At 40.0% G+C, this 144,179-nt stretch overlaps 1 non-coding gene across 1 annotated transcript; it reads right to left on the bottom strand.

Moving 5' to 3' along the window:
- Nucleotides 1-82,551: 82,551 nt before the first annotated feature.
- On the bottom strand, nt 82,552-82,633 carry trnas-uga (transfer RNA serine (anticodon UGA)). Its single transcript has one exon. It is a non-coding gene; the product is annotated as a tRNA-Ser (tRNA).
- Nucleotides 82,634-144,179: the final 61,546 nt, after the last annotated feature.

The following is a 144,179-nucleotide window of genomic DNA, read 5'->3' on the forward strand; positions in this document are numbered from 1 at the left end:
AATGACAATACATTTGTCTTCTAACATGTCCCAGAGAGTAGAGACATGCAGTTAGTGGAGCATTTAGCAGCTAAAGACACACACATTTCTCTCAGGAACAGAAGCTATTTAGAGAAATATTATCTATGGTTTGTTCTCGACCAACTGCTGTGTCAACAAGCACACACACACACACACACACACACACACACACACACACACACACACACACACACACACACACACACACACACACACACACACACACACACACTGTTTTAACTGTCCTTACTTTAATGTAAAATCTATTAATATTAACAAAAGTAAGTGGTTCCCTCTCCTTTGTTTGTTCTTTGAGTTAATATTTAGGTTTTGTTTGCGATGCTGCTGCTGCTGCTGCATGTTAAACCTTTAAGTAGTGTTTTCCTGTATAAACATCACCATGCCAATCAAGTTGACGTCGTGCAACAGCTCTGTTCTGTGTGTGTGTGTGTGTGGGTCCTGTGCTATATACCCAGTCCCTGTTGTTTACAGCCATATGCAGAGTTAAAAATAACATATCACTCATCACATAAATGTACAGTCAGGATACGTGAGATCCACACATAATGAATCAATTCATTGATTACTAAATTAATTGTAAATTATTTTGATAATGTGGACCCACAATGCAGTTTGTCACTGTTTAACAACGCTCCATTCAAAGTGAATGTGCGTCCTTTCAGTTGACTGTGGGAGTCCAGTCCAACTAGCATGACCAGATAAACGATATTTGCGTGAATCCTGTGCAAACAACTGGAACTGGATGTCCCAACAGGCTGGAGTTGGAATCCCATGCTCTACTGTAGATGTAGTGTACTGTGGGTTTATGGGAGTTTTCTTTCATAAAACAGCTGCTGGCCGGTGTCGGCGACACAGCTGTTCACAGCTCAGTTTGAAGACTGTTACACAAGAATAATTGGCTAAGAAAGTACACTCAGGGGAAATGAAGAGAAGTGTGGCTATTTTATGTGGAACCGTCACCCACGACCACACGGCTGAAAGAAGCCCTTTCACATGATCAGTGGAGCTTTAAGGTCTTTGTGTCAAAACACCTAATGACAGCGCCACACTTCCTGTTTACCAAGGACAACAGCGTTATGAATCGCATGCTTTCGAGGACCTCCACAGACCATGCAAAATTAATGAATGGCCGGGCAGAGATAACAGCGCTGCATTTTTAATGCACCTTGTCACCAGTGGGGCTAGTGCAGCGTTCTCCTGAGACATCGATTAGCTGGAGATGGAGTGACAGATGACACCCCCGGGGAGTGCTGGGGAAAAAAAAGAGAGCGAGTGCTGTTGAGGCTGTTGTCCACTGAACACACTCGTCGATATGTCATTTAACAATGACAGCGCCTCAGGCTGTTTAATGAAGTGTTTGCAATGTGATGTGGTTCTTAATAGCAGCAGAGTTAAGGAGGATCAGGTCCTCACTATTGCTCCTGTGTACCAAATATCAACCTGCTGTATAATGCACAATTATCAACTCTGCCTCACTGGCTGGATAAGATGATGTATGTACAGCGGAGAGAACAAGACAGCAGGTCTAACAGGGAAAATTCAGGTTTGTGGTTGTATGAGATAGTGTTGCAGAGAAAAAGAGTTTGTAAAATCTACTCCTGCTTATATCCCCTGCTTTCTACGTCCTAAATCTGGCTGCCTGCTTAACCCCCAACACTTTGGGCATGTTAGAGTCATATTTGGAGCCCTTTTATGATGCTCAATGTGAACTGGAGGGGGACAAATATCCCACTCCCACTCTGCATGTTGTGCTGCTATGAGCAGAACGAATCAGACATCACTACCAGCAAATTGCCAACGGTAGTTCACAGCTGGCAGCCGTGCGTCAACGGCATGCACACCGGTTGGGGAAAAAATGGCCAAGTCCATCACTGATCTCCACAAAGCCACAACAGGCTGTGGCCGAAATTCAACCAGTTGTGGATGCTGCCGCTGACCAAAGGGCAAATGTACAACAGTATGTGAAGTCCCGCCAGCCAGTACCGGAGGACCCAGATGATGCAAGCCAGGAGACTGCTGCGTCAACAGCAGCAGCAGCAGCAGCAGCAGCAGAACCCGCTCCCGCTGCAAAGAAAACACTGCACCTCCATCAATGGGAGAATGTATTGTGGTTTCGGGCCGGGTTGGATTCGGGCTTAAAGACCCGCGGGTCAGTCGGGTTGTCATTTTCTGGCCTGTTGAGAACTCTACATCCTTATCATTTACAAAAGTGACAAAAATTGACAAATAGCACAGCAGCAGACGAGCAACTCCAAGCTAAAATGCTCATTTTCATTATATGGACTTTGATGCAGGAGAGTGAACAGTCGACAAAACTCAGTTTTCAGTTGTGAAAGGTTTTCTAATGGCAAGATAAAAGCAGCAAACGTATACAAGCACTGATTTTATAAGCTGAGGATCTTCATGCCCCAGCTGACAGCCATGTCTTTAGCGTGGGCATGCAAATACCTCTCTCATGCTGGGTCTTGGTTCCAGTGTGTAATAATTAGTGACACCTAATAGTAAAACCCTCACTTTCTCAAGCACATCAGAGAACTATAGTGGTCTTCACACCAGAAAGGACAAGTCTCACTGTCTTTGCCATTTCCTTTTCCTTCTTTATTGGTCAGTGTGGGCAGATTATTCTGCATTAGCACAATACAGTTCCAAATGCATGTCCATTTGGGCTGAGACAAAATAATATTGATTATAAACATACTTTTGGGAAGTATATTCCTTTTTCTGCCAACGACTGGTCCTTTAATCTTGTGCCTGTGTCTCATTGGTGTGGACAGTGTTGTCTTTGTTTTCCTGACTGATTGGACTGCTGACTCTACACTGACCCTCATTTCAGTATGAATGAATATGAAAAAGCAGGAATGTATGAGTGAGTGAACACAGAGCATGAAAAGTAAGAAAAGACCTTTGGAAATTGGAGGAAATAAGCTGAATTATGCTGGTCACACACGGCAGGACTTCACTTTAAGGGCAACATTTGGAAGAGCAACAAATGTGCACCATGAACTGTGCTGTTGAGGGTGTGTCAAGAAAATGTCTGTGCTCCAGGAGGCTGAAGATTAGTTTCTCATGCACCAGGTGAGAATAATAAGAAAACAAAAAAAGGTGAAATCAGGTGTTTCTTTAGAGATAAGGAAGTATTTAACTGAGGCGGCATGTGTTGATTCCTGTGCTGATGAGTGACGTGTGATTGTTGTGGCACTTCAACAGTCTTTCTCTGCAGAGCCGTACAGCAGTATTACTTTAATTAAATGCATGGGGGGGACAGGGGACGGGGGACGGGGGGGACTGTAAAAAATGCTGAGGGATTGAAGTTATAACGGGATCAGACTCATATATATTGGACTGGTGTATGAGTGAATATCAGATATCAGCCGGTTGCATCTTTCTTACTGATGTAATAAAATTTCCTCTCTGAACACAGCTGTCTGCAAAACTCATTTAATGCATCTCCAGTTTTTAATGTGCTGAGGGAAATACCTTGCTCATGCCAATATTAATATTAAGGACCCTACAGCTCACGTGTGTGTGTGTGTGTGTGGGTGATCATTACCACTGGCATTTTTGGTGTCCTTTATCTCCTTCTCACACTGTCCTTTAGTATTAAAGGAATCAATATGTGCTAAAGATTGCAATGCGGAGTCAATCAATCATGGATCCATTCATCCTACCATTGGAAAAAACAACAACGGTTTGTCACAACTATATGAGCCCGATTCTTCTATGATGCTTACATTTCAAAATGAGGAGTAAACTGTTAGCCCAGATATCTTCACCCGTAATCCCAGATCAGATTAACAAATGAGTCTTATTAGTTTCATCACTTTACCCCTTACCTTTGTTTTCTCAGCCTAATACTTCAGAGTGTTTTACAACCTGTAAGTTCATGTGACTGTTTAAGGCTGGGATGGGCAGCATATGTTAGTCATTATTGATCAATACTTCCATATTAACCTTTCAGCATAAAGTACATTAAGTGATGTAGGCGTGTGTGTGTGTGTATGTGTGTCTTCAGTGGAAAAGTTGCAATTCCAGAATTGCTTACACTGCAAAGAAACCTAAAATAATTTAACGTGTAATATAATGTGAATCAATGTGGGCAGAGCTTTCCAGAGATGGAAGGAGGTCTTCAGGTCACGCTCATGGTCATGTTTCTCTTTGTGCTTATCTGGTGCGAGGAGCTAAAGACAGATTGTTATTTATTACTTATTATTATTTTATTATTTAGGTTTGCACTTAATTTTTAACTCTTAAACTCTTATTTCCTTATTGTATATATTTTAGCTGGTAATTGTCCATTATATTAAAGTCTATTTTTATTCCCATCGTTTATGTTTTTTTCTTCTTTTGCAGCATTTGTTTCAGTCTTTGCTAGAAATGTGTAGCCTGAGTTTTCCTCATCACTGATCGCGGTGATTTATGATGTTGTTTCATCATTTCTGCTTCTTGTGTTACATCTGTTATACATAATATATCTTGTTTATTTTACATGTTGGTAGGGACGGGTGATTTTTGTTTTGGGTGTGGGAGCCACTTTTGTAACTTTTAAATATAGACAGATTTCTGTTACATTCAAACATTACCAAACAAATTCAAACAGTTTCTGCTGTTCAAAAAAAACAGATTGTTCAACAGTCTGATACAAATACATCTGTGTTGTTCCTGCTCTGCCACTGTATACACACACACACTCCCTCAGTCAGGTCTGATAGTTTTGCTTGACAGAGCCTGTTTTCAGGTAAATTATGAAAGGCTTACTGAAGCTTTAATCATTTAATCAGGTAACTTCTGCAGATGTCCAAAACCGCATTACCGTGCATTACTGCACATGGATTTCACCCAGCCAATCAGAAGAGATCCAGCTACGTCACAGAAAGTGTCATCAATCAGCAGAGGCCTGAAAAGCTTGAAATTTCAGTGCAGTTCTGGCAAAAATCAGGTCCTATGGCTCAGTCTTCTCCTGCATCGACAGTAATATCTCAGAAAAGGAAAGCATCTTTATTGTCTTTATACAACTGGTATTGCACAATGAAATTACGAGGTCAGATGGAGAGTTGATCAGAAACTAATGATGGTAAGTTGATGAAATCAATCAGGAGTGTTGGAGAAGGGAAATATCTAAAAAATGCAGGACAGTGGTCTCCGAGGACCAGGACTGGGAAACACTGTTCTAAAGGGTATATATATATATATATATATATATATATACATTTATTTATATTATTTATAGGCAAGAAGCCAGCTATGATACATTCATAGACCTTATGTCTATTTCAGTGAGTGCCCTGTAAAGGGTTAAGGCACCAACTATGAGACATGCCACATTGTGACTGTTGTACAGTTCAGAACCCAGGGTGGTCTTCAGCTACCTCCAGGTTGGATTCAGAAATGCCTCTCTGCTCCCTACAACTGTGAAGGATTGTTTCGTGATTTACTGCAGATTATCTGTCAACTTTAACAACGGATTCCTCATCTGACCTTTAGGATCAACAATGTGTGTCTTTGTTCACTCACTGGATGACTTTTTGTTTCTTTGTTTGTTTTGCTTTCGGCTTCATTCTGAGTAAAAAACACTTGAGACTGTTGTGAGTGAAAATGTCGTGAGATTTGCTGTTTGAGAAAACCACAGACTGTCTGACGCCATCAATCATGTCACCGTCAGAAACACTGAGAGGACTTTTTTACTTCATCCTGCTGACTGATGTGAACTTTGGCTGAACCTGACTCTGTATCTGCATTATTTCATGCATTCCACTAAAGCTCCAACAACCAATGTATGTAAGTATTGATTCATCTGTGGATTGTTTTCCTGATTCATCACTTTGGTCCATTTAATACCAGGTAAAATATGTCGGTATGTGTTTCCCAAACCTTTAAAATCAAAGTTATCAAATGTCTTATTTGGTTCACAAACCAAATATATTATGTTTACTGTCACAACCATAACAGATTCATTGAATATCAAAATAGTATTATCTAATCAATAAAACACCTCCAAATTATACAGAACAGCTAGTTTAGTCCAATGTTCATTCCAGACTAATGTGATATTTATTAATTACTATCCTGGTTAATTATGACTGATCATTTAAAGTCACCTTTTATTTATGCAAACTCTTATGGAACAATATGCCAAAATTATGTTGTGAAATAACAGCAAGTTCATACTGTACTGGTCATATCTTGGCCATGAACTAATCATATGAAGCAAACTTTAGAGATCAAATATATTGAAGAGTCTCTTTCAAGAAGTCATGAAGAGACTTTTTGTTTATATTATTATGATTGATTTTTGGTGTATCGTGACTGTAAATATGGTTTTGTTTTAATTCATTTGGAGATGCATGGTTTCATTTTGACTCTTGTGTTGATTTCGCATAAACATATTCATTTTCAGCAACAACATCACAACAGCATCCCTAGCAACAGTCTGATACGTATTAATAACAAACCACACAATGATGTAATTGACCCATCAATATCACGTATTTAGCTCAGCTGTGAAGTAAGATGGAACAGCTGCTTAGTGAGTCCATATTGCAACACTTTAACAAGACAATATGAGCAATAACAACAGCACTAATGTCCTCTTATGGGCATCGTCTGCCTATCATAATGGTGGCTTTAATTTAAATGTTGTAGAAGGGTCATTTTTGTTACCCACAAAGTCTCCTCGAGTCTGTGTTTACTTATTTTGTTAGCGATGTACAATAATATGTAATACGTCTCCTAAAAGCAATGACAAAAATTGTTTTATGTGTAGTGTGCCAAAGTGTTTCCATGTTTTTTTTAATTAATAGAAATATGTATTGTATGACTTTGCCGAACTGCTGCCATGTTTCACATAAATAATAATATACTTTGACTCCTCCTCCTCTGCATTCCATAAACTGACACAATCTGCTCATCCTGCAATTATTTCACAATATGTTGGAAAAAAGAAGAAGAATGGATTGAGAGGACATGTCGTGGCTGGTGCAGCAGATAAAGACAGTGACAGCTGCTCAGTGACGCTGACGCGCAGCAGCTGTAGTGAGGTGTTTGATCGGGCTCATCAGTCGTGAATGGAGAGGGAGGGAGGGAGGGAGGGAGGGAGCGCCGGCCAATCAGTGGCACACTTTAAAAAGCCAATCATTGTGTGGCATTTGCACTGACTGAGAGCGAGAGGATCAATCACTTGATCAGGAAGTGAGTCTAAGTGCTACTGCCCGACATCGTCAAACGAGGACTTTTGTAATTGCAGTGATTGAGAGAGAGTGAGAGAGAGAGACTCCTGGTGGCAGAAATGACATAGTGTGCATTTAAATGACGACAAACATACAAACACATGAATGGATATGGAACATTAGTGGCAGATAAGAGTCATAACTGATGCATGGATGTGAATTCTGCAGCTGCCATTTCCTGACATCTGTGCCACTGCAGTGGAATCCTGCTGACCAGCACTGATGGCCAATCGTTGCCTGTGACTGATAAGCCTTATCACTCCCCTCTCCTCTTAAGCTCTCTATATGCACAGTACCTTGTTCCACTTCCTGGTTGCCAGGCTACCTTCACTAAAGTCCTTCTGAGAGTGTTTTTTTATTTGTTTTTTCTGTTCTGTGGTGACTGTGGTTTGTTTTCGGCAGTGTCTGTACTGAACTGTTTTATCGCAGCAAAACGTCCATGTGGAGTTTTACTGAAGTGTAAAATGACATTTGTGATGCGTTCTCTGCGCTGTTGTCTTGTGAAGTAATGTCACACTTTGCTGAAACGTCTGCTGGGTGAAGTTGGGAAGGTGGAATCCTCAAATGTGGAAAAAAAAATATTCAAATATTCAGTCTGAAACTTTTATTGAATAAGAGCGTAGGTGCAGACAGCGAAGGAAGAGCGTGAAGCATGACATGTAAGAAATATCTAGCGTTGCAATAAAAACTTTTGAGTCCCTGGTGGTTCCAGGTGTTTTATTGCTTGGTCACTGTTGTAAAGACGCGTTGGCATCAAGACACACTTACTTTTCCCTGAGAGCTGGTGTGTTATAACAAGCACAACTGCTGTGAAACTAGCTATATTCTCTTTATTGTTTAAGCTTTAAAATAAAGCAGCAACTTTAAGATGTGCTTCAAGTTGTACTTTCTACACAACAACTGTGACCTGGCAGCAAAGACGAACATAATTCAAGATCCAAGATACTTTTGTTGACATTGTACACAATGAAATTCAGTGCAGGTCTGGTTAAGACCGAGCTAAGCATACATAGATGACTTTCAGGAGACCTTTATAAACATACTTTTATATATATATATTTTTATTTAATTTAATTTTTTTTTTTTTTCTCTTAGTGTTTTTATTTATTTATGTATTGTACGGTGTCCTCGAGTGCCCAGAGAGGCGCCTCCAAATAAAATGTATTATTATTATTATACATTTTTTTTGTTTCTCTATTACAACTACTCATAATGACAAGATATTGCCTATTTCAGGTTCAAAATTCTGCTCAGATTTGGTCACATTTGACCAAAAAAAGTCTAATATCTAAAAAAAGTGAATATTTGAGCCACATTTGAAAAGATTATCTTTAGGCATTCCTAATATAACACATTTTACAAGTCAAAACAGAAGGTTTTTTCAAAGTATCAAAGACCATTCATCCTTCATGAGTTAAAGCCAAAGTTGGTGCTGAATTAAGAGATTCCCACAAGACATTCTTGAGATAAAAAAGACAGCCTAACAAACATGGAATCATCCATGGCCTCCAGCCATGGATGATTCCATCATGGTAAAGTTAGGGAACAATGGAGATTAGTGATTGACTGTTATAGTAGATATTTCTTCTACAGTATGTGGCTGCTGATTGGTCAACCTATCATGCTGTTTGTCTTCCACACCCACAGACCACAGTTGGTTCAGAGGTCACAGTCACCAATAAGCCCCATTTATGATATAATGTAGCCTTATGGGACATTACAGTATCTCCCTTAGTATACATTTTTCAGTCATTTTGCAAGACACATACAGTTTTAAATCAACTTGCCAGGATATGGATGGATATTAAGGGTGTTTGTCGTCGATCATGAGAAAAATGTGGCAGGGAACGTCATAGTTTTCCTCAGTTATAATGGTGCATTCACTGAAAATGCTACAAAATCCTAAGCAGACACAAATTTTGCTTCATTCGTGCAAATTTAAGTGAGAACAGTTGCTGTGTGTGTGAACTAGGAGTGACTATTCCATGAATGCAATCAGTTACTGTGATTTGTTTTGTAATATATTAAAAAGATGCAAAACAAAAGTTTTTTTTGTTTTTTTTATCAATGATTGTATTTATAAAAACAAATGTTTCTACTCCAACGATGACCTCGATTGTGGTGCACCTCATTATCACGAGGTGGCAGTGGATGAGTGGACTTCATGTGTCTGCAGAAGTGATATAAATTTAAGAGAGTCCTTGAATGCATCTTGAAGCTGCTTCTCTGAGCGTAACAGAAGTGATGCAATTAGCCAGGGTCTTTGAACGCACCCGTTGCTCCCGTTAGCTCAACATGCTGTGAACCCTGCATTACTTTCACTAATAATAGTCAACGAATGATACCATACAATATTTGAGTAGCATTTTTGCTCTGTCAATTCTGATGAAAATGTGTGTGTCACTTAAAAAGTGGTCACACGTCACTGTGAAGGTAGTTAAACACATTATTTTAGCTGTGTTAATGTAAAAATAACCAGTAAGTACTATTAGAACTGGACAAACAAATGCGACTACATCGAATCGCTCTGCTTCCGGTTTGAACGTACAATAAGATGAAGAGATAAAGAAGTGGAGGTATGAGCTGTGCATGAGCCATCAGCAGCAAAAGTGAGACCGTGGGCAGACAGATTGTGAACATGCCACTTGGCGTATGATTAACTGAGCTTTTATTTCTCAGCACTACATCAAGACGCAGAGGCAGTTCATTAGTTTTCTGTAGGAAGACGTTGACAGCATAATTAACCACTTCCTTTAGCTCCGCAAATAAACAATCATTACTCATCTGCGAGTACGTGTTGTGGCCAAAATAGAAACAAAAAGAAAAATAACGTTTGAGGACGTTACACAGAAATTAATTTGACTGTGTACACATCCATTTAGTCCAGCTGGTGTCAAGCGAGGGCCCTGCACTGCAGCCACACAGTTGTGCAACCGTCACACATCCTGCCAAGTTACACAAAGGCAAGCACTAAGTAAGCAGATTGACTCTGGGAAGCTTGCATCCAATTTGTCCAGCAATAACAGGACATGCTATCATTTGTAATACAAGCTCACATTTCTTTATATAACTCTCTTGCCTCTATTAGGCCACGTTAACAAGCAGCTTAACTCCAGCTTTCTCATTGTCATAAATTACAATAAACAGACAACATGCAGAATGGAACACCTGCTGGGGATTTTCAACATACATACTGTATATCACACACACACACACACACATAAGCAGGGGGGCATATACTTGAAGAAGCCTTGAGCAGAGTCTGTAAAAATGATGGATAAGTGACGTTACAAGCTGTCAGCCACAACGCCTGCATGTGTGTGGGAGGATTTTCTCATGAGCGATGAAGAGACTGCGCTTTCACTCCATCACACGTGATAGAGGAGCTGAGTTGGGACGGGGACGAGAATAGGCAAACAAAAATACATTGAGATGGAAAAGAAACCACACAATTAGCTCAAGTCAGTTTGGGAGATAAGATCTTTCCACCCATGTACTCGTGTTTGTGAGATATCAAGTGCTTCACCATTGGTGCTTACGGTATTATGAGATAATGAAGGTGATGACAACCATATTGTGGTTATGTGGCTGAGTTCAGGCACAAAAAGCACCTTTTAGGGCAGGTAAAGATGGTAGTTTTTCCTCACAGCATCAACATCCTGTCATCCAATGTGCAATATAACCATTGTAAATGTTACTTTAAACTCATAACCACTTTACTTGTCTCAGAAGGCAGGTTCAGGTCCTTCTCCGAGAAAGTAATCCAGTTTCTTTACTGATTACTTATTTTCAAAAGTAATTAGTGACTTTACTTGTTATTACTTTACTTAGTTACTTTCCAAAAACACAATGTGCAATCTGAATACGCTATAAAGCAATAGACCTTTCAGCCTAATTCTATTCTTTCTGCATATTCCATCATATAGAATTGAATCAAATCAAAACAAAACTGGTTTTATGAGTTTCAATCTTTTAACTTTATGCCGATGCATCAAGCAACAATTGTATTAAATGCAACAGTCTTGAAGAAAATTGTGAACATTTAAACCTATTTTCTGCAGGTCTTTCTTCTGTTAACTTATATTTCTGCATATTCCAGCATATAAAACACGGAGTGTACAGCGGACACTAATGTTGTTGTCACTTTTTACAGGTCGGTACTTCCAAGCATTAAACGCAGCATGATCCTGCTCTCTCCAGCGCTGCATTGTATCTCTTGTTGATCTGCACACGTGTCTGTTGTTTAATACTGACGTCGCACCACTCATACGTGATTGTCGTGAGACTGTCTCACAAACAAAATCACGCTTTAGTAACGCAGTCTGCTTACGGGAAAGTAAAAGTAATCTATGGACAGAGCTGATATAAACTGTGTTTTATTTACTTAATAATTATCCTCTTATCCTTATTTCTCCCTTCCTCTGATTCTTCTCTGAGCTTTCATGTCTCTTTTCTTTTTGTTTCACCAATAATAATAATAGTAAGAAGAAGAAGCATCTGAAAAACAAGAAGAAAAAATAACTAGTACCGCGCGCGGTTCTGAACGGGTTCGAGCCGACCCACGCGGGTCGCCGTGTGCCACGGCTCCCCGCGTGCCTCGCGCTCTCACCCGTTCATTCACCGCGCGCGGTACTAGTTATTTTCAGTACTAGTTATTTTCAGTACTAGTTATTTTCAGCTGCGTCTCCGCGCATGTCGTTCCAAATTTCGAGGGGGATCGGGCAACGTATCGCAAAGTTATAGGGCACTTCCTGTTTAAAATGGCAGACTTCCTGTTCGGTCAAGTGCGTGTCCGTAAACGTGTTCAGGGAACTTCCCTTGTCTTACATATCAAGTTTTGTTCAGATCGGACAATCTTAGAGTTTACTTCCTGTTTCGGGCATTCCACTTCCTGTTGGGAGGTCATCTTTTGCAGACATGCTCAGGACAGGTCCCTGGTGTCACATATAAGGTTTCGTGCAAATCGGACAACGTACGGCAAAGTTAGAGGGCACTTCCTGTTTAAAATGGCCAACTTCCTGTTCGTCTCTGGAAACATGTTCAGGGAAGGTCCCGTAACTCACATATCTAGTCTCGTGTCAATCGGACAATGTAAGACTTTACTTCCTGTTTCGGGCGTTCCACTTCCTGTAGGGAGGTGACCTTTTACGGACATGCTCAGGACAGGTCCCTTAACTCACATATAAGGTTTTGTGCAGATCGGACAACGTACGGCAAAGTTAGAGGGCACTTCCTGTTTAAAATGGCCGACTTCCTGTTCGGTCGACGGCGTCTCTGGAAACATGTTCAGGGAAGGTCCCGTAACTCACATATCCAGTTTCGTGTCAATCGGACAATGTAAGACTTTACTTCCTGTTTCGGGCGTTCCACTTCCTGTAGGGAGGTGACCTTTTACGGACATGTTGAGGAAGGGTCTGGGGTCCCACATACTAAGTTTCAAGTGGATACAACAATCCCTGTTGGAGCAGCATCAAAAACTATAAATGTAATTCTGTCTGCTGTCACCAGGGGGCGCTGTATTTGAAAATGAATATTTTCATATAGACGTGTTCAGGGCCTGACTGTCATCAATCCTTGCAAGTTTGGTTCAGATCGGACCAGGATTGGCAAAGTTGTAACAGTTTGTTTTTTTAGAATTTTCTACCACCCCCAGGAGGCGCTGTTTTCAAAATGTACCGTTTCAGCAACATAGTCGTCTTCAGCAACTAACCATCATCAACTATAGCAAGTTTGGTTGGGATCAGACCTTCCATCGCGAAGTTATAAGAGTTTCATTGTCTGTTATGAAAAATTATTATTATCTCCGATTTTGGCGCCCCCTATCTCGTACGCCATACAATATTTTAAAAAGCTTTTGATAACTTTTGATGCTCAACTCGTCCACATTGATCTCACCAAGTTTGAAGGTGATCGCACAAAAGCTCTAGGAGGAGATAATTGAAATACAAGCTGTCATATTGTCTGCTGTCACCAGGGGGCGCTGTTTTCGAAATTTAATATTTTCATATAGACGTCTTTAGGGCCGGACTATCATCAATCCTAGCAAGTTTGGTTCAGATCGGACCAGGATTCACGAAGTTGTAGCAGTTTGATTTTTTGTCCCAAAAATCCGACTTTGCGTCGTTGCCATGGCAACACCGTTAAACGATTTGTCGTAATATTGATCACGCATCATCTACCATGTGTTTTGACTGTTGTCACCAATTTTCAGTGCGGTACGATTATCTGTGTAAAAGTTTTCCCCGAAATCGTAAAAAAACTTTTTTTTTGTGTATTTTCTTTCACCACAAGAAGGCGCTGTTTTCAAACTTCACCGTTTTTTCATAGACGTCTTCAGCCATGGCCCATCATCAATGGTAGCAAGTTTGGTTCGGATCGGACCTTCCATCGCAAAGTTATAAGAGTTTTTTTTTTCTGATGCGAAACATCAGAATCATCACGAACTTTGCCGCCCCCTATCTCGTGCGCCGTGCGACATTTGAAAAAACATTTGATACCGTGAGCTCCTCAACTGGTCCACAGGGACCTCACCAAGTTTGAAGGTGATCGCACGAAAACTCTAGGAGGAGTTAGTTCAAATACCATTGCTGCGAATTCGCCAAAATCGCCAAAAAATCGCCAATCAACCCAAGATGGCGGATTTCCTGTTGGGTTTGGATCATGGTCATAATGTAATTTTTTCTTCATCCTGACCCACTACACATGTGTACCGAATTTCGTGCATGTGCGATATTTGTGTTGGTCATGGTGAATTTGGACAGGTTGCGCCGCACTTATTGGCCCCTCCCACATTCAATTTTCGACGCACATTCCCCGAACCTTTTTCAGACGTAAATTTACACCAGGATTGATGCGGTCACAAAAATTGGTGAGTTTTGGGGTATGGGAAAGGCCTCAAAAAGGCGATTTACTTTAAGGAATAATAAGAATAATAATAATGAAAATAACTAGTACTGAAAATAACTAGTACCGCGCGCGGTTCTGAACGGGTTCGAGCCGACCCACGCGGGTCGCCGTGTGCCACGGCTCCCCGCGTGCCTCGCGCTCTCACCCGTTCATTCACCGCGCGCGGTACTAGTTATTTTCAGTACTAGTTATTTTCAGTACTAGTTATTTTCAGCGGCGTCCCCGCGCATGTCGATCCAAATTTCAGGGGGGATCGGGCAACGTATGGCAAAGTTATAGGGCACTTCCTGTTTAAAATGGCCAACTTCCTGTTCGGTCAAATGCGCGTCCGTAAACGTGTTCAGGGAAGTTCCCTTGTCTAACATATCAAGTTTTGTTCAGATCGGACAATCTTAGAGTTTACTTCCTGTTTCGGGCATTCCACTTCCTGTTGGGAGGTCATCTTTTGCAGACATGCTCAGGATAGGTCCCTGGTGTCACATATAAGGTTTCGTGCAAATCAGACCACGTACGGCAAAGTTAGAGGGTACTTCCTGTTTAAAATGGCCAACTTCCTGTTCGTCTCTGGAAACATGTTCAGGGAAGGTCCCGTAACATACATATCTAGTTTTGTGTCAATCGGACAATGTAAGACTTTACTTCCTGTTTCAGCCGTTCCACTTCCTGTAGGGAGGTGACCTTTTACGGACATGCTCAGGACAGGTCCCTGGTGTCACATATAAGGTTTTGTGCAAATCGGACAATGTACAGCAAAGTTAGAGGGCACTTCCTGTTTAAAATGGCCGACTTCCTGTTCGGTCAACGGCGTCTCCGTAAACATGTTCAGGGAAGGTCCAGTAACTCACATATCTAGTTTCGTGTCAATCGGACAATGTAAGACTTTACTTCCTGTTTCGTGCGTTCCACTTCCTGTAGGGAGGTGACCTTTTATGGACATGTTGAGGAAGGGTCTGGGGTCCCACATACTAAATTTCAAGTGGATACAACAATCCCTGTTGGAGCAGCATCAAAAACTATAAATGTAATTCTGTCTGCTGTCACCAGGGGGCGCTGTATTTGAAAATGAATATTTTCATATAGAAGTGTTCAGGGCAGGACTGTCATCAATCCTTGCAAGTTTGGTTCAGATCGGACCAGGATTGGCAAAGTTGTAACAGTTTCTTTTTTTTAGAATTTTCTAGCACCACCAGGAGGCGCTGTTTTCAAAATGTACCGTTTCAGCAACATAGTCGTCTTCAGCAACTAACCATCATCAACTATAGCAAGTTTGGTTGGGATCAGACCTTCCATCGCGAAGTTATAAGAGTTTCATTGTCTGTTATGAAAAATTATTATTATCTCCAATTTTGGCGCCCCCTATCTCGTACGCCATACAATATTTTAAAAAGCTTTTGATAACTTTTGATGCTCAACGCGTCCACATTGATCTCACCAAGTTTGAAGGTGATCGCACAAAAGCTCTAGGAGGAGATAATTGAAATACAAGCTGTCATATTGTCTGCTGTCACCAGGGGGCGCTGTTTTCGAAATTGAATATTTTCATATAGACGTCTTTAGGGCCGGACTATCATCAATCCTAGCAAGTTTGGTTCAGATCGGACCAGGATTCGCAAAGTTGTAGCAGTTTGATTTTTTGTCCCAAAAATCCGACTTTGCGTCGTTGCCATGGCAACACCGTTAAACGATTTGTCGTCATATTGATCACGCATCATCTACCATGTGTTTTGACTGTTGTCACCAATTTTGAGTGCGATACGATTATCTGTGTAAAAGTTATTCCCGAAATCGTAAAAAAACTTTTTTTTTGTGTATTTTCTTTCACCACAAGGAGGCGCTGTTTTCAAACTTCACCGTTTTTTCATAGACGTCTTCAGCCATGGCCCATCATCAATCATAGCAAGTTTGGTTCGGATCGGACCTTCCATCGCAAAGTTATAAGAGTTTTTTTTTTCTGATGCGAAACATCAGAATCATCACGAACTTTGCCGCCCCCTATCTCGTGCGCCGTGCGACATTTGAAAAAACTTTTGATACCGTGAGCTCCTCAACTGGTCCACAGGGACCTCACCAAGTTTGAAGGTGATCGCACGAAAACTCTAGGAGGAGTTAGTTCAAATACCATTGCTGCGAATTCGCCAAAATCGCCAAAAAATGGCCAATCAACCCAAGATGGCGGATTTCCTGTTGGGTTTGGATCATGGTCATAATGTAATTTTTTCTTCATCCTGACCCACTACACATGTGTACCGAATTTCGGGCATGTGCGATAATTGTGTTGGTCATGGTGAATTTGGACAGGTGGCGCCGCACTTATTGGCCCCTCCCACATTCAATTTTTGACGCATATTCCCCAAACCTTTTTCAGACGTAAATTTACACCACGATTGATGCGGTCACAAAAATCTGTGAGTTTTGGGGTATGGGAAAGGCCTCAAAAAGGCGATTTACTTTAAGGAATAATAAGAATAATAATAATAATAATCCTTCCAGTTTCAAGAGGGTTCTTGCAACCTTGTTGCTCGAACCCTAATAATGAAAATAACTAGTACTGAAAATAACTAGTACCGCGCGCGGTTCTGAACGGGTTCGAGCCGACCCACGCGGGTCGCCGTGTGCCACGGCTCCCCGCGTGCCTCGCGCTCTCACCCGTTCATTCACCGCGCGCGGTACTAGTTATTTTCAGTACTAGTTATTTTCAGCGGCGTCCCCGCGCATGTCGATCCAAATTTCGGGGGGGATCGGGCAACGTATGGCAAAGTTATAGGGCACTTCCTGTTTAAAATGGCCGACTTCCTGTTCGGTCAAATGCGCGTCCGTAAACTTGTTCAGGGAAGTTCACTTGTCTTACATATCAAGTTTTGTTTAGATCAGACAATCTTAGAGGTTACTTCCTGTTTCTGGCATTCCACTTCCTGTTGGGAGGTCATCTTTTGCAGACATGCTCAGAACAGGTCCCTGGTGTCACATATAAGGTTTCGTGCAAATCGGACAACGTACGGCAAAGTTAGAGGGCACTTCCTGTTTAAAATGGCCAACTTCCTGTTCGTCTCTGGAAACATGTTCAGGGAAGGTCCTGTAACTCACATATCTAGTTTTGTGTCAATTGGACAATGTAAGACTTTACTTCCTGTTTCGGGCGTTCCACTTCCTGTAGGGAGGTGACCTTTTACGGACATGCTCAGGACAGGTCCCTGGTGTCACATATAAGGTTTTGTGCAGATCGGACAACGTACGGCAAAGTTAGAGGGCACTTCCTGTTTAAAATGGCCGACTTCCTGTTCGGTCAACGGCGTCTCCGGAAACATGTTCAGGGAAGGTCCCCTAACTCACATATCCAGTTTCGTGTCAATCAGACTATGTAAGACTTTACTTCCTGTTTCGGGCGTTCTACTTCCTGTAGGGAGGTGACCTTTTACGGACATGTTGAGGAAGGGTCTGGGGTCCCACATACTAAGTTTCAAGTGGATACAACAATCCCTGTTGGAGCAGCATCAAAAACTATAAATGTAATTCTGTCTGCTGTCACCAGGGGGCGCTGTATTTGAAAATGAATATTTTCATATAGACGTGTTCAGGGCCGGACTGTCATCAATCCTTGCAAGTTTGGTTCAGATCGGACCAGGATTGGCAAAGTTGTAATAGTTTCTTTTTTTAGAATTTTCTACCACCACCAGGAGGCGCTGTTTTCAAAATGTACCGTTTCAGCTATACAGTCGTCTTCAGCAACTAACCATCATCAACTATAGCAAGTTTGGTTGGGATCAGACCTTCCATCGCGAAGTTATAAGAGTTTCATTGTCTGTTATGAAAAATTATTATTATCTCCAATTTTGGCGCCCCCTATCTCGTACGCCATACAATATTTTAAAAAGCTTTTGATAACTTTTGATGCTCAACTCGTCCACATTGATCTCACCAAGTTTGAAGGTGATCGCACAAAAGCTCTAGGAGGAGATAATTGAAATACAAGCTGTCATATTGTCTGCTGTCACCAGGGGGCGCTGTTTTCGAAATTTAATATTTTCATATAGACGTCTTTAGGGCCGGACTATCATCAATCCTAGCAAGTTTGGTTCAGATCGGACCAGGATTCACGAAGTTGTAGCAGTTTGATTTTTTGTCCCAAAAATCCGACTTTGCGTCGTTGCCATGGCAACACCGTTAAACGATTTGTCGTCATATTGATCACGCATCATCTACCATGTGTTTTGACTGTTGTCACCAATTTTCAGTGCGATACGATTATCTGTGTAAAAGTTATTCCCGAAATCGTAAAAAAACTTTTTTTGTGTGTATTTTCTTTCACCACAAGAAGGTGCTGTTTTCAAACTTCACCGTTTTTTCATAGACGTCTTCAGCCATGGCCCATCATCAATGGTAGCAAGTTTGGTTCGGATCGGACCTTCCATCGCAAAGTTATAAGAGTTTTGTTTTTCTGATGCGAAACATCAGAATCATCACGAACTTTGCCGCCCCCTATCTCGTGCGCCATGCGACATTTGAAAAAACTTTTGATACCGTGAGCTCCTCAACTGGTCCTCAGGGACCTCACCAAGTTTGAAGGTGATCGCATGAAAACTCTAGGAGGAGTTAGTTCAAATACCATTGCTGCGAATTCGCTAAAATCGCCAAAAAATCGCCAATCAACCCAAGATGGCGGATTTCCTGTTGGGTTTGGATCATGGTCATAATGTAATTTTTTCTTCATCCTGACCCACTACACATGTGTACCGAATTTCGGGCATGTGCGATAATTGTGTTGGTCATGGTGAATTTGGACAGGTGGCGCCGCACTTATTGGCCCCTCCCACATTCAATTTTCGACGCACATTCCCCGAACCTTTTTCAGACGTAAATTTACACCAGGATTGATGCGGTCACAAAAATTGGTGAGTTTTGGGGTATGGGAAAGGCCTCAAAAAGGCAATTCATTTGGGGGAATAATAAGAATAATAATAATAATAATAATAATAATAATCCTTCCAGTTTCAATAGGGTTCTTGCAACCTTGTTGCTCGAACCCTAAATAGATCCTCGTTGTGTGCAGAGCTACCTTCCAAAGGTCAGCTCAATCTAACATGATATCCTCTGCAGTCCGACGCAGTCACATCATGTGGAAATATTCCAGTGTTGGTGTTTTTCTCACAGAACAATGTCCCCTCTGTGTGTTAAAAATAAAAACAGACACAGCAAACGGTAAATGAGAATTAATGCTCGTTTCCGGCCACCGCTGTTACGTGAATAGACAGATAAGCAGCCAGCAGAGCCAATGCTGCACCCGGGTGCCGTTAAATCACCGCACAAGAAGAGGATGCAACAACGAGGTGACGTCATCAAGAGAGCTCCAGTCGGACTTTGCTGGCCGCTCCTTCATTTTCATATTTATTAGAGAATATCCAGGGATGAAACAAAAAAAAAAGGTGGCAGATTATGTAGTTAGTTTCATCTGGAGTTTTATTGCATTAAAATATCTAAAAGCATTATTTAAGCCAATATAAATCTATGTATTCATTCAAGTTATCATATTTCTGGTCTTTTTGGTCATCACTTTTATCCTTTCTGTTAGCCAGTGGTCTGTCGTTTGTCTTTTTATTATGTATATTTGTCACTAACGTATGTGAGTTCTGCCACTGAAGCTCTCCCAGTGAAGCACAAATGTTCAGGGAAACCAAACAACTGTGACAACAACAAGTGAGACAAACTTCTCCAGGTGAAAATGTCTCGTTGATGCCAGAGGTCAGAGGACAATGAACAGCATCTCAAATAACCATATATACTTGTACCTAATAAAGTGGTCAGTGAGTGGCCCTGATAGTCTGACTAGTATTAGTGTTTTTTATTTTACAGCTTCAGCTTATGTTGTTTCCATGTGCAAACTGCAATCTGTGCACAAAAAACAAGGCAGATGCCGTGAAATCTGCAAGAGAAAAAACTGTTGAACATGTTGAAAACACTAGATAATTAATCATACATGGAAGTGATTTCCTAACAGCCGGTGTGATCAGAATTAGCAGTAATAGCACATTTTGCTGCACACTGACATGTGAGTGTTGCTCTGCTGAGAAAAAAAACTAAAAAAACGTGAACATATTCTTAAACAGATGTCTGTAATCATGAAGATATAATGAAGTGACTGTGTTTCGGGTGTGACAACTGACAGGAAGCAGTGATATTACTGAGGGGGGTGGGGTCGTTAATGCAGGTGTAGGAAGGTTTAACAAACACATTTCATATGTAGGGAAAGCATTGTCTTTTTTGTAAGTTTAATTAACTTTAGTGAATATTGATGTTTGTTGAGAAGTGAATCATTGTGTATACTTATTATCCAACAACAAATTAGAATTGGGTGATTACCAGAGGTGGAGTCTGACGGCAGTCTAGACAAAACAGATGGAGTTCATTAAACTTGAAAATGTCCATCCTCTTGAGAGTGTGAATTAAACGACTTCATTTGCCGTAGTTATAGATTTAGATCGAGTTAATGAAGAATCTACAGTCAACATTTTGCATTAACAGCAAAAATGTGGACTTTCACTGCTTAAAATGGCTGTAAAACACAGAATTTAAGAAGCAAATAGTTCCTTTTTCCCTTCACAGATAATCACCATAGACTTGAATGATCAGCAAATGCACACAGGCACGTGGATTCTGACATGTCTGTTCTCATGCATGGTAGAACAATGGTTAGCACTGTTGCCTCACACCAAGAAGGTCTCAGGTTTGAACCCCGGTCCAGTGCATGTTTGGTGCTCCAGAGAAAGCACCTAGGAAGGTTCCTGTAAACGATGGATTTGATTTCTCCATGAGGATGAATGTCTGATTTGAATTTGTAATTGACAATTGTGTTAGAGTGTCCACGCAGCCCTGAGCCACATTAACGGAAATAAATAATAATTCTTGAACCATGTGAACACTTTCAAGTCACTCAAGTGACATGTTAATGATTTTCCCCATTCACAATTATCCCATCAATGAAAATGACATGTAGATAATCAACTGTGACTGCTTTTTATCATGTTACATCATTAAATAATTATTTTTCTTGTCTGTTTTGATAGTCTGTGTTTCCTATTGAAGTTGCATGAAAAACCTACTGTACATAGATGGACGACATTGGTTAAATAATGTGCCATTATATTCTATCATCATCGTCATTCACAGGGTCTGAGAAAGTTGCCTTCCACATGGACGCATGTGAATCCGTGTAGGCGCAGCTGCTGTGGAGAAACTGACATCTCCATCTCTCCCCGGATAATAATCCTTCATCTACCAAGACAGTTTGGATGATCGGAAGTCTCAACATGCTAACAACTAGCCAGAAACTGCCGAATGCTAACAAGCTGAAAGGGGGTGTTTCGTCTCACACACACTTCATTCAATAAATCAATTCCTCTTTACTGCTTAGACACTGGGACAAAGGCAGGAGTCCAGTAGACCAGCACAGTCATCGGCGTAGACTTAACTCTGTATAGAAATGCACTGAATATTTTCTTTGCCTCCCTTCCCCCCTCAGTCACCTGTTCCTCCAGGAAACGTCCACAGTGACCCAGATGTCGAGTCCTCTCACAGCTCGCTCTGGATGTCAAACTCTTGGCCGCCCAAACCACAGTATCTTATCAAATGTATGATAGATTTATATGGTTCCTTTTTTTGTTTTTTTCCCTTCTACTTCTCATAAATACATCAACAGAAGCACTGGTCTCTCCTCTCTGTCCTGGCTGTAATGTGCAACTACACTGTACGAGATGAGATGAGATGAGCAAAAAGTCATTCAATTTTAAACGCATCATTGAATGGAACAATGCACATCTATCTCATTTGAATCTGCAATAACGTCCCCCACAAATATTTCTGGATGTGGAGTAATAACTTCCTGGACTCTCTGCCACTGGCCTGTAACCAAGAAACGTCTGGCACGCAGCCCGCTGTAAAACAATGATTTGTTATTTTGACACGGGGGTTTTTGTACAGATTAAACAAATAAAGTTCGACATGCTAATTAATGAGCTGCGGGGGTGCTGGTACGCAGGTTTTTATTGTTGTTGGACAGAGGCATGATGTACTGTTTCCTCAACTTCTGGCTGTAGCTGCGTCATGAACAGATATTAGAATGATATCAGGATACTCATCGAATATACAACGAGAAGAAAAGTTACTATTATTTTTCCATTTCAAAGTAACTGTATGCCAGTCACAGTCACTTTAAGGCCCTGGTATACTTCTGTGCATAGTGCGCATGTGACACAATTAGCCCACCAACCCCACCAACAGAAGAAGTCGCCAAGGATAGTCATCCGGGCCTCAAACCGGCTGACGCCCCGACTCCCCTGCCCAACGGACCTTCAACCAGACGCGTTCTCTTCTTCTTTGGCAGGAATGCGTCCTGTTCCCTGCGTCCAGACTTGTACCGCCACCCGATGGCAAAGTCAGACACTACAGGACCCTGATGCACAAGTATACCAGGCTCCGCAATGTGCTACACGCACTTTGGCGAGCTCAGCATGTGCACAGAAGTATCCCAGGGCCTTCATACCCCATTTTCTTTTAAGATGTTTTAAAATCACGTCCAAACTTAACTCATGTACTGTACTTCAGCTATTTCCCAACTTCACATTCAAACTTTCAATCAGGCCTCTGCAGAACTAGGGTACAAGTGCCATTAAAATCCATCAAATAACAATTTGCAAAGCACCTTTTACTCCAAGCTTAATAACAAAGTATTAAAAATAAAACTGTTTTATGTTTATTTTCATGACTACACAGAGACCAGAGGAGTTTTCAGCCTTCTTTCTTAGATCACTTGATTCACATTACGTTATTATGATGAAAAAGTCCTGCCTTAATGGCTTAAATATTTTGTATTTCAAGGTATTTCAATTTTTATTTTTGGATTCACTTTTATTTGAACTGCAGTAGGAAAACCCTGACTACTCATTGAAGCAGCTCTTGCATGTTCATGCAACTGCTTCATGAAGGCCCTAACGTCAGATCAAGTCAAACCAAGTGTTGGTTCATTGCCAGTGTTTGGTCGTGGCAGCAAACCCACACCCAACAGCTTGAAAATATCCTTCTGTCACAATGTGGTAAGGAAACACTGTCCAGAGAAAAGCCAACGAGTTAATTTTGTACCATGAACAGTGAAGTGATAACTGAACTCAATCCTGAACTCTAAAATCCACATTTGGATTAAACAAGAGCTGAGGATTTGATCCACCATCTTCAGGAGAATCCAGAAATCTATTTTTCTTTTGTAAATTGCTCCATCAATCAATACCAAACTGTTGTGTTTGGGTAGCTGAAGAATGTTTTTAGCAGGTGAAAAGGTAGTTTCTAGTCATTTAAGTGCTTCAATATCCCAGAAGAGCTGCTTCTTCCTTCTTCCTTTTAAAAAAAAACATTTGAGCTGAGAAGCTGTTTTTTTTTTTTGCATTTTGCAGTATTTACTTTGGTTGAATTAAAAAAAAAAAAAAAAGGTTTGTGCAGAGGCTTGAATTAGTTTCTTTATATGTGCATATGTGTGCATTCAGGATGCCACTCAGCCTTTGTCTGATTTCAATGTGACCAAATGCTCATCAACCACCCAATTCACGCCCTTCATGTCCTTTGACAAATAGCACTGATCACACAACGAAAGGTCTCATTTTGTAATTTGCACCATCTGGGTTTGATTGATTATAATGATAGCTAAATTGCAAAGCAAAAGTTGCTCCCCTTCAACGCACCCCTCCTTGTGTAATGAGGGATTTGTGATGTAACCTTTGTGCTGAATATAACTTCCTCAGTGGGAAAATGAAACACTCTCCCTGAGATGTTTTTTTAAACTCACAGGTGAATGTGGCACTGAGTTCAGCAACAGCATTGAGTGAATGCATCGGTGTTGCTTTATTTGTGTTCCATTAACAACTCCTGCAGAACAAAAGGGAAATAAAAGTTTGGGGGATTCAGTCCAGGTCACTGACTTTGCGTGCATTGTCTTCAGGAGAACACTCTCACTGATTGTTCAACTTCTGGGTTGTTTTCTCAGCCTGACCACTAACATCTGCCTTCATTTTTTATAAGGCTAATGGACTTTGCACAGTCTTTTTCTTTGTCAATATTACTGTCTGTACTTCCTGCCTTATTTATAGACATGTGTGGACCCCGGTGATGTCCATTGTCTTCTCTAGAGAAGCATACAGGTAGAAAGTGAACATCCATAAAAGCCTTCTATTCTGCAAGCTCTTCTGATTCAGCTTTTCCATCTCCCCGGTCACAGCCACACAGAACTTGGCTTTTCCTAAAGAAACACCCACAAATGACCCAGGATGTCACGGCCATGGCTTTCCATCATGGTTGACCATATGAAAACATATTTAAGACTTGTAAACTGACCTCAGCGGGGCTTTCGGAACATATGGAAGCTAGATTGGCTGCTGTATTTTTATCCATATGTCACCACTGCTCTTAGCTCAGTGGTTTCACAGTTGCTTTTTGCACAGTTTTATGAAGAGCATGAAGTATCTGACTGTTTCTATCACATTCATCCATTTACTTCTGGTTCTGACTCCTAACCTCATGCTTATTTTACTCCAGATGTATGTCTATTACCAGGCAAGCAGCTCACTTCCTCTCTTGAGGGCCAAGTGAAAGGCCATGCCCATTTTCCACAACAAACCAAAGCAGAAATGTTAATTAGGCATTTGTTTCATTCATTCATTCTCCCTTCCCTTGTGTGGGCCTCTGAATTCCACTCTCCCTTTTAAACCGTTCTCAAAGATTTCCTTTTTCTTTGGCATGTATTCTCATGGACTTTGTGTTACTCTCTTCTCCGCTCAGAACGTGCGAGGGTACAGACACCCTACCCTGCTGCCGGCTTGGACTCAGCCTAGCCTAGGGCTTCCTGTAGCCTGGCTCCATACCCTGCGACTCCTCCTCATCAAGCATTCTGTCTGCCTCCATTCCTGCCCTTGCCCTCCCTCATTCCTTTAACCCTTCTTGCTCAGGTTCAGCAACTATAAAGGCGGTGCACTTCCACAGGGCCTCACCATCGATCTGTATCACACAGGACAAACCGCTCTCTTTGCTCAGCAGCAATGGCTCCAATGGGTTTGGTTTACCAGCAAGGTCATCAAAGCAGGAATCTCAAGGAGGGAGCCATAATACTTTTAGAGCCGTCTGTAATAGTTGTATGCAGCTGCAAAAGTCTTGGTATAGTGGGCTTGTACTGTCTGAGTGTGGACATCTTTGTACGCTTGCATGATTACGGGCCATCTCAAAAACAAAAAGATTGAAGGCAACATACTGAAAAGCTATTTTTCTTGAAGTCCATTGATATGTAAAGGAGTATGGTCCCTCTTTCATTCCCACACAAAGCACAACACGTCTTGTAAAATGAAATTATAGTGTGATCACCAGTGAGAAATACCAAAGTGTATGACAGGCAGTGGGTTGTTTTTGTACACTAAACTAAGGAAACCTTGACTGTTCCATAAAAGGGTGTGTGTAAACAAGTCGTATTGTCATTTAGGTTTGAGGATTGTTGGTCAGGTCAGTAATGACAAGTTACCTAGTTTTGCTTTGAGTTCAAGGATGTATGAACCAAACTAAGTGATGATCTAAACTACAGTCTCATGTTTCAACCTGTGATTAGTGCAAATCTTGTGCTTTTAGGAGCATTTGCTGCATTTTGCATCAGAAAGCTTCTTGGAACCTCACACCAGTCGCTTCCTGGGCTTGTTTGACTGGTAGCAGACCACAGAGTGGACCCTGAAACTGCAGGAGAGAAAACACACCTTAGTTGGTTACACCAGGTCAACTGATTATCAACTTATGCACTTTTCTAGTCTCGATGACCACTCAAAGCTGCTTTACACTACAGTTAAGTGTCTTAACCAAGGAAGAGACGGGAATCAAACCCACAACCCTCGAGTTGAAGGACAACTCGCTCTACCACTGAGCTACCATTGCCCCAAATGGTCAAGTCGACCTACTGAAGTTCAAACAGAGCATCAGAATGTGGTAGAAAGGCGATGTCGGTGATTTTGAACATTACATGGTTGTTGGTGCCAGAGAGGCTGGTCTGAGTATTTTAGAAAGTGTTTCAAGAGAGAAAATATCCAGTGAGTTAAAAGTGAGAGGTCAGAATGACCAGATTGGTTCAGTTACTCACTCTTTCAACTAATAGATTACAACAATGTAAAAGACAACCTACAGCAGCAGAAGACGTCACCACGTAGCTGTCCTGTGATTAGTCAATAATTTGTTTGAATATAAAATGTTGATCAGTTAACCTTACTATTCATGAGTACATTAAAAGAAAAGAAACATTAAAAGATGATTCTGTCTTTTAATCCTGGTGGTCACATGGTGTAGCTTTGCTTTAAGTCCAGGTCTGAGTGTTACAGGACACATGGAATCATCGTAGCTTTACATACGACTACCTTGCTTCACCTGCTTCCACTGTGACCTGACTAAGATGTGCAAACAAGATATGCAAAAATACAATAGTTGTAAGACGTTAAGTGGACCCTCTGAGGGAGCTGGGCAACAGTGTGAAGGTATGTAGGTGTTACCTTTCCGGATCAGTGGTTATAAATGTGCTATGTCTTTAAAACAACACAAACGTATGTCTGTTAAAGTCATGCTATGAACTTTCCAGCTGTAATTTGAGATTGCATACAGCCCTCCATTGTCAAATAATCCGCTCACAGGGAGCAACATAATCTTCACATTGTTTACACTAAACCTAATCTGTTCCTCAGAGTTTGAAATAGCTGATGCATTTTTACCAAACAACTGTGACTGTGATCATCTCCTAAGTTCTTTGTGAACCCTGCTTCACCTTACAATGCTCTGTCAGAACTTCTAATGTCATTCAAAGACATGTTGTTTGAGGGTACTGTGAAAATGATAGTCTACAGCCTCGAGGCTGTGAAAGGCAGTATTCACAACCTCATGTTTACTACATGAACTCAAGTGTTTTGTAAAGAACAATTTTTTTTCCCTTAACAAAAGTAAGACACCTATAAACCTCACACGTTTCCCACGTGCGTGCAGCCTTTGAGGACACACCGATGTTGCACTTCCTGTAACATGCACTAAATAATATCCTCCTCTTGTGTGTGTGTGGGTGAAGTAATGACAGGTTTCCACCCAAGGTGAAGGACATACTAATTCACTCTGTCACGGCATTGTTTTGATGGAGAGATAGCGACAGTCAGAGCTGAGTGATGGAGCTGTCCGACAGGAATGAGAGGAGGCCGGGCCCTCTGTCACAGCGGGACAGACAGATGGGGCGTCATGGGAAACATGCCTGAGATCACAGAGGGCTCTGCAGGACATAATGAGAGACTTCAGGGGTGAGGGCGAAAAAAAAGCTCCCAGGAAGGCATCATTTAACGGCTGTTAAAAAAAACTGCCTGATGAGCAATGAAAGAGTGATCTCTCTATCTGTTTGTCCACTCATGGGTGTTTGACAAACATGCACTTGCAGAGACAGGAAATGAGTGAACCAAGCTCCCCCTTTTTTGCCTTTGATTTTGGGTGGATGACATCTTTATGAGGTTGCATCACAGATGGATGGTCCACCTCAGAACATCCATCAGCAGTGGAGCTGAGGGGGTTTGAGTTTCCAGACTCTCCCAGAGTGTCTTGTTCTCCGTCTGTAACACCCCTTTATGAGTCACCTTGTCAGAGCCTCAGAAGCCAGACAACCTCATTTTACTGTATGGACTCGTCTTTGTTTCCCGTCCTCAGTGGAGTGGAAGATTTTCAAGGTCTGAGGTGAAGAAAAAAAAGAAAAGATAGCACCTTTGAAAGGAAGGCATTATGAAGCGGCAAAAAAGGGAGGAAAACAAGAGTGCACTTATACACCACACAAGTGTCAGAGTCTAAGGCGTAGAATGCGGCTCACATGGCCTCTTATCTTGAATACACTTTTGGCATTTTCATATACACATCCAGCGTTTATCAAGATTAACTCCCGCTTTGTATGAAGTCCTGTGGAGAAGCTTAAACGCTCCTCTCTATTCTGATTTCCCTCCAGCTGCCCAGCACTAAAAAATATTACACCTTTTCAAAGCAAGAAGATAGAAAATGATGGCACACTGGTAGAGCTATTCTTAATTATTGTGGTATTTTTAAACAATTAATCTAACCGTACTTTTTAAATGATCATTTTTAAATGAGTAATCTAACAGAAGCAGCCTATGGCCAAGTAGAAAGGAAACTTGGCTTGTGACTGACCCCTGAGCAAGATACCCGCTCCCCCTCTAAATTAACCCCAGTGGGTTGCATCAGGAAGGGCATCCAGCATACAAATATCTGCCAAATAATGTCCGCGGATCATCCACTGTGGCGACCCCTAGACAGGGAGGAGCCACAAGCAAAAGAATAAATAAATTAGAGTTATGTAACGACAATGTTTTTTGATTAATCTAGTGTCATATTTATTGATTACAGCTTATTTGTTCCATTATTTAATTAATATATACTATATATATATATGTATATATATATATATATATATATATATATATATATATATATATATATATATATATATATATATATAATAAGCACTGTTTCGTTCTAATGCAATAAAACATACAGTGACATACAGTGTAGCGCCCATGCTACGTTAGCCAGAAGCTGGAGATATAACAGGATGAATGCTAGCATTAACATCATCATTCATCTATTGTCATTGGTTTATTTTTGGTAAAATGAGCCCATATGTATTGTTTCTGCCCTCTTTTCTCTCTGTGTTGTGACATCTTTAAAACATTGAACTTGCAATCATGGCAGACAATGGACGTAACACTGCCCCCAGCACTTCCTGTAGTGCACTGCAGTTTCAAATGAACATTTATGTGGTTTTATTTAAGCATAATACACTCAAATTCAGTGTCAACGCCCTACACCCCAGACATTCGCTGTGCCATATTGATGCAATCATTGTCAAATAAAGCGCAATTCTTCATATGCTGTATTAAATAGCCCAGTCACAGGCGCAGGAGCCAGAGGGCGCTGCTCACCTCTGCCCGAACCTCTATCACTCTGCCTTCCATCTGCCTTTCACATAAGTGAAGGCTGGAAAGGTCATCCATGAAATGCTCGGTGCAGGATTTTTGTGCTCGCTGTTCACAGTCATGGAATTTACATTACTCCCTCACAGGTCCCCAGTGTATCTGTACAGAAAGTGGTGCTGCAGTGCAATGTGCTGTAAATGTTACACCCAGAACAAACTCGCCAGTACTTTTCTTTTTACACAATCAAGTAACAGGCGTTAAAGCACTTGCACAGAACTCTCATGTGGCTTGTAGAAATGCATTGTGAAGGGGCCACGGCGTGTTGCAGTTGCTCTGCTTCAGCTGCTTCAGCTGCAGTCCAACATTTAACGTGAATTTTTATCTTTATCGGGAGTACGTCCCTGAAGTCAAAGCTTCACATGTCTCATGTCAGAGCAAATGAGTAGCAGTAACATGTCCCATTATGCAGATGCAGTATAAAGTACTTGATAGTGATACTTGAGCAACAGTACAAGTATCTTACCAGAAAATGACTTTGGTCACCTTCTAGAATATTACTTGAAGTAAAAGAGTAAAAGTCTTAAAGTACCTGACATTTACTGTACTTAAGTATCAAAAGTAATTTTCTGATATAAAATGTACTTAAGTATTAGACGTAAAAGTATTTAAACAAAGTGAGTAATTGAGCAATTACAATTGAGAATATGGCATTAATTGTGTCACTTAATTAACTTAATACACACTCTGCTGCACCAAAGTCCATAGAGCAAGTCAACGTTTTAGTTTGTAGGGACACATGAGCTGTTGGTCTACTGTTGCCTTCTTTTGGGTTAGTTTGTGTCACTTTTCATTGTAAATAAACAATGAATAAACAATTTCAAACACCAAAGTAACATATAACCATTACTCAAATAATCGATCAGGTTTTTTTCATTATTGAATATATAATATAATATTATTTTCTTTGCTCCACATAACAAAGAAATCATTAAAACTGAACCATTTTCGTGTGTGGACCAAACAAGACATTTGAGAGCATCATTATTTCCAGGTTTGACAAACACTGATGAATATTTTTTTACATTTGATGTCATTTTGTTTACCAAACGATTACTTGATTAATTGAGCAAATACTTGACAGATGAATCAATTATTGTTAGCTGCAGCTCTAGTAACCCAAACGTCTGTTTCCTGTTGAAAAAGGCCGAGCAATGATGAAATAATGTAGCATATTTTCTTAAGATACTGTTCATGTATTGATGGAACAAGTCAGGTATTAGCTTTTTTTGATCAGGTATTTTTTTTACAGTAATAATATATAGTACTGTTAGGATTCTGTTAATTACTGTATGTTTTATGGTTTATATGTTCGAACCGTGCCACTGGAAAATGAGAGCTTTGACTGGACCAGAAACAGCTTTCAGTAAATTGATTAAAGATTTCCTTTAAAACTGTGCAGACGCCACTTTTCTGCTTTTATTTCTGTATAACAACATGTGGGTGACAGCTCAAAAAAAAAACACTCTTTGTGAGTTTTCAAGTCTTTCACTTGCACTCAGTTTGAAACATTCTCAACTTTGCCCCGATTCACTGTACGGCTCAAGTTCACATAAATTCTGTCCACTGACTTCCCCCTGTGGACTCTTTTATTAAAATCAAGTTGAGTCAGAACACGTTTTTATTCATTAAATACATGAATACATGAAATATGAAATATGACTGTTGCCAGCAGCCCACAGGCTCAGCGACAGCTTCACAGGAGTGATGTGACTGTGACTGATTTGCAGAGTGGCAAGTTTAATTAATTGTTGGGTCAGTCATTGTCATTTTAAACTACTGTGTGTGTGTTTGGATTTATCATCTCGGTCAATGTAGTGATGTGACTGTTACTGATTTTTTAAAAGTTTAATTAATCTTAGGACGTCATCAGTGCAATGACATGTCATTTTAAAGACTGTGTGTGTGTTTTCTGGCATTAGCACTGACATCGTCAGGACCAGTAGTCCTCATGGAGACCAAAACCTGATCCTATGGAATTAGATTTGTGTCAATATTTTCAAACAACACTTTTTTAAGAAGCAAATAAAATATCGATATAATTATTCAATTGAAAATACACTTGTTCTTTGCGCCGTGGAGTCGCTGTCCATCTGGAACCTATAATTATAAGTTTATAACGTTTGTCAGATTATAAACTTTAGATACTTACAATTATTTTGACGGGGAAAACTTAGGGAACAAGTTCCAGACGGACAGCGACTCCAAGCCCAAGCTGTTGCTTCAAAACTCAGAAGCCAATCAGCAGGCGGCTTCCTAAGGCCCGCCCATGGTCAGAATGTAGTGTAAAGTGTATTTTCAAACAATAAAATGTATATTTTATTTATGTCTTTGCTTCGTGAAAAGTGTTTGAAAATATTGACACAAATGTAATTCCATACCAATGAGGCAGAGCCTAATTCCTGAGGAACTGGTTAAGTTTAGGTTTCTACTATATTAACTGGTCATGGTTAGTTAGGGATAACGCTTTGTTTAGTCCGTCAAAATGAATGAAGTCAATGCCAGTCCTTAAAAGGATGGTTGTGTAAATGTGTGTGTGTGTGTGTGTGTGTGTGTGTGTGTGTGGTAGTAGTAGAGGACTAAACACAATTCTTATTCACAACAGCTACAACATACATATTGATGCAAGAGAGTGGATGTTATACACATTGGACTGGGGTCTGTAAGTTAGTGTTGTGCTGGTATAGTATAATGATAGTAAAAGTATAATAGTATAATAATAAAAGAACCAAACCAGGAGAAGATAAACAATATAGAATAACAATCAATTTAATTTGAGCAAATATAACCAATAGGACAATGTCGAATCACTACTATGAAGTCATATCCTCTTCCCTTATTGTTACTGCTGAGACGGGCATTAAAGTTATTTGGAGAAACAGCAGCAGAATGTTTTGCACGCTAACCCCCAGTGGAGCTGCAGCTTCCTCATTTGTTTATCTATCTTCCTGATTAAGTTATTGATCATTCCATTCTTCTTTGTTTGTTTGTTTGTTCATTAGTCAGTTAGTTTATTTAGATCCCCATTAGCTGCTGTGTTGGGACAGTGTTGACTCTTCACGGGGTCCTCATTAGCTCTTAAACGTGATTTTAAAACAACATAAAATGCATTAACACACATGCAAACAGTGCATCATTACAAAAGACACATTTTTAATTTAAAAAATCACAACAAATAACCATCAATGTCATTCAAAGCTCTCGATTTTTACCCCAATATTCATTTAATATGAACAAATATAACTGTTATCTTAACCTAGCCTACTATATAGATCATTTTGCAGTGAAAAGTGATGCCTGCTGCCACATTATATATAATATATATATATTTATTTATATATATATATATATATATATATATATATATATATATACATACATACAGACTGAGAGTATAAAAACATATCTCAGCCACTGACACTGGACTGCTCATCTTCACCTAACAGTGCTGATTTTTGTATGACAATAAACTTCTTGTATCTTATATCTGGAGAATACTTACATTTATTAAGTAGCCTAAAGTTATGCGGTAAGGAAGTTTTACACGAATCACACAAATTGTGATTTTTGGTTGTACTAAAAGCTGATGAGGTGACTTGATTCATGAGAGAGGATGAGAGGAGTAAATGGAGCACTTTAGAGATTCACTCTGAAGTTGTTGTTGTGACAGAAGAGAAGTGAACTGAAACAGAACTGTTGCGGTATCTCATCTCGGCAATCAGAGTGAACTCTTCACTGAGCTGCTCTAGTGTTTTCTCTGAAGACAACGCAGGAAACATTTCATTAAAAACCCTGCAGTGTTGTTTCAGCTCGTCAGTGAAGCTACACGGGGCCCAACAAATGTAATCTGTTCTAATTATGAGTTTCCTGAGAGTACATTTATCAGTTCACATAGGCTTGAAGATTATGACATCCAGGTTTGTACTGGGAAATTAATTTTCTTTTCAACAGGGTTCTTTTTTTTTTTAATACTTAAATTCATTGCAATTCAAGTAAAAAGAAGTAAAAAAAATAATAATAAGGAAAGACAGTGCTTTCCTTATTATTAGGTTTTTATTGTAGTTCCATTTACTGTATTTATAGTGTTTGAAGATAACACGTTAATCTAATAAAGGGTCTCCGATCACAGCTGATACAAGTTCATTCTAGTCAATGTGTCAAAGTTCACTGGTTGCGAACGTCTGGGTAAAGGCTGCGTGTTGGGGCCGCTCTATTTTTGGCGGATGCTGCATAAATTCAGCGGAATTCAGCACGAGCGGGAGAGGAAGTAGGAAAATAAAACATCCGCTTTACTTTTCAGAATAAAAGATCCCGTCTTGACACTACATCATGTTTCACTAAAGCCTAGCGTGCTCTTGTTTATTCGGTCGGTAGAAATACTGCTCCGCTTGTTGTGTTTACAACATTTACAGTATTTCTGTGCACTGAAGATACTCCAAGTATCACAAGAAAACCCAGTCTTGTGACTCATTGTCCAGCCCTGTGGAAGTGGGCATCCATTTGGCAACCAGTGTATTTACCCGGCAACAAGAAACACTATTTTCCGATTGGCTGATTGAAGACAGCTGTATGAATGTACTATGCATGGCAATCTGGGTTCGCGTCATGGATTCATAGATTACTAATTTAAGCGCGGTGACTTTTATCACTTATCAGTGTGAGAAATGTCATGTGTGAGCGTGTGAGTGTGTGAACTTATTGAAATTTGCGAGTCTGGCTGCGTGAGACTTGAGAGCTCTGATATTATCTGATATTAACGCCGGCATCCATCTTGACATTGACTCGCACAAACACAAGAAAACTGTTTCCAAGCCAGAGTTTAATCTGATGCCAGTGTAGGCCTCTGACATCTAAATACTAGGATTACTGATCATTTATGTATCAATTACTCATATATAAACCTGTGTGTGAACCATTTTCTGACATTATGGACCAAACAACTAATCAAAACAATTGACCTGTGAACATGGGAGTGAATGGTTGTTCCTCCAGGATGTCAGCTGAATGCCCACATGTTATCTGTATCACTCAGGATCAGAAGACCAAAATACAAAGACAGACGACCATTCGTTCACACTTAAATGTCTCAGTCAATGAACTTAACCAGGAGTAGCAGGAGAACGACACGTTACCTCCACACAGGAAGACTCCTGACAGCATCACTGTGACAACACCCATCATAAACAACTGATTCTGTATTTATGAGAGTTCTTTCTAAGTGATCGGATCAAAGATGTTCATTCAGCAGCAGGAAATCTTTAAAAACTACAAGTAACAAAAGGAACAATCAAAAGACTGCATGGATTTATTAAAGACAAAGAACAGCTTGGAAATCGCCCAAGACAGTGTTGAGGAGGGAGCGGGGATAACAAAGACTCTGAGACAAGGACAAAGTTTAAGCAGGAAATGTAAGGCGTGTTAACCACGATGGACTAGAATGAAAATCAGTGCAGGAGGACAAACATGTTCATTGATGGAAGTAGAGAGTTGGAGAGAATCAGAGAGAAATTTCCGACAAATGCTCTCAAACAAACTGGGAATAGATAATATAAATATGAGCTGAGTCCACCCCGGGGGATCTGACCAGTAAAAAGCTTCAGAGTTATAAAACCTTTTACGTTTAAAGGCCCACAGAGTTGTTTCCTCCTGCCAGGAAATTAAAGGGCAAAAAAAATCTTTATAAATGAAGATTTCTTGGAAGCGGTGCAACTGAATAGAAAAGAGCTGCCGCTCGAGTTTAAAGAGGTGAATAAGTCAATCTGTTGTAAATCAAGTAGGTTGTCTTGTTCACGCATCACTTTAAAGCACCTTATGGTTCACATTTGCTTCTATGAAAGTCTTATTGTTATAGTTCTTATATTGATTTGTGAGTCGAAAATATCTGTTGCATTTTTAGTGAGATCTCTTGCAGACAGATGTTTCCTGCATTAATGTATATATAGACCATGAGTCTGGTTTTACTTAAACTAACACAATTATTTATATTCATTCTGACGTCGTGACGTACAGAGATTTTGTAAAGTTTCAAAGTAAAAGCACACTTTTATGTTGACTGAATCTGTTCAGGGGGGGGCTTTGATTGTGAAATATTTAAAGGACCAGAACATGAACTTTATTCACTCCATGTAGCATCTTGGCAACTAGTTGAGAACATAAAGAATATGTTAAAAAGCAGCTTTGGAGCAAGCGTGAGGCAGAAGAGCTGTGACCAGCAGAGGTGCACAGGATGCAGCAATGAGGCCATCACACACTCCAGTGTGACTCACTGAAGGTTAGGATTTAGAATGTTATATAATGTTTGTCAGAAAAATCATGTGAACATTGCTTTGAACATGAAATTTCCACAATGACTAAGCCGAGATTTATTTTTTAAATACTGTCCCCGTCTCGTCTCACTGTGGAAACAATGACACATACACAGTGTTTAAAATCTCTTACTTTTCATCATTGCTTTATTTCCCCCACCTGTGTGTGCTTCCTGTTTACACCTCACACAGACAGTGTGTGTGACCGCTCATGCATTATCTGTTATGTACGGTAATTGTCTCTGACATGGAGCTAAAAGGCTCATCTGCATGGAGATGAGCCTTTTGCGCCGTGTTTTTAAAAAGACTCGGTGAAAAGGTCAGTTGTGCCGCATGGATTCACGAAGGACCTTTAACATTTAAAAAACAAATACCAAGGTGGCCGCTCATCAATCTTTCAAGAAATCAGGTTATACTAACAGCCGGTGAATAAGGTAACCGAGATGAATGAGTTTTAAAAAGAAAGGCGATTCTGACAAAAAGAAACAGCAGCTTTGGAAGAAACAGTTAGAGGTTTGATCCTCAACACGTGATATGATTCAGATTATTACTGTCGACAGTGTAAATAAGCCAGAATTAAACGGTTCACTTTCATCCGCCGTCCCTAGAGAGGTGTAAAGTTTACAACCTGAAGTCAAATAAATGGTCTTCTGTTTACAACAGTTGTCATGAAGTCGACAATATAATAAACATAATATAACAAAGTAACGGCAAAAACATAGTATCATGATATCTGTATGCAGCCGATAAATACATAAATAAATAAGTAAAAGCAAATAAGAGTATTTTAGAGCAATAGTCGACAACTCAGAATCCCACAGGCAATTAGACATGAAGTTTAACATGAAACATGATGTGGACACAGTATGTAGTTTTGCATTTGATGAGGTTAAACAAGACTCAGTGGAATTAATGCTGCTGGTCCAGAGGAGCCGGATGTGAAATCGTTTAAATCTGCAACAAAGTCGCTCTCCCGACCGATCCGTCATCGTGTTTTATGAGACGTCGACTCAGTCGGACCAAGTGAAGATCATACTCTTACCCAAATATGGTATAGTGGGTTTTATAGGCTCCAGTTGAACATCTATTAATATCCTCCTCTGCTGAGTAAGATACTCCGGAAGATAAGTTTTAATCAACGGTTTTTTGTGCCACTCAGCAGCTGAATCACACGCAATCAGACATGACTTATGGAGACAGTGCTCTTTATTAAATTTCAATGCTATTTTTGAACTATTACAGTCCGTTACTCACTGCTATATGTCACTTAATTAGTGGGAGACTATTAATCATCAATTTGTTAATTAGGTCACTCCTGGTTCATTCCATCTTAACCCCTGATATTTGAGGCTTGATTTTTGCTGCATATCTGACTTTAGGGTCTGTGATTCTCCTCTTCAGACATGATTATAATGTATTTTAAGTAATGTTTAAAATGACGGCTCTATGACGCACCACAGCCATAGTTAACATAACTCCTCCCCTAACCCTGTAATGACTTTATCAGCTTCTTCTCCGGATGCAAAGTTACATAGAAAAGAATCTTGTTGAATTTTACATGATTTGAAACCTCATTTTTAAACAGTTACTGACTTGTTAAAACACTCAAATTTAGTGAAGTTTTTTTTCCCGTGAGTTTTTATAACTATACAGGCACGATAAAGTGTTCCATCTGTAATGAACATGGCTAATGGATAAAAGGCCTGTTGAGAAGGAAGTCATCTTTTTGTAAACCAGGAACACAATGTGTAGAATACTGAGAAAAACAAAGTGATTTTTGTTGTTGTTGTTATTATTCTGCCTCTTTTTGTTGTTTTTGAACAGAAATGATGGAACATTATTTGTATGCTGCATCTCAAAACAGGCTCTGTCAAGCAATACTATCAGCGCTGACTAAGCGTTTGTGTATACAATGGCTCGAGGGTGAGCGGAGACAATGAGCGTTTAATCAGGTGTGACTGAACGATTTGTTTTTAACTTTCATGGTCAGTGTCCACTCGTGTGTGAAAGCTGGCTGCAGCCGCATAGTCTTCAAGGCCAAACACGCCGCAGACCATTGAGCAAGGCTACAGCACATACTCCATCAAAGCCTGCTGGGACCCTCTCCCAGTCCAACCCAGTCACATGTCAGTATAGTTTACATGTCTTCAGAAATGTAAACTTGTAAGTCTGACTGAAATCAGACTCAATACAATTTCTCAAAGTTGGACGAACACAGAGTTAAATGACTTCTTCATTTATACTTTCTGTTGGGAAAGCTGGCTCTGAATATGAAAAGAATACAGCGGCAAAATATGGTGGTACATTGTTTTGGACTGGTGAGCAGCTTAAAGAATTGGGTATTGCAGGAAGACTTGAAAAGGTGCAAGATAAACCAGAAACTGCCTAATATTAAGGTCGTTTTCACATCACGTGTTTCTTAGCAGTTAAGAATTCATTTCTGAAAGTTCTGAAGTATCAATTGCCGATACTTTGTGTTTTGGAAATGTCACCGGGCGACACAAGTGCTAAAGCTGTTATACTGAGAAAAACCGAGCCGTGTGATCTCATTTGACAATTTGTCTATATTCTAAGTTAGACACTTCAGCTTTAACATACCAGTACTTGGGTATTTTATTTGGAAGCGTTTGTGCTAAAGAAAGACGCCCCAATTTAGAAACAGTGTTCGATTTTCTTGATTGTTTTTTGTTTGTTTGTTTCAGAATAAAAAAAAGATATGACTAGTTGTCCACAAAGTGACGTTGTGACATTTTGGCTGTGAGTAGACATATCTATCTATAAATGAACAGTCACATTGAGTTATATAGTGTACATACTTATAAACTATTTATATGGTATTCATATTTTGATAGCTATCTTTGTGTGCATAACAAATGTCAGTGTATCTCCCAGTGTGACTTCACAAAAACTGACTTCAACAATGTTTGTGTATATTTGAACCCAGTCCACTCACACAGAGACAGAAAAAGGAACCTCCCATGTGAAAGTCTGCAGTATCTCGTGCCAGAGTAATTACAGCCAAAGTGGGCACTCTTCCTGGCAAGGGCCTTCCATTAGCTCCCCCCAATAAATGATTTATAAATATGCAACCCACTCGCTTCTGTGATTACCGAACAATGACGAGAAGAGAAAACGTGGAGATGGAGAAGCACACCTCTCAAGCTTCTTCCTCTGGTTTTTTTTCCAGCAAATGGAGTAAGATGGACATGTTTAGCTCTCGGTCTTGACAGGTGGGATACCAGGTTGATCTCAGGCCTGTAAATGTACAAGTGGAAGATGTACTGCAGGGATTGCTGTGATGATGGAGCCTTGGCAGTAAAGCATACAGATCAGCCGTCCCTTAGACAATACTTGCAGTTTTTTCTCCCCCTCCTCTTAGATAAAACCTGATAAAAATAGCTGCATTCTACCAGGAGGCTTCTCTCTTCTCTCTTTCTCTAACAACATGGCCATTCTCTGCCAGGAGAATAATGCATTTCCTCTGTCAATTATTCTGGAGTATATAAATGGACATAAATGACTTTCAGCAGAGCACGTTGTTGTTTTAAACTTTAAATCATCCATTCACTCCTCTGAATTATGCATGGATACACTTTTAATGCAGCACCTGTCTCAGTGATGGAAACGTGAGAAACAACCAAACGCTTTATTGTTCCCTTATCGGCCTGCATGTTCAGTAATACACTGAACACAATAAATGTAATGTGAAATGATGATGAAACCGCTCAAAATAAAAAACATGGTTGACGGAGAATAATTGACAGGGCTGTTGAGCCTGATAAATGTAATATATCTTATATTTGTGACATGTATGGACTCTTGTTTCTCTGAAAGCTGTTTCATTTAAATTTAGACAAATCCATTTGTGTAAAAGGTCACTGACAAATTTAAATGGAGCTGCAGCTAACACTAATGCTGGCATTTTATTTAGAACCTGTGGTTGAGACAAGCCCTTTACTGCAGCTGTAAATATAAAATCTCCAGTAACAGAGGCATTGTTGCATTGTTTTGTGGAGTAGAGCACAGCGGGCCTTGGTCAGAACTGCAGGTGATCTGGCATTGAAAAAGACTCCCTGAGTTGTTTTTATTATGCCAGTCGTAAAAGAAACGACCATAAAACCACAAACAAACCTAACACAGAAAGACAGGGATTCTTCATACCCAATAATAATATTTAAAAGTTAAAAAAAGGGTATGTTTAAAGGGGAACTATGCACAATTTTACCCAAATTTCACAGCTTAAGAGCCACTGACACACCCTCAGGCACCAGCTATAAGACCAAGACAGCGATAGTGTTACAGTATATTAAGACAGCACTGTCTTATGACGCTGCGTACAAGCTTCTCAGTTACCGAGGCTCATCGTCATCGTCAGGAGTTAGCTGTGAGTTAAGTTGACAGCATTTCACCTTCAGTTCTCGGAACATGGTTGTCATGGTTACATCACAGCTGATTAACCCGAGTCATTTGACCCAGGAGTGATTGCACTATTCCCAAGACACAGAAAAGCCAGGTGTTGGCAAGTGTTAATGAAATAAAAGAGAAAGGAATGAAATGTTTTGTCACATTTTTAGATTTTTCTGTTGGTCTTTTCTCCCCTCAAGGGCTGCAGAAGCTTTTAAAGTACTGGCCAGTAGATAAATCAGGTAAAGTGTTTTGCTTCATGCCTCACATTCACCTCTGCTAAGAAGGATATCATAAATCTTCCTTTAATCTGTCTTATTAAAATGAACTGAATAGAGAAATATGCTTCATGGCAAAGACTTGGAGGCCATAGGTTTTGAACCACTGCATTGGTTTCATGAGTTTGCTCTGTTACATGTTGGCCTCGTGTAAACTGCTCCACTGAACATAACTCCCGCTTCTCAGTCCTCATAAGACAGACCCAGGCTGAACTATCAGAGGCCTCCAGATCTTTATTGAGCTTTTATTGAACTGTCTGATGAGGGTAAATCATTGGAGCAGAGCTGTTGCTGTGCTGTGTGTCACCCTGAGGAAAAACCCGGCGTGTCCCTGTTTCACAGTGCACAAATGTCGACCTTGATACAGCCAGGTTGAGGTGAAGAATGGAGACATGGGAGGATCTCCTTTCGCCGCTCGAGCGGCGAGCACTCAGGTGTGACTGAACGATTTGTTTTTAACTTTCATGGTCAGTGTCCACTCGTGTGTGAAAGCTGGCTGCAGCCGCATAGTCTTCAAGGCCAAACACGCCGCAGACCATTGAGCAAGGCTACAGCACATACTCCATCAAAGCCTGCTGGGACCCTCTCCCAGTCCAACCCAGTCACATGTCAGTATAGTTTATATGTCTTCAGAAATGTAAACTTGTAAGTCTGACTGAAATCAGACTCAATACAATTTCTCAAAGTTGGACGAACACAGAGTTAAATGACTTCTTCATTTACACTTTCTGTTGGGAAAGCTGGCTCTGAATATGAAAATATGGTGGTACAGTGTGGTGTTTTGGACTGGTGAGCAGCTTAAAGAATTGGGTATTGCAGGAAGACTTGAAAAGGTGCAAGATAAACCAGAAACTGCCTAATACTAAGGTCGTTTTCACGTCTAATAGTCCACCAGACGCCGTACATGGGGTCCGAGTTAGCCTTCACACTCCACTCCACTCCTCGCCTGAGGGGGCACTGCATCAAGAATTACTGAAGGAGAAGACAAGACAAACAGTGGCCATGGTTCTCAAACTGTGGTACGTGAGTTTCCTCTGGTGGTACTCAGAAATACTAGTCTACTGTATATACCAGACCTGAGTCCCCAGAAAATGCGTATCTCTTGCTCCGTCCTAATATAATTTCACTACACCAGTGTGTGTATATGTGATAAGTTCATGTGAGGAAGAGGAGGATGATGAGAGAGCAAATGATCTTACTGGAAAGGAATCTGCCTCCTGTGAAGAGTCTGACTATTCACTGTTACTTTGAGAGCTCAGTATTTTCTCAGGTGGTACTTGGTATAGAAAGTTTGAGAAGCACTGACCTAAAGCATTAGGTTACTCATTAAAACAAGTCGACTGATACCTCAGCACTCGTGTGTGAAAAGGAGCCGCCTGATGAAATGCTTGAGGAACGCAATGTTTCTTTTCTTTTCCAGGTGTAACAGGAAAAAATAATAACCACATCCTGCACACTCTCCTAGGAATGATGTTATAATTGGAGGATTAAACACACATAAGTGGTAATTCAGAAAGCAGTGTGTCCTCTGTACAGTGCGGTGGAAGGGTGTGGAGGCAGGGGGAAGAAAGGTCTTCTGACTCTCATGCAGGAAGCTGCAAGTTTTTATTCTCCCCCACAGATCTACCTTTTCATCACCCGTAACCACAGACTCTTCCCACTCATAAAACTACATTACGACATTTAACTAAGTGTTTTCATTTGCCAAGGACACTCCCACAGCCGTGACAGCTCTGTTAGATCACTTCAACATCGTCACTGCGTGTTCACTGCAGCAGTGACTCACAGGACCATGATTACATGCTAATGATTTTGAAGCAAATCATTATTTTATGCTGCAACCTTATATTTAACTCTTTTTTTCTCCTTTTCTATTTTTCTGTATTTGGTTTTTATTTTTATTTCTAAATTGTTTTTATACAATTGTTTTTATTGTTATTTCTAAATTGTTTTTATTGTTTTTATTTTTATTTCTAAATTGTTTTATTCAATTGTTTTTATTTTTATTTCTAAATTGTTTTTATTCAATTGTTTTTATTTTTATTGTTTTTATTATTATTTCTAAATTGTTTTTATTCAATTGTTTTTATTGTTATTGTTTTTATTTTTATTTCTCCAATTCTTACTGTTAAATGTTTGTGTCATGTAAAGCACACTGAGTTGCCTTTATGTATGAAATGCGCTATATAAATAAAGCTGCCTTGATTTGCCTGATTTCATCATCTATGAATTGTCTCATGTTTCACATAACTCACATGTTTTCCTCTTCTTTTCTTTTTCTTTTTTAAGCCAACACTCTGAAAGCAACTCATGATCCATAACTGTGATCGTGAACCTGTTTGAAATGCTTCCGCTGATCTGTGAGCCTTCGAAAGGTGAAGCAAAGGCAACAGACAGTGACCAAAGCGGGAGTGCGAACGTAAGATAAAAGGGAAATAAATTTGCCGCAAGCAATAACACTGAGCAAACACTGTAAGAATACTCGTTTTCTAGAAGCAGAGATAATAGTCAAAAAAAGGTCTCTCCATATGTTTGTTTACAAACTGTGCGGGGCGACGGTGTCTCAGTGGTACAGCGAGTTGTCTTTCAACCACAAACTGACGGTTCTATTCTACGTGCTGATGTGTTCCCAGACAAGACACTTACCCTCGTGTAACTACAGAGTGTCATCAAGACCATTACACACTAACGGCCCTTTTCCACCATGGTCCTGCCTTGCCTCGCCTCGCCTCGCCACGCAACAGTTTAGGTTCCATCTCCACTACTCCTACGTGGGCGGAGTCATCACTGCACGGCTGCGTGAAACTGTGGTGACGTTTTACACGCGACACACACTTTCAGTGTAACTGAATCTGATCACTATAATCATCAGTTAATTCAAAATATGACCAGAGCACAGACTCTGACACAGACTCTGACACAGACTCTGACACAGACTCAGCAGTGCTGTCACTAAATACACCAGACTCCTCTGTTAAATATTGAGATTTTAGACATTTCCCTGGTCATTTTTGGAGATTAAACCATGTTTTTTAGGATAGTTAAGTCTTTTTTAACTGATCTACAGTTCGGCATAGTTCGGCTTGATTATTGAGTCTGGCGTTTCTTCCTGTGACCAGTCAGTGGCCGGCAGTCTGATGATGTCACACATATTATCTACTCAGCGCACCAGGTACTAAAAAAAGTACCTGGTACCAGGTATTATGCTAGTGGAAACTATGCTATTTACCCGTGCCATGCCATGCCATGCTGTGCCGTGGCGAGGCGAGGCGAGTAGAGCCGGTGGAAACGCGCCACAATATTACACAATTACACCAAATACAGCACATTTCTTAATTTGAATCGCTTCGTGTAAACAGCGTCATCTGTTTGGATGCTGCTCATGAATACGGCACATTTGGAGGATAGTGTACGTGTCCCGGCGGAGTTTTCATTTCACACCTTTTGCTTTTACTGTCTTGTTTATCGTCAGCTCTGAGTGTTGTGCACAGAAACCGACAAGACAACAGTTTGCAACGGCCATAAAAGAAGTCCCGCATAGAAAGAAAGAAAACACGACTATTTGGAAAGAAATATCATATTTAAGGCACAAATAAAGATTATATTTGCACATCTAACTTTGCAATGAAGCATTTAACAGGATGAGAAGGGAGGCGAACAGGAAATCAGCATAAAAAACACAAGTGGCTCTAAACTCTGCTGCAAATGAGAAGAGGTAAGAATCTTTTGTTTTTTGTAAAACCAGTTACAGTGTCTCTCCAAGTCACACATTCTACTCTCCACAGTCCTTCCTATAATGAGATGAGAGACCCAAACTGACCCCAATGAACCCCAAATATCCCTGTATGCCAATAGATGAATATTTAGCATCACCCACACATTTCAACACCACTCGAGTTGAAAAAGATTTGCTGTGAGTGATGTTGGAATAGTCCATAAACACACAGACAAGTAAAGAAATAGCCACTCCTCTTCTCTCACTGCTAATGATTGTCATGTGTGTTGTGTTGACGCGCGTTACTCACGCAGATATGTGAAATGTCAAAGAAAAACAGCACAAATAAAAACTTTCACTCTGAACTCAAACCTATTGCTTTGTCATGTTATGACTGTTAATACCATTTTTGACTCCATCAGTTTATTAAGATATGAAAAGTAAATCTACCAACTAATTCATCTAGTGCAATCAACCTTCATGAGACATTTATTATTATTATTATTATATAATACTTTAGGATATGTGTTGGGTTTTTATCACTAACATTAAATATCATTTATCCTGCATGGGTTTTTCTGAGCATTTGTACACTGTTTTCCTGTCAACAGAGAATCTTCTTATTTCCACTATCCTTCACACTACTGACCAGCACAGGGGGATAAACTCCGATTTAGAGAAGGGCAGTCGGACAGAAGCTGCAATGACAGCACAGACCCCCTTCTTTTAGCTCTTACAGAGTGAGCTGTATTGATTGGCAGCTCTCTTCATGATGGTACATTTTGGAGAAGCTTTTCTATCACAGCGCAGATGGGAAGAAGAAGAAGAAGAAAAAAAAAGTTAATCCTAACAGCAGCCTCACAGGCTGTGCTGAACACATCCCTCTTAAACCTGCAGGAACTGCCCTCGCTTTGGTTCCAGTGGCAGGTCCGGGAGAACGTCAGAGTTCACCACAGTCTGACAGCCGCTCACAATCCCAGCTACATGTGTGCGTGTCCTCTGTCTGTCCACCTCAGTCCATCAGAACACAGTTCAGAACCTCAGCTGAACCAACTCAACAACTCTTTTTACAATAATGCTGATGTTAATCCCTCAATTTACAGAGATTGTGTCAAATTATGCGACTGCAGTCTCATTTACATTCATACAGGGACATTTTTTGACAAATGAGGAAATATCCTCCTTCACTGCTGTCAGTCCAAGTAATGCTGCTTATTTCTAAATGCTGTGTCTGTGAGAGATACAATATAAAAAGCATCAATGTTGCCACAGGTGTTACTCAAGTAATGTGGACTTTACTTCTTTGTTGTCATGTCACAAACTGTACAGCGCATGTATATATAATCACCTGAAAGATGCTGGATCGTTTCAGTGAGTAGAGCTGGCACCCCAACAGCCACAAGCCCCATCTACAGAAACCTGGGTCCAATTCACCGTAGCCAGGTGGAAGGGAATCAGGTTTTTAAAAGAAGGTTGCCAGTGGCTGAGGTGCCCCTGAGCAAGCTACTTAACCCCCACTGCTCCTCAGGCATCGAGTGTTTAATATGCTTTTTCTTTCAGCACAATCTAAAGACAATCTGACGGTAAAAAAAGGATTACACAGTCACAGTTCCAACAAAAAGAAAAGATAAAAGGTTCTCATTTGGTGACTTCTGCACATTACTATCTCTGTGCTGCCCAGTGTATGTTCACTAGAGATGTTCGGATGAGCTGTAACGTCATCCACACCCGCTGCTAAATATCAATAATCCACCTGAAGGATCTCAACATGGTAGTGGACAAACCGCACTTTTGAAGCCTCAAAACAGGAGTTCAGATTGGTGGCTACTACAATGGTTTCTGTGTGCTCTGTGTGGCAAACATCCAGGAGGAAAACAAACAAACAAACAAACAAACAAACAAACACAAACACCTTCAAACTTGATCCATGTCTGAGTTTGTGTTGTGTTTAACTTGGGTAACCAGGGTCAGCATTATTATAGATTTGTTCTTTGGTAATTACCGTTACTTAGCAACAACGTAGACAAAGCACAAGTACAGTCTCACTAAAGAACTATGTCATGTTACATCGGTGTACATTTGGAGAAAAACATTTTTATGACTTGAATTTGAAATGAATTCATTTCTTAAATGCTTCGGAGGGAGAAAACAAAGAGTAGAGAGGACAGAAAGAGCAAGTTATACGTAGAAGACAGAGAGACAAGAAGAGACAAGCAGGTGGAAAGCAGAGACACAGACAATGAGGCTTAGAGAGAGGCAAGGTTTAAAAATAAACCACTAACAGATGAACATAAATACAGCCTTCTCAAGAATAAGTGGCTCAAACACAACCATAATTACCCTAAAACAAAGGCAATTACACTGTAATCTGATGCTGGAGGAGAAATAAATTGGCTCAGTCACTCAGTTTCAGAAGACTCCACCAAAAAACACAATTTTTATAAATGAAAGATTTAGAAGCTGGAAAAACTACATTATCAGAGAGAAGTTGAAATCTTTTTGAACCCCAGATGTAGTCCAGAGCACCTGAAGGCCTCGGAGTCTGCAGAGAAGTTTCAGTCAGTTGCACAGCGGCAACAAAAAAGCAATAATTCTGTTGTGAGCAGTGCTTATGCCATGAGCGTGAGTGTGAATCACAGCGCTTTCTCCTTTCTTGCCTCAGGTCAACTGAGATTCACAGATGGAAGGTAATGAACCAGTCACAAACAGTGCTGACATCCACAGCAAAGGAAGCAGAGGATCACACACACATACATGACTCTATTCACAACACTGTCGCACAACACAAGGGACCGTTTGGGTAAGTAAAGGGGGGTTTAAACAGCCCATGCTCTTGAGGAGATTTGACCTTCTTTCGTGAAGGGATAACAAAGCTTAAACCCTCGGTGGAACAAGAATAAAATCTCTACTGTGACACTTTCGATACCCTTATATTTTTCAAACTGTTCTTCTCATGAGCTGCTTTACACACAATATTTGAAAGCGTGATTTGTGTTTTGCACTACAATAATAACTTTAAACAACCACTGTAGTTTAAGCTTTAAGGGCTTCTTACCTTGAAACGATGCCTGGGGCAGCTCTGGGTCCTAAGGATCCTGGTGTGGTCCTCCACTTCCTCCCATGTGGCTCCATCATCCCCAGCAGGACCTGCTGTAAGACTTCCTCTGTAAGACGCAGAAACCAGAAAAATGACACATTAAGGAAGGTGAAATCATAGAAAACTTTATTTTGTAAAAAAGAAAATACACTAAAACCAATTAATGGCTTATCAAAATAGTTGTCAATTATTTGACACTGTTCATTTTGAGGTGCTTTGTTTAAAGATTGTAGTGTGGGTCGTTCTTTACAACATTTCAGGTAGAAATGTCATCTTTCGGTGAGCTTCCTGTCTCTGGCTATTGTTATCTTCCCCTTAAATCTTCCCTACATCATTTACCTGCTACAAACAAACAGCCTAACCTTACAAGCAAAGAAGACTACCTTCTGATGTAGTTCTGGTTCCTGATTGGATCATAGAATGAAGACTGAAGTCTCTTTCCCAGTAAAATCAGTGGGGTACCTGGGATTTATGAACAAAAGGCATTATTCCCATTGCATGAATGTTCTAGAAAAGCTTTTGAGGCATCATTAAGGTAAGATGAAACAGTAAATAGCAGCACATTCATACCCGTCAGGAGCAACATGGGGTTAAGTGTGTTGCCCAAGAACACATCGGCATGTAGACTGAGCCTGAAACCGTTCCAGGGGAAAGACGACTCACTCTACCACTGACCCACTGTTGCCCTAAGTTCTAAAAAAACAAGGTTTGCAACACAGCTATTTACACAGTAATGGCTGGAAGCTTAATATGTGTCATAGCATTGCACCCGAGGTTATGCATTATTTGTATCACTTCCAAAAACAAAATTTTTTGTGCTCCTACCAATGCCAATCCAAGCTATATCCAAAAAAAAGAGTCATTTGACTTTTAATTAACTGCTTGAGTCAAAAAGCCTTTAAAACGCAGGTTTGAATGGCTTTTTGACCGGTGAGAGGATCCATGTCACTGACCAAACAGCTTCTTTTTCTGCATACTTGGATAGAACTGGCAACAAGGTAATCAACGCCTACTGCAGACTGTTCCCAGCACTTTGCCCTATTAAAAAGGCAGCAGCATTGACCTTGCACTGACCACAATCCAGTTGGGTGGGTTTGGCGATCAGAAAGGAGGAAATGGGCTAATGGCTGCTGCAGAGTGCAGAGATGTCTCCTTGTCACACTTCATCTAGACTGATACATCAGAATTGTTTCAGCTCTCAGGTTAGGCAATTACAGTCCAATTCCAATCTAGTCCTCAGCGCCACTGTAATGAAAAATAATTAAGAGGCTGAAAATGAGTTTTCTCATGAAATGGTTTCAGTGGTTGAACACAATCGTATTTGGCAGACGGCCGCGCAAGTGTGCTTTAATACAGAAGAGGTAGTTAATCATGTACAAGGTGCTTTTGGAGACCAACTTTTTAAACCATTCCTGTCAGCAACCGATATGGCTTATTGTTATCTGTATATCTGTATGTATCTATACACGCAGAGGTATGTGTCATTAAAGAGGCAGTTCAAGACCTGAATGGAAACAATGGAAAAAAAAAGCAATAGAAACATTTAGGGTGACGTTCAGATATTATGTGACTGAAGCATCCACAATTCATTGCACTGAAAATATGGAAAGAAAAGGAACGTGTGGATTGTTGAGGAAAACACAACATTAGTCCACAGCAAATGCTATTACAATAAAAAATGCTTTTAATCTCTCACTTTTTGATCTTACTTGGTGCTCTTTATTCAAGTTATGCCTTCTTATCCTTGGCGACCCGATCTTGGTAAACTAACTCCCAGTGTTTGATTAACAAAAGGTGGATAGAAATGATCATAAACACACAATTATAGAAATGTTGGTTGATCTGTGCATGATATTTTAATAAAAACTTAAGATACAGACTCACTCTGTAGCTGCCAGTGGGAACACAAGAGAATTTTAACCTTTAATAAAAGACCAACCTATTAAATTCTAATTGCTGTCAGCCATGGTTTTAGTGACCATGTTTAAAGTCTATTTAAAAAAACAATTCAAATCCAGTGTATATTTGTATCTAGTAATGTTTGGTGTAGGGCTGCAACAATTAATCTATAATTACTAAATTAATCGTTGGCTATTTTGATAATTGATTAATATCAAAAAATCAGTTACACTGAAAAAATATGGGGTTGTGTACAAAACAAGACCTTTCAAAACATCATCATTTGGAGGTTTGGGAAATACAGATGGACACTTTTCAACATTTTATGGACCAAACAAGTAATCGATTAATCGAGGAAAATAATTAACAGATTAATCGATAATGATATTGATCCTAAGTTGCAGCCCTAGTTTAGTGTAAAGTATTGAAATTATACATGTTGTGATAAATAATCCATCACTGGTATGCTCTTTCATCACGTGCTAGTCCAATCAGCTCGAGGCTTGTTGTCCCTGACTCCTCCCCCTTTCATAAACCCTATAAAAGCTGTTGCTACATCACTTTTCTGAGCGATTGAGAGGCTCGACATGTGTTAGTGGTGAGGGATTTCCCACTCTCCCTCCCTCCTCTCCTTCAAGTAGCTCTCCGCCCACTTCTTTGGCATTTTTCAAAATCAGGCACCGGTTGTAGTTAGCGTCAGAAAAAGGTGTTTAGTTACTCTTTAAAGCTGGTTCTCGGTGCAACAATACATACAAGTACACTTCAAAAACCTTTACTATTGAAGTGCAATGGGGAAAAACATGGGGATACAATGTATAGGCTGGATGAAGTTTTTTTTTCTTCCTTTTTCATTAACTTAGTCATTCATCCAGTCTATAGGCCAATGCCGCGGTCAAAGGAGGTTGTATTACAGGGTTAAGGTATAAGAATGATTCGGTTAGTGGTGTTCAGTGGAGGGGAAAATTATACTGCGAGATGCTTATGGGTAAAAAAATAAGTGCTCATTACATTGTCCTCGCCTCATTGGGGGAAGTGGGTGGAGAGAAATTAATCCTGATCATGGTGACATGTGTGTATAAAACGTGATTTTCAAATAAAAATAAGATTAACATGTTGTTGTACGATTTGCATCGCTCACAACGCTGTGACATGGAAATGTGACGGGAATATCATGACCTCTACGGTACAGGGTTCATATACAGCGTCAGTAAAACATCCGGCTGGTCATATATTATATCTCTCCCTTGTGGTAGATTGACTGTTAATATCTTTGTGTTGTGTTGATTAGGTTATGTGCGCTCAATAGTGTGTAACCTCGTTAAGGTGTTTACATAACACCTGCATTAATGGAAACATGAGTTTAATCTAGATATAATCAAATTCCCGGTGTCAGAGTGAATTCACCGTCGGCTGCACCACAGTGTGTAGGCTGAACACCTCCGACCAAATCTGCTCCAAATCAGCACATGATGTGTCTCACACTGGTGACTTTCAATTGGAATTGTATATCGCCAAATCACAATATACTGTATTATTATCTCAAGCAGGGCAGAACGATTTAGAATAAACATCTAATTGCGATTATTTTGACTGAAATGTTTACAGTATGAGAGGGAACATTAATTATCCTCATGTTCATTTACATGTGATATTTTTAATGATTACTGTGTAATGTGTGCAGATTGTGCAGATTTTTCACACGTTTTGGCTTTAAGAAATATTAATATATAAAATACTTGAATATTGCAGATAGCCGTATTGTGATTCTGATCAAATTTTTTTTAATTGTTCAGCCCTAATCTCTACTCAATAAACATGTGACTGGATTACCAAAAATGTCAGTACCGTGATACTTGACCTGTACCTCCGCCAGCCACCAGGAGCAATACACAATGTTTTACATTTACTTTTGAAGAGCTGTAATGTTTACATACAGTATATAACAACACCATGTGATCAGATCAGTGTAAATGGAGTAGCCATAGTGCTTCAGTCTACCCTCACAAGGGGATTTGGAAATAAATGATTTCTGTTTGTGACATAACAGTGTGAACAACCCTATCTAACTGAGCTTGATGTTGAGATGAATCACCATAAAAAAAGAAGAAGTTTTCATGTCATTCTCTAGATTCTGTTTCCTCATATTGTTAGTGAACATATATATAACACCACAGGTGCTGCAACTAATGTTTTTTTCCCAAACCTCGAAATAATGATGTTTTCAAATGTCTCATTTTTTCCACAAATCCAAACTATACAGTTTGGGTTACAAATCAATTATCAACATAGTTGCCAATATTGAGTTATCAATTAATAATCGGTTAGGGATGCAGCCCTAACGGCAAATCAGTTGGCAGACATGTTTTAGTGAGCTGTATTTAATTTTCTGGTCATATACACAAAAGAAAGGTTCACTTTGATACACGTCAACTTGTAGACGCAAAAAAAAGTAGATTTCTTTACATGGTCATTGGTCATTTATAAATAGATCAGTTTGGTGAGAACTGACTTTGAGAGATTTGCTGTGTGTTGGAGGTCAAAATGTCTGATGGGGAACGGGACTGTGAAGTTTGGGAACCACTGTTCTAAGGCAACCAAACCAACAAACAATTGCACCAAAGCTCTGTGTTTCTCACTATAACGGTGTTTAGATCTTGTGTCCAGTGCTGCACACAGGAAGTGATCTGATTCAGATCAAGACACGACGGAGAAAAACAGCAAAATCCTGACTGAAAACAAAAAGACGTAACATAAATTCTACTGCTAAATGCCACAGTAATTCAACAGCTTCATGGCACAAATGCTTCTTGTCCCCGTCCACCCATGCGCTGCCACTGTATACACGCAAACGCTCCCTCAGTAGTGTCTGATAGTTTTGCTCGACAGAGCCCCTTTCACTTGGAGAGCGCAGCAAACAAATCATATCACGTTGTTTATAAAACTCACCAAAAGTTACACACTGTAGCTTTAATTTTAAAGGTCCATTCGGCTGAAATCTTAAGGTTGTTTCCACCTAAAACAGTCAGTTCTGATGAGTTTGAGTCAACCACACTGGATGTTCTGAATGTTCCTGGAAACTGTAGGGAAGTATGGCAATAAATCTCCGGTCTCATAAAGCATCTCTTCCCAGGGACAGTTTTAGGAAGTGTTTGCTTCTGTTCCCCATTGCTACAACAAGAGAAAAGGATTTGTCTTTTAATCTGTTACAGCATGTCCTATCAAAGGAGAGCAAGATAATAAATACATCAGAAGGCAGCAACACGACTGAGGCGAGCCCAATAAAAAGGAGCCAGGGATAAGGGTTTGCTTTCGATGTTTTATGGGAAGAATCAGTCTGCTGTCCAAGCTGTGCATTATTACTTCTGTATGAAATCACAGATTACAGCCTTGGCTCTCTGGTTTCAGTGTTTTTCAAGTGAGCTTTTGAGGAAATATGGGGAGATATGTGTTGAAACAGGCTGTGATAACAGAAAAATCATATAAAGTCATGATTTTCTGATGCACTTGCATGCATTTAATGCACTAATACATGTGGAATATTGTATATACAACCAACCTTGGGACCCAGAGGGAGAACTGTTCAGTACACAGCAATGATAGTTTTGTGGGAATCCCATTAAATGATATAATTTTTGATCAAAATCTTCACGAGAGTCAAAAACAAAAGAAAGAAACACACCAGGAAAGAAAGAATATAAATTATTCGTGTGGAGAGTTTAATTAGTAGCATCAATACAATTTAAAATGAGTGAGTTAAATGCTCAAAAACAGCTAGGTTGTCAGTATATCAACCGCCATCTGCACAAACATCAGATGTCACAAGCTGCTGCATTTCATTTTCAGGTGAGATTGAGGTTTAATGTGGTTCCATGTAGGGCCCTACAGGTCCCTAGTGCCTGAGCCCCCTCAAACTCATATGGAACGCCCCTGCAAACATGCTTATTTGGCACCTGGAGCATCTGCTGTAGAAGAAAAAAATCACGTCACAGATATCAATCAAACTCAACCCACCATTACCATCAAAAGAAATCATCTTGTTCCCTTTTCATATTTCCCCTCTTCTACTTCATCTCTGTGGGAGTATTTTAATAAACCTGCTCTTCAAGATGTTTCATGATTACCGCCTGCTCCCACTGCATGGGTCGGACAGTCCCACACCTGTCCCACACCTGTCCCACACCTGTCCTGACCATGTCCCAAACCTATAATGAAGACATTGCTAAGACCAGTGACCATAATACCTAACAGCACCGCCATCCTTGTCAGTGCCCTGGCCACATCCTGTTTAGATTACTGGAGCTCTTCCCTCTGTGGTCTACCTCTCAAACTTCTCCATAAACTGGTCCAGAATTCAGCTGGTGGAAGACATGAGGACACTGGACAAACTGCTGGATATTATGGACAACTCCAGCCACCTCCTGCACACCATCATCATCAACCAGAGGAGCCTGTTCAGTGAAAGACTCTTAAGACCAATAGACTTAAGAACTCCTTTGTCCATCATGCTCTACAACTCACTCAGGGGGAGGAGGAAATAGAGTACAGAGGACAGAAGGGAAGGAGGGACAGATACTTACTGTGCAATAACTCATTCACTCATTCATTATATTGTTTTCATTCATCCATTATATTTACCTTATTTCATTATTATTTCATTCTATCTATATTTTGTGAATTCAGCTAAGAGTTTGCTTTTTTATCCTATATTGCTGTTTACTGTCTATTTTTGATCCTACGTTCTTGTATCACTGGTAAGCTGCTGGAAATCTAATTTCCCTGACGGCGTCATCCCAAGGGATCAATAAAGTCGAGTCTAAGTCTAACTTCACTAGCTTCCTATCAAATATCGCATCAACTATAAAATTCTCCTTCTCACTTTGAAGGCTCTCCATAACCTTGCACCTCCGTAACCTTTCTGACCTCCTTCACATCGACACACCCTCCCGATCTTCCTTCTCCTGGTTCCTCTAACACACCTCCTGCTCTTCTTGAGAATGAAGATCAGCTCATGGAGGATGGTGCACAATGTCAAAAAGTGAGCAGGTGCTAACCAACCAGCAAGAGAAACACCAAACAACAGAGTAGGTGATTTGGGTTGGTGATGACCCTCTCATGCACAAAATGCATGTCAAGGTACATGATCCAAGTAGGACAAATACACCGGAACGGTAAAACACTAGTTGTAGTTGTGTTGTGTGAGATTAGAACATTTAGTCTATAAAATATAGGAAAAGGTTTGCCCACAGTTTCACAGCTAACCAAAAGTCCAAAGTCCTAATATACAGTATAATAATTTATGAAGACAATGTCCTATTGACATTAAAATAGTATTCAATTAATTTTCTGTCAATCTGTAGTGACTAATGTTGGCAGTGGTGAAGAGCTACCTGATGCAGATCTTGAACTAAACGATGCATAAGCATTATTTATATTTCTTTGGTCGTGTTGAACGTGTGCCAGGTTTGCAGTGATCAATTTGTCAATTTGGCAGCAGCAGCAATGATCACAGCAATAATGAATGAACCAATGACACTTTTGCTATAAGAAGATGTATTCATAATTTTTGATGCTTATATTCTCTGGAGCAGCACAGAATATAAAATTCACATTGTTTATGCTGATTAAAAAACATGTTAGGTAGTGAAGCCCCGGCATTGTGGCTTTTTGTTTGGCACTTGGAGCTGGTACTTAGTGCAGCGCCTCTCCAACTGAGTGCTTTTGTGTGATGCACTTGAGTGACTGGTGTGAAATTTTGCATTTGATGTGGCTGTAGGAGTTTCATTACTGACAGAAGGCTGGCACGTCACAGTAACAAGCTAAAGGTTACTAAACAAAAAAAAAAGTTCTTCAAGACTGAGAGGAACAGATGCCAAATTAGTCACACAATTACATATTTCAAGTACAGTACTTAAAATGATAGTTCAGGGTGCATGAACACTATCACTGAAAACATGCTTAAGTCAACTTTATCCTAAAAATATATGTGCCACTTTGACAGACAGGGTTTTCTTTCTAACCCTAACCCTGAATGAAGGCATTTGAACATCAAAGTCACACAAATAAGACATTTAAACGTACCGATGAATGCAGCAGTGTCAGCGTTTTAAACTCGCACACTTCAAGAACCCTGAAGCGTCTCTTTAATTATCTCCTCGCTTTGGTTTTGCTTCAGTAATTGTCTTTAGTTGCACACGGAATACAAGCTGCATTATGAGAGTGTTAATACAAATGCAATCACGTGGTTATGAAAAAAGTAATATCCCAGTGTATCATGAGGGACTACGTGTGTGTGTGTAATACTCAAAGGCTGATTGTTATGAAGTTTAAAAAACAGTAATATTCCTCCTCTGGATCTGCAATAGCTCACTGACACTCAAAATTACAACAGAATAGAAACTCTGAGGACGTGAAGAGAACAGTTAGTGCAAGTGTCGGCTGACTGGGCATCAGCCAAAGGAAATATGAGGTCCTCCTCTCATCCGTCACACCTTTGACATCTCTCCTTGAGATAAATGGACACCTCAGCCTCAGAGAGAGTAAATCGTGTGCTGCTCTCGGTGGACGACGGGGAGCAAGACAAACAGGAAGCGGTCGGCCGACAGCCACATCACTCCTCATCTCCCGTGCTCCCCGCGGCCCACAGGTGAGATGTGATAGCCTCTTTCGTAAAATGGCTGCCAATAAGAGGCCATTGACAGGAAATCCTTGAACTGCTTGTGTCGTTTCATTGGCTCCTTGGCGTCTGTGGCGCACCAGACGTAAATACTGTATCGGCGGAGAATTCGAGATAATGCCGTCTCGGAAACAGTCAGGAGGCAAAGAATGCACGTCTTTATGTGACATAAATGCACACCACATGTGTTTACGTTTGAGGAAAAGAAGGCCGGCCTGCTTTATGTTCCATCACAGCAATCAGTCAGGAAGCTGCCGCTCAGACGCAGAGCGCTGTAAGAGCCGTTGGGTCGATGTTTCCTCCACTTCCAGCAAATCAGCAGGTTTGCCTCGCTGGCCTCATTCTGGACGTAATGCTCAGAGGTCAGGGGTCAAACAAATCTGTGTGTGGCCGCCTATCTGCTGTCTGACTCGACATTAACCCCGTTTGACTCTTACCAAGTGAACCTGCTCCTGTCAGACGTGAACATGCGGGCCGGCACAGCGAGGGCAGAGAGGAAATGAACTCATAAAACACACAACACCGAGGTCATGCAGGACAACAAAAACAAGTCTTTGACCAGGGTGGAGATTTGGGATCATTTCATCGACATCATGTCTGGAATAGGCACCGCTATGTTTGAGGGTCGGGGAAATGTTCTGGACAGCGTGTTCGACTGGTACATCTCCAGTCTGTCTGTGGTGAGTCTGTGCAGAGCGAGCCAGCTGTGACAGAGCGCCGCAAACACACCAAGTATTTCTCTGCAAACCTGACCTTATCAAATAGAGCAGTAACTGAGCCACAAAGACATTATGTTCTTTATGTTCAAACCTGCCCCGAGCCTGACACAGGTCATCTTCACTAAACACTAAAGAGTTTTTTTTACCAAAAAATAAATACTATTGCCACAACCTTGCCCTTAAATAAAACATTTTCTTCTATTTCTTCTATATATATATATATATATATATATATATATATATATATATATACATATATATATATATATATATATATATATACATATATATGTATATATACATCTATATGTACTGTCTTATTGCACTGAAGACACATCATCCACAAATAAACCTGACCAACATGTAAAGCATTTCTCTAGAGCTCCAGGGCGTCACAGTTCCTTTACACCGCCAAAAGCTTCTGAAAAAAGGCCATGGTTTGGCAAAACTGTTGGTTTCAAGCTGTCAGAGTTCACTGCAGACTTTAAATCCTAAAGATTGAGCCATAAATCATAGAACTTAACAGACTGAATGCATCTGAATGTAGTATAAAAACAGCCCTAAGGGACATCTCCCCTGTCTTACTCCAAAGAGTCCCTGAAAGCTTACAAGAGCCTGGCGGGACATGGACAGATGCAATATGGCTTTGTGACAAATATTCAGCTTTGGAGAATACCAAATACACAGTGTAGTATGGTAGTAGCATGTAAGTGAGGCATGTAAAATAAAGAAGACTGTACCTACAGGTATCCACCAACTTCACTTTGTATGAATCCAGCCAGTGAAGAGTTTTCATTTCCAAACACCAAAGTCATGAAATTACACTTTTTAACTGAGATGGAAACAACGTCTGATGAAACAGCTTCAAGTGACACACACACACAGGTTATGTAAGGAAACAAGTAGAGTAGAAGTTCTTGTCTGTGGTAAAAAACTTTAGCCTTTTACTTTTGAAAGACTGAGTGAAGGTTGTACGGGGAAATGGAAAATCCTTTAGCGCTTAGTGTCCCTAAACAGATTAATGCCACCTGATGGAGGCTGGAGACTGGGATGTGCACGTTAGGGAGTAAATCAATGTCAAAGGGTCTGTGGTGGAGAAACGTTTAACTTCTTGAGAGGGCACGTGATGTATTGTGTGTAACTTTTAATGGACCTTGGGGCAGAGATATTCATTTTCAAGCCAGATATCAATCCCTATCTTTATGTCATCAATTATGGTCGTAATAAGGAGTCTCACGTCATAAATTACTGCTACAAATATCAACATTACAAAGTGGGGTAAGCTGTTTGGGAGCACGTCTGTTGATATTTGAAGCAAAGACAGTGTAATCATGTATGGTGTTTTAGTTTCTATATTTATTCATTATTCAGGATTGCCTTATTGATAAAACAGACCCCAGAAGGTGCAGAAATGCAGTTCTCCCTCAGATCACTTAATATATATTATCCTTATTATGGAATTATTGATCAACGGTGGCTTTAAAAATGCTCCCCTCTGTATCTTTAAGTCAAAGATCTTGTGTGTCGGAGCAAAAACAACAGACTAAGCATCACATTTGAAACAATACATCAAACTTAGATTATGTTCTGATATACTACAGCATGTACATGCTTTATACTCCCACTGTATCCATATAAGGTGCTGTGTAACATTTAGGTGAAGTGACAATGACAAATACTGTATGTACACCACCCTTCAGTGCCTTAAGGAAAACATTTGTTAGCCTCTACCGTGTGACTTGGCTTTTGTCTTTGCAGAACGTTGCTCTTATTAATTTGTCTGACTTAATTTGATGGATTCATTACATAATGTGACAGAGAATGAAGCCACCTGGGACAGTTGACCTACAGCGGAAACAGACGCGCAGCACATATCAAGCTTACTTTGCTTCATCTTAACTGAAAACAGACTTCACTTTTATCCTCTGGTCGAACGCGGATCGAGGAAATGCAGCTGTGTCTTTGTTTCCTTTCCACGCTCGTATGTGAGTCTAACGTTATGAGGTTCTTATCAGCCGCCGATGTGCCCTGTGACGCTTGTATACTAGCAGGAGGGACTATAAATATAATGAGCAGTAGTTCAGTTACTTAATTGCTCCAGCGGTGAGATTTAATGGATCACTGCAGGTGGAGATCTCAGCAAAAAGCTCCTTCTGTCGTATATTCCGCAGTAACTAAGCTTTCTGGTAGTTTGTGAAAAGCTGAAAATGGAGGAGGACCTCACCTGTAGCAGGTGGAAGCGTGTCATTAAATTTTAGTGGTATTTCATCACAAGTTAAGAATGTTCTCTCACTGCTGCTCCCTCTGCGGGGAGTGGCCGCCGCTTCATTAATTATAAAACCCAAAATTGCGTGCGGCTATGAGTGGAGCCACGGTTTCTGCCTGGCTGACGCCCACCTGCTCTGTTAATTAGAAAGAGCTGCCATTGAGTACAGCTCTCCATCACTGTCTTTGATTTCCCTGTCAGAAAATATTAAATGCAGCCGCTGGTGTTTGCCGTCCGCTCGGCATGAGGCGGCGTTTTTGAATTAAATCAACGAAATTTTATCTGTGAAATAAAAAGAAAGAGCAACACGATCAGACTGTTGGACTTTCCGAGGTGCTGACAACGACACGCTGAGCTTTAGTTCTTAAACATGAGTGTGCCGCCGCTCCCCCTCCTGATAAATATGAAACGTCCAGTATGTTAGTATTTAATCTTAATCTGATAAAGTATGTTGTTTCAGTGTTTGACCGCCTGCACGTTACACTGAGAAGCAAACAGGGAAAACATGCACAATCACTCTCCATTAATAAATTCTGCTCCTTAATTGATTTGCCTTCACAGTGAAATAAAGTGCTTAACACCGAGATTCTGGCTCCGCTATTGATAGTCATTACTGCTTCCACTGAAAATAATTCATTTATTTTATGATAAATGTGCGGTGTCCATGTTATTGGCAGCATAAGTGCATCAAATGGAAAACCAACACGTAATTCTACACACAGTACATCATTTAACATTATCGATCAGGTCACATGAAACAGCAAAGCCACAGCGAGAAATCCTTCAAGGTCCGATGTGGAGAAAGAAGTGACATCTAATGTTGAGACTGCAGAACAAAAAAAACAAATACAAGTACATGAGATCACCATCAGACCCGATACTGGCTACTCTCTCAGGATTCTTCCTTCTTTGTTGATGTATGCAGTGGATTTATCAATGTAGGAATATTGTTTGGTTCCATAGAAAGCTTCTGCATGTGTTTCACGTACTTCCACATACACATCAGTTCAAAAGCATCTGTACAAACATGTTTACAAGCAAGGCTCTCGCTTTAAACCTCATAAATGTTACACATCAGACTTGGGGGTATATTGGCAGAATTTTAATTTCCAGTGCGGAACCTCTCTCGCCCCCCTGTGGACCTCTGAATGATTACCACAACGCTGCGGTTTTGATTTGACCTAGTTTTTCTCCTCTGCCCCTCCCCAGTCACACACACACACACACACACACACACACACACACACAGAGAAAGAGTGACAATAATGGAGTCGTCTCAGGTTTTTTTCTACCGTTCTTCAAGGGTAAGTTATATGTTGTTTATATTACTGTGGTGCAACTTTGTCCCCACTGCATCTGTGAGATTTGCAGTATTCAATATTGGATGATCACATTCATGAGAGGCTAAAATCGTGATTGTGAACTCTGAAGGTCCAGAATAATCTTTAGCAGCGAAACCTTTCATTTGGACTTTTCAGCCATGATGCTGCTGTATGAGACTATCTAAGCTTTACTAACGCCGAGCGCTTCTTCCACTTCACTCACTCTGACACTGAGTTCATAATCATTTAGCAAAAATGCTACCAATAAATATAATTTAGTAGCTTTAGAATAAGCCTTCCACATGTTCTTTCTGCAGAGGCCCTTTTTCATAGACGTGGACGTCTTGTGTTTCTACGTAAGACGTGAAAATGGAATTAATGACATGGTGGACTTTGTTAAAACACGACCCTTGCTTTAACAAAGGCTTATTCTAAGGATATGCAAACCAAACAATTGTTATTTTGAGTATACACCTTTTAAAACATACCTATAGGTAATATTTGTGGCCATAAACCCTAATCCTAAATGTTGCACACTGCACCCTTGTAGTTTACCAATAGGCTGTAAATGTATCTTCCAAACAGTAAAGTCTTATTTATTTTTTGGGGGGTTTTCAGGATTCAAATGTGATGCATCCTAGATCGTGCCACCTTGTATCTTGCTCGAGTCCCTTACTCCCAAGAAATCTCGCAGGTTTGTGTATTTTTCATAGAGTTACAGCCGGGAGCCACAATAAACCCACAGCAGAGGGAGCCATCAAATTTTATGGCAACTGAGAAGTCTCATTTCCGACAGGCTGGCAGGTGTCTAATAATGTCTCCAAATGGACAATGTGATATTGTTAATTTGATGAGATATGGTGCTTTGTGGGCTTGTGATCATTATATACGCAGGGTAATACCCACCATAATGGACGCTTCTAGATTTCAAAGAGGTATCATTACTGCTTCATCATCCCATTTTTTGTTATTTCATTTGAGTGAATTAAAAGTCAATTCCAAAGTTTATTAAAGCTGGAGTAAGCAGAGTATCTAAAAATTGTTCAGTTGCACACGCCAGGTAATTTACATTCTCAGTTCTGAGCTCCTCCCATCAGATGAGCACATGGACGACCAGAGGCGAAACTCTCTGTTACATTACAGAGAATAAAAGTCTCTCTCTGCAGTGCTTTGTCATTGGTAAAAGTAAAAAAAATAAATTGGTAACACTCAGTTTGGTTGATTTGAATAAAAAATCGGAATCTGTCTTCAAATCACATGCTAGCTTTAGCTTGAATGAACTTAATTCATATGAATGTGACTAATTGTTAGTTTTCTTTGAAGACTCTAAGTTCCCTGAGACTGTAAACAGAGCAAAGAGAAGGTAAATACTGATGCATGCAAGATAGTAGGAAAACATGCACTATGCAATAATTGAATAGTGCAATCATGTTACGTTAACTTATACTCAAGTGTAGGGTTTAAGTATATGGTTTATTTTATAACCGAGACATGGATTAGCCTATGCAGTTACAAATATTAAGACAAACATGAAATTATGCATTATTTACGATACAATGCCTTTTAAAATAGTACTCGCTACCTGGATTGTTGAAATAAGTCAAAAACGTGTCATTTAAAATAAATGTGTACATAGTTGTTTAAATGCAACTGCAATGTTGTCACTGCACACGTCGAACAAAGTACTTGTGGTATGATTGTTGTAGTATGAAGGGGGGTCACAGGAAGTGCCATGTTGTAAATATTGTGAGAAAAATGTTCAAATAAAAAAAAAGAAAACAAACATCTACCTTTTTGTACTTGACCAAACAAAACTAGCACAGGGAACAATTTAACAGGACCCCTGTGGACAGTAAATTACAAAAGGAATGCAATCAGGTGATATTGGATCCTTTATCAGACACAAGGATCTACCCAAGATCCACTTGGGTAAACCGCTGATACAACAGATCATTCCCACATCTCTTCATAGGAGATGAAAAAGCTATAGAGCATCACAATCGGAGCTTCTGTATGTCTCCTGGAGGCAATATGGCTGCTCTAACTTGTCAACGTCGGTGTTGAAATGAAAATCTGCTCAAGTAACAGAGGAAATGTGTCCTGGGCCAAACTGTTTTCTTTGCTACTGTTTCCAAATGAAAAAAGGCGTCGCAACAGAGCTGCTTTCAATCTCTCAGAGTTCAGTGTGTACTTTACAGTCAAGGAGATCGAGCAATATATCACAGAACTTGACAGACTGGATATATCTGACCCTTACAATGCCCCTGTGGTGCTTTTCACAAGTATGGAAACAGCCGGATGATTCCAGACCGGCAGAAACCTGACATCTTCAACTTTGTGATAAACTTCCTCTCATCCTGCTTCAAAAACACTAACACACCGCAGTAAAAGCAGGTCATGCCATTGGATGCTGGATTCTGTGCCTGATGAAGTGATCATGACAAAATCAGAGTCTGTTGACTGTTGATAATCAGCGCTCCATCTTCTACGCTCACTCTGAGCCCATTTCATGGCAGTGATCCACTCTTCTCACATCTCTGGATCTTTGGGGATCTTGTGAAAATGATTTTGCGTTTGCTTGTCCCCAACTGTTGTGGTATCCCAGGAAGAAAACATCTATCAACCATCTTCATGTTTTGAGTGTGATAAAGATCTCTGTATAACCTGACCTGCCCTCGTCACCCGTCCACAGGCCTCTTGTGAACTCTTTGTAGTTGACTTCAGGGCGCCTTTCAAAGAAAGCTCTCATCCATCAATAATTTGCATCATATATTCCACTCCTCAGCGTGTGTTTGTTAGTCTGTGTTTGTAAGACTGGCTGCCTTCAGTACAGAAGCATCTCTCTGTGATTTCACCTTCATATCTTCATACCACATCCATCAAACTCCTCTGCCCTGTGATCCGATAGCCAGGAGCTCTCGCTTTGTTGTACCTCGTTGCTTTTTTTGCTTTTTTACAGGGTATTTGGTTGGCCATTTTGATATGTTTATTTACTGTGAGGATCACTTTGATCCGAGCCAGGGCAGGGAGAGTACTGCTGGGTATGTGTATGTGTGGCAAATGTCCCTGTGGAGGAAAATGCTTGTAAGCAGACTGCCATGTCCAGTAAGGCTGAAGAAAGACAGCTGAGGGGGGCTGGGACTGACGCATAGCAGGTTGTGTATCTCTCCAGGGCTTAACAGTGTAACACTGAAACACACGGGGAAAATAAAGATCGGTCTCATCACCTACACACACACACACACATGCTGACTGACCACATCTGAGGCAGCTGTGTGAGGTCTGGGCTGAAGTATTTACCGTGAATGAAGAGACTTTACACAAAGACAAAAATCTATTTATAATGCGGCAGCTTATATGATTCTCAATGATTTATTGGTTTTGCTGATATCTGACTTTTATAAAATCAGCTATCGACTTGTAAATGTCATCAACACCTAAGTGTTGGAGCTTCTTCCCTCGCCAGCTTGTAAAAACTGCAATGAAATGTTAGTGCCTTTGCACATTTTATGGATTGAACTGATCGAAATCAGTTTAAGTTTCCCAAGAACATCAGTGCCTGTGATTTCTCGAATGAACAGTGTTATGTAGAGAGAAATACAACATCATTCACGTGTATATTGGTTCCCTATGAGTCATAATCTGACTATGTTTTTCATAGTTTACATAGAAAAACTCACATCATGACATATCTGAAATTATGATGTTTTACATAGCAGCATATTTTACATCTTGATCCACTGGATTCAGAAGCCTTTCTGGATCTGTATAGACCTTTATCTGCTAATAGCTATTACCATCTTACTTGATTTGTTAAGATATCTCTGGAATATACACATCTGAACCTGTTAAATGGAATGAAACCGTGTCAAATCAGTCATCTGGATTAGATCTGGATGCACTTTCACACCAGAGTTGTTTGGCCTGCTTTAACCCTCTTATGACCCTCATGATAATAAAGCTGCCGTCACGCATAAAGGCAACAAACCCATGAGAGCAATTAATGTTTCCATAATAATGTAAATAAACAGACTTACATGGTTTTTTTGGAGCTTGTAAGTCTGTGAGGTCATGATCGGGGTTAAGGCAGCACTCATTTGTTTAGTGTATGTTTTTTTTTTACAAGCTTCACAGCAAATGTCAAGATAAGAAAAGTAGATGCAGGACATTGGCTTTTTTCATGATAAATGGACTGAAAGTAATCTTTCGCTGTGGTAAAGATGAGCCCAGCGTGTCTCGTTTGCAGGGATGTGCTCACAGCGATAAAAAGGCCAAGCTCAAACAACATGTAGTTAAACTGGATGGGTTTGAGTTACAAGACAAGTGCTCTTGTAAAAAAGCTAACTCTTCAGTTTAATTTGGTTCCCAACAAGACACACTCTCGCTGAAATGATATTCAGGCAAGTTTGTTGGAGAGTTTTTACTAGATAGCTAAAAAGGTAAAATTCCATTCAGAAAGACAATAAGGTGAAGAGGCCTTGCTGATGTGGAGCTGATATAACAAACAAAACACAGTCAACACAGTCAGTTTCTCACTGTCCTCATCAAGGCTACGTTTAAAACAATGGAGAAGAGTTTTTAAGAGAAGAGAAGAGCGCAGCCAATAGCTAAGCTGGAAGGGTACTTTGTGACTGAAGGGTTGCCAGTTCGAGGCCCTGCCAGGTACAAGAGCTGGGGTACCCCTGAACAAGGTACCCTATCCCCCAATGCTCATCATTAATTGGACACCCTAAATTGACCCCAGCTACAGGGGGACCACATTCAGCGTACTCCTAATGCTGGTCTCAAGACCAGATAAATGGGAGGGTTGTGTCAGGAAGGGCATCCGGTCTACCAAATCAAATATGAGGATCATCTGCTGTGGTGACCCAAAGAGAGGGAGGAGCCAAAATAACAATAAAATGTGTTGAAAAGATTAGTGCAATGTATGTAATCAACAATTTGGTACAATCAAGTCAGATAAATTAATTGGCCCTTCATAGAATAAAGGTTCACTTTCAAATGTACTAAGTGGACCTGGTCAGATTAGATTGTCGACAACTGTTTCTATGTCTCATTCACAAACGTGGATTAAGATTTACAAAGTAACACTTAACAAAGTGCTAACAGAACACTGTCACTTCCACTTGTGACAGTTGTTCCCTGGGGGACAAACGCTACCTGCTAATGAAGATAATCAAAAACCACAATTCATGCTGTGGTGACACTTTCTGCTGCCATGCTAGCAGATCATTCACGCTGTAATGAGCAACGCGACGTACAGATCAAACAACTCAATAAGCTCTTAACTCTGCTGTAATAGGCTGATGATGACATTGGATCAGAGTCAAAGGGTCAGCAAAGCAATTAGCACAATTGCTGTTTGTCTGTCTTTATACGAGTGTTAAAGCTACTGCAGTACAGTGTTTTAATGTTGGTGATAATTAAATGGGATGTGTTTGATTTTTCTTCAAGGTGAAGGGACTGGAAATGACAGAATATAATGGTCCAGTGTGTTTCGAAGGATTTATGTGCAGATGTTTAATACACTACCCATAAGTGTACTGCCGGACCACAAAAAAGGCCCACAGTTGATTTTTTTGTTTTTTTGCCTCTAGCTTTCATCACAACATGCATTCACCATGGTATCACTCCAATCAGTGTATCCAATGTCACCACATTTATTGCAACCCACGGTTGTATTCTTTGTTGCCAAGCTTGAATCTCTGATGGAGGAGTTGGACTGCGATGTTTATTCATCTCCAGCACATCCCAAGGATTCTCACTGGAGTCAAGGTCTGGACTACTGTGGTGGCCAATCCATGTGTGAAAAATGATGACTCATTCTCCCAGAACCATTCTTTTTTTTTACACTTTGAGCCTGATGAATCCTGGCATTGTCATCTTGCAATATGCTTGAAAAATCTGCCCGTTGACGATATTGAGGTAGTCAGCTGACCTGATGTTTGGGCACATAATGCTGCTGAACCCAGAGCTAACAAAGTGAAGCAATGCCAGATCCTAACACTGTCCCAACAGCAAGGGCCTTGCTTTTCAGAGACCACCATGTTGGGCTGTTTTTTGAAGCTGGAAGTGGAAGCTTGCTACACAAATTGAACAAAGGTAATGGCAGAGAGAGTTGGAGAGGTACAATCTCAGGGGTTTGTTGAAGATGGCATCCCTTCTGACATGCACAGACAAGCGTAGCTCCCTTGTGTCTCTGGGTAGGGGTGCAAAGATTACTTGACGTCAACGAAAATCAATGAAAAAATTAGTTTATCGACAGTAATTGAAAAGTGTCGGCTACGTATTCCTGTATCTTCTTCACGCTGCGGAGCTTTGTTGGTACAAAGTGAGTCTCACTTTCTGCTCATCTCTGCTGAGAGTTGCACTCAAACAAATGGATATCCGAATTTCAGATACAACGCAACAACCCTGCTAGCTATATAGAGCTGCAGATGTTATTACCTCATTAGTTGACTAGTCATTTCAATGACCGATGACTAATCAACTATTAAAATATCAAAATGACTTTTGATTAAAGGAGGAAGGAGTCCTACTTTTGTTGCAATATGCAGTGTCACCATTAGATGTCACTAATTGTTACACATCGGACCTTAGGTTGGAGCTTTCCAGTGAGTTAGCCAAGATCTACAGTACAGCTTTAAATTAGACAAACAACACCAGTGTTTGTTGTTTAAACTAACTGGATATTTGCAGTGTGTATTGATCTTGGAAAATAATGGATCATATAACAGTACATTTATACACAACTGCACATCGTCACTGTAATTATCACAGTAATAATAATACAGAAAATCTGATTGATCCAACAGTTATGCCTCACTTCTGTTTTTGCCCTCTTGGCAGTCTGTGTGTGTGTGTGTGTGTGTGTGTGTGTGTGTGTGAGTGTCACTAATGAACTAATCTGCTTCATTTCAACAAACGAGCTCCTGCACAGTGCAGCAGCAGAGCATCACAGAGCTGTCTGCTCTGCCTTCTCTATCAACATGCGCTCTGAGGAGGCGTTTCAATGAATGTTTGATCCGCCTCCAATGCTCATCCGTAAACCTCCGTTGAACTGCTGAGACAAGGTCTACCCTTTATCACTGAACCCTGCACCGTTCAAGCATGGATGTAGAAAAACTGATGGTGCAAAGTTGACCTGGGGAGATACATGATGCAGATCGACATACGCTCTGTTAGTGAGCTCACCTATCAACCATGTGACTGCATAATTGCTATTGATTGAGGAGCCGTGCCATGTATAGCCACACGTTTTACACACACACACACACACACACGCAACCAGAATCTGGTTTCCATGACTTTAGAGGACATTACATTGACTTACATTCATTTCCTGGAGACTTACTCTAACCTTAATCATAACTACTACTGGCCTAACACTAACCTGATGTCTTCACCTTACAATGTAATAATTTATGTTATAGGGATTTGCTTTTTGTCCCCATAAGGAAGACAAGTCCCATAATGTGACCGTGTGAACAGATTTAGGTCCCCACAGTGTGAGAAACACCTGGAACACACACACACTCAGACACACTGCCTGTTCTGCATGCTGAGAGTGATTACTGGATGTGGGACGATGTTATAGTACAGCAGTCATTTTTACCATCAACATTGACATTCCAGGAACAGTTTGATCTGCCTTTTCCAAAGCTCATCATTTAACTTTCATTATCACAGTGCAGGTCTCTTAGGAACACTGACCCCACATTAATCATTTCAAAAACTAATTTTTATCCAGGCAAAAGCCAAACTAACAAAAGCTGGACCAGGATGGTTGATTTTCTTTTTTCTTCTTCTTCTTTTTTCTTTTTTTCTAAAGATCAATGAGACAGCTTGTTAAAATGTAATGTTTTTACCAGGTTTGACACTTTTTTCCTACCAGATCATACAGATATAAGAAACACTGTGTAGGTATTATCAGTTACAATAACACACACACACACTCTTTTGCAAATCTGCATATATATAACTATTTATTAAGTTATATTGATTCTATGAGACAAGAATCTCATAGAGGTAAGGTAATACCTCACTGACTGATCAATTATTGTTCTTAAAGAGAGGTGCAAGCATCCACAATATGTGATTGTGAGGCTTCATTTTCCACTCTACACACCATGATTCCAACACAATTCTAAAGGAAAAGGTCTTATTGTGCTCATTGTAACTCAGTCCACTGTTTCCCTAAGTGTGGGAATTAGATAAAAAAGAGAAGACAGCGAGTCCTACAATCTGCAACTTTTAAATTACAGTACACAATTTGATTTGAGAGTATTGTATTATCATTTCATCATTTCCTTAAAGCCATTGATGACAGCCATTTTGAATGGACAATACTTGTGGGAAATGAGTGATACACAGAAAAGTAGGACTTATATTCATATATTCTGTGGAAATGATTTAAAGGTCGAGAACAAAAATCCACCGCAGAGGACAAAAAAAATGACTGGGTCTCAGGAGGCTATGTTTAACTTTTCATTTTCATGGTGTCTTTTTTTTTTGCTCAGTCCTGTACTTCTGAGTACTTGTTTTTATTATTTGCTTTCATTTTCTTTATCTAGAGCTTTATTATCTTCTGACTATATACAGTATGTCCATTTTGCATCAAAACACTAAAGCAAACTACTTTAATGTAAAAACTCTTGGCAATAAACCAGGTCCTTTTTCTGACGTGCTTTATTGCCCTGTGTTCATTATCCACACGGAATAAATGTGCATTATATCATTTCATAACAACGCCAACGTCTATCATAAGGAATGAATATTATACACATTTTTTGATACTCATGTAGGTGGTGAAGAGCTGTGGGAGGGTTGGAACTCCACTGTAGTGAAGGGGACAGTTAAGCATCAGAAATTGTTCTCAAAGTGAGAATAAATGTGACTTAAATACCAATAGCAGCACTGTTTTTCCAGACACATCAATATTTCAGAACTTATCTATGAGGAACCAGCACCAATTGAGTAGTCTACCTGTAGCCTCAACGTCAGTACCGATCCATACATCACTGCCTTAACCTGCTAACATTCCATTATTGTAGTCTTTTCTTTCAGAACTGAAGGAACTAATGCAGCACCTGTTGAATATGGGCCTGTTTTCTCCCTGTTTATTATCTTATCATCTAACCAGCATTAGTGTGTGTGTATATTCACTGCACTACACCACAGTAGTACAGTACAACAGTATTCATTATATAGTGTAGTGTAGTGATTTGATATTTTCAATAAAGTTAGTTAGTTATAATTGAATTTGCATTTGCAGAATTTATTTTGTTTATTGTGTGTTTGTATGCTGCCCAGTTTACACCACAACAATACAATTTACTGCTTCTTTTATGAAGAGATAAAATTAATATGGAGCAGAATTAATACAGCCCATTGGTCCGGCCCTCAACAATATTTTATGATTCTCATGTGGCCCCCTTGGGGAAAATAATTGCCTGCTCTAAATTGACTGTGAGTGTGAGAGTGAATGGTTGTTTGTCTTTATGTGGCCCTGCGATGGACTGGCGAACTGTCCAGGGTGAACCCATCGCCTTATGCCAGCTGAGAGTGGCACAGCGTCCCCCGCGACCCTCATGTAGAGGATAAAACTAGAAAATGGATGGATTGACACTGTATTAAAGACAATTACTTAAAAAAAGAGATTTCAATGCATTGTTATAGGAAGTGGCCTGAGTGCTCATGTTGTCATTGGAAGATGGGAAGGACACTGCAGAGCACCAGCGCTGGAATCAAAGGCATCTTGCATCATCAACAGCAAGACTCAAACATGTGTGGCAGTAAGTGTGTATATGAAAGGAGCCGTTTAGTCAAAGCAGATTGGTGCACGCAGCTCGTGTGTCTCAGAGAAAAAGAACACAGCGATTACAACCTCACACTGCTCTCAAAGGAAAACCCTCTTTATATTCACCGCACATGCTTCACAAACAACTAATAATATCTTCAACGCAGAGTTGGTATCAAGGAGCAGAGAGCATTTTTCTTTAAATTGTATATATATATACTTTTTTTTCATTCGTACCACTCCACGGCCAATCAGTGCACTCCACCGCTGCTCGCAAATTGAAATCACAAAGCTCCGTCGACATTTAGGCAACAATTTAGCGGATTCTTGTTATGCATTTATTCATCAAGTCGTTCATTTAAGTTGCTCATGAATACAAATGTGATAGGTGACCTGTCATATAAGACCTTAGTCCTCTATGGGTAATTTTGCCACGGAGGTTGATGCAATGCCTCCTCATGCATATACATCAGAGCAATGAGGGAGTAAGAAGCTGGAACGTGCAGCCACGGAATTAAAGAGACAACGTTCTGCTTTTTGTTCCGATTCACCGCAATGTACAGTGTTTAAAGTGGAGTTTAGGGAGGGGGAGACAAGGTCGGCGTTAAATAGACTGCATGGTCATGAGTGGCAACAAGATTACCAGCGATAATCATACAAAACGTTGTAATAGTTTTTTTTAGGGAGGTGCTTCCTCTTTTTATGTACAGTACAATAACTAAATGTTGTTGTGTTTGTATGTGAGACAAAACCCTGTGATTACTGACCAAACAGCATTCTGTCTCTTTCCTTGACCTTGAGATTCTCTTTGTGACCAAACGTGGTGCCAAAGCAGGAAGAAGCAGGCGGGAGGTTTATTGAGACAAATCAGTCCAAAGCTTATTTAGATGAAGTGGTGCAATGCTGTGAAATGTTGTTGCTGTTTGTGCTGCAGAGGTGTACGGCCATTTGTTTAGGGACCAGGGTGCATCCCTGATGTGTGTGCATGGTTAAATTGTTGCTTGTTGCTTAAAGGTTATTGCTATGGTGACAACTTTACATACATTATCATAATCTACAGAATAATTGAGTGATGATAAAAAAAAAATAGGCCAGTATTTTCATCATGTTGAGTCTAGTACTAGAACATGAGGTTAGCAGGAGTTAGCAGGCTGCACTTCATATGAAAAGTCAGTTATTTATAGTATTTGTGTTGTACAAAGTAACCCATGGTGGAAACATGAATTAAAGTTCTATTGTGTAACATTTCTTTTCCTTTCATTTGTTCAATTGTTTCAACAAGTTTTTATAGATTTTACAGCCTCTTAAATATGAATCTTTTCTGGTTTCTTTGCTCCTCTTTTAACAAAGTAAAGAAAGGAAAATAAAATATGATTTAATCATATTCTTTGATTGTCGACAAAAAAGACAATTGAGGATGTTGTCATTCAACGATTAATCGTTTGGTCCATAAAAGTTCAGAAAACCTTAAAAAATGTTGATCGGTGTTTGTCAGACCTGGAAATGATGATGTTTTTTTACGTGGTATATTTGTAAGGTGCCATAAACACTAGTGCTGTCAGTGTAACTGTCACTTTGATAAGAGTTTGCTTCACAAGTCCTTCATGTGGATTCAGAGCATTAACCATTCATTTAGATTTTTAGCTCAGCTGAGACACATGTGTCGGGATGCAAAGGTTTGGGGGGGGGAACTCATTTCATGCTTATTGTTTACCTAATCAAAAATTCTAATTAGGACTAATTGAGTTATTAAAAAGTTATGGTAGCATTGTGTATCCCCATGTCATGCTGTTTGTGTACGCCCATGAAATATTTAAACCATGACAACTACGACTTTGCTGTGATATTTGGTTTGGTCTCCAGTCTCTTGGCACTGTCACCATCAATTACCCTGACGGGGAAGTTGAAACAGCAGTGAAGGAGCGTGTCACTGAGTGGAAAACAACACAGAGGCTTCATGAAACACAAGAGAAGCAGACGGAGCATCCACCAACTGAGCCGCGCTCTGTGCCATGTGGCAGCTTATGGGGAGTTTGATCTATTAATCAGTTCATATTGTGCAGGAAAGAAAAAAAAAATAACTGGAGCAAAATAAACAATGTTTTTGATGTTTATATATATAAAAAAAAAAACAGCTCCAATATCAAATCATACACAAGAGACTTGTTACTGACTCTGGAAATGTTCCTGTGTGCCCAGACTGTCTGTTCATGCACAAATGGCAAATAAACATCTCAAATATTAACAAAACCTGAACTTTAACCTTCATCAACAGAAACATTTAAAACTGTTTCATCCATTTAAGAAAACTGGCTAAAATTAAAGTAATGCTTTCCCTTAGTAACTGTTAGTTCACACCTTTATTTCTTTCATGAGCTTTTAACGTTGATTTTATTCTAATTTTATTGTCGTTCATTTGGTTTGTTTTTGCTTTGTTTTTAGTACACTGTGCTTTTCTTTCAAACTGCACTCACACAAACCCTGAAAACATTATTAAACGCTTACTTTGTGCACACGTGTAGAAGGATAACTGCTTCCATGCGTCCGTTCATGGGGCTACTGTTCTAATGGCTTTCTCCTGGATGTAACAATAACATAAGTCATCTGTAGTCACAGACAAAGGCCTTGCGTGACAGTCAGAGTACACTTGAGCCTACTTTGTATCATGTCTGGGTCAGGACTGGACAGAGCAAATACAGGACACATGTCAGGTTTGAACAATGCAGACCGTGCAGCACATGCTCTTTGCCTGCATTAAAAGACAAAAACTTGCTGTAGCATCATAACCTGTACTACTAGGCAAACGACAAGAAAAATCAGGGGCCATGCAATTAATTGCAATTAATAAATGAATGTTATGAGCAGTTTATTTCAGGGCTGCAACAAATAACCAATCATTGACCATAAACTATTTTGATAATCGATTAATCAGTATTTCTTTTTAATAACTAACATAAGATTTTTCAGCTGCTTAAATATTAATTTTAAATATTAGTTGCTTTGCTCCATATAACAAAACAAATCATGTGAATTGAGTTATAAGTAAAGTTTATGGACAAAATAATACGTTTTATAACATCATCATGTCCAGGTTTTTGGAAACACAACATTTTCTGAGTAGTAAGTAATAAATACATTTGAATTATTACTAAGTAAGTAATAAAAAAAAATCATCTTCTTTATGGGAGCAGAAGGTTTGTTACACTTGTGTCTTTAAAATAGCTTGAAATGGCTTTAGGTGGTAAAATGCATCAGCACCAATTTTAGCTTGATAGGTTAAAGGGTAATAAAAAAGACTAAAGTGGACTGATATCACTATCAATAGATACTCAAGGTTTTGATATTGGTATTGGACACAAAAAAGTGATATTGAACCGTCCCTGGTTAAAATTCCATTAGGCAACACTAACAACAGCACAAGTTTGGCCTTTACACAACTCTCAAAAAAAAAGGTCACAAGAAAAAAACCTGCGTTTTCCCTGTCCATTCAAAAACATGGTAAATGGAGAATGTGAAATTTTTCATTCTGACAGTTTTCAAAAATGAGCCTTTTTCAGAGAGCTAACCCAGCGTTTACGAAGTAGCCAACAAAATGCAGATCGAGTTTTCAAAATGACCTGACGTTGTGTGGACTGGGCCTGGGATACACATTTCCATTTTGCTGACATTTCTCCTCCGATACTATCACAGGTGTTTGAAACACAACGGTCACTTCTGGATGTCATTCTGCTGCAGATGTGACCTCTCCAGACCCCCTGGCATCCAGAGGCTGGCAGCCTCCCATCAGGTGTGTGTTCAACCACTTCCTCAGCATCAACGCTTCCTCTGACCACCCTCCACTATAAATTACAGTCCAGGAACCTCAGAGCAAAGTGCCATGGTAACCAGAGCGTGTGATTGCTGTTGTTATTTCCTCTTCTCCTGTGCTGTTCACCCCCAATTCCCTATTACAGCGGAGGACACTGTGCGAGAGGTCTTTATTAATATGAAAATTTAATCCGTCATGACATTGCCCGTGACTTTAAATTCAACTCACAGTGCCTGGAGGAAGGACAGCGTTCTGCAGACTCATGGAGATGAATGATTTAGAAATAAAGAGGTCATATAAATAATGACAGAATCACACAGTAAAATAGGTATTATGCAAAACTGTCACAGGGAATGAAACACAGACGCCTCGCAGTCACTTTTCTGTTTTCAACGACAGATAAGACGAAACAGCCTCTGAGCCAAAGTGAAGAATGTGTGCGTTTGCTCCCGGGGTGTTTACTTACTTCTCTATTTGAAGCCCATCCCTCATTGTCGAGAGACAAATGTCACCTCCCTCCCTCACTCCTCGCCCACAAACGCCGTCTAGTAGCTGACAGATGTCTGGTATTCATGAATATTCTGTGCACCGCCAGGCCCAGACGCTGCCGCCGCCGCGGCTTTGATCTTCCTTTCAAAAGAAAGTTGGGTCTGCCAGAGACTTTGTGCCACTCGCAGTGCGTTTGCTCATATAACCAGTTTGTTTGAGAGCAGTAATAGAGCAGTCAGGGTTGACAGTGTGAGGCGCGAGGGCCGCTCTTCAAACCAGGATGAGGAGAGAGAACTTAATCTGGTAATTATGACCCAATGAACGTGACTGCCACAGTCTGCCAGATATGCTCTTTGTCTTATTTGAGTTCTAAAGAGAACATTGTTAAAGTTGGGATTCTCCACGTCGTCAGTGCTGCTTCGTTTATAGAATATAAAAGTGGACAGAGTTCACAACTAGCCAATGAACTCGTCGGAACAGCTGGTAGCCAGTTATTTTTCTCAGCAGTCGGTGACACCAGCACAGAGGCAGAAGTTTGCTCATAATTCCAATTTAACGCTGATTGTGTCCTTACTTTTGTACATGGAACAGTTCCGGAAGGCAAAAAGTAGGGTCATACAGCCCAGATTTCTCCTCCATCTAATCTCAAAAACTAATGACGGTAAATTGATGAAATCAATCAGGAGTGTTGGAGCAGGGAAACGTCTGAAACATGCAGGACAGAGGTCTCTGAGGACCAGGACACACTGTTCTAATTGTCATTACAATGTCATAACAGTGACAGTGCAGTGTAATATTGATAGAAAAACAACTCCCATTTGTTTTCATATTGGTGCATCTGTAGCAACAGCAGCGGGGAATGATCACACGACGAGAGGACAGATAAACAATGACAGACAGATTTTATATCTTTTATATCTTTCTTCTATAGGGGCGACGGTAGGGCCGAAGTGTCCTTGGGCAAGACACTTAACCTCACTCCTGACAGTTGTTTTTAAATGGCCAAACTGTAGCTTAAAGCAGCTTTGAGTGGTCATCAAGACTAGAAAAGGGCTATTTAAATATTTACCATTTACCACATGATAATGTATATGAGAGAGAGTGTGTGTTAGCTAACCTTGGCTGACACTCAGTTGCTGCCATGCTGTCTATATTTGAACACACCTCCACTGTCGACCCTCATCTTTCTTCTCCTCTGGTCAAGACGTTTTTGAGAGGGCCAATAACACCTTTCACCTTTGTCATCTGTATTTGCAGCTTGCTCACACATGAATATTTAAGTGGTGAATGCACTCCTGGTACCAGTCATGCCAGAATTTTCAATTTCCTTGGTCTCTGATGACACATTATGGTCATTTTACGACATAATACAATACATTTCTTGCATAATGTACCTTTGTCTAGCATCCAAGGCATGTTACACTTAATGTGGGAACATATGGACTAGACGGCTTTTACACAAGGCTGTTCCCAGCCGGATATTCATTCATGCACACTAACATCTTTGAAGAAAAGAGGGCACTCATCCACACAATGTTGATGCGAGTCTGGCTAAAACAAAGAGACGCCACCATCTGCAGTCCGCCAGCGTCGTTACAGCGCTGCCCCTCTTGACCTCAGTGGAAACCCATCGGGCTCCATTCACTGGCTGGCCTTTTCAGCACACATTCTTTCGCAGTGGCAGTCATGATATTGCTTTCTCTCAACACAGCTTTTGAGTGGTGGATGGGTCTCAGGACTCTTTTGTTGCACGGCCTGGATGAAGTCGTATCTCGTTCCCAGTCTCCAGCCACATGCACAGTGAGAGTACGGAGAGAGAGAACTCAGCATTCTCTTTAAAGCCCTCCACAGCTCCACTTCCTCTAGAGACAGGTGCACTGGGCCTCATCTTTCTCGATGATTTATCTTCTCATTATCTGACATCACACTTGAAGCAACACCCTACTGGTGTGTTCAGCGAGATCGTAATGTAAGGAGCGTCTGGGAATTTGGGACCATAACCATAATTCTATCCATAAAGTGTGAAAAAAAGACTTTATTTATTCAGATATAGTTGCACTATATGAAGAGTGGTTCAGCAGTATTAGTTTAGACCTCAGTCATGTGATACAGACACCTGATTCCCTTGTGTCCTCTTGTGTTACACCAACTGTCCTCATGTCCTCCTTCATAGCATCCATGAACCCTCTCTGTGGTCTTCCTCTTTACCTCCTGCAGCTCCATCTTCATCATCAACATTGTCCAACATGATAACTGTCCCTCCTCTGCACGTGACCAAACCATCTCAACCAGGACTCTCTTACTTTATTCCCAAACAATTCAACCTGAGCTGTCCATGGAAAATGCTCATTTCTAATCCTGTCCATCCTGGACACTCTCAACGAAAATCTCTAAAAAACGTTACAACTCACATTCATCGTGGATCTGTTAACATAGCTACTAGCTACTACGAAACCAAACTTCTTGCAACTTGGGACGGAGCTCACATTGAGTGATTCATGAGTGAATTTACATTCATCCACTCAACCTTTGGGTTTGAATGAGAGACCAAAATAAACAACACAAAATAGAAATATCATATTAATCCATTGGATTAACCTGACATCTCTCAGAACATCACTGTGATGTTGTTTTCAGAACAACCACAAGTGCGTTCACCTGGTCTCAAAAGTCCAAGATACACCGACTAATGTTAAAAGATGACCCACTAATGTTAGAGTAAAAGACGCTTTATTGGTGCTAGAGTACATAGGAGATTTTGATAAACTGTCAAAACCAGGAGTTTGCACTGTAATCATTATATAACTGTGACAACAGCATTTGTGTTGTAAACACCAGCTCGGCCAGGCTGTGGTGATTCTACTTAAAAATAACTGTGCGCACACACACACACACACACACTGTGAATATACTGTCAGTTCCTGAAGTAACAGTGATGTTCCACTGTTATTTGGGCAGGAAATTAGGTCTGGAGTTGAGTCCAAGTGGTTTAGTTGTTTAAGGACACTGTCAATATGTGGTCAAAGAGCTGACAATGAGAGGATGGAGGCCCTGAGGCTGAAAAACACAAACCTGTCAGGGAAAGCCACTATAGGATGATTTGGTACATCATCAAAAAGGAGAAACAACACAAAAGTCTGGAAAACCACGAGAGACCTTAAGAGGGTGATTGCAGAATTCTTTCCATGGAAGATATTTAGAAATGTGATCGTAAAATAATAATAAAATTGTAGTGCGTAGTAGTAAAACACATGTCTGCTGCATTCAAACAATTGTCAAATGTCAAATATAGCAGTGTTTCCAATTTATAGAGTTAAAGAGTTTTATTTGCACACACACACACATACACACACAATCAGTGAATTTGACCTCTGTATTTAACCCATCTTTCTTACACACACACAGCAATTGGGGTTGGAAAACTTGCTCAGGGGCAAAGGCTGGGCCTTTGACCTGTCCAGGGTTATAAGCCCAATTAGTAAAGAGGAACGGCTGCAGACAAGTTGGGGGGTAGTTTTCGTTTCTGATTTCTTGAAAAAAAAAAGTAATCCTATTTGTATAAAACACTATAGCATAGCATAGGCTAATGCACCAGGTTCTTCATGGTTCTTTATATATTAGAAGTCCTACCACTGGCTTGTCAACAAATACACATATTAACTCAACATACATTTGATGGCAGACAGTACCGTTTACCAACTGTAGGGCGATCCCTAGAGCAAATCCAACATTGTGTTACTTTAATGAATGAAACATATCCTGATTACAAACAATATTTATGTCATTTACCAAGTTTTTTTCTCAGAAAATAACCCTAACTCAAATCTTACCATGTCCACATCACTTGTATAGCCACTTAAATGTATTTTATTTTATTTGTTATTAGAGATTTGATCCTTCTAACTCATTTAAATATTGCATATTTTTCTCTGGGAACACCCTTCATAGGACCCTTAAGGTGAGGTCCCTAGACCTGTTATTGATAACCATTGTTCAAACTAGGAGGATAAAATTCTCCCTAAACCAGTTTGAGGAGTGCCTACATTCAAATGGCCATATGTTCTTCAAATATTTTCAGATTTCCACATGTTAGATATTGTTGGAGAGCTTAGCTTAGAAAACAAACTTGCAGAATCTGTAAATAACTCAAAATGTCCCTCGGGAGACTTGTTCCTGGTTTTTCCATGGCTAAGAAAGTTTGATATGTTTCTTTCTCATATATATCTTTGCATTTACTGAGCAGTGGAAGATGCAGGTTTGCTGCACCATGGGTTATACAGTACTGTATGCATGTGCTATACCATAAACTGACTTTCAATAGTGGAAGGAAACTTGGCAGACTCAGGGTTTCTTCATTTGAATATTTCCATCACAGAGTGACAGACTTACTCACTTAAAGCTCAGAGATTTTCACTCTTGAGGTAAAAAATAGTGAAGAGCTGCTTTCAAACAAGACGCAGAAGCAGGAGGACGACTTAAGATGGTGGAATGCCTAATGCAAGAGTTATTGCTCAACCTGGGCTCCCAGAAAAAAATGTTTCTGAGCAGAAAAAAAGAGTTTGAATGCTACATTTGGGCAAATGGGTTTATACAGGTCATATTAACATTTCCAGAGTTCACATGTATTTAAGGCAAACGTCACACATGGATTCATCCCCAAGTTACTCACATTGTCTAAACCTATAAACACTAAATTGAACATTTCAGCCAAATGTGCCAAAAGTGCGAACATCATTGTGTTCACATGAGTGTTTTGTGATTATGAATATTGAGCATGTGTTCAGTGGTCAGCAACTGGTGGCTCGTGGGCTAAAACTGGCCCCCCAGCATTAATATCCGGCCCAGTGGAGGAATTCAAACATCCATTTTTGTGAAGATGAGCAAATTATTCCAATCAATTTTTTTCTGGGAAAAAAGAACTGAAAGCTTAACTGAGTCAAAGAGCAGTTTTAAGACACTAAAAGCAAATTCAAGTTCAAACACATCTCTTAGATTTGCCATTTTTGCGTAAGAAGAAAAAACTGCTTGTGCCTAATGAAGATATGATGTTTTGGCCTGGTATTCAATTGCTTAGAAAATAATTGACCCAAAGCCGACTCCTGACCTAGTCCATCAAAAAGTTCAAGAAAACTTTTTCATTTTTTTTTTATACTGTATCAATGTGTTTAATCGACAACTACATCTACTTTAAAAACCTTTAAAACTGTTTGGGTTGAACAGCAGGAGCGTTGATCATATCCACTTATCTAATCACTTCCTCCCTGTTTGGGCACATCACCAGCTCAGCACCTCGCCACCTCCATTTCCTTACTTTTCTCAGGCTGCCACCTCACTGTTCCCCCTCACAATGCAAATCAATACCACTCTCCCTGTCTTGTGCGGGAGCCTAAACTCCGGTGGGAGTGCTTCAGCACAACGAGTATGAAACACACCGTGCTGCATCAGCACCACATCTCACAATAGTTATAGTCAGAGGTGCAAGGAATACCAATATTCCCCCACTAAAATAGAAGTACCTCGAGTATAAATATATAATTTTGTGTTCAGTAGAAGTTAAGGTAAAGTAAAAGTTGTAGGTGTAACTACATTTTATGCTCGTTTTCAATCCAAAACTTTGTTTTCACTCACTTTCAAACCTCTTAATAGTAAATTGTGATCATACAACTTTCAGTGCACTTAGAGAGTCATCTTTTTCTACAGGAAGCCTTTTTGTGTCCGTCATTTACAATGATGCGTTGTGTCGTATCTTTGCACAGGAAAACACGCTGCACCACTTTAGGCAGTTACATCGCGAATCTGCACCTCGATGAAATAAAATGACGGACCAACCGGTCATCACCCTGGCACACACACACACACACACAACCACAAAGCCCCCAATGATGTCATTGGAATCTTGAAAAGAAAAGTCTTGTATTCCGGTGCCTCATGCAGCTCAGATTCACTTGCATCGGTGTATGAGGAAGGCAACAAAACGCCAGGTTTGATTCTGTGATTAAGATTCATCCTCTGGAAGCCATGAATGATTGTGCCAATTCAGCCAATAGAAATATAGATGTTCCACAATAACTGATGACTAAGAACACTTATCTTCCCTCTCAGGACCCTAAACAGCTGGCCACTCACAGTGATGTATGACAGCAGTTCGACAAAGAATAAAGACCGTCGTTCTCCAAGGAACTAAGGAAACGTCCAAGAAAGAACTGCACTCAAAGAAAAGGTGACAGTAAAAAGTGATCAATGGTGAATGCATGCAGTACTTAGTTTGCACCAAATACCTGTCTGCCAGAAGAGGAAACACAAGTTGTGAACCTCAAACTTAAGTTGTGCTGGCAACTGGCAACCTATCATGATCTCACCCTCTGCTTTGTGAACTGCCGGTTTGAAGCCTTGTGTTTTGTATTTTATCCAGCACCTATCACATCACATGGTGTTCATGCCTAAATAAAGACGGCGCTTTAAAGAGAGTTGGCAGGAGAGCTTGGTTGCTCTTCAAACTACGGCGGATCTTAGCGGAAGACACGTATCTAAAAAAAATGGACACTTATTTGGCCAAATAAGAAGTTCTTACTTATAAAATCCAAGTTCAAAGGCCTTTATTTTTTGGGGCATTAATGAACACAAAACTATGTTTTTTGGCTCAAACTCAAGTCTCTTAAAAACTAATGTGTTCTCTTTGGCCTTTGACTCAGTGTGGGTTTGTGTTGTCTATGTTTTTTGCCTCTCACCTGTTGTGTGTTTGTGTTTTAGGGTTTTAAATGTACTGTACAACACTTTGGTCAACAATGTTGTTTTTAAATATGCTAGACAAATCAATTGGTTGGTTTATTTCACTCTAAATGGGACCAAAGACTGTCACGCTCTATTGAAGAAGACCTGCAACAAAATGATCAAAAACCATAAACTCCACAAGAAACAGGCTCCTTTTCTTATTTACTTACAAACAAACCAGTGGAGTCGCCCCCTGGTGGCTATTTAAGAGACATTTCCATTTGGCTTAAATCTCAGGATTGGAAAACTGCGTCCATTTTCATCAACAGTTAACGGTTGTACACGTATAATTGATATACATAAAAGGACAATGAGGGTGTTTATATGGTCACCTCATTTTCCTTTTTTTTTTTTATTTCTGCTGTACTTTCCATCATAAATGGTCGAATCAAACCATAAACTGGAATGACATGAAATGTTAATTCTGCTGCGGGAAAAAAAAAGTTAAAAAGGAGTCATGGATTGATTAAGCTCAGACATCTCCGTGCCATGTCGTAGCAGACGAGACTGATGTGTGTCGTAATGTGTAGCATTAAGAAGTGAAAGCCTTAAATCATTTCTATGTGATTTAATAAAGGTAAGTGGACAGCTGTGGGTAATGGCACTGCACTGCAGTGGCGTGGTTCTTGCAGATTCATCAACACAGAGGAAGTCTCCTGCTGACTTTTGATGGCTGCAGGGATTTAATGAACTGAAAATGGAGTTATTTATTTTCTTTTTTAATATAAAGTAGACAACGGATTGTTTGAGAATCACTCACATCACTTTATGGACAATTTTCAGACTGATTATGGAAGTGACAAATGTGTATTTTGTTTTTAAAGATTTAAACGCTGCCACTGTTAGTGCAATGATTACTTAAAAGGATTTATTCACAGCCATTACTCTACGTGACTCCATTACTTTGACGTTGCTGCACATGTGGAATCATTCAATTGTTGTTAATAAAATCAAAATAATAAAAAAGTGGCAGACAAACTTTCCATCGAAATACAAAGTAACTTCCTCTGTGCTGCTTAATTTGAATCAGCCCTGAAACTTCCGTGTGCACTGTGTTACACATGTTAACAGCCTGACTGACACCAGACTGCATCTCAATGTCACTGAAGAGGAGCAGTTTTTAGTTTTCGAGGAGCAGAGGCTTTTGAAAGACAGCTGTTTGATGGTCGCCATGTTGGATGAATGTATAACCTGTTAGATGTTGCTTCTCATCGTATTAAGCCCACCCCTTTTTTTGGAGATTTCGGAGACGTGTCTGCAGAGCCAAAACAAATGGGTTCACCCCGGCTAACATACGACATGGACTGAAGGACATAAAGCTGCTTCTGCTAGTTGGCGCACTGACACACAAATGCAGCCCTCTGTGGCTCTGTTTGTGTTTCTGCACTTGCAGAACAGAGAACAGAGGCCGACAGAGGCTTGTTGCGTGAACGGGGTGAAGTCTGCCATCTGTGATTGTCTTGTTAAAAGTGTAGTGTGTAACTTTTAACTTTTGGAAATGAATCCAAAATGAGTTCACACAATGCTGATCAAGCCAATCGGCTCCACGTGACGTTCTCTGGGTCTCTCGGTGTTAAGATGCTGAGTTGCCCGACATCATTCCTAAATGATTTGTTTTAAGTCACGACTGACAGACACATCGAGCACATGTAAACGTCGTCGGCAGGATTAGAAGTTGAGGGTGGAAAGCACCAACGCGATGGACTTTCAGCGTATGATGTTTTTTAAATGCAAAGTTGTTAACTATATCAGGTAACTGAAAGCTTTGTACGTTGTCAGCAGGATTTGAACCTGCGCGGGGAAACCCCAATGGATTTCAAATCCATCGCCTTAACCACTCGGCCATGACAACTGTACTTCGCTTCATCTTTGGTCAGGTTTTCGGCAAACAATCGGATAAAACTCCAGCAGAGCTCCAATAGAAACTATCTTCAGGATACAGAGTACCTGAGAATTTTGACAGATAGTGTTTGCAGTAGGGGAAACTGCTACCATGTGTGTGACATCAGCTCTATAGTCTTTCTTCAAGTACTTCATGTTTTCAAGCACGTGAAAGTGTGTGTTTCGAGCAGGAACATGAACCACAGGAAGTTGAGGGTGGATGGCACCACTGTAATGGACTTTTAGCCGAGCAGGTCTGTGACATTTTTCTTGTACTTGTGACATGTAAAGCTTGTACGTTGCTTTTTTGCAACAGTAAAGCAAGACGGCTGCAAACTGTTCCTTGAGTGCCGGTGATAATGCCATAAAAAGCCAGACAAAAAAAAAGGGTTCAGAGTTTGATTTGACTGCTAAAAAACACACCGAACATTCAGCAGCTTGATGAGATAAATGCTTAATGCAACGGGGTGGAAACGTGGTGGTGGCGTGAGAACACCACAACATGCATCATGTAGAGCAGATGGCCCCAATCGATTACAGGCAGCCCACCACTTATTATCAGGTTCTAATGAAAACACAGCACCTGTGGCCGAGGCACTGCTGCCAATGAGGTGACAGAAAATAGACAGAATATAATATAAAAGTAATAAGTGAAAAGTAATATAATTTGGTTGTAATTATTTAATTTTTAATTTTTAGGGGGAAACATTGCTGGATCAGACATTTTCACATTTACAATGTTAGTTTTAAAAACAAAGTCATCATTTTCTAGGTGGTAAAGGCCATTCACCATCATTCAATGGAAATGTAATCAGGTTTCTGCCTGCAGTTTGCACATTATGCCCTTTACTCATTCAGCAATAATGAGCTGAGCTCATAAATCACACTCATGTGAAACCATTACAGTCCAAGATGTGTATCTGTATTTTCATCTGCAGCTTTTCTTCATGTAATATTCCATGTTGCGTCTTCGGCGATCACTTCTGAAGAAATCAATGCCGTGGTTTGTAGTTGCCCTCTTTGTATTTGGGTATTCAAGGGCGGTCCTCCCTCCCGCCCTCAAAGTGTGATGAAATTGTTCTCTGAGCAAAGTGCAAAAAAAAAAAAAATAGACAAGCTCTTTGACATAATCCTCAAAAATGAAGCTTTTATAATTAGACTTGGCAAAGACCCAGCCATCAAAGCAGAGGACGGGTGCCGACTAATTGAGCAGGCAGATTAGCGGCGGTCTGACACGGCCAGAGTCTGCTAAAGAAGGAGTGAGGTAACGCACGACTGAGGACAGCTGCCTGGCACAGGCCTTAAATGGGAAAATCTATCCTCAAATTGCAGTGTATATTATACACAGAGGCCAACTTATAACATCTATATTTCAGGGGTTTCTTTACAGTGAAGCCACTCGTCCTTGAAAGGAAACTTTTCTTTCTCCATATATATTCCTTTAATAATGAATGGGTCTTCTTTGGAATTTTACTAGTTTGGTGAAGATGTATCCAGAAATGCAAACGCTGCACTCTTACTGATGGTTCTTGGAATCAAGCAAAAAAAAAGGCTTTTTATTGGACATCATACAAATTGGGCTTTTAATTCTTCAGATCCGGTTCAGTGATGTAAGTGATCTACTTTAAGTCACAGTGGAGCCTTTGTTAAAAGGATGTCTGACCACTACTTAGACCCAGACTGAAACATTTATCCAGTGGGTGAATTTAGCAGAATCTCAAGCCTTAATAATGATAATACCCTTACATATCTTGCATGACTGCAAACCTCTGACAGAAAGACATATATATATATATATATATATATATATATATATATATATGGATTAACTTTGGAGAAAATGGAATATTTTGTAAAGTATGAACAATTACATAATTATGAGTGATGGACTGAATAATGAAGATGGACACTTTTAAGTTTGAATATTGTTTCTACATCGATGTGTGTGGAATTAGGTAAGAAAGAAAAAAATGTCAATATTTTTTTTTATACATTTAAGTAAATTACTGTATGTGGAACTAGTTGATGGATAAATAATAGATAAGAAGTAGAAAGAAATATTTGCTGCAGAACAGAATACAGTGATTATATAGTAACTAATGATGAAATTAGGCAGATTATTGCACCAAAGAGAGCACGGTGTGCAGTTCCCCACTGAACAAAAACACCTCCAGTCAGTTCTCCATTAAGATTTTTTGGTCATATTCATGCTCCATAGAAGATAACGATCACACTGTCTTTCTTCTAGGGCCACCCTCAGGATAAACTTCATGTTTTAGCTCCACTACCTGGCAATAAAGGAGAATGAATAATGTGCAGTTGGCTTCATCAAGCAGTTTTGGAATGTGTATGTGTCAGAAGTGAATATTAATCCCTGCAGGGGGTGCTAGTGAGGCTGTAACCCTTTAGAATTGACACTTTAAAGATCTTACCCCCCCTCACTTCAAAGTGGTCTTGCATCCCCCACTTTTTTATTGAAAATCATAACAAGCATAGATTTAGTACGAACATACACACACACACACACACACATCTAAGGAAGATGTAGAGTCTACAGCAGATTCTATAGGGGAACATTGATTCCTGTGCTTTCAATGTATAGGACGAGGTTTCCTTCCACAGTGAAGGATTTTGAAGCCGGGTAATTTGCATATCACAAGAATGTATTTGCTTTTTTTGAATGTTACACCTTGTTTTTCATCACATTGTTTCACAGTGAAACCTCTGTACATGAAAACAATCCAGTGATTCCACCCAGAACTGGCAAAATATTTTATTCAGCGAGTTCACACACCTGCGCAGGAACCATCCATTCCATAAAACAATTTAAAAAGGGCAATTTCTGAACTGGGTTCTGCATGAATAATACAGCATATGCTAATATGGCGCTTGGTAAAGCGGAAGAAGGAGGGGGTGTGATCGTGTTTAATCCACACTCCTCTCGTGCTGCTGGCTGTTTGTGCTTTGCCGGTGGGGCCTGCCTTTGAAACTCCTAATGAAGATATTCCACTGACAGGAGGACTCGGAGAGTGACATCTGTTGCGCAGCAAACACGAGCGCATTCACAGATGTGTCAAAGGAAAACATTACACAGCTTGTGTGTGTGTGGGTGAGTCTAGGTTAGAACCAGCCCATCATATATCTGCCATGTCTGCCACTCGCTGTCTCCTGCTCCCACTCATTAATCTAATGGATAGCAAACAGCTACAATCAATGGAGGAGTCGTTAGGGATGAGCAGAACAGGCACACACTGATGCTTTAACACTGAGAACCTGATAGACAGCATCACAGGCATCGATATCATGGTTAATAATGATGATAAGCACTTAATGAAGCTGTCCCGAGCAGGTTCGGGGCTTAATGCAGTGCAACAGGGAGTCTTTTTCACGCAGAATTAGCAGAATCGGTTCGTGACGACAAGAGCATTCTTTGATCTCTGGTCCTGGATAAATAATTTGTCATGTAGGCCCGTACTGTACGCGCTTGGTAAGTCCTAAAAATCACATCGGTCACGCTCTGGGCATTTTCCATTTTCACCATCCATTATAAACAGTTTCTTTGAATTGCTTTTTGAGTCCTGATTTACAAGCAGACAGTGTGAAAATAAATACGGTGACAAATATCTTTTTTTGTTTTTGTTGCCGTTTCTTTTGTTATTATTATATATTTTTATTATCATTATTTTGCCCAAATGTTGCAATAGTGGTTACAGCTGAATGAACCGAGGTAGATCAACCCACTTAGGTGCCACGTCGCATTCTGAATCATTTATAGATGAGCTGCGTGTCACATCACTGTGAACACACTGATTCAGTTTGCCATGAGCTGCAGGCAAGACGCCTCTGAGCAGCACATGTGACTGCAAAGCATCTCTAAAACATGCCTATACATACATATATGGTATATACAGTGCCGTATACATGCACACACACACATAGAGTATATACTGACACATACATGCATGCATGCATACATATACACATGTAAAGGTAGCGTGGATCCACGATAAACTGTAGATATACACACATATTTTATACCCTTTGGAAATCAAACAGTGTGTAGACTTAAATTCACTCATTCATACAGTACACACATGTGCATGCATGAACTTATACAAAGTTCTATTGATTAACAAGACCATCAGTACATTTCCACTAAACTCTAATTAAATTCATCATCTTCGCTGCCTTCCTGAAGCCCGTGAGGAAGACAAACAGCGTTTCATCATCAACACAACGCCTTGCAATGATTTCAGGGGCTGTTGTGTGTAGTGACACCAGGGAGGGGTCTGTGCTTTTCATACACAATATCATGAGGTCATTATAAGGTTAATGGAGAAGAACATGCATTATGATTATTATTATTCTTGTTATCATTATTATTTTAAATGCATCCATTAGCTGGATTATTATCCAAAAGCTGGTTGTCGGTGTGTCAGTGGGACAGGAAGTGGACAAACAGACAGACAGACAGACAGACAGACAGACAGAGAGACTGCTGTGCAGTCTGTGCTACCACGGACGTTTAATAATATCCCAGAGGCACAGATGAAACACTTTCTCCACAGTGCTTGTTTACTGTAGAGAGTGTTTGAAGTTCAAGATGTCTTCATTTCTGTACCAGAGGAATGTTCCAAAGAGTGTGTGTGTGTGTGTGTGTGGGGGGGGGGGGGGGTGGGTAACTCAGATAGGGAGAGAGGAAAGAAAAAAATAAAGGAGGTAGCGCGTGTGTGCGTCTGTGTGGACACGCTGCTTTTTACTACATATAATTTAAGACGGGATATTGACTCATCTGCCACCTTCACATTATCGTTGTTTGACATCTTAAAAATCCACTGAGCTGGGATCTTAAATACCCCTTCAAATTAAGAAATGCCTGCTGTTGGCACCAGCAGGACCATTATTTATTCATATCACTCAGCCTGCTCGACAAACTGCGCTACAAAAGTCTCTCGGTTTGGAATTGGAGCTCGACGTTCCCAGCCCCCTTTTCTCTACCAGTCTCTGTAGATGTTTTGGATGTTGGAATATTAATCTGTCCTTGAACTAAAAGATAACATTACAAGCCTAGACACAAGCCGACTGATCCCAAAAATGAAAAGCCACACCAAATGATAAAGTTCCAACAATATAGATCACACAGGGTTATTATTTGCCCTCTGACCAGCACAATGTCTTATGTCAGAAATCTATTTTATAACAGATGTATTAGAAAACAACATGCAGCAGTTGCAGTGAGCAATGGGTGAAAGAGGAGGATATCAAGCAAGACAGGATTATATCAATCATGTTCAACATTTGTAGTGGGAGGAGCCAAAGATTATCAACTGAAGAAAGGACAGGATTGAGGGTGAGGGTGGTAGACTGGGCTGAGAAGGAATTTCATCAGATCTGAGTCTGGTCTTGTTCGTCTGAAATAGTTGTCTGGTGTCTGATGCTACGATGGCTGCTTTCCAAGAAGGACTTTGCTCATGAAGCCAGTCACACTACTACCTCAGTATGTATGTATCACTATGGAATCTGATAGAACTCAGTTTATTTGAAATGATGTTGAATGATGTTATCGTCTGATCAGTATACAGCATGGAGCCTTATATTATAGCATCATGATCAATATGTACATGTCAGAGTAGATCAAAACTCATCATGCTACAATTTCTTTACAGTGTCATTTCAAATTCAACTTGCATGACCAGTCTACACAAGTGCACTTGATATAACATCATTTAAATCCTACTTAACTCCAATTTAATTTAATTGAAGTTGCCGTGAGTGACAGCCAAACTGTGTGTGCAAACACCAACACACATTTGTTCTTGATGAGTTTCACGTTCACAGCTGCGGCAGCTCCAACTCTATTAACACTTCTGGAAAATGAAAAACTCTGACATGGAAAACTTGGTGGCAATGTTAAAAAAAAAGTTAAATGACAAACCGTGACGCTCATGTTAATTCGCTATGGTGATAATTCTAATCATAACGTCTTATCATCTTTATGATTATTCCTTTCTATGTGGATGACATGCTCACCTTCATAATAAGACCGATCATTCCATGAAGATTAAGCCCGACTATCCCAGTATTATTTAAATTTTTGACATATTCTGTTTGTATTGTATCTATTACACGATCACTGTCACAGGAAGACACAATAATACATTGTCATTTCCATGCAGCCCAAATACAGTGGCATCATTTCAAGCTAATGTCTCCAATTGTTTTGGTATACGATGGATCCAAAGTGTGTCAGTGCACATATGTCTACAGTTCATCGTTGACAGTACGCTAAACCTGCCCTCATGTCTCCATGAAGGAAAAGCTCAACTCTCAGTCCAAGCATTATTGAGTAACTGCTGACTGACGTTAAAGGACAAACACGTGGGTGACTCATCAGTCCTGAATCTGTCAAAACACATCCATCAGTCTGAGGCACGTGTGCTCTCCTCTGCCCAAAGCTTCAGTCCGGCAGCATCACTGCTGTTCACCTACATCCCCACAGTCATCGGCTTCAGCTGCACTTCCTGCACAGCACAGCCATTATGTGTCTGTTATTGGCTCAGCACATGAAGTAAAGCTCCACTCATGAGATGTAATAAACTTCTGACCCCCCACCCCCCACCACCACACACACACACACACACACACACACACACACACCTTTGTGAAGCCAGCTTGACATCCCATTGCAAACAGCATGGGATTCTGTTTTTATCTCATTGGTGTTGCTGGACTACAGGTCGACCGGCCCACTGGGAAAACTCCCACTACTCCAGATGGCCGGTTTGCCACCAGGCCTGACTAATTACAGTATCTATTCAGTGTAGATGGTTAAAAATGAGCATCGATCTGGCAAAGTAGTTTGCTGGGTAAAAATTAGATCATTAGGAATGTGGCACTGGAAGGACAAATGAGCAAATCATTATTTTACTTTAACTTTTTTGGTATTTGCGTCCTGGTGCTCATAGAAAAAATACTTTTCCTGCTTTTCATTACAATGTTATTGCAACAAAGATAATTAAGATGTTATATTGCCAAGTTTTGTGTCGTCTTTCTTCAAGTTAAGGAGGTAGAGAGTAGGAACATGTATTCTGTTCAGGCATAACAGTATAAATGCGACATTAATTGCACAATTGCCCATTTTAGTTCCAGTCAAGTGACACATTCTGGCTTGGAAATCTAAGATCTGACCCAGTCAAACAAGAAGAAATGTCCAAAACATCTGTTCAGACAATCAAGCCCTAAATCCAAATAAAAAGAGTAGACGCCAAAATCATCACGTCTGAATGTAGGTGAACAAGATCGGATTCATTTAGTCCCGTCTTTAAAAACTGCATTATTCAATTTAATTTCATAAGGAACATATTTTTATCAGCATTATATTTATCAGGCATTTCACATTAGATATTATCAATTTCTTAAAGGAGATGGATATCTCAGTAGTTATGTGAGTGAAACATCCTCTCAGCAGCCAACTGCAGTTTGACAGCAGGTCAAAACCAAATGTTATGCCCATCACAGTAGTTTTATTATTATTTTATTAAACTAGTGCAGTATCTCCACCTGCTATCTTGCTTTCTTATCCAAACAATGTCAACAATGGCCATTGAAGGCTGTCGAGCGACCTGTTGGACAGTTACGTGACAAACAAACAGATGGACAGACATTCCATGCATTTATAGGTTGATGTGTTTGTACTAACGTTGACTAAAATGTATTTGTTTTTCATCACAGACTCATGAGAACAAGAATAATGTAAATCTGTTTCTGTCTCGAACAAACATGTCACTGGTGTTATTTGAGCTACATAATACCGTTCATTTTAAAAAGCAGTACTTGTGGTATATGAATAAAGTAAAGCAGTGGTGTGTAGTTAGCACTGTACAGCAATATACGTAAGTAAATAAATTAAAAAAAAGTCAAAATGAATAAGGTGATAACAAAAACTATAGTTGATAAAATGTTCAATGGCGACAAAAATAAAAGAAGACAGATGACTTTCTCTCCCTTTATTATTATTATTATTGTTATTATTGTTACGTATATGTATATATAAACATACATTATATAATTATTTGAGTGTGTGTATATATATATATTTATAATTTTGTCTGTTCATTATATTCATGTATTTATGTTTATTATTATTATTATTATTATTATTTTAACTATTTTATTACTTCTGTATTAGTGTTATTGTTATCATCATTATTATTATTATTATTATTATTATTATTGTTATTATTATTACACGCACACATGAACCTGTGCACCCACAGTTGCAAAGTTTAGTTCCGTCATGTTGTGCGTCTCTTTATTTTATGTCTCCTTATACATGCATGTTACCTTCTTTAAAGAAGGAATTAAAAAAACAGAAAAAAGACAAACGCCTCTTTGCATCAGCAGCTGTGTGGACTGGTTATCAGGTCTGCTCCAGCAGTGGCCCTGTTCCCGCTCAAATAAGCACTAATTAAGATGGCCATCAAAGCGAAGAAGCCCAGTGCACTTGCTATCTCTGGAGGTATTGAATGTGATCAGCATTGTGCTGCAGGAAAGGGGTGTTAGCCATATGCTAAAGAGTAAAGCAGGTCTTCCGAGAGAAGAATGGAAGGAGATGGAGGCCATTGTCAAGAACGTGCCGCTCAGAGCATGAGACGTCCTGACAGGACTGACGAGGGGGCCACTGATTAAAGACAACAAGAAAGGCTGGATACAGGAGGGGATGAGAGAGGCAGTCAAACTGTCAGCATGGTCATAAAATAACTACTGCAGAGGCAAAGGACAGCGTTCACTCACTGACAGCTCTCTCTCTCTCTCTCTCTCTCTCTCTCCCCCTCTCTCCCCCCTCGAGGTGAGCTGAAGGAGAGGCCTCCATGTGACGCTTTGTAGCCGCCACTGACACGTTGACTGTTCTCAGTTTGCATCCATTTCGGCTCAAAACAGCTCTTCCTTTGCCACTTGACAACCCGGGAACAAAGCAAGTGCCTCCTTTCCCATTCAGAGCATCACTCCAGTGTCTGTTTGCAGTCGCAAAGGTCAGCGATGGAGCGATGACGCCGCCCTGCATGCTGCTCGCTGGAGAGGCTTTGATGTACGAGGACGGGACATAAAAACGTTAGATGATGAAATCAAAGTTGATGGAATGACCGTTTAAGTGATAAATTCGCTCTTAAATTTTAACTTTGTGCCATGTAATCGCTGTCGCTGCGATAAATAATCCCCTCAGCTTCCTTGAAAAGCCTGGATTTGCCATTTCATTCGAATTTTCGAACATGTGAAGAAGCACAAAAAAAGGGAAATGATATTCTCGAGGTTTTGATCAGATCACATGTCCTTTATCAGTTACCACGTGATCTGCAGTAAGTGACAAACCTTGACCATGTTATAACACATTTACATTAAATGTATAATAAAATGTAATTAAAATACACACTGCTTAGTACTCTGTAGGTAATAAAAACTCAAGGTTCACTAAACACTAAATCAACCCCAGAAAGCCAGTAAATGGTCTGCATTTATAAAGAATATAGAGTTGAGGAGATTATTTTTGCCTTATGCAGTTTAATCTCAGGTTAACAATGACCACCGATGTTCACACCAACTATATTTAATCGTTTTTGCTGACACAGGAATAATTAATTGATGTTAGTATTCAAATATGGTGTTCATTCAAAACTCTGAATGTTAACAAGCGTCAGTAAATGTATTTAAAGCAGCCTTTCTCTTTGTGGCACTGTTGTTTCTGAACTTGTATACACATAATATCACATCTGAAGATTATTAAAGCTCTCACAGTAAACTACTAACATACACTTGCATGTGATGCACGTGCATGTGTTGCTTGTTATCTGTGTCTATTTAAGACGACTGTATGTCCGGCATTAAATATGCATGGTCGGAATTTTGAAATATTAACGGCCACATGGGCTGTCAAAACTATTCTCTCGCGTAAACTCTGGTCATGACATAACAGAATAATTATCAACAATTAAATTTGCCTACGACAAATGTCATTATGGATTATTTTCAACAACGTTGACTAATTGTCGCACTTTTGCTGCCTTAATGTCATTTTTAACAGTCCATGTATATTTGTCTTGACCTGTACTGAGAATGTTCATCATTATTGAATTGACTGACTGAATTATTTAATGCCACATCCACACTGTGAGGCAATCCGAACAGTCTGTTTTTCTTGTTCCCAAAGAAAGTTTGGATAATTAATCTAATTTTAAACCTCCATCTGGAATAACTGGCCCTTTTCAATGACGTCCATTACCTCTTTTCCCCTGTTCAAAGCATCTTTACATAATCATTTTCATATAACCTCCTCCTGTTACTAATTATATTGTGTTTTTTAGTGCTGTCTGCAATGATATCTAATCTGTGATAACATAGTATGTACACACATACACATTATCATATGTACACTATTGTAGTACGTCCTCTTAATACATTTGAATTCTGTATGTACAAACCGTAATTGAGGAGCCGTAAAAGCAGTGTTAGTCAACATGTCAGCAAACGTGTTCCAGATAATGATGAACCTCTCAGAAGCTCAGCTCCTGTGAACCCGCTTAGCCGTTTCAGGAAGTTAGTGGAAATGAAAGTGCATTTGTGGGCAGCTGTGGATCAGAAGGTGGGCTGGGTCGTTCCCTAATCACAGGGTTAGGGCTGAGTGTCACAGCTGGGGTAATTTATCAGGATGTAAAGCAGACTCTCACCAAATGACACCAATGAATAATAGCTCTGTTTTTTGTCTCAGGGTAACTTTTTTTTTTGCCATGTTTAGTATTGTTTAGGGTTTGAAACCCTTTTGAATTAGAAGGAAAGTAGTGTATTGTTGCCACTTTGGTACTAAGTCATTCAAGCAATGTTATTATTTAAAAGAATGATTAAATCGTAAGGTAAAACACTTAAAAATAAAAACAATAAAGACATAGAACCATGGGAGATGAGCGATAATGGGATCCAAAATTGTCAAGAGAGACAAACTGGCACAATTTATTTGTAGAAGAGGTGAATATGGTCTGTATCAAAATCAACAGTGAGGTCTAAAAGAAGGAGCGTACTGAAGTAACCGGAGACAGCCGCCGTGAGCAGGTCATTTTCAACCCAAATGTGTTGTAATGACTTTACTCGGTGCTGCTGTTGCTATGATGTCTTACAGGTCTTCGACATATTCTGTGTGTCGGCTGTTTTTCAGAAAGTAAACTTTGTGACTACAGAGAGCATAAATGAGCTGATGTAAGAACTCCAAACATTAGAAGTGTCACGGCGTTCCGCTCTTTTCTGTCAAGAAGTTTCCTTAAAAGCTGGCAGTTGAACTGACTGCACGTCAGTCACTTGTCAGGCAGACACATGGCAGACGTGAATCTATAGGTGAATGGCGAGGTAGAGAGAGCGAGAACTGCTCCATACTCAATCAAACTGCAGATTTTATACTTTCTATATTCTGTCCGAGATTTGAATTTGTACATTGTTTTGATTATTAGTATAACGGTTTTGTTTATTTTACTTTGGTGCCTCTTTTGAATGATTTTAAAGCCCTAATAAAATACAATTTAAAATTCAGTATGCTAATGATTATGCTAAGATGTCTGGGACTTTTACAGTTGCACCAGATATGATGCTAGATTTTGGATTGCTGCTAATATTGAAGGTGATGAAGAAATGAACACGCTCACCCAAGTCTTTCCTCCCTACTAACGCAGATTGGAGCCTAAGCCGATTTAATAGTAATTTGCCAATTAAACACATTCCCACGAGTCAAATGCTGTGTTCAGTTTACATCGGATCAGGTGACGTCAGCCTTGTTCACCACAATGGATGCAAACGTGTTAGCAATACCAGTCAATAACAACACTCTACATGATACTGTGTGCACACAAACAGCATAGAAACATGTCTTTGTTTGAAGGCAGCAACCTCACCCTCAACCCCGACATGGAACTCCATGTCGAGGTTGGTGAGGTTGCTCCAAATAGGAAATCCAACTTGGAAATATCTGTTTAAACATAAGATTTAACATGTTTTTCGACAAGTAGGAATAGGAAATAACAAACCTAAGTCAAACATAGTGTTCAGCAAAAATGCTCATGCATTTGGTTGTCTATCCGCTGCTAAACAGAAAGTATAGAGTGGGATACACACAGAGCAGTAGTGTGTGTTTCCCCCGCTCAACAAACAACAGCAGAGCTGAACTCCTTCCCTCGCTGGTGTCGAGGGGGAAAGGAGAGGCTTCGGTGCAGCGTAACAGAATGTTTGGTATGGAACAGATGCCTCAGTGAGATGATGACCTCAGTGTGATTCTGTACTACTGAACTTATGCTGTGCCTCTTGGGAGCGCTGTGTGCAGGTGTACGTCACCGGGATGAGACAGGTGAACAAGGTGTAGACGAGCTCTGGTGATTTAATTACTGCTTAGCAAGAAAGAAATCTCTTTTTACAATTTAGAATACAGACACAATTACAATTTCTTGTAAACACTTTTTTGTGGATACTCCTGATTAGAGCTGCAACTAACGATTATTTTCATAATCCATTCATCTGTCCATTATTTTCTCGATTAATCATTTGGTCCATAAAATATCTTATAACCTTTAAATGTGGATCGGTGTTCGTCAAACCTGGAAATGATGATCTTCTCAAATGTCTTGTTTGGTCCACAAAACCAAATGATTCACTTTTAATGATTTCTTTGTTATCCAGAGCAAAGAAATGAAGAAAATACTCACAATTTAAGAAGCTTAAACAATCGGGAATCTTGTTTTAATCATGAAAAAAGCTTCAAACTGATTAATCGATGATCAAAATCATTTAGTAATCGATTAATAATCAATTCATCGATTAATTGTTTCACCTCTACTCCTCATCTCCCTACTGGATTGTGTTTCAGAAGCAGATTTTGTCAACTTGATCTGCAACTTAGCCATAATTTGATCATTTAGATCTTCTGCTTTATGTCTGTAACTACAGTTGAATTATCCAAGAGCTCCTCAGGAACATCAAAGATGCCATGACAACAGTCAACAGACATACAGGTTAGATTAACCGTATAATCTCAGGCTGCTTTCAGACATGCTGGACAAAGAGAGAGAAATCTTTGTTTGTCTCTTTCTAGTCGTGTTGCCCAGTGTCAGCTGGGATATGCTCCAGCTCCGCCCCTGTCTCCGCCCCTGTCTCCAAACTTCAGAGGACAAACAATGTGACTAAACAGTGGATTCAATGATATTCATTCTGTAAACTTCAGACCTAAAGTATAGAAGAAAAGATGGAGAGACGGTAACCTATTTCCTTTTTCCTTTTGCACATGCCTGCGCAGCATGACTCGACCTGAGGCTCCCTATTGGTCCAGACATGTGATATCCTTCAGTAATGAGAGGCTGTCATATTGTTAGAATGCAGAATGATCTTAAAAGCATTCCATTACATTCATCATTCAGCTCACACCCGCCTCCCTCCATCTAACATGCAGCGTGACATCAACAAAAGATGCTTCTTCCATTACATTTAAGTCAACATTTGGTAAGAAAAGGTGAAATATATCTTTATTTTTTTGACCAAGTTGAGGCAGGAGTTTTGAAAGTGTTTCTATCACCGGATCCACTTTCTTCTAACAGGTTAGTGTCATTCAGTCTTAAGGGATTTATTGGCCCCTTCTCACCTTTTGTTCTGAAACACATAGCTCCAATACATATAGAGGCAGTTCAGAAAGAGAATAGCTGCTTTTGAGCCACAGCCAGTGTTAGATGAGATGATTGATGGATGCAGGTCTATGCTGGGAATACCAATGGCAGGTTTTGATTCCTGCTCCCCTTGGGAGATGTGTGGACTTTAGCTTTCATGACAGAGGACATACCGAGGGAGCTCCACGAGAGGGACAAAGAGGGATGAAGGCTTTCTCTGGGTGAGACGGACACAGAGGAGGGAGCTAATACCAGACCTGAGAAGGTTTGCATGTACAATACATCCTTCTACAAATCATATTCTGAACAGGACTGTTCCTATTCTAGCTGCATGTCAAACCAAAACATCTGTTTGCTATAAATAGCATACATCTAAATTCAATCACATAAACATATCCGTTTTGAAGTTGCAGCAACCTTGGCTTACAACTCCTGTGGGACTTCCGACTGCTCTTATACTTAATTAATTGATTCATTAATTGAAAAAAAGAGAGAAGGTCTACGGCTCGCATGATAAATTCGGTGGAAATCAGCACGTCGGAGCTCCCCGAGGACTTATAATGTGAAACATCTGCGGGGGAAGTGTTGACTTTAATTGGCAGAAGCTGAACAGTGATCAAAACAACCGAGGATGAGACTGGAGTTACATTCTCAAAGTGCAGTGTCCCATCTGCGGGATGCGTTGCTACTATGGGTGAGTGTTTGATCTGCATCAGACTTTGCTTTCACACGTCTTTGACAAATGGAAGTCATGTTTAGGCAATGACTCCAAAATGTCCTCCACACAAATTGAACTGTTACAGACTTTGGGAAAGGGAGAGGGGTCGGGAAGAGGAGTCCTCTGGTTCTCACTGAACATTAACTTAATCAAAGTTGTTGGTGCATTTATTTGTGCAAAAGGGCATGGGTGTGTGGTACCAAATGAATCAGTGCACTGAAGTTGAGATAGGCAACATATTTTGGGTAAATCTGGCAGGTGAGAGCAGCCAATCTCCTAAGAGGCTGTATACATATTGGCTATTTCAGCTTTAGCAACAACTACTGCTCATTTGCACAATGCACATTTTCTCTTCGTGACATACGGTATGCCATTGCACTCCTTTATGCCATTCCTTTACTATTGCACTTTTTTTTTCCCCACTGTTGCACATTTTATATTTTATGTTTACATTCCATTTTATGTTTATAATATTTGTTTGTATTGCTGCTATGTTAAAACAATTTCCCATTGGGGATGAATAAAGTATTTATATTCTATTCTATTATATTCTATACCTAAAGTAAAGCAATGTGAAAGAGGGAAGAACTGTCAATAACAGTCTTGAAGAGAGCAGAACAATTCAAAAATAAAAGTTTCAGACATGGACATATTTGTTTGGGTTATGTCGGATGTTAAAGGCGACATAGAATGCTTGTATCACACATATATGTTAGTTATGGAGGTCTACTTACATATATTAACTTGTTTTCATGATTAAAAACCTCCTAATCGCTGCAAACGAGCCGATCAAAATATCTCCTCGCTGACGCTCTCGTCAGCCGCGCTGTTTCAGACCAAACAGTTGCTGTGATTGGCCAGCCAACGAGAGCTTTCCTACTGTCCTGTGATTGGCCAGGTACCTGGAAGTGACGTAATAGATAGTCCAGCTCTCAGATACACAGCTCCCCCTCTGGCACGGTGGATGCTCTGCATCTCAGCAGCTACAACGAGACTAGTTCTTCTTCTTCTTCTGCGGTTGAATGTACGCAACCGGATGTGCCCGGACTAGTGCCCGCACCGGGAGGCGCTACGGTGGTGAGGATTTCTGATGACGACATCAAATTAAGGAAGTGTCGATCCGCTTCGCAGAGCCCAGGAAAACAATACAACACTATTTTCTCAGCAGTGGCTGAACTGTTTGTTCTGAAACTTTAGGGTTTCATAAACGAGGTAATGACGCAGATACACACACAAACGCAGCGTTAATTGGAGCTTCCGGTCTATGTCACCTTCAAGTATGAGCCTCTGTCTGTATTCATCTGGTGGGAGGGGCATAAAACAGGGAGCCTACATGCCAAAACATTCTTATTTAACAATGTGAATAAAACCGATAATTAATTTTTTTTTTTATTAGCGACAATAGCTTCAAAACAGAAACTAAGGAGCTGGAAGTGAGACATTCCTCTGTTGACGCACTAATGGGAACAGAGCTGTGGAAATGTACCTTCTACTGAATTTCTCAAGACAGAAGGTAAAAGTAGAGGAAGTTTTGACCTTGTCCCGTGTTCTTCAGCTCGAACAGAGGGGAATTAGAAATAAAGACCTGTCTCTAATATAAGGCTGCTCCACATAAAGACGGGCTTCTCTGTGTCGCTGAGCTAAAATAAAGATTGCTTAAATGCCTTCTAAGTCTTTTGTCCTTGCCAGCTATGGATCCACTTGCCAGCAGCATCGCACACAGCTGAAGAAATATTGAAGAGCAGACAGACATTGTCACAGCGGTTCAATGCCTTGATAATTGACTCGTGCAAGGTGACAGCAGTGTGCAAACATGTGAGCTTTGTCGCTGTTAAGTCACTGCTGGTGTCAGACTACAAGGCGGAACCCCATTTTATTTCCATCACAGCCTCCTCCAGCCCACCTCCCCCCCTTTTTTTAAATCATCCCTCAATTCACGTGTAGCCCGTCAACTGGAGAAGATAAAATTGATAGTGTGGTTCCCACTCTGCCCAGCACGGCCAGTGCAGAGACTTGTGGGGCCAGTCAATACTGTGTAAAGGCTCCATTTAGCACTGACATGCCTGTGAGGCAGAGCCTCGAGAGTGAGAGGAGGAGGAGAAACAGGGGGGGGGGGGGCTTCCTGAGATGCTTGTCTCTGACAGAGATGGATGGTCTACAGCTCCACAGCCAGCAAGGACAAAGGGACAGCCAGCCTTGTTGGCCTCCTCCGTCCGTCCGCCCGCCCAGAACCGAGCTCTTTCTCTCTCTTTCCCTCTCTCACGGGATCCTGAGTGGAGGTGAAAATTAAATTGCTGCAGTGTGGGGAACAGTCGGAGTAGGAGGAGAAGAAGGAAGAAGAGATAGAGGAGGAAGAGGAGGGGCATGAGGAGGCCGAACATTTTGCTGATGAAGTCGTGTCTGCTTTCCTGACACCTTGCGTTTTGCCACTGCACTCGGAGGCAGCTGAATAATTCATCACAGGGGTGGGAATCCAGCAGAGCGAGTATAGAGCTGTCCATTACACGTTTCACCCAATGGCTGATGGGAGAGGAAGTGCTGAGCTACACTACCGAAACCAAGCTGCACAGCAGGGAGGTGCAAGGACCTGTATTGCCTATTGCACAACTTGCCCCGTGTTCATGTAACGTATTCTTTAAAACAAGCTCTCACTCTTTCTTTGGAGGAAAACAGCACTTGGACATCTCTCAATGTGAGTAAAAGTGCACAGTATCGTCAAGCAATTAATTACTCAGAATTCCTCACACACTTTATGCATTGATGTATGGAAATCCACTTTTCTGCAACACTACATCATGGCACAGTGTGTCAGAATAAGTAGGCTGACTGTGGCCAATAATCACAATCACCTCCCACTGAAATTACACAGACCCAGACGAAGAAGAAGAGAGAAACACATGCAAACAAGAATCTTTTCAAAAGGACACAAACAACAGTTTGGCACATTTGTATCACGGCATCCAATCAGTGTTAAATGGAATAATGTCTTCAGAGGCTTTGCAGAGAAATCACAGAGAATCACAGAGAATCACTCCTCGTCTTCTCTAATGTGTGAGCAACTGCAGTCTTTATGGCAGCACATAAAAAGAAGAGTTCCTCAGAACTGCGCTGCTTGCTGTTGTGGTTAACAGTCTTCTATGGTTAATTAAACCAGACCACTTTCAGAGTCTACTGTAGTACAGATACTGTACTATGTGAGGGATTCAGCACTATTATGAAGAGTGGTTTTAATTTATTTTCATTCATTGTTATTTAAATCCCAATTGTTGTTGTTTTTCACTTGTGACAGAGCGACACAGTCAATTTCTGAAATAACAGCAGGAACTGTTTTCAACAAGATGTGTTTGAAGCAATATTGCTGAAATGGAATGTTTAATATAATTGTTGTCAAAGGATTTTTGATATAGGACAAGAGCAGGAAATACACGACTGTTACTGTGAAGTTTTTTAGGTCATTTAATACTAAATTAGGGAAAAATGTCACTTTCTTTCAAAAACTCAATGGGTTTCTTAAGTTTTTGTCCCTCTGAGAATAAACCTCTCTGTGTCCGTCCATAAATATGAAGCTAATAGGTGCGTTTAACTTCCCTTAGTCACTCGATTACTAATCATATCTATTTTAATGACAGGTAGAATAAAAACACTTCAGATTACAGAGTAGTAACCGAGACACAGAGTGTCATACAATGTACGAGGTACATTGTATGACAACTATAATATTTCAGGCACATCACTCTGCAGCTCATCTCTCTCTGAGAAGTGTCTGCTTTTCATAAACCCTGCTCCACTGTCATTGTGTGAGGTAAATGTAATGTCACCCTGAGAAACAACCTTATAAAAACACAACGGTAATCATCCAGAGACACACAGAAACAAGCCGGTGACCCCTCTGAATCCTGACTCTGCTGGAAACAACATCCTCTGTGGACGCCTTAATTAGCCGCTCGCTTTTAGAATACAGTAAGATGGGTCTTTCTGTAGCGTTTTAGTCCCAATTTAGTAAAAGGCTGTAAGTTTCAAATTTGTTTAGCATGTTCACCTTTGAGGAAGTGTAATTTTAGCAAGCCAAGATATCTCTAAATGTCGAAATTAACTTGAAAAAGAGCTAATGTTTTCTAAAGTGCAGCACATAATAAAACAGACTATGTGAGGCATGTAATGGCCCGGAAAAAGAAAGCGAACATTTGAAGTGGAAAGCGATGGAGAGATGGACTTTAATGTCACACTCCCATAATTTGGGAACAAGCACACCCATAAAATTATGAATAATGGGAGATGTGATTTTCCTCACTATTAGACGCTGCACATTGCACGGCCTGTTAAAGCCAATGGTTTGTGGAGGAGTAAATGTACTGTACTCCACCATGTGTCATCCATCTTCCTCCAGGCTCTGCAAGTTTGTGTGCCAGCTGTCCACAAATCTCCCCGTATCACACTCCATCATTTGTCACTTGTCTCCAGCAAAATGAAGCTGAGCGGCGTCGCACCGAGATCACGCTTTTCTGGGTGTCACCGCTCGCAACAGGTCACACACCGGATATTTCCCCTGGTGGCCAGTTTCAGATTCAGGCACTGAGGGAGATTTCACTGAGGGCAGACACGGTGACCTCACGGAGAGGGTCAGGTGATTTGAAAGCCAGCAGGGATGAGCAACCCACACACACACACACACACACACACTTCTCTGCTGTGGATACAACATAGTGCACAGCTAGTGTGGGTCGCACGGGTGATCAAAGACACCGCGGGGCGGGCCTGGAGCCACCGGTGTCTCCTGACTGCAGGCGGGGTGATGGAAAGCAGAGCCAACAGGTGGGCAACAGACAGAGGAGGATAAAAAAGAGCAAGATGGAGGCACGCAAAGGGGCTCCAGGGGAAACGTGGAGGGGAGGGAACGCGAGAGGCGGCAGGAAATCATCAACATCAAAATGCTCCAAATCCATTTGTTTTAAACAAAGAGAGCAGTCAAGATGACAAGCGTGAATTTTTAAAAAAATGGTATAATAAACAGCTGCACATGCAGAAGACATATGGTGAGACTGAGCCTGTCCAAACCGGCCCGGTACAAAGATGACTCGTCCTCACAGGCCGAGGCTGTAGCCAGGTATTTTAGATGGACGTGAGATAAAGACTTTAAATCACCGTGCGCTTAAAAGAGTGATTAAAGTCAATGACAAATAATGAGGCTGTGAATCAAAGCTGAAATTATTTCATTTGTTTGATGACATGGAAGTGATTACAGCGTGACTTCCATATAAATGCAGCGGCTGAAACACAAATAGATAAATTATTCAATCCTCACTAATGTCACAGCTGCAGGCTTAAATGGAGGCGGAGAGAGCTATAAATGACTTCCTGTGTGATTTTTTTGTTTTCCTTCATTTAAGAACTTGTGAAACTTTTTAATTTGACAGTGTTGTGATCTCAACACAGAGTGTGTGTGTGTGTGTGTGTGTGTGTGTGAAGAACACATATCCTACCTCTTTATTTTCACATTTTCAGCTGTCAGGATGTTTGACTTCACAGAGAAGACTTTATATTTGATCTACGTCACACTCATCTCTCAGTTGTTGTTTTTTTGTCTTTCATTTGTTTATTTCAAACAAACCAGTGACAATTAATTAGGGATTAAATTTCCATTTCCTTACACATGATACAGATGCTACTTTACTGTTTAATCTAAGATATTTATGAAAACATTGTGATGACGCAATAGCAAAAACTTGTACTTATGTGAGGAATGTATTGTATTGAGACATCATCTCTGCTGACATACACACAGTATGTTTATTTTAAGGAAACGTTATTTCAAACACTGGCTTTACTCTTCATTCACAATTTATATTTTCATGTACGGGCTGTAACACAGCAATCTGCAGCTATGTGTCGAAGATGCTGAATGTAACCAAAAGTAAGAAGCCTCACAGCCTGTCTAACAAAAAGAAAAAGGACCATTAGGCTCTGCAGTGGAGATGTTGGTGAAATGGTGACGGATAAAAGTGGAGAGGAAGTTGAAGACGAGTTAATGGTTTCTCTCACCGTCTATTTCATACATAACATTGGTGGATATTCAACATAAAGTTATTTTTTTATTGTCACATTGTCGTGTCCTCACAACATGTGACAATTCTCCGCTGCAGAACGGAGCAGACACACTTTCCCTTTTATTTTCAACCTTTTAGCTTGTTGCTAAAAAAATTAGTTAGTTATTTATATGTGTAATATGTTTATGTACATGTATGTACACATGTACATAAACACAGTGAATCAGTGCAGCAATGTCTTGTTAGTGTTACTGACACTTTTTAAAAGTCACTTTTGTACATATTTGCATATATAAAAAAAAGGCATATATGAAATATTATATACACATTTAAACATATAATTCCCTTTTAATGTGTCATATACCAAAATACAGAATAGGCTGTAAACAATTATGTGTAAGAGTGTCAGTTATCTTAAAATAATTGCATGTGTTTACTTCATGTTGCAGTAGGTATTGATATCAGTATTGATATTGATACAATGGAACATAGCTCACCCTCTCACACACACACACAGTCTATTACTAATGTTTTAATTTTTTACATTTTAAATAAGCAACATATCTATGTTTATTGCACAGAAAGCCCCCCACAAGCAATATACATAGAAATCAATCTAACGTCAATGACACATTACCATTGTATAACTATATTTAAATGGTGTATTGTGGATCTGCAACAATGGAAGGAGACAGGTATGAAAAATGGTTTATAGAAGTTAAATTTGATTGTAAATCACATTCCTAACACATGATGGAATTCGGGGGAAAAGTCATAAACTATTTGGGCACGTCATGTGGTGAATATCATGCAGCCAAGAAAGCCGTTTGTATAAAAGATGAAACATGCCAAATGGTTCTAAATGATAAACACATGTTCCACAGTGGTTGTTATGTCTGTTCTCCTCGGTCTTTGTGGATTTTTAGAAGGTAAAGTAAAATAACAGTGTGAAACGTAGCTGTTGTGTCTGTATTTAGTGTTAAACAAACTGAAACGGAGTGTTGACAGGAACTCCTACAGTATTAGTATTTATTTAGAGTGAAATTGAACCTGCTGGTGGACAGAAAGCAGTGTTTGCTATGTTAGAAAGCAAAGCACAAGATCACCGCTGTTGGGCCACAGCTGACAAAAAAAACATTTCCGTAACTGTTTAGAGAAATTAATAATTGCACTGCAGAGCAGATTGGTTTGCACAGTTTTGTTCCAAATCATTATCTGGCTGGAAGTCATGAAAATCTTTGAATCTGAAAATTGGTTTGTGTTGGAGCCAGCTGGACGAACAAAGCTGCAGCTGACTGAATCAAATGCTAGAGTTTAGAGGGAGAGTAGACACAGATAGACTAACAAACATCTCTGTTGCATGAAACTGGTCATCAGTTCAAGCTCCAGGAAAAACACAGCTGCTAAAATGCTTCTGGGTAACTGAGTTCTGGGTGTAAGTTACCAGTAGTACCTGAAACTCACTCATGTGTGTGTCCCTAGTATTACACACACACACACAAACACACACACACAACACTCAGAGTCAAGTCTAGTGTCACTGAGAATGTTTTAAATCTATGATAATCCTGTCAGCAGGACAGGAAACAGTGAAATATCACCCTGAACTGTCTGACACCAACTCTGTACTTTATGGATATTCTCTTGCAATCAGTCGTTTGTAGAGCTGTGCCAATACTACTTTGTGTGAGCCAATACCAAGTACTTAATTGTGCCATTACCGCACAAAACAACACATATTTAATATGTGATATGAATCTATGAATACAACAACAGACAAAAATTATAAATTCAATAAATGTGTCAGCACAGTGTATGACGTGCCAGTACTTCCATTATCCATATGAGTGTGTCGGTATTATTAAATCTAAACACTACATTCTGAAATATTATATATTAGTCCGTATTAAAATGAATAAAACTGGACTTATGTTACACATTTTTGCCAACTTTTCACACAATTATTTAAACTTCCAGCACACAGTCTGTTTTAGTCAGTGAATGTAACTAAACCTTAACCTTTAAACCTTTATTTTTAATCACGTCCAATAGACATTGTACTTGTTTAACAGTAAAAATAAAAACACTTGACACGAGAAACAGTACTGGCATCTCATGTGAGAAGTGTCGGTAATCTAAATAGCACCAATAAGAAGCCACTTCAACCACTGCTTTTACACAAACCTGAAACAGGAGGAGAATTTATTTTTAGCAAAAGCTCAGACTTGCATTTCACAGTGGAATGTCTCCACAACAGAGAAAGAACCTCAGTGCATTCAAAAAACATGTATATTTTTGCCTGATGTTCTACTAAAATGAACACTGCAGTATCAAGTGTGCGAGTACAAGTACATGTGCAGGTATCAGACACATACCCAATACTGGGATCAGTATCAGTGCAACCTTCTTTGATGGCCATCTTGACTTAAGCATCTTCAAATATTTAATATATATCATATTCAGTCAACACAGACAAGTATTTTGCTTAAACCTGGCATTATAATGTTAAAATGATGACACCATCCACATTTATATTGGTCCCTCATAAGCCTTACTTTCACTGTCTTATTCTTTTCACAGATAAATGATGACTCACTTCATGGCCCGAAGGAACTGTATTATTTTCTATCCAAAACAATGAAGAGAGAAGTGTTCTCCTGGTATATATGAAGTTTTTCACACTGGGGTGCTTATTATAACACAACTGTACACTGTACCTGTGCACTAACGGGTGTCTTTTCACTACTGCATCTTTCTGACAGTGACCAATCAGGACACAGCAGTTTGTCTGCTGCCCCAGCATTTCATATTTTGTAAGTAAAAGCATCATAAATGTTATTTTTTGTGTCATTATCCAGGCACAGACACGGTGTGCTGGCTCATTCACTGTAAGACGACAACTGGGACTGAAGTCCTGAAGCTCCCCCTAGCTGTGTGTATGTTTTAGAAAGAGGCAGAGGAATTAACCAACCATATTTTGATTTATAGTGGGTGGGACCAAAGATAATTGGCTTAGGTCTTCCCAAAGGCTCAAGGCCAGAGTGATCTAAGCGGGTTTTTCGTTTTTTTTTTTCCCAGTCCAGGGGTTGAAGCATCATAGATCAGTGACTTTGGGCAAAGTGGAGGTGGATGGTAAGGTATGGATAAAAGTAGGTCAGAAATAAAGCTGACAGGGATGATAACAGATTGTACATCGCTCAACTTAAATAAAACGAGACAAAGAGAATTGGTGGCAGGTTCTCTCCAGTGTTTGGTAGCTGTTAAACTGTCCAGGGATATGATTCCTCCAGATTAATCTTGAAAGATGTTTTCATTTTGAAAGAAGGGAAGGTCACATGATAATATTCACAACTTGAAAAGCGCTTATCAGGTCAAAAGACGTACAAACTGTACATGGTGGTTATTATGAGCAATTGCCAAATCTGAAATCAGCACACTAAACCACATGTTCAGGTCTTAAAAGGTCCAAACCATTTTATTTGACGCACAAAGATCGAATGAGTTACGATATTATTATATTTCACAGTAAATAAAACCGAAATCCCACTAGAATGTTGTTATTAAATTAGTGGTAGTTCTGTCCATTGTAAACACAAAAGGTGTATAATAATATTTCAGAGATACGATCCATAGAGACACAGCCACAGTGTTCAATACTAAAAACTCATGTATATTAGTTTATAAACGGGCATCAATCAGATCAAGGCACTTCCCTCTTTTTTTGATTGATACATGTCTGACATCATTATGCCATGAATTAGCTTTTCTCTAAAAACAGCTGGTCTGGGTGAGACTTTCAAACTTGTTATTTGCAGGCAACAAATGGATCACGCGGCTGTTGAGAGGCTGCATGCTGTCAAAGCGGCAGCGGCTGATGGATGGAGAGTCGGGGCTGTGAGACACCAGCCCTGCTGGGGACCACGAGTTCAGGGCATATGCCGAGCAAAAAAAAACAAAAAAGAGAGAGAAAGCTGGCATGCAGCATTCCCCTCATCCCAACCTCCCCAGCTCCCTGGGTTCTCTGGAGGAGAGCGCCAGAGCCAGATACTGGCTCATGATGAATGTGAGCCATGACTGAGAGGAGAAGTCAAACTGCATCTGCCCTCGAGCTGTGCTCTTCGTTCCACCATCACAATAATACACCCACCTCTTCTCACTACACTCCTTCTGGGACTTGGATGAAGAGCACGGAGCTGAACACTAGTGTCCAAATGTGTGGACAGCCAAGAGAAATACCAAAAGAGCTTTCCCCGTTTCCTCAGATTCTCTACTGCAGACAATTCTCTTTTAACCACTCAGTCTTATTACTCTTAGGGCTCAATTCCATTTCTCAGTGTTCTCTTATCGCTTGCAACTGTAACAAGAGGTCGTTAAAAAGCACAAAGAAAGTAATGACACATCATTACACAGAGCTGCAACATGTCACTGGACACAAGTAATTGGAATAAAAGCCAAATCGGAAACAAAACATGTCATGTGAGCATGCTAATCCAGAATACTGTGATCTGATACAGCCCAAATCATCACTTCCTTTGGTGCTATCACGTGTGTGATCCACATAAATGTGACATATTTCTGTTTTCTTACAAAAAAAAGGATAATGAACAGACACAAAAGTCACAGACGCAGAAGACGGATAGTGGACAGTGAGGAGACGAGCAGATATATGTGCAGCGTTTGTTTACTAGTATGAAAGTGAAGCTCCTCCTTCTGCTTCTACTTCCGGAGAGTTAGACAACACTGCACATGTCAAAATAGTCCATTCTGACTGAATGCTCGATAATAATTAATATTAATAATTAATATTAATAATAATTACCATAAACCACAATTGGATCATTTCATTTTGCGTCCATGTAAATGATGCGTTAATCGTTGCGATTAATAAAGCCGAGATTAACACCATAAAATAATTCAACACAGTAAATAAATAAATAAAGTAACAAATTTCAAAATGTGGGATTAATTATTTTTTTTGTAGCCCTAGTAAAGACACAACATGCTAACAACGTGCATAAAGGTAACTTTAGGTTCAGTTCATCTTAAAAACCTCCTAAAAGTCTCCTTACCCCATGAAGTGTGCTCCCCCTAAAATCCCTACACCTCTGCCTGGACACGAATTGGAACACTTGCACATGAAAATGCCAAAACAGAAGAAACAGAAGGGGCGGGGCTAAGCAGTGAAACTGATTAAGCATTATACAATAATCACTACATGTCTTGTATTGCTATTTACATGATACATGTCTGCATGTCATTACTGTTAGCCTGATACTTGACCCCATTGACTTTTCTTCCAGTGCCACCATGTGGTTGATGTGCTGCTCTGATTGAAATGTCTCAACGACTAATGGATGGTTTGCACTGACATTTGTTGCTCACATTCCGTCTCTCCTTAGGATGAAGAGTCATTCAATCAAACCTTTGGTGGTGGCCTGACATTTCATCAGGTCAGAATGTGCTCGGTGCTTTGGTTTACGACCAAACGGCAATAAAACAAATGACACTGCCATCAGCCTCAGCTGTGTTTAGTGCTAATTGGGAAATGTCGGCGTGGTACAACACTAAAGCTACTGTACACTGTACATACTATAGAACTGCAAAACCTCTTATACCTAAACATAAGTGTTGTTATTGTGAGTGTGTAAAAGCACAAAATGGAATATTACATTTCTCCAAAACTAAACAGATATATTATTTATTGTGTTTCATAACCAGTGGCTTTTCGGAATCAAAAACCCATTTGTGTACTGAACATGTTGTAGACATAGATTGTGACACCAATATGATGGTAACTGGTACATTTATAGAGCGCTTTTCTAGTCCTGATGACCACTCAAAGCTCATTCACTCACACTTTCTATCGCACGTCTTTCATTCCCATTCCCATGCTGACTGCACAGCCATCTGGAGCTTAAGTGTCTTGCACAAGGACAAATAGACATCTAGACTAGCAGAAGTGAACCCACAACCTTGCAGTTGAAAGATGATTCACTCTACCAATGACATATTGTTGCCCCAAATGCTGTCAAAACCATTTCCTGGTTATGAATGTGGTTATAGGTTTATGCACAAAAAGCCTGGTTAGGACTTGACCATGTTTTTGCTTAATGGATTTCCTACAGGCAAAAATTGAAAAAACTGTTGAGAACTAAAGTGGCCATGAATGTCCATTTCCATTGTTTATTATTTATTTTTTTAATCATTTGGGCCATTAGAAAAACACAATCTGTTTTTACACCCAGTCAAATCTGCAGGTGAGTACTTGTGCCTTTGTTAAATCACTACTGCCTCTACAATGGCAGCATGATGCAAAAGTGATGCTTCAGGTAAAAATGGATGTATATTTCTGCAGAAAGCCTGATTTCAAAGATGCTTTGTTACCCACAGAGGTGAAATCTTAAAGATGATCCACCATGAAGATGATTGTCGTGAGATGATGTGTTCCCTGCATCTTCAGATTTACCATGCGCGTTCTCCCGGAGAAACAGCTGTGTGTGGGAGTCGACGCTGCCCTATTTGCATTGTTTTAACTGCTGCTTCGAAACTCCAGGTTTTATATTGCTGTCTCCTTAGCAACGATGCAAAGTGCACAACAAAACTCTATTGAATTTCTTCCAATGTAAGACAGATGGGGGTGAGTGCAGAGTCGGTGGTGGTGTCCAAAGTGCACGGAACAAGAAATCAATATTCCACTTGGCAGAGAACTTTAGACGCTATGTTTTTTGCCTGTTGGCTCATCGGTCACAGGGTCAACTCTTTTAGCATCCATCATGGGCGTCTGTGTCCAGCCGTGAGCCAAGCCGTGCCCAAGACGAGCTCAAGCCCGAGGAGAATGATGGGAGGTGTGCTGCTGGAGTGTCTCGGGTGAGGCAGGGGAGGGAGGTAAATGAGCTCACCAGAGAGATGGGTTGTCGGTGCTAAATAATCACTCTTCTTCTGCTCAGTCGGGTGGGTGGGCGGCTGAAGGAACTGTTTGAACGCCGCCTTCAAAGGCTTGATTTCCATCGCAGTTGAAAAGGCACAGTTGATTCCTCCATCTTCCCTCCTTAGGCTTCCTCTCTCTGAGCTCTAATTGCCTGCTCCTAAACACACACCTTTTGTTGTGTGCTGATAAATCTACCACTCTTCATACAAATTGGTTGTCGGGGGCAGTAACAACAGACACACTCCCAACCATCCTGTTAATTGCCTCATTCCTTAAATGGACATAATTGTTGTCTTAACACAAAAAAACGGTTGGACATACGTACATTAGATAATGAATTGTGTCGCAGCTCATTAATGAAAAGAAGGATAAGGAGGTGGGAAGTGTCATTTAATTAACACTGTACTTCATTATGTATAGCTAATTGTATATTTCTCATAAACACAGCATCTAAAATGTCACAGAGGCAATATGTTTTTACATCTTTGCAAATGCCTTTAATTATGATGCCGCGTGTATCGCCGCGCTTCCTCTTTTTCAAGTGTAGAGGGTATTTTTTTTTTCTTCAAAATACTACGGCAATGTCAGGAGTGAGCAGGGCTGAGAGTTAATCATTTAGAGATTGTGTGGAGATTGCTCTGAGGCTAATTTCTTTCTTCGCGGTTGGTGATTAATGCCTGGTCTGTGAGGTCACTGGAGATAAGGCCCCGACCACTCTGTTAGCTCCCAGTGAAGATAATGCAGAGCAGACTTCATCAAGGGCATGGAGGCAAGGGGAGCACGGCATGCTGGGAGGTGGGAGGTGGGGGGGGGACTCTCCATGCATATGGCCATAACAAGATATTATCGCCCATCAAGAAGCATAATCAATGACCTCATCCCTGCAGAAATCGTCATGACTGCAGAAGAAAGACGGAGGGTGTGATATGTCACAGGAAATCTTCACTAATTTCCTCAATCTCGAGACCTGCATTTGCTTAGAGGTGTGTTGTGTGTTGGTGAATTAAACTGGGAGGTTTGGGTTGGGATGTAGTGGACATAAAAATCTGTGTGCTCATCGGCCAGAGTTTTGTCTTGTTTAAAGCGACTGGGAGTTTGTTCTTTCTAGTGTTTTTTTTTTTATATATATATATATATATATATATATAAAGACATAAGGAGAGCACCAGAATACAGATATGTCTTTTTAAAGGCTTTAAATGCAGGGGTTAAAATGTTATCTGAAAGCAGCTATAATGGCATTTCCTTTGGTTTTAGGCAGGCCATGTGGGTAGAGTGGGGCATATTTGGGAAGTTTTTGACTCAAGCCTGGAATGGAAAAACCCCCTGAGCAGAACCTTATGACTTTCTTCATCTCACTCCGGTTTCACCGGTGTCTCAAGCATGTGTGAGGAAGTGGGAGATGAGGCAGCACCAGAGTTCACATTATAGACCACGCCCAGTCTTAACGTAGCGTTTACCACAACATTAACTCTGATCAAACACATCACTTTGACTTTCTAATGTTTAAAATCTTATTTTTAATGGTACAGCAGCCCAAGTATGGCTTTGATTCTGTGTTTTCTCTCTCTCTCTGTCGCTTAGCGGCTGTGACTAAGAGAGTTTACAGCTCTGTGACGTTTGGTTTTAGGTGCAAAAAAAGTCACGTTAAACACCTTCATGACGTGATGCTGAATCCTCCACAATTATATTATTATATTAAGACACAGAAACTTGAGATTATAATTATATACAGTATATTATGACCTTCCACCTGCATGTAAAGGTGTTCATTTGACAATGTAACCTATGCTAATGCCACTGTGCTGTATACTCATGGATAAAGAGCAACTGCTTTTGCTTTGAAACTGAAAGGAAATGGATAAGGCTGTGAAATGGCGACATGATTTACTGCCTTATCTTGAATGTTTAGAAGATTGTAACCATGTTTTTGTTGGAAACAGGCACAAACTTTGGGGATTGTTTTGACAATGTGGTTTTTGTTTAAAACTTGCAACAATGCATCTCTCCTTGTTTTATACAAGGTCAGTGTTTTATTATGCACTGTCTAAATAAAACTACGTGACATGGATATCTGAACAGAGTTACTATTCTGCACAAAGCAAACTCTATGATGAAGTATTTTAAATCTGGGAAATAAATGGTGTTATTTTGTCTGAAAAAAACAGGTGTCAGCTGCGTCAGGTGTAGTCATGCATGTTTTTTTTTAAAGACCATCTTTATCAATAATATTTGCTTCTTTCAAGTCTCATTTCACCCTTTTATTTTCATTCCAACTTTGTTTTTGAGAACTGCAGAGTTTGAGTGTAGGGGATGAAACACAGGCTCCCTCCAGCATCAGACACTACATAATCTAAGATTCATGTCCACAATGGCATTGTCTGTGGAGTAAAAGTAAGGAGAGGTTTGAACTCAAAGTGCAAGCGTATAAATGCTTTTGTAGAGACAATGAAATTCCCCATTTGTTGGATTTATCTAGTCCAGACAGTACACACACACACACACACACACACCAGACAGAATCCTTAGACAGAGATTGTTTTGGCTGTGGGGTAAAGTCAAGAGGAGGCTACAATGTCTGGCTCTCTGTACTGCATTAGTGTGGGGCCATTAGGAACAGGGATTAACACACACACACACACACAAACCTCTTTTTTTCCCTGCCTGTGCTGCCCGCCAGCTAGTTGCTGACATCTGATGGTTAAATGAGGTAAATTAATTTAGCGGGGACTCTCCTTACACAAATGCAGCAGACTGATGCACAGCCTCTCACCGAGTAGAGAAAAGAGCAATCAGTCCCTGTACTAGATTGTTTCAGGGTGAGCGATTGCACGCACACATTCCTTCCTCGACCCAAACACCACTTCACGGTTCTTCAGCCAAGCCGAGGCTACATTTGAGATAAGACCAGAGGTGAAAACCAAACAGTGAACTCTTTGTCATGTTGACTTCAAAACTCTCGAGGCTGTCTCTATGACGTTACTTTAATTATTTGTAATAATATGCACATGTAAACCGCCACATATTCAAGTTATGCATGGTTGTTTTAATACTTTTAAAGCAGCTTTACTTTATGTGAAGAATGAATCTGATTATATCTTCTCTATATTCTTATTGTCAACAGACCGATCTTTCAAAACCAGGCAGACATATCTAATTCCACTGGGCTATAGAGAACAGTTGTTGTTCAAAAACCATTTTAAAAAACAGATCAGTGAACCACACAGTTGCACTGGGTGACTTGTTCTTTCATTACCTTGAACACACACACTGTGGATTTGACCCAAATCCCACATAAATTACCCTGCTGCCAAAAATACTTAGTGGAGCACCAAATGTGAATATTAATCCTGAATAAAGAACACCACCTTAAAAGTACAGATTTTATTACACCCTGCGGTGCAACTGAGCCACATCATCAGTCATGTAACCTGGGGTCATTGTTCCGTGTCTTTCGACATCAGACTCTCTCGCCACGGCGACTCGGCCAGGGCTGATCAGTCCCCAACTTATAAAAGTCCAGAGGTGTTGCTGTTCACTCATCTAAGTGGCTCCTTTTGGATGTACTGGGTGAAATATTATATCGTTCATTTTGAGCTGAATGGCAATATACGATATATATCTAGATTTTTTTCAGTTAGGCAATAACAATAAGACAGTTCCAAGTCTAAAGCTGTATGTGGGCAAGATATATCATGACTGTTGTTTTAAAGATATGCAAATTGACATTAGAGTATTTAAATGACTTTGCAAAAACTGATGCACACGATCCCTGAATGTGTGCAGCAGTGAGCAGGAATCGCAAAAATCCAGCTCAAGCCTTCATAGATAACAATGTACAATGCACCTTCTCAAGCACACCAAAGCTCCATTGCAACATCCGTCCACACCGTGTGTACTTGTTTATTATAAAGAACGGCGTTTGCAGAAACAAACACAATCGAGTGACCCGGTGCCGCGTTAAATGTTTGGACTGTACAGCATCGACAACACTCGTGCTGATTGGTCAGCTGTGGATTCACTGGAAAATAGCTTGGGAAAACCAACCACGATCCAAAAAAATTAATTTCAGGGCCGATGTGAATGCTGCGTTGATGTTCAAAAAGATTTTCAATATGAAAATTATTTGTACAAAAAAATGCAGTCAATTTAATGTTTGTAACTGAAACGGTGACTTTATGCTACTACTGCTCAATGAGAGAGAAAGAGAGAGCTCTACACTGAATGTTGAGTCAGCGAACAAACTCAGATACTAAACGCATTTTTCTGATTGTTCCACAGCGCTTATAGAGCCGTTCTTTCTTTCTTTTACTCACCAGCTCCTCACGGCGTCTGAGCCTGTCGCTGTGTCATCACTACATGCAGGACTTGAGTGGTGAGCAGGGGAGAGATGAGTTGTGCTGACCGCTCGAACTCGGGAAGAGAGCAGGAACGAGGTGAGGGCCACAGGTCGCTCAGCCCGAGACCTATACAATGGAAAAATCATCAACTAGCATGATTGCATGTTAAAACAACCTTTTGAACACATGTTTACAAACACTACTAAGCCAAACACCGACTACTCAAAGCTGCTTTACACGACAGTTTTGCCATTCACTCACTTTCATACAGCACATCTACAATGGAATGATTAGACAACGTGTGAAAATAACACAGATAGCTTCTTCTAGTAGTCAAAACTGAAATTCAGACACATTTTCAAAAATGTTTTTCCCAAGACTGTCAAAGCTCTTTAAAAAAAATAAAACAAATAAAAATGGTCCTGTTTCAGGACTGCAAGATCAACATAACACAAATACAAGGACATTGTCACAAAGAAATGTGGAATATCAGCCTTAATCTTTATAGGAAAGCGTTATATGTGTACATACAGCCTTTTCTTACTGATTCCTGCATTAGGCAACATCCTGCATGGACATGGGAAAAAATCAAGACACATCAGGAAAGCGGAATTGCCTCTTAAAAACAAAACAAGAGCTGCTGGGTGTTAGTCCTTGTCACAGTGTGTGCATGATTTTAAACATACTCTACTAAAGCAGAAGATGCGCTCCAGCACATCATGCAAATTGCTTTTGATTGCGGCGATAAAGCTGCCATGGGGATGTCTCTCACAAGTGGATATGATTGGAATCAAACTGGTGTTTGATATTTGTTAGAAAGCGACGGGAACTAAAGTCGCGCCATATGAAGCAATTTTAATTACTTTGCCCAAACGCGTGGGCAGTGGGACTCCCGACTCCGCTCTCAATGGAAGCCCAAGGCACATCAAATGAGTGACAGTTATGAGGGGTCTTGTGGTCAGCACTCACACAACACATCCGTGTCTCCAGTCAATCTGAGTGGCCAGTGTGTGTGTTTGCTTATGTGCATGTGGCCAGAATGTGCAATGATTCCCTTCAAGTGTCTCTTAATTAGACCCAGCGTGGCCTTCCCGCTCTCATGCAGTGTACTGTTTCACTCCACACCCAATTATTTTAATCCTATGATTGCTGAGAGAGCACCCGGCGCGAGAATCCACAGAGACAGCCACCGCTGGGAAAATGAGTGCATCTGGAAAACGTGGACACATCAGCCGCCACTGGGGCCTCATCACTGGGCCCTCTGCCCCCAGGGCTCTGCAGCTCTGGCCTGCTGAGGACTCCAGTGGGGTTACTCCACCTAAAATAAGATGTCAAGGGATTTTCTGTGCTCTTGTCAGCATTCCTACCTGCCCGCCAGACTCCTTCGTTGGACTCCTTGGTGGATTAGAAGAAGGCATCATCTATTTACCAAGACAGTCCACTTAAAATGTCGCAAACTTGGTTTAAAAATAAACCCCAAAGTCACAACTCAAGCAAATAAAAGAAGGAATTATAATCTTTTTTCAAACTTAACAAGATTTAAGCCTCAGACACTGAAATCATCTGTTTTAAAGTGACCTTGTCTTTGCTATTGTTTTACTGCCTGTCTGTTCCTTGTGCTATTGTTGTTCATTGTGTGCACCCTGGTGGACAATAAAGATAAACTATATAGCATTCATTATTCTATAACGTCATGCATTCATCAGGATGTGCCTGCATAATGAAATACAATTCCCCCCTGGTCAATTATGATGACCACGCTGTGTAAGGTAGCAGGCAGAGCCGCTTTAAAGGCTGCGGCTTGGGAATCTGATCCCTGTTTGAAGCTGCATAAAGAGACACAAAGGAAGACGCCTCACTTCTTCACTGTCACTCACACACGACTACGACTGAGTGCAGATAAAGTGGCTCTGCAGCACAGTGGAAACTCATTTCATGCCATCAACTTGCGGAGGATACTGTGTCGTCTTTGAACACTTAAAAGTCAAAGGAGGAGTGATGTGATCCTGCAGTTTAATTTGTTTGTTTCTTATATACAGCATTCGGTAGTGATAGCTAGGTTTGGGCAAGATCCACTTGATTGGCATTAGGATGTTTGAATAATAAAACAAAGCAATGGATGATAAATAAAAACCTATATTTTATGTAAAAGGTTTGATAGGCGTGGCACCACACAACTAAACTGCATTCTTAATTTATGTTTTGTAAGTATAGGACTGGGCGATAGATTACAATAGATCACCTTTCATTTCAGATAATACCTGGTTTATTTCTTTGGCTTTTTGATGTTAAATGAAGGACATTTGTGTGTGATAGAAACACCAATTGTCTATAAATGAGGTAAATTTTAGCTTTAACACAAATAATTAGCCTTAATATTAAAAAAAAGTGTGCCAGATCTAGACCAAATGTTGCACTCATGTGTTTTTAATAATTATAATATATGTTCAACTAGACCAAAACTGGGCTAGGCGCTCAAGGCATGTTGTATAATTCACGTCCACAGGCTTTGACCTGGAAATAATAGAATATGCCAGTAGGGATTCACCGAAATAAAACCACCAAAACAGGACGTTGTAATGACACATGCATGCAAAAACACGCGCCTGTCTATTCCCACTTAGAGTCCAAGATGAGTTTGGAACACCAATAAAACAAGATGTGAGTACAAGGTGGAACTATTAAATGCTGGAAAAGTCTCTTTGTGCAAAAGCGAAACTTGGCTGCATACAGCGCAGAGTATGAACTCCCCCCGACATTTCGGTGTATGCCTAGATGGCGGTACACAGCAGAAGAAGAACCCTCTCGTCTCATGCCCTTTAGTTCGGTTTTACATGCCTGGGCATGAAAACAGCAAGTCAACGGAGTCAGAAGGTGACTTTGCAAATTAATTCAAGATGGAGTCAAAGGTATGTTGCTCAGCCTGTTTGTTGAAATTCATTTAAAAACATTTAAACTCTCAAAAGAGCAATTTTTCACCAACCAGCAGGTTTGGCATTTGTTAGAGAATATTAGCCTCAGTGTGTGCTGGTTGCTTAACAACTAGGGGTGTCACCATTCTCAAAATCCTTGATTCAATTTAATTCTAAGGTCACGATTCGATTCAATTCTCAATCTTTTTTTCCCCTCCTTTAGCACAAATGGGTCTGCCATTTTTAGACTTGTTCCAACAATGCTTGAGGACACTTGATGTGTTTCAAACCCCACACTGGTGCTCACGTCTAAACCTGACAGTGCCGAGACTTTTTCCTTGACCCAACCTGGGGATTTGTGTCTCTGACCTAACAGCGTTCAAAACACCACAGACCTCTAAAAATACTCTATGAACAATAAGGATTGAGAATCCTGAATCCAGTGCTCTCGGTCTGTACTCACAGGGAAAGAAGGTCGTGCTCTTTCTCAAATATTATCACACCACTCTGTGACTAAAGCCATCAACAACAATACACTGAGAATTATGCAGCCATAAACAGCATCTTGACAGCAGCGGAGAGCATTAGCCATGGTTTTCTTTCTCTCGCATGGATATTCCCATTAATCTTAAAGTTTCTGCATTACTTGTGAATTCATGTGAGATTCCATTTTGTCATGGCAGATTGAATAAAGCTCATCTAAATCAGCAGGCCTCCTTTGTCTTACCTTATGTCAGGTGAAGGGGAAAACATTATCACGCTGTGCTGATTAGATCCGAGTTGCTTCGCCCCATCTGATAACATGCTTCTGTGATTATCAGAGACATCTTGACGTCTCTTGACTGAAAAATAAGGGTGACCGTGAACATCACGTGTCCTGTGGAGGCATCCAGTGGTCAGAGCTGTTAGACTCGAACAAACAGGTCGTTTATCACCGTCGTTCACGATTCCAGCGTTTCCCCGATGTGCTGCAGCTATCTTCATTATTCTCAGGTGTCCTCCACCGCCACATTGGTAAACAAAAATATTATTGTATAGTATGGGTCGATATGATAATCAGTAGCAGTGCGATACTGGCCAGAAAAGAAAAATGAGTAACATACGATACAATTTGTAATTTATGTTAACAGTTAAAATACAGGGTGTACTCAGCTGGGATTGGCACAGCACCCCCGCAACCATCATGTGGAGGATGAAGCGGTAGAAGATGGATGGATGGATAGTATTAGACAGGAAGAGATTGGTTTCAGTAGTGGAAACTGTTTAAGATGGCGGGTTCCGTTTCCCTCACCTCAGAACGTATACATCAAGAGTTTTCTGCAAAGTCGGATTTATGGTGAATCGAGACAACCTCTGTATAAAGCAATTTGTATTTGGAAATCGCTGCAGTTGTGGAATGAGAAGGCAATTCATACAGCTTCCGTATCTGTTCCAGCCATTTATTTTACAAATTAAAATTCTCTAATCCCCTTAAACCACTCACAGATTGAATTTGTTTGGAATTATATTAACTTGAAAGATTTTAAAGCTCTCAGCAAAGTCATTCCACTATACTTGAGTGGAAGTGGAAGAATGTTGTCAATATGGCATTTTTCTTCCTCTGCTCTCGCCATTCATTTTTCCTTTAACTCTCCATCTAGAGATATAAAGTCTCTCCACTGTATGGGAGGCCTTAACTGTTCTTTCCCCTTGTGATGCAAACAAAGTTGGTGTCTGACCTCAAGGCAGTGTGGATGTGGAGAGTCAAGTAGGTGGGAATTGTCAGAAAAGTAAATATAAAACAAACACCTACAGTGATTTGTTATTATGAAACTAAAGAAAGCACAAGACGGCAGGAGCGGTGCAGGAGCGGTGCCCGTATCCTATTCAACCTCAACCATGAAACCTATTAGCGCACGACTTATCTGAACCTGATGTTAGGTACATTTTGTGTATTAAGAGAGGGGAAAAAAGTATTTTGAAAATAAGCTTGTGTGGTTTTACATGAATAAATACCGCGTGAAAGTCAGACGGCAGAAACGTTAACCCAACACAAATCTGTGTAAAACAGGATTAAAAATAACTGACAGCCAAAATGTGGAGACAGGATTTCCTTTCAACGTAATCCATTAGCTCGCTTAAATAAATAACCAGCTTATCCATGGAAGGGAGTGGAATACTGGGTTAAAAATTATGATAATGTGATATATGTGGCCTTGTGTTTGAATAGACCCATGCAATCAGACATGCATATATAAAACCATAGGCAATCACATACATGAACACAGACTGACTGTGGTCACGCAAAGAAAGTCAGTGTGAGGGAAATCCATAACCCTCTGTCTGTGATATTATTTATTATAAACATAGAGTCATTGCTAGTTGAAATAGTTGAAAGTGCCGTTGTTAGGAGATCATGTTATTTTACAGACTGAGTTCCAGTGTTTATTATCTGCCAGTAAGAAGCCAACCAGAGCCTGGTGCAACTCAAACTATAGATAATTATGATCATTCCATCATTATCATGATCATTATAGATCATTCCAGAGAGAGGTTTTTCCTCCTGATTCTGATTAAATATGTTAGAGGTCATTAGACAGATGATTATATGTGTCCTCTTTGAGGACTATTCTTCAGAAATGGAGGGAGTTTCAGGGTGTGCACATGTCTGTCTTGATGTTGCCTCTGTTTGGCAAAGTAAGTTCAAATCAATTCCTCAAACTTAACTCATTAGAGACTTCAGGGCCTTCCTCACTGTTCTCCAAAAAGTTGGTGGCAAAAATTCCCCAACAGTCAGGTCAGGGTCAGCCATCTGATGCATCTGATGATAACAACTCAGCCTTTTTGGTCCCAAATGTATTTGGAATGAACTGGAGTGAGACCTTACGTCAACATTGAACCTCATAAAGGTGGTGGGTGGGGTGGGGTTCAGGGCTCAGTTCAAGGACATTATTTATTGTGGGTTTTAGGCTTCACTCTGCTTTATTCAGCCCTGTTTACGGCATAAGTTTACGGCAAATCTAGTCCCTTAGAAAGTTCTGAAAAACCAGTTGCACAAAACCCTGTTTAGTGTTAAGTGTTAGTAACTGGCATAGCAAAGACAGTGCAACACTTTGCAGCTACACTATTTTGTCAATTGTCATTGGAAACCAAATCAGATACAAAGCAGATTGAATATTACATTAGTCAGTTTGGTAAGAGCACAACCCCAGGTGAGGGTATCATACTGTGTATAGCTGCAGTCACCTCGAGAGTCATCTATCCTTCACCAACATTCATCAAAGGCATCTTTGAAGTCAGTGAACTGGTGGCTGGCTAAGACATTGGCTATAAAATAACTCCACAAATAAAATATTGTAAAGTTCAATTGCAAGTTTAAGTGTAACTACATCCCAAAAACTGCTTTTTTTCAAGTGAATGTGTATTTATTTATATTATTTGTGCAAAAGTAGAGGTTTTCTCCCACAGTACAAAAACATGCAATATGGGGATCAGGGCAATTGGACACTCAACATTGACTGTAGATGTGAGTGTCAGAGTGAATGGTTGTTTGTCTCTATATGTGTCCCTGTGATGGACTGGTGAACTGTCCAGGGTGTGACCCCGCCTATCGCTCTATGTCAGCTGAGACTGGCACAGCACCCCCCCACAAACCTCATGTGGAGGATAAAGTGCTAGAAAATGGACAACTAAGAAATATCTAAGAAGAATTTGATTTGCACAGTCAAAAAGTATTAAGCCCAGTAAGGTGTAACTGTGGCTTTGAGGTGGAATTTAAGGATATTTATGTGCGGTCCATTAAGTCATCAGGTCTCTGTCTAAATCCCACCCTCCTCATGAAGGTAGTGAAGTTCTCACAAAAAAAACATAGTGTGTAAAATCAAGATAGGTGCCTAGGGTGGAATAAACATGCTGAACTGAGGATTTAGGATGGGCCCAGTCTGGGCAGACACCCCACACATCCTCTCTCTCTCCACAGCCCCACAGGCCTGGGCTCTCCCCCCTCTCTAAGGTCATAAACTACACATTTGCTGGCAACGATAAGTTCAAACCTCAACAGGCACATAAAATCAGACATGGTATTGTTTCAACTCCAAAAACACTTTCTATGTGTACTGATGCAGGGGTGTGTTGTGTGTGTGTGTGTGTGTGTGTGTGACTGTCCTTCTGAGCATGATGCATTATTTTTGTTCCATTTTTATTTCCATTTGGTTTGGTTTTGAATCAAGCTGGGAAAGCACTCCCGTGGGAACACCCTGTTTGTTTCTGTGGCCAAAAGGAGACAATGTGGCAGCATGTGAAGAATCAGTTGCCGGGCACCAGATGGGTTCTGGATGTACACACGGCTTTGTGAGAGGAGAATAGGAAAGGTGATTTGGGGGGGAGTATTCTGCACACAGATACTCAGCTCACGAAAGCGAGAGTTGATGGCTTGTTTCCTCTCACTCGAGCTTACACAGCAGGCATCTGAATGCAATGGTCTGTGTGCCACCTCAAACCAATCAACATCCGTCTTGTCTGGGCTGAGAAGAGAAATCTTCTCTGGACAACACTGATGTTTGGCTTCTTCCACTTTATATGTTAGTGTTTTTTCTTTGTTTTATTCAAACAGTTGTGTCAAAAGCAGGAGAGTGATGGTCTTCACGGGGGCAAGGATTAGTCTGTGTTAAAATGAATTATGTCACAAACCTTATGTATCAGCAAGTGCACCTGGCAGACACATGTAGCCCTGAAATCTCCTTCTGTTTCATGTAAATGCCACATTCCACACTGGGTTTATTTTATCATCTTCCCTCCATACACAGCCAGAGAGCCCCTGTAGACTGGGTTAACCACTTTGTTTGTGGGTCTGTAAACCATACAAGATAAACTGATATCAAGGCATTAAGATGAGCTATTCACTGGTCCTCAAAGAGAGTTTAAATGTTCCCTACACACAAACCTGGGAAAACCATGTATGTACAGACCTGGTGTCATCATCATCTGTTCATACATGCATTTATCTTCATATGTGTCTCAGAAAGTCCAGAAGAATCACTAACACCTGGACTTTCTGACATGAAGAAGCCTCAGTTCTGAACTGATAAGATGTGAAATGTCTTCAAGAAATCTAAAAGTCCAGATGCTACTGATTCAAAGACTTCTGAAAAACCTATATGAAGTTCTGACCTTAAGAACCTCAGGTCCTCAAGTCCAGTTGCTACTAACTAACTGTCTTCTGGAGAACTATGACCTGGATGAATGCGTATCTACACAGATAGTTTATCCATATTAAATTATAAGATGCAAAATCTATTACAACTAATTTAAGTGTATTTTTCTTCTCCATAATGAATACATGACTTACAAATCCACAGTGTAAGTTGAAAAACGTGTACTGTATGTGTTTCCATATCCTCAAGACATCAATAAAATATCACCAGCAAAGGTTTACACAGAATACAGTGAATGGAATGAGACTAATGTTAAAGGTTAGAACCACTTCGACTTATTAAGAATGTATAAAATGTATTAATATTATTATTATTATTATTATTATTATTATTATTATTATTATTATTATTATTATTATTATTATTAATAATAATAATAATAATAATAAAAAAGACAGACACTTTTTTGAGTTTGCAATTCAACATGATGTAATGAAACCAAGCACATTTCACAATAAAAGAACCGTTCATTTCTGGTAAGCAAGGAAAAAAACCTCAAAACCTTATTTTTGATAATGATCTTATCAATTAAAAGTTTGGCATTCATAATGTACATTTTCGGTCTTCCGGATTCTTACCTGGCTAGACATAATCTTAATCTATCTGGAGACTAAAACAGATGAAAAAATAAGATACAAGAAATAACACTTGAAACTAGTGCTGGAGCGGAATGGGCTGTTGAGATTTTAGAGGCAGTCCAATATAATCCGATACTCGTTTTTTGGCTGATATCTGGCCGATATCTGACCATCCCTACTTGAAACATGATTGGTATTTGGTTAACTTCTGAAAGGATAAAGTAGTAAGATTTCTAAATGTTATTGCTATGAATCTTCAGCATATTCAACTCACATTAGATGTTACCCCTATTTATTTTTTCTTTTATTTTCATCTCTTAAAAAAAGAAACTACCTTTAACCAAAAAACGCTGGATCATGATGTGAAATGTGTTTTCAAAAAAAGATAATAATAGCCTTTGAGTTATTAGCCTAAGCACACTCTATTTGTCTGCGCTTAGATAAAAGTCTAGTCATATTTTATGACCAATTAATGCAGAAACACATGGAATTCCCAGGGGTTGACACAGTTTTTCTTGCCACAGTGGAACTCTTGTGGCTGCAGTGGTGATTTGCCTGGTGTCAGCGAGGTAATTCTGCTATTTATAGAGGGTCATTAAGCTGTGAAAATCTCTCCTCACTGCAGACCTATCTACGCTACTGTGTCATATCGTACTGTAAAATTAAAGCAGAGGTCCAGTTCAGTCTGAATGTCTGGACCACTTAAAAGTCCATTATGTTCTGCTGGTGTCATTATTTTTAGTGAGCCAGCTCTGAAATGGGAGTTTAAAAAGAGATGGGACTTAATAAAACATTTGGATATTTTCCTTTCTTTAATATGAAGTGACTTATTCAAACAAATCTTGTATTATGCATGAACATATTGTAGCGCGTGTGGATTTATTGTATTCTGTATTTCACTGAACATTTGTATTCCGCAGGGCAACTATGTGGAGTCTTTCACACTTGGGGTCATGACTGGAAAAGACAGCAAACATTAGCAGTCGTCCTTCAGGTATTCTTTCTTACAGTGACTGCTTTAGGCTGGCCAATATATTTGCATTTAAATAAAAACAACACTGTATGTTTCTACCATTTGGTAAATAGTTTCACCTTGAAAATACAAGTTTGTTGCTTTTTACCGCTGTGTTTATCATGGAGAGACTACAGTAGACACAGACTGTAGTTTAACTTTGAGAAATTTAGAATAACAGATCACAGTAGCAGCTCGACTTTCTCAAATATGCTGAACACCACAGAAAACAAAATTTAATTGCTGATGATGTAAATAGTTTTTGTTCCAAAGTAATTTGGATTCACACTCATTTTTGGACGCGATACAAATTGAAACCTGCTGCAAGTGCAAATCGAGACAGAATAATACAATTACTATACTTATAGTATAGTTTCATTGTAATGTGTTCAGTAGTTCTTTGTAGTTTATGTCTTGAGCTTGAGTAAGGGCTGATGCCCTTTTATCACTTTGTAGTAGCTTCTGTCTCTACCCTTTTTTTCTTTAGAATTGTTTATTTGAATTTCTTCAGACTTCAGTCAATCTAAATCTAATGAAACAAAGTGTTAAATAACATGAACGTAGTCCTATTGACTTAAACTGTGACTTATGTAGAAAGAAAATTCACAGTAAGCTGTAATCCATGCACAGTGGCTTAATGGTGAACATAATGTACTAGAAATTGTTTCATCATTACATTTGATTACATTTTATATCACTGCATTTATTTTGCTAGCTCTCTTCCCAACTATGTCTTTGCATTGAGGTGGAGACATAAGTTGCCAAAGAACACACAATAAAAGTCAGTGGGTCATGAAAAGCAAGAGCAGCACATAATCTGGACGACAAATGCTCATGCACCAGCCGTTTCCTGGACACACGCAGCACATACCGTAACTTTTACCGTATTCTGAGCTGCTTTTTTCCATCATCAACCCAATCTATCAAACAGTATTAAAACCATTTAACTGCAACCAGTGCGGCAGTGATGAAATAAAGAGTGTTTTATGTGCGACATTAGTTGTATTGCTCTCTGAATCGCAGTGTAATGAAAACCGGGACACATATACACGCACACAGCAACACCCTGAGGTTACAGCCACACAACTGAACTGCTGTTAAAACAAATGTGTACGCTTTGCTCCAAATGCAGCTTATGTCCACATCACCTTGAAACTTTAGACTCACAAAAATTGAGAAGATTCAAAACTCTATTTTTATTTGAAAATTTCGGGGCTGACTTTTAGTAAGGAAGAAACACTGACTTTTCAAAACAATGACTCAGTTACCCACTAGGGATGCCCGATATTATCATCATGATATCTGTATTGGAAGATATTGGCTTGAAAATGTATTATCAGATATCCACAAACATGCCAAGATCATCCAATCCGACTAACGACTAAAACAGGAGGCTCAATAAGCTGCTACCTCCTTGACTTCTAACAAATAGACTTTTTTTATTGTTTTTTTTGCAAAATCATAAAAAAAATACGTCAATTTCACCAGTGAAGAGACTAAAAGGAACTAAAGGGAAACAACGATTATATATTATTATTATTATTATTATTATTATATTGGATACCTGATATTGGCATAAAATCCAATAATCATACATCCCTAGTTCACACAGTTTTCAGTTACAGCTCGTTGTCAATTTCTTTTCACCATTGTTTTTTCTGGGTCGTACTAAGTTTTGCATCTGATAGGGAGCTGAAACTCCCGTCTTTTATATCTGAAAATGCTGTTCTCAAATTAAAATGCTGATGTAGCACAAGATTCATAACAACCCTCTTCAGTGTGTTGGTCCACACAGAGAGACTGATATTAAAATCATGTATCACCGACTGTTTCATAATGGGCAGAGGGCAACAAACGGCTATTTGGTGCAGTGAATTCTTGCTCTGCACAAAACCACAGATCACTTGTGTGTGGAGCTACTGTACATTCACATTATTCCCAAATTAATTCATGCATGTTTAAATCTGCGTGTGCATTTGCAAGGGCAGGCTCCAGTGTTTGGAAAGTCCTCTTAGACGCCAGGCTAGGATTTATTGCTGCACATGTTGCCTTAAACGGATGGAGCTCTCAGTGCTTTCACCGGTAAGAAGCGAAATGAGAAGAGAAAAGCTGAGAGACCCGCAGAGACACGGAATAAATTAGTCTCTGCTTCGAAATGACCGGGAGAGCTGAGGAGGAAGGAAACATGATTTAGTGTCTTCTCCCTTCACCTTTTCAGAGCGGAGAAGCTGGTTGGAGCTATTACACCCTCTATCATGCCCAGTCCCTTTGGAAAATGTGGGATGAGCTGCACTTCTCCTCCAACTGATCATCAAGGTGTGACATCAGGGATGCTTATGCATCAGAACTGGAAAGCAACATTTATTGCAGTACAAGCTTATATAATCCTCCTCAATTACATTCTGCCAAGCAGAGAGTGGGAGATACACATGCAGCCGTAGCTAAACCATTTGTTTGCATGCCACTGTGTATTAAATCCAACTCCTATATAATCACACAATCATGTCATGGAATCTGAAGCATTTGTTTGCAGTTGCCAAATCTGCTCCTTTGTTAGTCTCCATCTGTCATAATACAGGACTGCAGTGTTTCCACATGTGGTTCTCCTGTTGTGAAGCGCTGGATGCAAATTACACGCCGACATATGCACAGAGTCAAAAAGATTTGTGCACACAGTATACGTCTCCTTTCTCGGTTTCTTGAATACGTGATGTAAAGCATTTGGAGGTTTCTTGTGTGCAGCAAAATCAACATGAGTTAACTCCCGTCTCTGAAAGTGACCTGTTTTTTTCTAGGGATTTGTTATGAAGTGCAAAAAAGACAATAGCATAGATAAGCGTGAGCGGTGGTGAATCCTCTACTGGCAGCCATGACACAGTTTGAAAGGTTTCTGTCGCATATGACTTCTCTGATGTGGTTATGTGAGAGGGTGAATCACTCACCGTCCATACAGATGTAATAACGCTTGTGTACATCACAGACACAAAGTAAGGTGTGAAAGACGACTGATCGTGCCATGGTATAAACTCTCAGATGGCATCACCGCGTCAGTGCCAAGACCTTTGGTTTTTACTGAAGATACACATTATATACATTTCAAAGTCATAGAGAGGGGATTTTGGCAATGCTTTCCAAAACTGGAGATACATTCTTAAGGAGTAAAACAACCTAATCAGATAAACTGTAATGTTACTGCTAGAGAGGAAAGTCATAAGCTAGCAAAACTAGGGCTGCAACTAATGATTGATTATTTTTGGAGTTGACCAATTTGTTTGTTTTTTTATTCCATTAGTCATGATGGTTTCTGTTTATTCAGAATAACCACTAGTAATGTTATTTACACAAACAAACAACAAACAGGGAAGACAGCTACTCCTATAATCCACTGTGCTTGATACACAGCTTGATTAAATACTCCATTCCAAATGAGCCAATGTCCGGTCTATTTACTAACGTGTAACTTGTCAGAAATCTCACCACAATTAAATACCTTTGTAATATTCACTTAATATATAAGTGAGGAGTAGGAGACGGTGTAATAGGTCATGCTTTAAGCTGAAAGACTACAGTCAAGGAGCACAGAGGACATCACTTCAGCCCAGGGCAGAAGTGTCGGAAAACTTCAGGGTTTCCCCAACAGACATAAACTTGGTTCATGCACAAAGGGTTTGGGGATTTAAATTCAAACAAATCCGCTTCAACAGCTTCACATTGAACAGATACTGCTCTGCTCCCACTGTCAGTCTCATTTAAACCCACTAAGACTGTTTGTATGCTGATAAAAACAGACTATCAACCACGACTTAGCAGCAGCATTAGCTTCTCCACCCAGCACTGTCATTCTTAGTGTTTTTGGTGTTGACTTTTTAATTCTGTCTCCTGTGTGATGCTGTATATCCCAGATGAGCCACTAGTATCGAGAAATAAACTTTGGGGACGTACATTTAACCTAAAGAGGCTAATAATTGTTCCAATGTTATTTTCTCATGAGGAATGACTTCGACATTCTCCCAAAAGTAACTTTTCCATCAATACTTTGTATCTAATTATGAAGTAGCTGTTAAATCAGCGGGTCACGGGCTTTGAGACGAAGGGCTGTTGTTTCGAGTACAGTTGGTGTAAAAAATGGGAGAAAACACACCTACTGCCCCCAGTGCTTCCTGTAGTGCACTGCAGTTATTGAACATGCAGGCAATGTCTTAAACAGGTTCATGACAAATTTTAATAATCAACTTGGAATAGTGCAATTATTGAGGGCTATTTTCAGTCTTCACGGTAATGAAGGTGTCATCCACTGTGATGGCGCGCCTCCTTAATTGCTTTTATAAAAGTTTTTGGACAATATCATTTTTATAGGAAACATTGATTAGTGTTTTGATGATACACACGCGATTTATTGGCAATCACAGCAAAGAAATGCAATATCAGAGTTGCAAGTCTTATAATTAGACAGGCTGTTTATCCAGATGATCCAATTCACTTCATCAACAGGGAAAACTAAAAATGAGGTCACCGTCATGAGGTTTCCAGTCATAAATTAAATCATCTATCAATCCATTATCTGGGGGCCATAGAGAGGGTGGGATCCAATCACAGTGGGGCAAGAGGCAGGTCACACACCGGACAAGTCAATTAGAAATTCACTCTCAAATTTCACTCAGTTGCAATTGCCCCATAACAAGAGCCAGAAGTTTTATTTTTTCATAATTATTTTTTGATTTATTTACAAGTGTTGTGTATTAATCAGGACTTAAACATATTAGATACTTATTAATACCAGTATTCATGTCTATTTCTATTTAAACCTCCTTGTTGCTATGTTACCACAAACGCCAATCAAATTTGATGGCACCTACACATATAAAACATAAGAGGTACGTTTCATACAAAGACTGAACCACAGAGTTAATGAAAGCTGACAGTTTACAGAGATGCGGTGTCTCTGTTAAGGTTTATGGTAAAGGTTGCTGTTGGTGTGCACACAGTCTCCACAGTCTGTCCCGCAGATGTGAGATAGCATGTCAGTCGTCTCTCAGCTCGTCCCTCACAGCAGATAAAGAGATCAATCAGAGTCTCAGCTGAAAAACAGATGTCAGGAATTCCCTTATGGCAGACAGCTGCTTCTGACTCGGAATATTCTGTTTTGGGCCAATATTTTGCAATCAAACGTAATTCATATTTCATACAGGCAGACTGGTGGTTTGGTGCTGACCTTGTTTAAAGACACAGGTAATGTACTCCGACACATAACCTCCTGTCTACAAAGGAAACATGGACAGCGGAAAACACAGTGTTTAATTTATACCTTTAACCATAGTTTGAAATTGCATTTATTTTATTCAAACGTTATTTTAAGAATCACCTTTTTTGGCCCTCCTGCATGGTTCATCATTTAGAACAAAAAAAAGACTACTGTCAGTATAATAAATGTTATTCCTGAGAAAAAGGTCATCTGTCAGGCAGCCAATGGGTCTGGTTCCAATTTATTGAAGTCCACCCAGTGACAGGTTTAACACAACACAACACATGGTCAGGTCTGTGTATTACTTCATCATGTTTGTGCGTCTTCACAATGTAAAACATCTGTGCTTTGTTTATCACATCATGACAATTCTGTTTCTGAGTGGCAGCAACACTCCTGTCACTCAGTGTACGATGTCAGACAGCTTGAATCGGAATCCAAGGTTACCTTGATTGTCTCGGATAAAAGGCGCAGCTGCATTTAAACTAAATCAAACACACGTACGCGCACTTGCTTGAAAATAAACCGAACCAAACTACAAGCAGACACAGAAGAGAAAATACATACTCATACCATGAATTTACAACATATTTTTGGTTTGCATACCAGCCAAGCAGAGGAATGGAACCTGTCAAGGTAGCTGCTTTTCATTAGACACAGAGAACGCAAGGGATTTTCCTCAGGCTGTCACAAGCGTGTGGTCATGGAGAATCTAAAAAGCTGAAACTAAGTTAAAGCTGCACTATGACCTGCACACACCATCCCACTGAAGTCCCATCACATCCCCACTCTTTGGATTTGATATATTATTAAGTTGAATTTTTTTTTAATTGAAGAAATCCATAATATCATGAAACTGAAAGTGAAGAGTCTTGAAAATGAAGCTGCAGATATGCAGACACAGTGTATACTGTTCAGACTGTTGTTATTTTTGTTTTGCTTTCAGGTTTGTTATTTGCACAGCTGTGCTTTGTTAAGCAGAAATGTAAAATCTGTTAAGTGTTTCATTGTTCACAGTATTTCGGTTAAAGCGCCTGTGACATCACACATATGGCTGCGAGTTAAAACTGAGCATTTAGCACATTTTGTATAAACACCATTATACAGTATACTGCACGTTACATTTAGCCCTAAAATATAGGGATATCATTTCTGGCATAAATGTATTGCACTAATTTATTAGAAAAATAAATACAATTGAAAGTTTAAATACAAGAATGACGCAGGATATTAGTGGTGCTCCACTGTTGTCCCCTCACAACGCTGGAATTTAAATGCCTTTCTCATTTCAGGTCATGTTGAATCAGGGCTAACTACAAAAAGACAATGCAAATGTTTCTGATGTAAGTCTTGAGTTTAATTCACTTGTGTTCAGGGGCCTCTCTCCTGTCCTCGTCTGCCAGCAGCAGTTAGCAGAGCAGAGAACTCAGAGCATGACGACGAAGCCCATGATGAACCAAAGGCCAAAAAAAATCTATCATTTTGGATTCAAGTACAATGACGTCCAACCGACAAAAAGCTGGAGTTAAAAGTCATGAGGCAACACAAACAATCTGCATCAACACGCAGAGAGAACAGGTACAGAAATGAACAATAAAGACAAAGAGCTGAATGGCTGTCAAAATAAAACGCTGTTATGAGGACACGATGGTGTGTGTTTTAACGCTGTTATGAGGACGCGATGGTGTGTGTTTTAACGCTGTTATGAGGACACGATGGTGTGTGTTTTCATGCTGTTATGAGGACACGATGGTGTGTTTTAACGCTGTTATGAGGACACGATGGTGTGTTTTAACACTGTTATGAGGACACGATGGTGTGTGTTTTAATTCTGTTATGAGGACACGATGGTGTGTGTTTTAACGCTGTTATGAGGACACGATGGTGTGTGTTTTAACGCTGTTATGAGGACACGATGGTGTGTTTTAACACTGTTATGAGGACACGATGGTGTGTGTTTTAATTCTGTTATGAGGACACGATGGTGTGTGTTTTAACACTGTTATGAGGACACGATGGTGTGTGTTTTAATGCTGTTATGAGGACACAATGGTGTGTTTTAATGCTGCTATGAGGACACGATGGTGTGTTTTAACACTGTTATGAGGACACGATGGTGTGTGTTTTAATGCTGTTATGAGGACACGATGGTGTGTGTTTTAATGCTGTTATGAGGACACGATGGTGTGTGTTTTAATGCTGTTATGAGGACACGATGGTGTGTGTTTTAATGCTGTTATGAGGACACGATGGTGTGTGTTTTAACGCTGTTATGAGGACACGATGGTGTGTGTTTTAATGCTGTTATGAGGACACGATGGTGTGTGTTTTAACGCTGTTATGAGGACACGATGGTGTGTTTTAATGCTGCTATGAGGACACGATGGTGTGTTTTAACACTGTTATGAGGACACGATGGTGTGTGTTTTAATGCTGTTATGAGGACACGATGGTGTGTGTTTTAATGCTGTTATGAGGACACGATGGTGTGTGTCTTAATGCTGCTATGAGGACACGATGGTGTGTTTTAACACTGTTATGAGGACACGATGGTGTGTGTTTTAATGCTGTTATGAGGACACGATGGTGTGTGTTTTAATGCTGTTATGAGGACACGATGGTGTGTTTTAATGCTGTTATGAGGACACGATGGTGTGTTTTAACACTGTTATGAGGACACGATGGTGTGTGTTTTAGCGCTGTTATGAGGACACGATGGTGTGTTTTAACGCTGTTATGAGGACACGATGGTGTGTTTTAATGCTGTTATGAGGACACAATGGTGTGTTTTAACGCTGTTATGAGGACACGATGGTGTGTGTTTTAACGCTGTTATGAGGACACAATGGTGTGTGTTTTAATGCTGTTATGAGGACACGATGGTGTGTGTTTTAACGCTGTTATGAGGACACGATGGTGTGTGTTTTAACGCTGTTATGAGGACACGATGGTGTGTGTTTTAATGCTGTTATGAGGACACGATGGTGTGTTTTAATGCTGTTATGAGGACACAATGGTGTGTTTTAATGCTGTTATGAGGACACGATGGTGTGTTTTAACGCTGTTATGAGGACACGATGGTGTGTTTTAACGCTGTTATGAGGACACGATGGTGTGTGTTTTAACGCTGTTATGAGGACACGATGGTGTGTTTTAATGCTGTTATGAGGACACGATGGTGTGTTTTAATGCTGTTATGAGGACACGATGGTGTGTTTTAACGCTGTTATGTGGACACGATGGTGTGTGTTTTAATGCTGTTATGAGGACACGATGGTGTGTTTTAACGCTGTTATGAGGACACGATGGTGTGTTTTAATGCTGTTATGAGGACACGATGGTGTGTTTTAACGCTGTTATGAGGACACGATGGTGTGTTTTAACGCTGTTATGAGGACACGATGGTGTGTTTTAATGCTGTTGAGGACACGATGGTGTGTTTTAACGCTGTTATGAGGACACGATGGTGTGTTTTAATGCTGTTATGAGGACACGATGGTGTGTTTTAACGCTGTTATGAGGACACGATGGTGTGTTTTAACGCTGTTATGAGGACACGATGGTGTGTTTTAATGCTGTTATGAGGACACGATGGTGTGTTTTAATGCTGTTGAGGACACGATGGTGTGTTTTAACGCTGTTATGAGGACACGATGGTGTGTTTTAATGCTGTTATGAGGACACGATGGTGTGTTTTAACGCTGTTATGAGGACACGATGGTGTGTTTTAATGCTGTTATGAGGACACGATGGTGTGTTTTAACGCTGTTATGAGGACACAATGGTGTGTTTTAATGCTGTTATGAGGACACGATGGTGTGTTTTAACGCTGTTATGAGGACACGATGGTGTGTTTTAACGCTGTTATGAGGACACGATGGTGTGTTTTAACGCTGTTATGAGGACACGATGGTGTGTGTTTTAACACTGTTATGAGGACACGATGGTGTGTTTTAATGCTGTTATGAGGACACGATGGTGTGTTTTAATGCTGTTATGAGGACACAATGGTGTGTGTTTTAACGCTGTTATGAGGACACGATGGTGTGTGTTTTAACGCTGTTATGAGGACGCGATGGTGTGTGTTTTAACGCTGTTATGAGGACACGATGGTGTGTGTTTTAGCGCTGTTATGAGGACACGATGGTGTGTTTTAATGCTGTTATGAGGACACGATGGTGTGTGTTTTAATGCTGTTATGAGGACACGATGGTGTGTGTTTTAATGCTGTTATGAGGACGCGATGGTGTGTGTTTTAATGCTGTTATGAGGACACGATGGTGTGTGTTTTAATGCTGTTATGAGGACACGATGGTGTGTGTTTTAATGCTGTTATGAGGACACGATGGTGTGTTTTAATGCTGTTATGAGGACACGATGGTGTGTTTTAATGCTGTTATGAGGACACGATGGTGTGTCTTAATGCTGTTATGAGGACACGATGGTGTATGTTTTAATGCTGTTATGAGGACACGATGATGTGTTTTAACGCTGTTATGAGGACACAACGGTGTGTGTTTTAACGCTGTTATGAGGACAGGATGGTGTGTTTTAACGCTGTTATGAGGACACAACGGTGTGTGTTTTAACGCTGTAATGAGGACAGGATGGTGTGTGTTTTAATGCTGTTATGAGGACACAATGGTGTGTGTTTTAATGCTGTTATGAGGACACGATGGTGTGTTTTAACGCTGTTATGAGGACACGATGGTGTGTTTTAACGCTGTTATGAGGACACGATGGTGTGTTTTAACGCTGTTATGAGGACACAACGGTGTGTGTTTTAACGCTGTTATGAGGACAGGATGGTGTGTGTTTTAATGCTGTTATGAGGACACAATGGTGTGTGTTTTAATGCTGTTATGAGGACACGATGGTGTGTTTTAACGCTGTTATGAGGACACGATGGTGTGTTTTAACGCTGTTATGAGGACACGACGGTGTGTGTTTTAACGCTGTTATGAAGACACGATGGTGTGTTTTAACGCTGTTATGAGGACACGATATTGGTGAAATGTGAAAATGGATTCTTGCTTGCCAGTTCTCTAAGAGAACTTAGAATGACTCATGCTCCACAATCTCAAACACATGATGCTAATTGTATAACACAGCCGCCACATTATTAACCAATAAAACATTAAACGCACACAGATCCATTCAAAGTTGTTTTATTCTAGGAGTGAGATGTTCAAAAGCTAATTAATGTAAAGGCGCTGACCGGAAGGTCATACAGTCACTGGAGCCTGCTCCACATGAAAACTCCTCGTTCAAAGACTCTTCTCATTTTTTTTTAAGATATCTTCCTGTCAATCAGTAGCAGTGTGTCCCACAAGGGTCAGTGTGGATAAGTAAAGTAAGACCTGTCAATCACTCGCCTCTGGAAGCTTCTCAGTGTAATTCAAGCACTGGTCTTATGCATTTGGATGTTAGCAGAGGCTTTGTTTGTATCAGCTCCGACTCTAAAAAATCTTTCAAAGACTCTGCCATCAGTAACACGAGCTAGTGTTGTTTCTGCAGCCACTAATGTTCACAATTTAAGACCATGTGTATCATAATCGGCCATTGAATGCAAAAAGATAAAGCAGCCTCAGTTTCTTCTGAACTACAACAAGTTTTGGGAGATCCTGATGTGATTCTGCTGCTTGTCTGCACAAAAGTTTTCAGCTCATTGACAACTCAGAGCTGTTACGAGGAAAAAAAAATGCAAATACAAATTAAACCTGTGAACAATGACTCCATTCATACTGTAGCACTCACAACACACTTACACTCAACGCAAAGCCAAATTGTGTGCACGCAATGATGGAGAGATGGAATATAGACAGAATACAACATGAAGGATGTTGGTAAGCAATCAGTAAATTGGTGAAAAGTATTTTTATAATACTGCACTACTAGATTTCTATCACATTATTATTATGTATGCTATATATGTAAATGGTAGTTTAGTGTTTTAATTGCAGTTGTCCAAGCGCTATTATTTCTCTGTTTTATTTTTTATTTCTACTCAAATAAAATTTCCTTTTTCATTATGAACCTGGGATGGCACAATTCCACTGTTTCATGTCCGATACCAATACCAATACCAGTCTGATACTGTCATTTTAGACCTTTTAAGCTATGAAGCTGTCAACATATTATTATAGAGCTGCAACTAACGATTATTTTCATAATCGATTAATCTGTCGATCATTTTCTCAATTAATCGATTAATCGTTTGGTCAATAAAATATCAGAAAACCTTAAAAAATGTTGATCGGTGTTCGTCGAACCTGGAAATGATGATATGTCTTGTTTTGTCCACAAACCAAAATGATTCACTTTTAATGATTTATTTGTTATCCAGAGCAAAGAAAATACTCACATTTAAGAAGCTTAAACAATCGTAAATCTTTAATCATGAAACAAAGCTTCAAACCGATTAATCAATTATCATAATAGTTGTCCATTAATGTAGTAATCAATTAATAATCGATGATGATATCATTTTTAGCTCGTATCATATCAGTGCATATGTTTCATTTCACCACTGTCTTGTTTCTCAGCTTCTCCTAGTTTGTGCTGCTTCTCATTTCATTAGAGCTTATCCATTGTTGATGATGTTATGTCACTATTTACATGACCCAAGACTCAAAGATTCATGATATGATCAAATACACTTGATATTATGGGAAATCAAGACTAGAAAAGAACTAGATTTAAAAAATGGACATCAGCTTGGATTACCACCTTACACTGAATGATGGCGCTGACAGGAGCACGGCACAACTCCAGCAAAACCCCCGAGATTTTATTACGACTGCACGAAATGTGTCTGTGATTATTAGATCATTTGAAAATGGTTTCCAACTGCCTTGACTGAATCAGTGTAATTATTAATGACAGTTGCTTTCATGATATTAATGTGCACTGATAACTTTAATCTTGATCCACTTAATAAGGCTCCTCCTCCTCATTATACTAATACAAGTTATTATTCTCTTTTAAGGACAACAAAGTATATGAGATTAAAGTGGTGATTGTTTCCTTGCCAGTTGAAAGTGCTAAATCCCACAGCCTGAAGAAGAAAAACGTGTAACTGTCCAAATCCTCACAGTCTGGATCGCAGCACAGCGGAGGTGTACGGGTCTGAGCTGCAGTCGGGGTTCACGCGCCGCCAGACATGAGCTGCACCACTAATATCTCATTATCATGGATGTGCTGATTACTGTGCCAGAGTCCCACCCTGCACCAGCCCTTTCCTCCACATTTGAATACATTTAAATACAGAAAGTGACGGGTGAGGGAGGTAAAGTGCTAATTCTGTGGCCGAGGAGACGGATTAAAGACGTACCTGTGAATCCTCGTGCTTTCTGACATTGGTGCTCTTGCTTGTTTCCTGATTCAATAAAGAAGAGATTGGGTGACCTATCACATTATTGCCCAACTTCCATCAGCCACTGCTGTTGTAATCAGCAATGTCACCTCTCCAATCAGCCCGTGTGCTGACTCTTATTCTTCCTGCTGATGTTTTTAAATTATTCAGCAAATATTTTCCCTGTGGAACGGCGCTGGCTCCACAGATGGAACATTGATTAGTAATTCCAGCTAACCTGTTTAGCCGATGTAAGGCTTTTTTGTGTTTATTATCTCGCCCGTGATCTTGAGTTCCTCAGTTTATATTAGCATTGAAAAGGCAGGCAACGTGGCACAGATGGTGCTTTAGGCGGGATGATTCCTCTACAGACCGTTATTTGAATGGTTACTCAATGTTAAATGTGATAAGTGCTGGGGGGGAGGCAGGGGGGAGTGGGAGGCTGTGAAAAGCAGGAGTTTGTTTCCAGCACATGTGCCGTGCATGTAAATCGAGACGGCTGAATGTCCGTATACACTCACGCTACCGTACATGGACTCACAGGCGAGCTACAGGCATGCAGGGATGAAGCGGTCAAGGGTGCAGTGATTGGGTTAGTGTCTGTTTTGCTCTTGAAAATGTGGCAGGGGACCCAAGCGTTTGTCTTTGGCTGAGTGAGCAACAACATTTAGCTTTATTAAATCTGCCCATCTGCCCCTGAGAATAGTTAAATTAGATTGTATATACTAATACAACAGTTGATGCTGTTGGCCGCTAAGCAGGAGCTACACTCTAGGTCACTGTGATACAGGCTGCTCCTGTTTCATACAACATGTAGCACTGAAGCGCTGGTGAATATATACGGTCAGTGCTTTGACCTTGGAGAAAACACATTTTACTCAAGGGGGCAGCCACGGCTTTAACAATGGCCCCATATTTGATGCATTGTGTAGAAGTACTATAGGTGTCATATCTACCAGTGAGGTAAGAAAACTTTAGTAGACTGTGTTCCACACACATTTACTGCAAGAGATATGGGAGCTCTAAAGGTAACCATTCTGAAAAATGTAATAAAGAAAATAGAACTCAAAACTTATCTATGAATAAACACAAATGTATATACTATAGAATACATTTCTGTTTAAGATGAACATTAATTTCTGTAACTCTATTTAGACAAGCATCGGGGGTCATATAAAGGGTTAGCTCTCTACGAAATACTTCTGTTTAAGCTCATGTGTCTACAGATGAATATTGAGAGCAACAAAAATCATGGCCAAGATACATGTGACTACAGAATCACATTGTGCTACTGTGAAATAGGGTGGAGAAGATCTAGACAGACTGCTTGTTATATTGTTTAGTCAGTATCACTGAATTTTAAGTTATTTAGCCTTTCTGAAGCTTCTTCATTGTTCAATCAATTCATTTAATGTTTAAAAATCCCTTCTTTGTGGAGCTTGGGGCGATTAATCAGAAATGGAAGGTGCTCGATTTATGCCTAACTTTGTTCTAATTAATATTTTATGACAGTAATTTATCAAATTACAATATGAAAATGGCACAAAGTGAAAAGGGTTGCTCCCTTGTCAACCTGTTGACAGTTTCAGTTAGCAATCTTAGCATACTGATGGATAAATGACCTTCATTAACATCTGACTGAGCTGCATTAGGTTAAGTGTTGTTATAAATGACAAAACCGCCAAACCAATACAAATAAGTTAAGAAACAATGACTTCAACTTCCAATCAACCAATAATACAATATCAAGTTAATCATATCATAATTTGACATAAATAAGAACAAAATAAGAAATTGTGATGCTAACTTTCTTGTTTTAATGAAACTGCGTGAAAGGAAAACCATGGTGGGCTCAAAGATGTTGCATCCCACCACAGATGTTAAAGCACCAGAAATCTTGCAGAATCGCAACAGGAGTCGCTAGCATGATCATAGTTGTCACTCATACTTGTTGTGGACGGCGTCCTCCAAAGATTCCATGTTGAGAAGGCAGGATGTTTTACTGGACGCCTGATACAAGATGTTGCGACTTGACGTTGTTGTTTTTTTAAGATCTAGAGATTCCACTGGGACTGATGAAATGACTTTTCTTTGAAAGCCTCAGCTGTTTTTCTCATCTTTGTTCAGTATGTATGATTATGTTGAAGTGGAAGGCAAATAAGTGAACAAATGGCCGCATTCAGATGGATTGCATGCCTGTAGGTTAAATTGGCTCAATAACAGTTGCAGTACGTCATTGAACTCTCTGAAGTCTTGAAGCTCTCAGCCGAGATGCACAGCACTTGGAGCCGTGTGGTGAAATCAACTGACCACTGGGACTAATAGGATGTCAAGCTTGTTGTATGCTGAAACACTTGAGTTTCAAACATGTGTGCTGGGGGAATTCACCACAAGATCCATCATAATCACACATTCACTTGTCCTGTGGTTTCAATTTAAAAATGCAGTAATCAATTGTTGGCCACTTGGGGGAAAAGGAACAAAGCAAGAATGTATTGTTAAATTCCAAGTTATGTAGCTGTTAAGATCCAGCGTGTAATATTTTGGTGGGTTCATTGTTGAAATCAAATATGTTACCCAGAAGTATGTTTGGATATGTCTATAATCACTTGAAATTTAAAACCATTTGGCTTCCTTAGCCTTTTATATGTACTTTGAGCAAGAGGCCTTGCTTAACGGGAGGCGTCCTCTTGTACTGCCATGTTTTTAAAGCAGCCTGAACCTGAACCCTGAAAGGGAATGACTTCCTTACTGTAGTGCCCAGAACTTTTATTTTTTGAAAGGGAAAGGTGCCTGGAGAAATGTTCCATTTATTAAAATGTGCAGTTTTACTCTCAAACACTGGACCTTCAGAGCAACATTCTTCTGGAGCTGTGTTTCTATGCAACTGATGAATCAAAGTCAGAAAAGGCCACACTCACACTGCAGGGAAATCAAGTCTGCACTGTTAATTGCAAATGATTGAAGTTGTGTGTCCATACAAAAGCGACTATCAGATGATGTAGGGCTTCTCGCATTTGGGACAGAGCTTCCAAACATGGACGCAAGAAAAATGGAGGTCCAGCATCTTGCTTGTGCGTCTTTGCACAAGAAAGTGCGACACGTTGGAATTCTGCATCATGAGTAAATACTTCTGGAATTGCAATTTTTTGGTTTATTTTTTTTCTGGTAGTCTGAACAAGGCCATATTCTGATGCACTGATGCTGCTATAAATCCAGTAACAGGCAGCAGGCCGTGGGCGTTGCTAATACAATAAGGCCCACTGTGTAGGATTTACAGAAATTTAACAGCAGAATTGGAACATGACATTCATGATTATTTCATTAGCGTATAATCACCTGCAACTAAGAATCTTTCTGATTGCTTTGATAAGCCTTTACAGTAAAGGCCTGTACAGACTATTTTCTTGCAGCCCTCATTTGGGAGTTCTTGCAGCTGGTTCTTGCCACATCATCTAGGCAGAACATTTGTCCGACAACCTTTGTGTGATTGGCCAGACATTTTAAGTGGGCACGGTTAATGCGAATACGTTGTCATTCCCAATGAGAGATTCCTCCCCGAGAGTTCAGCACTTGAGTTTCTCGTGAAGTATGAAATGTCCAGGCCACAACTAACTTTGTTCTTGTTCTTGCCACCTTGAGAAAAAGAACAAATTGCTCTGTTCTCGCAGAGTATGTACAGGCCTTAAATCTTCATAGTGAATGTCTTCTTTAATGAGGTCTGACATGTTGCGTAGACTAGAATGGACAAACCAAACCCTGACACCGCCTTCTTATGATACCTGAGGGTTCTCCATTTTATTGAATGCACCCTGTGAAACACTGATAAAAATGTCCTTGTCAAAAGCTACAGGCTGTGCACTGTAATATGTTATGCCCTATACTTCAACATGTTGGCAGTTCAAACCATAAGACTAATTAGATTAAGTGGAGGGAAAATAAATGATTTGGTTTGGATCAATGATTGAGTAGTGATTTCAGGTTGGACAAAGTAGTCCGAGGCATTGAACACAATCTTTTGATGGAGTGTGTGGGCCAGAAAACAAATAATAAACACATAATATGTAAAGAGGGTAAAAGCAAGGCGTACACTTGCTGGCCACTACAACTGCTGACCTACTGGAAAATACACAATCCTCTCTAAAGGTGTACAGAGAATTGGCTGAAGAAGATGAGCAAAAATGCCCTGTTGATGCCAAAGGTCAGAGGAGAATGGCAAGAACTACAGCTGCAGAAAAACACACTGGGCACCTCATTAGGTACGTATAATACTGAATACTGAAGTGGCTGGTGACTGTAGAGCTGCTTGTTATATTAAAAAACTTTAATATATACAAAATGTCTCATATAAAATAGTTTTGATCAATTAACCAACAACTCTATTCATTTATTTTTCGCCTTAGATTTAAAGTGAAATGATCAGACAGTTGACATCAGTGGATCAGAACTGAACTAAAATATTGACCTCCGCCATCAATGGAATCTATTTGTGAGGCAAATGTCACATCAGTCACTTTCACATTTTAAATGGAGAAATGGAAAATGTATTATTGCAGTGGTTATCACCACGAGTGCCACCGTTCACACTATACACAACCGCATGATTGTTGTCATTATCATGAGACATATTGATTTGCCAAGCTGTAAAAACCATGGTAATATTTACACTCTAATCAAATGACAACCGGAACATCGTCACGTCTCCACGTCCTTCTAATTCTTCTCCGAGGATGAAGGTTCAAAGAGTGTTTCTGAACCGAGAGCAGAGAACAGGCAGTTAGACATTTGTGAACAGGGATAAGCGTCTCCTGAATACTAATTTGCCCCGGTGGTCTGTCACATCTATAACAACGGATTTCTTACCTTTTTCAGTGTAGATTTTACAGATAATTTTGTTCGGCTCACAGCTCAAACTTCTGCCTGAAGGTGTTTACATGAATAATGCAGCGTTGGCTGGAGCAGTGAATTTGAGACAACTGTTTTAGGCACACACACTTTCTTGTGTTAAAGGAAATGATCTCTCCTGATGCGGCTGGTCTTTCCCTCCGTCTCTAATCATCCCCAATCATTTTAAACAAATAGATCTACTCTCACATAAAACTGAGCCATGTCCTCTTGAGTTAATATTTATAGCTCAATGCAAAGACGTCCACTGTCTTCTCCCCACAGGCCAGACAATTTGGACTTCATTAATATGTATTTCCAAGGACTTGTGGAAAAAGGCACTTCAAAAGAACTTCATCAGGGATTCCTTTTGTCTTTTTCAGCCAGTCTCATAACTGAGACCACATAGCCTCTTCACTCTCTCTCTCTCTCTCTTAGTTTGACGTATGTCAGTAAATTATTCCTCTCAGAGTTGGCGTGATCTTTCCCTCAAAGAATGTCCTTGCTCTGCATTGGAGGAGAGAATGGCATTGTGACATTTATGAAGTTGGTGTTATTTTATGTCTGTATAAATACATGAGGTTGTAATGACGTCCGGGGGAAAAAGTCATGTTTAGTATAACACAAGCGTGTGTAACAGGATCGCCTCATTTAAACAAACCCCTCAGTGTTCTGCTGTGTTAACAAAAGACTTTAGAAAATATATAATATGGGAAATAAATCCCACAACTTTTCCCCCCGCTGTCACCGCTATGTAAACAAATATTCAGCAAAGATGCTGCTAAAAGCACTTTAATGCTGACAATAGTCTTACTCACGTAAAGCAACACAGGACATGGGTGGGTTGCTGCATAACAACTCACAAATTGCACTGTGGGTTGTCTGTAGGTTTAATATTGCCAGTAGGGATGTCCTGATCCAAATCTCAAGTATCAGAGTGGAGCTGATCTGAGGCTTTTTTTTTTTAACTGACAGAGGGTCAGAAAATAATAAGTGAATGATAGTGTTTAGACCTGGGCTTTACTATTTACGACAGCACATTGAACTCAACACACATCCACAGTGGATGTTATCCTTTTCCTCCACGACAACTCAAAATAAACCACAATGGTTGTAAACAGTTGAGGTGTCACTTTGGACAACCAGCCCGTCTTTGTGGGAGAGAATGCCACTTATGTTGTCTCAAAACTACATTTCAGACACAGCCTTACTGGAAAACGTTGTTCTTTTTACTATAAGACAGCACTAAGTGGATTGGAAATTGATTTTGGGGGACTGGATATTAAAATTAAAGCTGTAGTTTGTTCCTGTCTGTGTGAGACTAAGGGGTGGCGTCGAAAAAACTATGTGAAATCAGTACCGCAGTTTTACGGTAGATCCGCACTGGAACTTTAAAATAATCTAACTATTTTATTCTAGTTATCAGAGAATTTATTGTGTGTGGATTTCAGAACAATGGTAAATGGTTTAAGTTAAGATGACAACAGATCTGTGCAGCTCCATTCTCAAGGTAAACACAAGCATCAGATCGTATCAGCAAATAGCCAATAGTAAAAGAGAAAGAATCATGATCGGAGGTAAAAAAAAAAAAAAAAAAAAAAACATCAGGAAAATCTCCAGGAAATGTCAGGCTAGTCCTGCAGTCCATTTATGATGTGTCTTTTAGATGAATTGCCTCATGAGGAAGGAGGAAATATGACCCGGGAACAGGGAGGAATACTTTTTGTGTTAATGACTCTGGTATTGTGGTATTGTCCAATGAGCTCTGGGTGGATCTGTCAAACACTTTTGCTCTTGCTGTTTGATATTGACATCTGTTTAAGAAAATGAAAGTTTATGTTGGCGTAAGGAAGCAGAGAGCGATATGTACAGTATTCTCCAGTACTTAACATTAGAGCTGTAATCAACCAAAGAAATTACTGGTCGACTGAAGCCCTGAAATTTCAACTCAAAATATTGGGCTAATCCAAAATACTGAAAACAAGGGGGGTGTTCTCTGAAGACACACTGTTACCTGTGAAACAGAGGTGCTCTGAAAACACCCCCATTAGCACTTCCTAGCAATTTCTCCAGATGAAATCAAATTAACCATAGACTGTATGAAATGAACACGGCAAAAGGTCGACCAATCGAATTTGAGCCGCATCGAGACGTATCGACTCATAAATCGACCAGTCGACTGAGACTTTACAGCCCTACTTAACATGAAACATGGAAAAAGTTTGACTCTCTCTACTGTAGTAACGCACAAGACAGGAGTTTTATATTTCTTTATTCTAGTTTGCTGTGGTATATTACAACTAGGGTTGCACATATTAACCTTACGGTATTAACTGGCAACTATTTAGACAATTGATTACTGCTTGACTGAGGTTTTTAATTAAATAGAAACTAATTCTGTCATTTCATCTTCACAAATGTGGATTTTATTTGTCTTTGTTCCCCAGTGACAGTAAACTGAATATATTTGTTTTAAGGTTTTTTTACACCCTTTTCTTAATTTTATGAACAGTAAGTTGAAATCAAAAAATATTTTAACATATGGTATTTTTTTCTGTATATTTTTTCATTCAAGGTGATGAAAAGCATACAATGGTCCTATTTTTTTTAGCTAACTTGAAGATGGAT

The sequence above is a fragment of the Solea solea genome, chromosome 17 (assembly GCF_958295425.1).
Source record: "Solea solea chromosome 17, fSolSol10.1, whole genome shotgun sequence".
Classification (NCBI taxonomy): Eukaryota; Metazoa; Chordata; class Actinopteri; order Pleuronectiformes; family Soleidae; genus Solea; species Solea solea.